Source organism: Pongo abelii, chromosome 4 (genome assembly GCF_028885655.2).
Source record: "Pongo abelii isolate AG06213 chromosome 4, NHGRI_mPonAbe1-v2.0_pri, whole genome shotgun sequence".
Lineage (NCBI taxonomy): Eukaryota > Metazoa > Chordata > Mammalia > Primates > Hominidae > Pongo > Pongo abelii.
This window is the reverse complement of record NC_071989.2, coordinates 62,051,875-62,172,237: the sequence shown is the minus strand read 5'-3', so window position 1 is coordinate 62,172,237 and position 120,363 is coordinate 62,051,875. Positions and strand designations below refer to the sequence as shown.

The following is a 120,363-nucleotide window of genomic DNA, read 5'->3' as shown; positions in this document are numbered from 1 at the left end:
CCAACATTTAGAAATTCACTCAAGCTTATTTTTCTTACTTGTTTAGCACTAAATGAAAATAGCTCCCTGAAGTTAAGGAGTTTATATACAGTAATTCATGCAAGTGTGTAAATTAAACAGATGACTTTCCCCCCTAATATCTAATGCACAGCAGCTGTCCCTGAAGGAGTGGGAACTTTATAACTTTGGACCACTGGAGAGAGAGTCAGGCTGTAGAGGGCTTCTATAATAATGGTACCACCAGGAGGTGGGAGAGTGGTTCAGTAAGGGAGGAGGAAGGTTGCCAAAGAAATTACTCATCTTTCAAAAATTCACTAGGTTACTGCCAGTCAGCCAAACAAGTCCTAAAAGAGAACTGTTGTGCCTCCTGAAAGAGAAAGGAAATTTCCTCCTTTTCCTTCCTCTGGCACAGGATGGGCCTCTAGCAGATGGGGGATTTTACATAAATATTATATTCTGAGTTTTAAACAAAATTTTATGCCTTAGTCTCTATATTGCCCCTTCTCCTAACTTAAATGGACATATAGGAGGTATACTCTAAGCTCAGTTATTCAAGCATGTTTTGATCATTAGAGCAAGAGGGGGTGTGGAAGGGGCAGCCGTGGTCTAAAAGGAGCCCACAACAAATTTTACCTAGTTTATAAATAAAATTATCACTTGAAGTATCATCTGTGGCAACTTTGGATGAGCAGCATAAATTGAAAAAACCTGTGTTTTGTTTTCCCTCTTGTTAACATCAATATTCATTAAAATATACACAAGTGGAAGTACTTACATATCAGGCACTTCCACTTTTGTAGTTGCGTTTAAAGACAAATATTTTAAAGAGAACAGTTTTCCCCCTTAAAATCTGAGAGTATCATATTTTTCTTTAAAAGTTGTCATGCTTGGAAGCATTTCATGTTTCTGACACAATGCACATTAGAATGTAAACTCTGGGCCAGCCAGTTTAAAGATTATTTTTTTTCCCCATCATATAAAATAAGTATTTTCCCCATTATTTCCCTACCTGCCCCTCACACTTCCCCCACCCCCCACAATTTCTTCATTCCAAACTGACCTGCAGTTTTAAAATACCAGGTTAGTTTACCTACGACATGATAAAAAAAACATGGGATTTAAAAAGAAATCCATTCACGCAAACAGCAAACCCTGGCTGGGATGCTGCCAGTTCCCACTGCAGGTAGGTCTGCTGGTTCAGCTACTGAGTTCTGTGGTCTCATCAATCTCATCTGGATTTTTGGTCATCTTTTCATATTTTCTTTTGAAGAAGCCGAGCTGTAAAGGTGATGATATAAGAATGTTACCACCTGTGGCTTATTTTGTAAGGTGCCTCTGACCGCCTTGGCTGCCCACCTCCTCTGACGCACCTGTGGGAATCCCTGAGGATCTGAAGGTGTGCAGACTGATGACCTGATATCTATCACCTGCTAGAAGGAAATTTATATCCAGAGAGCTCAGCTGCATTGCATAAAGCTACATTTTTCAGCTTCTACTTATTTGAAGCTGAGCAAAACATTCAGGGCTATGGATAAAAGGAAGGTTTAAAAGAAGTAAAAATCCATACTGGTTGTTTTTAATGACATGAGTAAGAAATTGTAAACAAACTTGCATTTCTTTTCTCCTTGTGATAGAGAAGGTACCATATAAAACCTGAGGTTGATGTTTCGTAAGCAAATTCAAGGCTGGCCTTCAGGAGCCCTGTATTTTAAAATATGAAGCTTTTCTTACCTTCCATAAAATTGCAACCAGAGCTAACAGCAAAAGGATTCCAGCAATTATACTTCCTATTATAACTCCTGTTGGTACTTCGGCTTTCTCATCAGGTTTCATTATCATCAGGGGAATCTGGAAACGTAAGTTCACAGTTGAGTTATTTTAATACCACAAAAAAGTGGGGAGATGGTCTAGTCCAATTCTCTAATTCTGTAAGTGAAGGTCTACAGCTCTAGAAAGGTGACATGACTTGCTCATGATGGCGTATCTCAAACATTGTCAGAATAATTTTAGAGAAAGTCCTCCTGCAAAGTCCAACCAGCTAAAAAATACAACTTTTCTAGTTTCTCTGCTTTAACTACATCAGTGTCTTGTGGCTACATCATGCCTGACAATCTCAGATGCTTATTTTACTTATGAAATAGAAACTTCCATTTCTGGCATACATTCAAATGAAGTGAAAGCATCATCAAGTGAAAGCAAACAGCTTTGGGGAGGGGAGTCGAAGAAACTCTTTAACCCAACTTCATGGTGATGAAACAACAGCTTTGTATTGGGTGTCTAAAATACTAGTTTCATTTAATCCTCATTCCAAGTTGATATTGTTGAAAAAGTAGAAATAATATCTCAAGGGTCAAGTTGACCTTTTCAGTGGGAACGTTGTCCTTGAGGCTACTTAGGATTCTTTATATCTGCTTCCTGGCAATCTTTGAGATGCTGTAATGGAATGGCTGCCCTGAGTTTTAACAGTAAAACTATATATTCCGTTTTTAATTAATTAGGGGAAATTTAATTAATTGGGGAAAGTGTCTCAAGCATTCTCTTTATAAAATATTCCTAAAGAGCTATATTTAGAAGCAAAAGAAGAGGATAATATGTGTTTTATTTACTTGATTTAACATTAAATTGCAATGGCAGATGAGCTACTTTTTGTCATAAATTTATGGGCTGGGCTAAACTTGCAACTGGCCTTGGTGACTGTATTTCCTTTCATTTGTATCTTCAAGAGCTAAAATGTAAGGCTTTATAAATTTATGAATAAAGTGATGATAAATTCTTGTAGCTCACTGCTTAATGACAGTCGTAAGCCTACTTCTGTCTTTTCCACAGCTTTCTAACCCAGGGAACCACGGATCTCTATGGACCCATGACTATAGCATTTTGTGGATCAGATTTTTAAGTGGGCCAGGCATTCAAATAAATGTAACAGATACTTAGGAACATGTGAAGTTATTATTTAGGTTAGATACCTTATTCAAAAATTTATCCAAATTATTGTTTAGATTAAAAAATTTTTTATAGACACAGCTGAGTAATATTAGGCTTGTGCAAAAGTAATTGCAGTCTTTGCCATTAAAAGTACTTTTTCTTTACTTTTTTTTTTTTTTTTTGAGACAGTCTCTCTCTGTTACCCAGGCTGGAGTGCAGTGGCACAATCTCAGCTCACTGCAACCTCTGCCTCGCAGGTTCAAGCAATTCTCCTGCTTCAGCCTCCTGAGTAGCTGGGATTCCAGGCATGCACCACCACACCTAGTTAATTTTTGTATTTTTAGTAGAGACAGGGTTTCACTATGTTGGCCAAGCTGGTCTCGAACTCCCAACCTCAGGTGATTCGCCCGCCTCGGCCTCCCAAAGTGCTGGGATTACAGGTTTGAGCCACCACGCCCAGGCTTTCTTTACTTTTAATGGCAAGTACCACAATTACTTTTGCACCTAGTAATTGGCTTCTGTTATTTATTAGTATTGCTCAGAGAAAACCAATAAAAGAAGAATCTAATGGATTTATTAAAATTGTTCATTTGAATTTCCAATTAATATATTTAATACTGCTTTCTAAAAAGTCTTCAGTAGAGTTTCACATATTGTCTGAACACTGTTTTTCTAAAATGAGCTTTTAAAAAAAATCTATAATACTTCTCCCCTATGCTAAGTTCATAGCATTTTAAATTTGAAGTCTGCATTTCCTTTGGCTCTATTTCTGATTTTCCAGGCCCCAGTCTCTGAAGAGAGGGTGTAGGTTTTCACTGAGGCTCCTAAACCAGAGGCAGAGAAGTGTGCTCTGTTGTGTGGAATCATTTTCCCTTGGACAAGAGTAGGGCCCCAGTGCTGTGAGCTTCACTCTTAGGCATGGAGTGAGGAGGCCCATAGTTCATGGGGCCATAACTTTTTGACCAAGCCAGAGCAGTGGACTGAGGCCAACTGCCAAGCTGGCCTTGGGGGCAGACTCTTAAACTGGCTTTCAACTCCTAACACAAGCACTGGGAGGAAAATGCTCAGGGCTCTGCCAGCAGATTAGCTGGGCATGGAAATCCCACTGTATCTAAACATGGCATATTCTAACCAGAGAGTCAGTGCAGAGGAAAATTATCTCATGCCAGCTCTTAGAACAGAGAGCCTTTGTTTTCTGTGAAAGTACATTTCTCTGTAAAAGCTTTTTTTTTTTTAATCAAGGGGAGCATTTATAGTCCTCCAGAATGTAAGATCTAATGAATGGACATGCCACACAGTGTCAGTGTCTACTTGTAAGGAGAACTATTTTTAAAAACCCTCTAATAAATGCATTGTTTATTAAGCATGCTTCAGTACCTTTCTTTAAAAATTTTTCAAAATACAATTTATGATTTAAATAAGCATGATTAGGTTTCGTGGCCTAAGCTCCAGACCATTTTGTGTAAGCAGGAGGAGAAAGGAAGAACTGGTGCTGCTGGCTTAGTCATGAGAAGAGACACCATGAAGTCCCAAAGAACATAGAGCCCCTTTTGTTGTACTTCTCACTGGATCACCACTTCTAGGAAAGCCAGCTTTGCTGCCATGGGTGGGGGGCATGGAGGAAGGCAAGTGTATCACTGAACTTTTTAAGTAGCACACACCCTAGCCAAAATCTCAACATAATAAACATCAGATCTTTAAAGTTTTAGTAAGATACTTCTACATACATGTAGGTAAGAAGAGCGACTATTCCAGGCTTTTAGAAATGGAATGCCATCACAGACCCTGAGGCTCACAGGGAAGGGTGTGATATGCTCACCGTAACAGTGTTATCTTCAATCACATATATCTCAGGGTTATAGGTGTTGATTTCTGCAGCTGTCGTTAGCTGTACTGTCTGGAACGTTGACTGGAAGATAAGAATAAGGAATGTGTTTTATCCTAGCAGCAGCAAATGCAGCGAAGTTGGCATGCTTATGATTTATGTATTTATTTCCTGGTAGAATGTGACAAGAGCAAATGGTTCTGAAGACCCGTCCAGAATCTGTGTGTGCTTAAACCAGTGCTGTGTAATAGGACTGCCCGTCAGAAATACCTGGGGTAATTTTAATACATGTCTGCCTGCACCTTGCCACCACAAATCAGCTCTCTGGGGTGGGATCCAGACATGAGTAGGTTAAAATATCTCCCTGAGGAGATCTGAACTTGAGAACTGGGTTGAAAGGCGAGGATTTTAAAATGAATATTTTTAACTGGGAAGATCATAGTTCAGATTTTTTAAAAAATAAGTTTGTGACATGAGAGAAAATTGTAAACTTGGCATCTTTGTATACTTACCTGAATAAGTCACACAATGGAATGGAAAACCAACATTTAAAAGGGAAGAGAATTTTCCTCCTGGGTACATGTGTGTAAAATGATAGTGTTTAAAAGTGCACTTGACCACCCATGGCCCTGAACCTTTCAGCTTGTTATATCACATCAGTATAACTTCAGATTTCCTAAGTGTTTCTATCAAATAATACTTAATTTGGGGCAGGTATATAGGAAGGATATTTTGTGCTGATGTCACTGGTAACTTACTAATTCGAAATAACTTTACATTCATTCCTCCATCTAGTTACAGAAAAAGAGCCTAGTTTTCAGCCGGGCACAGTGGCTCCCATCTGTAATCCCAGCACTTCGGGAGGCTGAGGCGGGTAGATTACTTGAGGTCAGGAGTTCAAGACCAGCCTGGTCAATATGGCGAAACCCCGACTCTACTAAAAAATATAAAAAATTAGCCGGGCATGGTGGTGGGCACCTGTAATCCCAGCGACTCAGGAGGCTGAGGCAGGAGAATCACTTGAACCCAGGAGGCAGAGGTTGCAGTGAGCTGAGATCAAGCCACTGCACTACAGCCTGGGCAACAGAGCAAGGCTCTGTCTGGGGGGGGGGAAAAAAAGGTCTATTTTTTCAATAGAAACATTATTGATATGTATATTTCACTATTTTCTCTACATTAGGTCTGATGCTACTGTGAAGCAGAATGCAGCACTTGCGCTTAGATGTTAGAGCTGCTTTCACATGCTGTGGCTACTAGGACTCAGTTTTTCTGGTTACTAGGGCACATTATGGGACATACTCTATGAGGTAATTTGCTAAACAATATCTGGGATCCGGAAAGAATGTATTTCCAAAAACTAAGCAATTTATTTCCTTTCCACTGGCTCGGTCTCTGGTTACTGTTAATTTTCTCAAGATAGATGATTGGATCAGAAATTAACCATGCTCACCAGTCTCTTAAACATATTATTGGGGGAAACATTAAGAGTATTGATGATGGTTTAAGTTTAAGAAAAAAAGCGGCAGTTAAGTAAATGCTGGTTTCATAATCCCCAAAGACTAAAGATGAAAGAATTTTTCTTATAGCATTCTCAAAATAGGCCCTTCTCACAGGCATACAATATCCTGCAGGGTTAACAAGTAGAGGTAAGCATGCCACACACATCTGGAGAGTGAAGTAACGCACCTGCTAGCATTCAACAAGGCTTCTCCTTACAAATGGCAGCAACTCTATCATCAATTTGGAGGCCTGATCAATCACTTTGTAGTGAAATTACTTGAAATGTTAAGTTGCCTTGCACTACGTCAGAGAAAGGTTAGCAACAAAAGGCAGTGCATTAATGGGTTCAAATACAGGAAATGAGATCCATATTTCAGACTGGATCTCCTAAGTGGTCTGAGAAACATCCACTTTGCTGCTTAAATTGCTGGAAGCAAGGTGAGGATAAACATTTGACTTTTCATGAAGGTGGAAGATATGTAGGACTTGACACCAATCCTTGTATGTCACTTGACATACCTTGAAATCTCAAGGGTGTTTTCTTAGTTTAACCACCATAGCCACATTAAAGCAGCATAAATACTACACTTTCTAGGAAGTTTACTCCCAGAAATAAACTGCTTCTGAAGATCGTTGGGAAGGTACTTTAAAACGTTTCACAGTTAAAGTGATGTAGTCTTAAACTCAAGAAAATCCAAATGTGTTTTACAGAGCTGGCATGTGTGCATTTTGATGTGCAACAGTCAGTGTTCCTTCCAGTTGGCAAAATTTGCTATGAAAACATTTGTTCCTCAAATCCAAGGAGCCAAGAACCAATGGAGCAAAACTGAGCACCACACTGAAGCAGCTGGGAAGGCGGTACAACTAACAGCATGCTTCACATCTTAAAGGACCTAGAATTGTCCTGAAGGCTTGAAAGCAAATGCAACTAACAAGAAAACAAAGTAAAAGCAGGCAGGCAAGCCAGAAGAAATATTCAACTCCTCATTTCCCCATTCCCCCAATTCTGCATTTTTTTCTAACTTTTACTATTCCATTTTCTTCTATGTCTTTATCCAAGAATATTGCTTATATTTGACTGCAGGGATGAGTTTGGAGGGTGCTGAGTCCTCCGGTTTTACAAAACTCTCTAGCAGGAAGTGGGTTTATTGGAGAGCTCATGAAATGGTAAAAAGAAAAAAAATGAGTAGCGTTTGGTTGTAAGCACCTTGGGAACTCATTTATTTGTTAAAAAGAAAAAAAAATCTAGTAAGAGCTACAAAGATCCCCAGGAGGTTTCAGACTAATTTCTGTTTTTCTTCCTCAATTGGAGCCCATGTCAGTAAAAGGAATGCTAGCCACACAAGCAGTCCAGTTTAAGAAGGCCTGTCTATCCTTATATTTTTTCATGCCAGACTGAAATTCTGGCTACCAAAATCCCTGCTGAAAGCAAATATCACTAGAGCAGACTCACAGTTGCCATATGGAAAAAAACAATGACATTGTTTTGGCTTTTTCTTCAAACTTTCATGGGGATTGAGATGATTTAGAAAGTCATGTGCCCACTGGGCTCTCCCAACAGGGAAAGGGTAAAACAGGAGAGCAGGGTGATGACCTGGCTGTAATATGGGAAGACATATCTTTATGCTAGATTCATCTACTAGGTGGTTTGAGATCAATCATACAATTAACTGAGAGCTCAAGGAGTGAGACAGAGACGCAGACATTTTGATTTGGGTGTGGCAGAGGAGACTGGGAAGATGGAGAGTGGGGGAACCCCTAGAGGGTGACAAAGCAGGCTGCCCCTTGTAGCCCAGGGCCGCAGAGATGACCTCGACACCATTCCCATTGATGTGGTAGGTCGCATGGAGTCTGAGAAACAGACCCTTTCACAAGTATCCCAGATGACTCTGAGGCACTGCCAAATTGGATGAGCATTGGAAAGGGATGGAAGTGTGCTGCCTTTCAGGGTAAAATGCTCTGGGTTATTTGGCCATTGCAGACATTAGCCAGAATACTTATTTTGTCAAAGGGGAAGAACTTGTCAGTGCAGACTTACGTTTCCTTGCTATTGATAAATCTAACAAATAAAACTGATACTTACTGATGCAAAAGTCCCGTTCCAAATTCTGGTAGTCACATTAATAAAGTATTCTCCTTTCATGTGAAGGTCTTTCAACCAGCAGGTAACATTACTACAGGAAGCAGTTCTGCAGTTCTTATAGTATTGAGTCAAAGGTAAAAGAGAGAGCAAGTTAGTAGGAGTTAAAAATAAATGCTAAAATTTCAAAGCTAGATAAAACTCAGTGCTGGGACACACCTAGGGAAACAGGCAATCTCATGAGCTATTAGTAGTTCTAACTCTCCTGCCCTCCTTCAAGGGATTGTGGGACTATATCTCAAAATGTACCAAGTGCACACCCTTTACCCCATCCATTTCCTGTCTGTATAGATAGCCTCAGGAGATAATCAGCAATGTGTGGAACAAAGTACCCCAAGCCTGTTTGTTGCACTACTATTTCTAAGAGTAAAAAAACCTAAAAACCAAACCCCCCAAACTGTAACTTGTTTATCAACAATGTACTAGTTAAATAAATTATTAAACATATACAAAATGTACTACAATTTGTCATTAAACCTAATTATAGACTCCCTAGATTTTTAAAAAAGTTGACAGAAAAAGGCTCAGTGGTTCCAAGGGCTAGTGGGGCGGGCGGGATGAATAAGCAGAGCACAGATGATGTGTAGGGCAGTGAATATACACTGTATGATACTATAGTGGTAGATACATGTTATTTTACATTTGTCAAATTCCGCAGCATGGATTTTAACAACACCAAGAGTGAACCCTAATGTAAACTATGGATTTTGGTTGATCATGATATAGTAATGTAGTTTCATCGATTGTGACAAATATACCACTCTGGTGCAGGATTTTGATAGTGGGGGAGGCTGTGTGGGACAGGGGGTATATGGGAATTTCTGTACTTTCTACTCAATTCTTCCATGAATGTAAAACTGCATTAAAAAATGAAGTGATTAATTGAAAATCTATGACATATTGGCCTATGTTCAAGGCCAAAAGGTAGCATGGCCCACTTCTGTTACAGCATGCATTTACCTACTTGTAGATTAATACACATTAAAAGAAATAATTTTATTCTTTTAATAAAAGAATAGAACAGGTTTCCTGTTTTCCCCATCCTTCGCAAAATAAAACAATTGCAATCAAAGAAAACCAGGAGAATTCCAATATTGTTCACAGGGGAGAGCTGAGGTTTGTTTAGGAGTTATTGCTTACTAAAGGTTTACTTTATTTGAATATTTAATATGTGCCAAGCACCATGCCAGACGCTAGACTAGTCTCTTTCCCAAAGAAGCAGGCATAGCTTGAGAACAGGAAATAACAAAATATTGAAAAACAGAGAAGTGCAGCAGCATATTTCACAGCTAAATAAAAAACGTAAGTATTATGTGGAAGGGGGATTTAAGGGGCTTCTGCTCTGTAGCACACACCCAGTTCCTTCACAGCTCTTTGCCTTGTTTCCAAAGTGCACAATGCATAAACACAATAGCTTCACATGAGTTTTTCTGATGTCCTGAAGTCTGGAACTTATATTTTATAAGAAGTGGCATAAAATAATTCCAGTAACCTAGATTTGACCACATATTAGGTTGGTGCAAACGTAATTGCGGGTTTCAAAATCATATTTACTTTTGCACCAACCTAATATTTTCTAAATCTTGACTCATGTAAGCATCAAAGGCAAAATAAGAAAGCTCTATGATATCAGCTGGTAGGAGAAAAGCAGCGTCCTGATCACAGGTGAAATAAATGAATGAGGGGCGCTTTCACACGTTAACTTGTCCTCACCAATTCTTTGGTGTGCCTGAAATTTTCACTTTTGAAAGATACAGAAGAAGATGTTTGTCCTATTTTCAGTGGATTGATATCTGTATTACAACTGATGTCACCAGCCTATAAAAGAAGAACACCCGATCAGACTGCAGAAGCAAAACAGTTTATGATGTTCCTTTCAACACGTTAGGAAATCCTACTGTCACTTGTAGGGGCCTGGGAAGGGCTGTTAGGCTTCTTTCAACGCCGCTGACCTGGCCACACTTCATATAATCTCTAGGTGAACATGAAGTATTTAAATGCTCGTGATGTGAACTGATGAGGTGGGCTAGGTTCTTATAGCCCACATATGATGAGGCAAATCTGCAATAGCTAAACACTGTGAATAATTCAGGGTAATTTTCTCTGGAACATTTTAGGATTTTGATTTTTCCGTAGCCCCCTATGCACACTACAGAAATAATACAACTGTTGAATAATACAACTGTTGGAATGAAGATGAGCCAATGTCAAGGGGTTTGGCTAGAGCAGCGCTTCTCAGCCCAGGCTGCGTGTTAGAACCACGGGGTGGATGGAGTGGCGGTGGTTAAAGAAAAACCCTGGTGTAAGAATCTTATCCCTAGAGATTCTGATTTAATTGCCTGGGTTAGGTCTGGGCACTGTTATTTAAAAGAGTGAACAGAGGGATTAAAATGAACAGCCAGGGTTGAGTATTACCAGGAGAAAGTCCAGGCTGGCTGCTTGAAGACCAGCTCCTTATTGCAGCTGTGAAGACCTGCTATGCTCCCCATAAAGGTCCAGCCTCTTACCTCCCAGCCTTCACAGGGCCTGTCAAAGTCAGATCTTCACCAGGACAAAATGGGGTTTTTGGAATAATTTCTGCCACCCACTATTCCCTAGACTCAGCCATTTGTTTTCTTGTAACAATATTCTTCTTCTAATATGAAATTAACTGCTAGTCAGTTGGCACCTGGGCTGCATAGGAGTTACCGTCTGTTTCCCATCTGTAAAATGTCAGACATGATCGCCCTAATCTCATGGGTTATTTACATCTTGAAAGTACACATTTTTTTAGGCAATTTTGTATCTTTACCTTGTCTGTTTGCACCCCAGTTAGGTACATCAGTGGGTTCTTTTCTTTGGTATACTGAGGGATGTGGATGATTACAGTTGCCATGCTTACTGGAACACTTCCTGTTGTTACCTATATAGAGAATAAAATGTGCCAGTACTGCAACAGGATGTACATGATGCAAGGAAATTCACCAGTAACCCCTGTGTTGATGAAGGGCAACTACGAGGTAGTAAGATTGAGTCCAAATGAAAGCCATCACTTTATAGTCACACTTCAGGTCTCTGTGTCTCACCTCTTAAAATGCATTTATGCCTGAGGTTGCAATTTTTTTGAAATTTCAATCATACCTTGGCAATGACCTTGAGCAGTAGGATATAAGTAACTCCCACATGCTTAGTGTTCCAATAATGGAACACTAGGCATAAATGGCTCAATGGAAAAAAAACTCAACATCTACAATGTTAATGGGTAAGTAATTTGTGACTTTGTGAGACATGTGGTATAAATGGTTAAAAATGCCATCTGTGGAGCTGGGCTGCCAGGGTGTTGTGTCCCAGTCTGCTGCTGATTAGCAGTGTGGCTTGGGCAAGGAAATTGACCTCTCTATGCTTTTCTTATTTGTAAAATAAAGATGATCAGAAATTCAGTAGGTATGTGCTGGCACAGGGCACTGGTATAGCATCTGTTCTCATGGGTTGGGGTTTCTGTTCTAATTGGCCAGGGCTCATACCCTACTGGTTATTTAAATATTTTAAATAACATCCCTGGGAATAATAATACCAAGGTCATAACTGATCTGGGAACTAAATGGGATAACATATGTAAAGCACTTGATACCATGGCTGGTGTATACTTATTACACACTCTATGAATGTTATTACCGCGAATTGAATAGATGCCCCGTTAAAGAATGTAGTTGCCAAATACCATCCATATTTTATAAATTCTATTATAGTATCTAGATCATAAAGATTCTTCTAAAGATTTTTTTTATCACAAAATTGCAGAGTTGCAACCATGTAACAAACGAGTGAGAAATGAACAAAAATAAAATGGTATTGGCTTAGGATAGTGGATAAATTCTTTTTACTTTCCAAAATTTCTTTAATTTTAATTACAATATAAAATAGTTATTCTTTCACAAATTAATTTATCTTTAACTGGTAGTAATCTTTAGATTAATAATCGCTTACTAATAGTAAATAGAATTTGGTTCAAAAATATTTTTAGATACTACCTAGTATTACTGTACAGATTTGTATACAAATGGTAAACTCAAACAGAAGTAGTCTCTGAGGATAAATTGGCATAATAATTATATGCCAAAGACTTACCCACAGCAATATCTTCCTTTATAGTAATGCTCTGTTGGTTAATGTTGAACATTTGCCTTCAAAATATATCAATTATCCCTTACCCAAGACACATAACTATGCACAAAGCCCAGTTGTTTACCTATCTAGATCTAGCCTATTGGTTATCAAAGTATGGCACCTGGACCAGCAGCATAAGCATCACCTGGGAGCTTGTTAGATATGCAAATGTGTAGGCCCACCCTAGACCTACTGAATCAGAAACCCTGGAGATAAAGCCCAGCATCTGTGTTTTCACAATTCCTCCAGGTGATTTTAATGCACACCCAAGTTTGAGAACCACGGATCTATTTCAATTTCTTTTTACTTTCTCCTTTTATTTCCAGACTCATTTTTTTCTTCTCACTTTCTCCTGGATTTGCCATCCTTATGACAGGCTTACCAACCTTCAGGGAGAAGATGAATTTTGGACCAACATCTTCAAAACTGTGCACGATTGAAGGAACATTCCCATCCGAAGAGATTTCATAAAAATTTATGTTGGTAGATCTGTTGGATGATGTTTGTAAAGCCAAATATTTTAGTTTGCTTTTGTTCTTGAAGGTTAATATTTCTTTTATTTAAGTATCTTATAGCTTAGGTTAAAGTAAATTTTACTTTTAGTTACAAAAGCACCAAATAAAAAGAAATGCTTGCCTATGGGCTTATGGTCCAATGTATGTTTCTAAGACTAACATAAATTTCTTTCAAAACATATTTCTTTGTGGATTTTCTGCTAAGAGTTTGTGCATTACATGTCTACCAATTGTCAAGTTTCTAAATAAGTACAAAAGTATTACTTTAGAATTGATAGTAGAAGTCTTCCCAAGATTACTGTTATATTGACTAGTATGTTAACATAGTAGACAATCAGTACTTGTTGGTTGAATGAATGGATTTATAAGCCAGGGGTTTTCACTTTGATGTGGCTAAAATATAATAATAGGGTATTGAGCTCCTTCAGTGTTCATTACCGGATGCCTGTATTATTCATTCTTCCTATCCTTCTTCAGTTGCAAACCAATTCAAATGGTTTGGGTCTGAATGGGGTTGGTCAAATCTGTTTCCACCATTAGTGTAGAGACCACCTTTAAGATGGCTGACCCAGAGGTTTTAGTATTTTGGACCTAAAGCCACTAGATTGATCTTAACTTCTTTGCTTAAGATTGCCAACTAAGTTCTGCAAGCAAAGTGATAATGAGATCAGAGAAACCCTCATAGGACCACTCAGACTAGAATGAAACTGGGGACCTCCCCTCTCCTCACTCATTTCTGGGGCTCTGAGGTGGGATTCCAACCAGGGTACCTTCTTTGGGTGGAGGATTAGGGGATGAGTGGTGAGGGTAGGGGTCTGAGAACACTGTGCATATCCTTTCCATTTATTCCCACTGGACAATTTACGTTAATTATAGAATGTTGATTCTATTTCTTAAAAACTTGGGGTGGACATTTTCTGAAGTAGAATTTTTTGGGTTTCTTTACTAAAACCTTGTCTTTCCCTCTTTTATGCCTTAATGATTTTTTTCCATATCCTTAAAAGGAAAATATGTCATAGGGAGACTTGAGTGGATGTATTTCTCAAGGTTATATATGAGAGGAAACAATGATTTGTCAGCCTGACATGGAAAATGGGAAAACTGACTAGGATTTGAAACAGAAAGCTTGAATGTGTGTGCATGAATTATTTCCTATGCCTTCCAGAAGATCTTTGTGTGAGATCCTAAATGGGGCCAATTTCTAAATTAATATGGTCTGCGTTTGCATTTTAAAGAGATCTGACACTTTTCCATTTGTTACTTAAGTGTTCCTTAAGCTACTTAAGTGTTGATCAATATATTTATAATGGTAATTATCTATACTCAGGGTGATCCTGCTTCAGAAATAATACTATTATTGCTATTTCTACGCATCATTTTTTTACAATATAACTGTACAGTTATACAGTATCAAAGTTGTTGCTAAGAAATACACTAAGTTATTGTGTAGGATTTTTTCCAAAAGTTTGCAAAGATGTTTGTTAATTTTTTTGCAGCATTGCTTATGATGGTTAAACAAAACAAAATAAAAATGCAAAACAACCAAATATCTTGTTAATACTGAATTGGTTACATAAATTATGATCCAGCCAGGACTGGAATAAGTTAGATCTGTATGTCCTCATATGAAAACTTTTCTAAGATTATGTAAAATGCAAGGTACAGAAGAGTGTTTTATCATTCCTTTTGGGTAATAAAATGTGCACATGTGTGTATATATATGTGTATGTGTGTGTTACATGCATATATCCTGGTAGACAAGCAACCCTGTATCTGGAAGATATTCTGAAAACAGTCTTGTTAGTCTCTTATGGGGAGTGGCACTAGGGAAGGTGGGGAGGGATGACTTCTCACTGTGTATCTTTCTCTAATGTTTGGGTTTTCTAGGTAGTAGGACTAGGACTCATTTTAACTTTTGTTCTTTATAATTCTCTACATTAATTTTTTTGAGGATATATTTTAAAGAACATTAGAATACATTTGAATTCAAATTGCCATTACAAAAATACCTGCCTAAAATGATAATTAGTAAAAGTAAAGTCTCATTTCAATCTTATATTTATTTCATTCTTAAATATCTGGGAAAATATTGGCCATTGTAGGAAATTAGAATAATAAAAAGACTGTATTGACAAAAAATATTTAGAAGAAAGGACCAAATATAAGAAGGAAAAAATTCAGGTAATGTGGTAACATCAATTTGGGTTGGTTGCATTTGTTTCCAATTTCTTATTTTAGCAAGTGGGGATCCTTTGAAGTCTGCAGTTACTGATGACTTTTTCAGAGATGTATTATTTGGACTGAATTTTGTTTCTGCTTGTGCTGTTTGCAACTCACTTGATACAGAAGCATTCTTTTCATCTTTGCTCTTTGGCTCAAGCTCTAGACATGATGACATATTTTCCTTTTTGTTTTTGCTCAGAGAGCTATTGGATGATCTACAGATTCCATGCTCTTAGGGGCTGGAGTGATGTGGTAGAAGTTAGACAAACCTGCTGTCACTGGATTTCTTGGGAAAGTGCTGCAGTGTGCTATTCAGGGGTCATTGATCTGTGCTGGGAAGCTGTCCTATTGCTTCACCAGGTAGAGAACTCTGGTTCCCAGGCCTGTAGGAGGGCATCACCTGTGCCCAGCGCACCTGCACAACTGTGTTCCAGTTTGTCTGTGCCATGAACTCACCTTACTTCTAAGTGTGAGTTAAAGTGATATCAACCTATTAGAACCTGTGAAATTTGTGTGTTACCCACTTACCAAGACACCTGTCCCTCTGAACAATTAAAGACAGCCTGTATCAACCAGTGACGTTTACACCACTGCTCTCAGGTTTGCTTGCTTTGGGCAGGTAAAAACAGGGAACAAAGCATTTCTTTATGGATAACTTCCTTTGGAAAAAACCTCATTTCCTCCTTGCTGGAAGAAAACCCTAATCTGATATGTTAGGAATTTTTCACTCAGAAACTAGACTTGATCTAGTTCTAATATCTGAATATTCAAACTGTGATTAGATTCAATATTTATTGTGGACCTACTATATGCAAAACATTGTGCTTGGGGCTTCAATGTCCAGGAATGGGGATACTGCTTGAGAGCTCATATACAATGGGAAGCAGGCAGTGAGAAGAAAGTGAAGACAACTCTCAGGACCTTTGAGAGTTCTGTTTCAATATTTTGAGAATGTTTGCAGCTACTCAGAGGGCCTGCAATGTGGAGTGTGCCTGTGATGTGTGGCTACAGGGATCTTTCTCTGCCTTTCTGGGCTACTCTCATTAGTTTAATAAGCCTAACGAGTCACTCAAGGTTTTCCTAGGGACCAATATGTCTGTGGACTTGTTTTAGTTGACAAGAATTTTAATTCAAATTCTTCAGTTAAGAATGAGCATACAGAGGACTTCTTTAGCCATGAGCCAAAAATCTTCTGATCTAGAGTTGGTGTCAGTGATAGCAGGTTACCCACTGCTTCACCTACCTTGTTAAGTGAATTTCAGCATCATACAGGAGAGGAATTTTGAGGTTGACCAAATTATCAGCCTTGTTTTCTTCTTGGCTTTCACTATAGAAAGAAACATTAGGAAATTACTTAAAGAGAAATATAAAGCTATCCATCACTCCATTCATGACTTCATTATGTTTTACCTTAAGGCTTGGAAACTGAGAGACGCCTGATTCTGAAGGTTTTGAAGATTGAAGTCGAAGTTAATAGTAAAAGTCACCTACAGACAAAATTAAAATTTCTCAGTCTATGATGCTTCATACTCAGAGGCCAACGTGAAAAAAAATGTTTCTCATAAAAGTAAACTCACTCAAATTTGATTCTGAATTTTATATACCTTAAGCTTTCAAATTTGTGGAATATCTTTATTTGTCCACCTTGTTTTACTATGCCTCACATTAGAATTAGAGAAGCTTGACTTCCAAGTGACACATGTAAGTTATCCAGGCATATATACCTGTCTGAATTTGGAAGCTTTGAGCTGATGTGAAACTTGTTACTAGGGGTTAATAAATGATCTCTGTGACTCTGTGTATAGTGCTTTGACCAATGTTGCTCAACATATTTAGACAAAAAGAACTTTCCATATTATGTGTACCTTTTGGAATGAATTGCATGGAGAAAATCCCATTTTTATTAATAATTTAAAGAAAACATTTAGATATTGAAAACTTCCCCTAAGTATGCAGCCAGTTATTTTGTGATGCCTATCAAATTATGATAGCAAGATGTTATGTTGGTAAATTAGCATATGTGCTGAGGAGGGCTTGTATGGATTGGAGGATGAAATGCAAGTTGTACCTGTTGTTCTCTCTTTAAAGCAGGGTAGCCTACATCGCAGGCAACAGACTTCTGAGAGGCAGCCACCTGGCATGTTACTTCTGTCCCATCAACCTGAACAAGACCAAGGAAACAACAATGATCAATTGGCATATAACATTTGCGTGTGTATGCACGCACCTGGTAAAAAAGGTACAGTGGCATTTTAGCAGTAAGGGTGGTTCATACCGAAATTATTATACCTCAAGACTTGAAATTTTATACTGCCCAGGTGGCTAATGTACTATTTTTATTGCTAACCCTAAAGATACCTAAGACATCCAACAAAACAAAGAAAAGATTAAATACTGTATTTTTTCCCCAGAAAAAAATGATAGTTTTTATATTTCAGATGCACAAATAGCTTTAATTCAATATTTTGAAATGCTAGCTTTAGGAATATGTTTCTTTCAATTTATTTGAAGCATTTTCAAGAGAAGAAAGTAAAATCATATATTGGTGTTTGTCTGTATTTTAAGTAATTTGAGGGTTTTTTTTTTTTTTTTAGTTTTCTTCAGGTTTTTTTTTTCCCCTTTAAAAGAAGTAGTTGCCACTTGGCACAGGATGTTTAAACACCAAGGTCAGGTAAGGTTTAGAACTCTAAGCCTATTAAGATCACATTAACTTTAAATTAAATGAAATCATTGTTTAATCCTTTAATCAAATAGCTCATTTGGAAAATCTCAGCTTTTCCTTCTCTCCCTTTTTTCTTCATCATTTGGTGGTAAGGGAGGGACCAGGGAGCACTCACGGTCAAGTGTGCTCCTGGTATAATGATCAAGTCAATGTGATTAGCTGGCTTTGCTGGCGTGCATCATCTTGGCACAGCAACAACCATAGTTGCAAAGCTCAGGCTAAGCTTTGGGACTCAAATGTCTCAGAGCAAGTGCACCGCATCTGTGCAGAATGCAGCAGCCTCATCACACTGATAGCTCAGGAAGAGTTATGGGAGTGTCTGGCTACTGCTGCCAAGTCCCAGGATAAGGGAAAAACTGACCCAAGCTGTCAAGCAGAATCTAGATATAGAGCCAGACTATGTTCTCATGCGGTTTAACTAGTCGGAAGCCACAAAGTTCAGATTGATCATGCTGAGGGTTAAGGTGCTTCTTTAAACAACTCAGAGGACATAGAGAAGACAGTGATCGATAAGTAGGAAGCATGGTGGAGGTAAGCGCAGGGTCTCATCACATACCGGCAGGGAGAATGACGCAAAAAACAAGTTTTCTGAAAAATCAACAACAATTCCAGTGTTGTATGCACTTTCCCTTTTATTTTTCAGCGTTACTGAAAATGTTAACCTTTTGTTTTGGTTGCTGACAATAAAGGGTTGTTCTCTGTTAAAAGTAAAAAGGAGGGGGGAAAAGCCATTACTGTTAAATAAAAAGGCCAGCATTTTAAAATTTCACTCATTAAAAAACTAAACTCCTTACACTTAACTTAGAATACTGAGAAAATTGCTGTGTAATAAACTATCTTTTCATCAAAATGATACTGACAACAAATAAGTAAATGCAATTGGATTTTGTTCTTTATTGCTATTATATTAGAGGGAATGGAACCATTTAAATACAGATAATTTTGTATTTCTTATTGTTTTACTCCTATGTGGATGGTAGACATTGAAATTTAGTTTTTAAAGGTCTTTATTAGTTATGAATGTTGCTTTTGTAGAAAAACTCTATAAACATGCATTTGAATAAAGTAATCTAGTGTGTCTTTTATTTCTACATTTTACAACAAGCTTTAAAGTAAAACTTACTGAGCAGCCGGTATTTGTCGGACATCTAGGACTAGATCAGAAATGCAAAGTCCATCCTCACCACAGTCTTTGTGGAAAGGAATCTATGAAAAAGGAAAAAAGATCCATACATTAGCTCTTGGGTTGAAAAAGCAAATTACAGAAGAATGCATACAGTATTATTCTATTTACATAAAGTACAAAACCAAACAATGTTCTAGGAATATATAAATGTTTAACAAAATAATAAAGAAAAGCATTAATAAACACAAAATTCAAGATAATCATTTGCACAGGGGGAGCTAGATGGAAGTGTCTATGGCGGGGACAGCTATACATACAGCTTTATATGTATTGGTAATATTTTTTGAGTGTGAGCACAAGGCATTTACTTTATTTTTATTTATTTCTTCAACAAATATATATTGAACACATACAATGGGCCAGGTCCTGCTCTAGGGACTGGAAACACAGCAGTGAACAAGAAAGACAAAAAACCCTGCTGTCATGGAACTTAAGTGTTAGTGAACTTTACACATATGTAATTGTAGTTCATTTAGAAAATTAAGAATTTTCAGGCTGCATCCTAAGTATCCTTCAGACACTATTGCAGTGACTGTGAAACTTTGTTTGCCAGTCTAAATCCAGGAAGTATAAGCTGCACTTACACTGAAGACCTTGGCAGTCTCAGAATAGGCTTCAAGGGCAGGGCTAGTGCCAGGGTTTTCCAGACTGATGTCCACACGCAAATCCAAAGAGTTGACAACATCAGAGGGCTCCTAAACATACACACACACAAACATACAGGGAGAGACAGAGTCACTTTATTAGGGCATAGCAGCATTAAAACAAGAAAACGATTACAAATGTGTTTACAATTAAGAGCACAGTCAGTTCTCAATTATGTAGAATATCTTTGTTTTGAATAATCAAGACTCTCGCTTCTTTTCTTCCATCCTAATTCTGCTTTTAGCCTCTCTTCTACTAAGAAACCAAAGGAGACTTGGGTCTAGTAAGAATTTGAAGCAGGGATTCTTAGTTAAGCTCATCAGTTCTTGTCAAGAAAGCACTATGTCTACACAAATGAAACCCTAACATTTGAATTTGCCTTTTCCTCAGAAGTGGTATCTTGGTATTCTTTTTTTTTAATTAATTTATTTATTAATTTATTTATTTATTATTATTATACTTTAAGTTTTAGGGTACATGTGTACTATGTGCAGGTTAGTTACATATGTATACATGTGCCATGCTGGTGTGCTGCACCCATTAACTCGTCATCAAGCATTAGGTATATCTCCCAGTGCTATCCCTCCCCCCTCCCCCCACCCCACAACAGTCCCCAGAGTGTGATGTTCCCCTTCCTGTGTCTATGTGTTCTCATTGTTCAGTTCCCACCTATGAGTGAGAATATGCGGTGTTTGGTTTTTTGTTCTTGCAATAGTTTACTGAGAATGATGATTTCTAATTTCATCCATGTCCCTACAAAGGACATGAACTCATCATTTTTTATGGCTGCATAGTATTCCATAGTGTATATGTGCCACATTTTCTTAATCCAGTCTATCATTGGTGGACATTTGGGTTGGTTCCAAGTCTTTGCTATTGTGAATAATGCCGCAATAAACATACGTGTGCATGTGTCTTTATAGCAGCATGATTTATAGTCCTTTGGGTATATACCCAGTAATGGGATGGCTGGGTCAAATGATATTTCTAGTTCTAGATCCCTGAGGAATCGCCACACTAACTTCCACAATGGTTGAACTAGTTTACAGTCCCACCAACAGTGTAAAAGTGTTCCTGTTTCTCCACATCCTCTCCAGCACCTGTTGTTTCCTGACTTTTTAATGATTGCCATTCTAACTGGTGTGAGATGGTATCTCATTGTGGTTTTGATTTGCATTTCTCTGATGGCCAGTGATGGTGAGCATTTTTTCATGTGTTTTTTGGCTGCATAAATGTCTTGTTTTGAGAAGTGTCTGTTCATGTCCTTCGCCCACTTTTTGATGGGGTTGTTTGTTTTTTTCTTGTAAATTTGTTTGAGTTCATTGTAGATTCTGGATATTAGCCCTTTGTCAGATGAGTAGGTTGTGAAAATTTTCTCCCATTTTGTAGGTTGCCTGTACACTCTGATGGTAGTTTCTTTTGCTGTGCAGAACCTCTTGAGTTTAATTATATCCCATTTGTCAATTTTGGCTTTTGTTGCCATTGCTTTTGGTGTTTTAGACATGAAGTCCTTGCCCATGCCTATGTCCTGAATGGTAATGCCTAGGTTTTCTTCTGGAGTTTTTATGGTTTTAGGTCTAACGTTTAAGTCTTTAATCCACCTGGTATTCTTTAGTCTATTCACAGGCAGGACTTACTCTTAACTTTTGGGGGCCTCCCAGAAGTCCTCCCAGAGGACTTATTCCTTCTGGGGGCCTGTCTACCATGACAGCTCTGGACTATGAGGAGATGTTTCCTTGGCTGGCTGTGGGCTTAGCAAGTAGGGTGTACTTTAACTGGCATTGATATCAAATAGTGAAAAAGGATTTTTTTTTTAAACTTTAAAGAAGAACAGCTTGGCTGTCTCCATTTCCTCACTAGGGATTGCATGTATAATCTGATCCACCAGTTAGCACAGGATGGGAGAGAAGGGAACAAGATTTTTTCCTTTAAAGAGTCTATAAAATTGTCACCTTAACAAAAAAGAAGTCTATGTCTTCACAAACAAGAAAACTTCAAATTGAAAAATGAACTAAACAACTCAACTGATTTTAATTCATCTAACTGTCAACTTTATGTTTTTCTAGTGTTTACACTTAGCATTTCTTGAAGTAAGATCTCTCTGTACCATCCATTTATATCAGAAATATTTGGGGTGCTCCTTAGATCTGCATATTCCTTGGGCCTTCAAACCTAGATTTCTGATGGTAAGAACCCAGAATATACATTTCCCAAAAGTTTCCCTGGCAGTTCTTTCACACCTTAAATTCTGAGAACCGTATTCTAAGAAAGTACTTAAATATCCTTTTAAAAAAGTGATTTCTTGAGTAAATTATCCTTTCAAATGCCATTATGTGGTTTCCAAGGTGGAAATATTCACATCATTTATAAAATAAATTTCTGGCTGGAAGTTTTCTCCTGAAAAGCATTTTTCTTTCTTGGGAAATTTTCAAAATCCATGTTAAATACAGTAATTACAGCATACAATTAGAACAAATAATTGTTATCTCATAATCTACTATATTTCATCTATGTTAACTTAAGTCTAATAGTAGAAACCACAATTGGAGTTATTTTTCAGTAGGTGAACAATAAATAAGATTTTTCCCTGATAGGAAAATATCAAAATAACATTTATTGCCAATGGAAAGTTCTTTCTGTTAAACATTTAAGAAAACACTGTATCTATGATTTCTTTAAGAATTGTATTTTTAGCCCTTTCACTGCAATTCCAAATGAAATTTGATGCTGCTGACTTATATAATAGATTGTGACCATAAATATTAGCATAAAGTAATATGCTTCTTATTTATGGAATTACATAAGAAAGGCATCCATTAGAAAGGTGAGCATTTTCTAACTCATAAGCTTCCATTTTTGACTTTTACCACTCATTTGTCTTTAGGAAGAAATAAAGTGAAAAGGGATGTTCCTGAGGCCTTACCTGTATATAAATGATGTGCTCGGGGCAACTCTGTGCTTCATTTACTACCATATTCTTCTGCAGGCACCTTTCATTGTTTTCTTTAAATAACCCCCTGGATGTTACTCTGGATGAAAATCCATCTGCATCAAGTGTGATGTTATATACAATGGCTATGATAAAAAAAATCATAAAGAAATGTTATTTCAAATCAACTTATAGGAAAAAGCATCTTTGCTTTATTGTGTCTTCTTGGACAAAGTATCTCACATCAAGAAAATATGGAAATAGTCTTCACACTGGTGGCTTGTGAATCATAGCTAGCACCACAAAGCATTTGTCTTTCTAGCTCTGATGTGATGTAGGTGACTGTGCATACAAAGAAATGTGATTCAGAGAAATGTGGCTGGGAGCAGTGGAAAGGAAACTAGACTTGCCGCCAGGAAACCTACTGTGATGAACCTGGGCAAATAGCTCACTCCCACAAGCACGGGTTTCATTACTCATAACACGGAGACACAGAATGGAAAGGAACAGTTGCTGAGAGCCTGCAATTGGACACATTCTCATGTATGCCATACAAATTTTACAATGAATCTGGAAAGTGAATTTTATTTTCTTATTTTTCAAATAATGTACTAGAATAAGTGATGTAAAATAATTCACCTAAGTTCACATGGCTAGTCCAAAGTAAAAGTTGGGTATTTTTGAAATAAGAGCTCATGTTCTTTCTGCTTCCATCCAGTTGTAAGAATTAATTGTTATTGTGAAGATTAACTGAGATACTCTAAGGGAACATGGACAGTGCTTGACCTATTCTAGATGCTCACATAGGGAAATGCACGCAACACTGCAGCAATAAAGTCTCAATCAGGCAGACTTGGTTTGAATCCTAATTCTGCTGTTTATGAGCTCTGTGACTTGGGGCAATTTACTTACCCTCTTTGAACCTCTGTTTCCTAATACCAACTCATGAAAAAAAATTATGTGACAATCACTGATGTCAGTAACTGATGTCTAAACTATCAGAATTATCACCTTCAACTAAAGTCCACTGGCCGTGTGTCCAAAATTGAGAGAGAACACCTGGTGCCATTCACAGCATCAGCTGCCTTATTGCCTTATTTGGGGTTATTCTATCTTACTTTACTATTTTCAATATTTTAAAGGTTGTATATACTTACCAAAACATGAATTCTACATGTTACCTTGAAAAAAATCTATCATATATGTTGTACAATTTTTCTTGCTCCAGTGACTTTACAATGCAAACAAAGATAGATAAAATATTAAAGAATTAAATAAACTAAAAATAAGTTGTGAAGATGATGTAAAGGAAAAACAATGGCAAGGAGGTGAGTGCAGTTGGGACAAAGTTAGTCCACATTATAATGCTTTTCCTTTTTTTTTCAAGCAGCTTTATAAAAATGATACATCGCTTCATACGCTATGTTATTAATCTTAAAGTGAAGTGTGCACCTGATGCAATAAATGATAGAAACCATATGCTTTATAAATTCACTTTCCACAGTTATGAAGATGGGATTCATGTCTTACATACTATTATTGCCAAGCAATGAAGTGACAAATGAGCTCACAATCATTTCACTTGGCTTGTCTGTGTGGACCTGAAGGCATCAGGAAAAAAGATTTAAGGGGAAAGATGCCCAATAGTAAGAAAGGCCAGAAACCCTCGGCAGCCTGTGGATGGGAAGGAAATTCTCTGAAAGTAGAATTTTTGAGTGTGCATCACCATAAGGGTTGAAGTATAGTCAAAAAGGGAAGATACATGAGACACATCTATGCTTCGGGGCCAGAAGAGCTGACCAGTTTGCTGTTTCTGCCAAATAATATATTTCCCAAGTTAATCTATTAGGCAGACTAGCCACAATGTTTATACAGCAACGTTTTTTGACTTAACTATCATGTGTGCTCAGTTAGATGTGCTACATGGCAGGTCAAGTGACATATGCTACTCAAAATTGGGTCAATCTTTGAACATCTGCATGGAAAACTTCCAAATGGATATGAAAAGTAGGAAAATATGGAAAGCATGTTAAGATTTGAATCTAATTTTGCTTTGTGTTCTCATCTTATTTGTATCTTGGTATGAATTATGGCAAATAACCTGCTTCTGTATTTTCAGCTTTAAGTTAATATATTTGTCACTTAATTGAATTCCTATAGGAATTACAGGTTCTGAAGTTTAAAGCCAAATTCTGATGGAAGGGGAATTGGGACCCATGAAGCAGCAGTTAATGAAAGAAGGTAGCTTTGAATCAAGTGTTAAATTGCAAGCTATGTATTGAGCATGGTGAGATAATTGGGGCAGGAGAGATGAAGGTGAGATAGTGTGCTCAGAAAAAGCTTTGAAGAGGAGGCAGGACCTTTGCCAGGCCTTGAAAGACAGCTTGGCCAGCCCAAAAGAAAAGACAACAATTCCTGCTGATGCTTGCCCACAATGATTTCCTTACCCTTCCCCATCTGATGAGACATAATTCAGACTTTTACTCATTTCTCTGTATTATTTAGAACATTTAAAACACTGGGTAAAAGTTATATATTGCTTTTCATGTTTTCTTTCATTATTTCATGTTTATTAATTCCTCAACAACAGGAAAAATACTTGATACTTTTACTGAACCTGTCCTATATAGATCATGGCATAGCCAACATGATATAGTCACTTGAGTGGCAGTTCAGCATAATCTGTGTATGCTCAAGGTTTTAAGTAAGAGAAATGGAGGTAAGAGAAACTCAACGGATGGAAGCAGGAGGGCCCTTCGTTATGTCATAGAGATGACAACTTTCTGCAGCAGAACCTTCTAGAGATGTGGAAGGAAGATCTAAACAAATCTTCCATGACTAGTGAACCATTCTCTGGCATCTCCAGTGTAAGGAAACTTAAGTGTCTGTAACTAAAGACCCTTATTTCTCTTGGCCTACAAACTAAAATATGTTATATTCAGGACTAAAACTCTGTAAACCAACCAATTTCTATACAGATTATTTCAGATCTACGCACCCACTTGATTGTTTTGCTTAGTAGGTCTGAACTTTGCACTGAAGCAGAGTTTGAGAATTATCTGAGCATTCTTGTTGACCAAAGTGATTTTTTCTGGTGTGAATGAAGCTTCTATAGCTACATCAGCAATACTTTGTGACCTAAAAGACATAAAGAGTAACAGATGGATGGATGTTATTACTGAGCACACGTATTATATCCTTTATCATAGAGGACCCAGTACCAGCATTACTGAATTTTTCTCTCTACTCTCTATCAAAGCACTTTAGCAGTAGTTTGTATTTGAAAGCTCTAAGATGGCAGACAGAGATAATTTTTTTTTTTTAAATTTGTGACTGCATCACTAACACAATACACATTTAACATATTAGTTATTTATTATACTTTAGGTTCTGGGATATGTGCATTTACTCTTGATATGCTACTCTGAAATGATTTTAACTGATTTATTCAGTAAATATATTTTCTTGTTTTTTAAAGTCTTAAGTATGATTCTTGAGTTTTATTTTTTCCACGTAAAAGTTTCATTCTGCAATAAAAATAATGTACTTCATTCTTTAAAAGCACAAGTGAGATTTGTAAATGGTATCATTAAACTCAGAAATAAAAAAATAATCAATGAATATTATTTTTCTGTTCTTCAAATATTTGGACATTTAAAGCACATTTTTTGACAGAGATAAATGAATGGAGATTCTTGACTGAATAATCAACTTCTTTCTGATTCTATTCCCTTGCCAGCCCAATATACTTATTTTTGACCTTGAATCACATGATCTTTATACTGTTCTCTCTGAATCTTCAACTCCTGTGGAGGTCAATGAGAGGTCAGCGAAACCTAAATAATGGCTTATTGTTTATGACTAATCATTTTAAAATATACCATTCGGTCACAGAGAAGTTACACTTTACTTGTGTGGTCTGAATTTTCAGTATTTTTGAATGCACTCTCATGAGGCTTCCCTTCTGTACGCTGAGATAAGGCTATTTATAGGAAGATAACATTCAGAAATAGCCTGGATACCATTTCCAGAACTTTATGTTTTCTATGTACTGTTTTACTCACCATATGAGGAGAGAACTATATTTCTAATGGTAAGCAAATATATCTATTTTTCCTACTTGGAAAAACACATTTATTCCTTTGTGCAAACTATGATACATCGATTCCCTATAGTCTTACAGAATGCACGTGGCATTTCTATAATACCAGTACAGACATCTGTTCTGCTTTCTTAGCAGGTAATTTTTAGTTAGTTTGTGTCTGGCTCTTCCTGACTCACCAGAGTTGAACCACTTGTCCAAAGGCACCAATGGACACATCGGTGATGGAATCCCCATTTAAATCTCCATAGCCATCCAAGGACCTCCCAAAGTACTGGAGATGGCTCCTAAAGGCTCCATCGGATCCCAGGATTTTCTAAAAGAGCAGGTTTGACATGAAATTATAGTACACAACAGCTGAACCAGAAAATGGCAGCCTCTGAATTTCATTATTGTATTTTCTATATAGTAATTTTCCAGATTGTGTTTATTCTCTACAAATTCTAAAGATTAGTTTTTTAATCACATCTTACTATCTGATCTCTGCATCACTCTTACAGCCACATTTTCATCAAAGGGACAGCATAAATCTTTAATAAAAAATCATAAACTAGTGAAAAGATCAGTGGACTTGGAGCAAATTGATGCAAGTTCAGGTACAGGGTTAATTTCCTAGTTCTTTTCCTTCCAGTCTTACTCCAAAATTGGCTGCTCAGTGAGGCCTCATTACTCACCCCTTCAACCACCTGATACTCCTATTGCTGAAATTTTATTTCCTATTTTAGTTTCATTTGTTTTTTAAAAAATTCCTTTATTACTATCTGGAACACTTTATCTTATCTACTTCTTTTTTTTTATTTGTCTCCTCCAATATAATATAAGGCACACAAAGATCAGAATTGTGTCTGTCTTGTTCTTATAGCATCCCCAGAGTCTAGAACAGTGCTTGGGCACACAGTAGAGGCTCACTTAATATTTGTTGAGTGAAAGAATGAAGTTACAACATAAGAGGGACGGACTGCATGGTTTACATGACGCTTTCTATGTCTAATATGATAAGACCCACAAATACATACATCACCATACAGCTCATGGATTACCTGGGAATACTTTGTGCGGATAGTGCCCTGATGACCATTGTAAATGTATACAGCTCCAGAATTCTGATTTTCTAGTGGTGAACCAACAATCACATCATTAAAGCCATCCATGTTGATGTCTGAAAGAGCCGCAATTGCTGAACCAAATCGAGTGTTTTCAATGCCCTCGGGGCCTTCAAGAAATTGGTGCTGACCCAAAATGCCCTTGCAAAAGGGAAACAAAAGCATGATTAAAGCAAACCTTACAACTTGTATAATTAAAATTCAGAGCAGCTGGGTGTGGTGGCTCATGCCTGTAATCCAAAGACTCCAGAGACTGAGGCAGAAGGACTACTTGAAGCCAGGTATTTGAGACCCGCTTGAGCAATAGTGAGACCTTGTCTCTATAAAACATTTTTGTGAAAAGTTAGCCAGGAGTGGTGGCACACACCTGTAGTCCTAGCTCTCAGGAGGCTGAAGTGGGAGGATCACTTGAGCCCAGGAATTAGAGGCTGCAGTGAGCTATGATCACACCACTGCACTACAGCCTGGGTGACAGAGCAAGACCCCATCTATTTAAAAAAGTGAAAGAAATATGATAAAATAAAAAAGAAAATAAAATTCAGAGCAATTGATGACCAAACTAATTTTTTAACGTTAAAAATGGATAGAATTTTAAACCTGAACTATTTATGATCAGAATTATAAATAAGAATTTCAGTCAGGTCATAAACATCTGCTCATAAACCAAGGTGAAAGGAGATAATTCTCTTTACTGTAGCTGAACAGTATCCATTTCTTGGTCTCATTTTCCTCTCAATAATACGATCTTCACCTATTTCCAACCTTTTGATTTAAAATTTTTCTGGTGAAAATTACTAATATCTTGAATGAAATTAAAGCAGACACAGAACAAAATAAACACAATATCTTAATTTAGGCTTTCTGTAAAAATTACCAAATAGTGACATAATTATAGTGGTACAGGAAGTAGAAAATGAGATTGTTAATATCTCCATTGTTAAAAACACTAAATAATTCTGTGCAAAGGAAAAGACGTTATCTTGTAAAACATGGTTTTTTTCTTAGATTTTATGATCAAGTATGGAAATATTTCATGACTTCGCAAGAAAGCAATGTTTCTCAACCATGAAACTGGGTCAGTGTTGATTCTTTCTCTTCTATTATAATCTTATAAAAATTTTTACTGAGTTTGACATGGTATTAAAAGATCTGTTCATTTTTAACAATTAATGATAATTCAGTTTATCTCACAAATAAGAAATATTTAAAGAACAGGGGATTTGTCAGTTTTTCAACAAGTAACTAGGTCCAGCCTTTGTTGATACTCAATTACACATTATTTATATGTATAATTGCTTTAGAATTGTTTTAATTAATTACTTCTGTTAAAAGATTAATTTTTACATAAATATCAATAAATCAGGTAGTACAAAATATCACAATACTTAAACATAATATTTACTACTTTAACATCAGCTTCTCTTTTTCTTATATACTAAGGAGCATATAATTTTCTATGTCAATCTGTGCCTTTAATTTGGTTTTCTTTTTTTATTTCATGGAGTTCACTATACTTATATACATGGATTTAGAGGGTTCAGTCAACAAATTGGAAAAATTATGCTTTGCCATGTTAACGTATGGTGTTTTTTTGTGGAAGGACTTGAAACTTCAAGAGTTGGATACATGCCTAAATGTTACACTAAGCAATGACACTTCCTGACAGACTAATGTAGGAAGCATCTGAGATCACAACGAATTTACAAAGTGCTTGGTACAACTTGTGTTTTTCACTGTCAACTGATAACAAGAAAGCATTGCCCTGTTATTGTTGTCTTTATAGCAAAAAATTACATGTGATACTAGAGAAATACACAAATGTTTGTGTGTGTGCATACTTCAATAAACGATGTGCACTTATAATGGCTTTATTTGCATAAGAGACTATATATTCAAAGACCTCTCATGGAAAATGGCAGTACATTACACATTCAACTCTAGTTTTTCCTTTTAATGTGATTTTTAAAATCATAACTTAATGGGGACATCCTCAAAAATGATGAAATGTAAACTACACTATCTGTGCAAATTATCATTCAATAATAATAAATTTTTCTTTCCAAATGCAAGTTAAATTACCAGTACTAAAGCAAATTAAACTATAAGTTTAATTTTTTTTTTTACCTTTTTGATAGTAAACAGGTAGACTCTTCCTTCCTCTTTCTTTAGGTCATTCATGTACATTGGTGCACCTACCAAGAGCACGTCTGTAATGGTGTCTTTATCCACATCAATTGAACACAGCACACTACCAAAATAGGAGCCAATCTGGAGTAATAAAACATTTTAAACTTAGAATTCCTAGGATTCATATACTTCTAATATTACACTGAACATTTACTTGCTCATTCAATACATAAAAATTGAGTGTTTACTATTTGCAAAGTGCTTGGAACATGAAGACAGACAGCATAGTCCCTTCCCTCAGGTTCTAACACCATCTAACACCTGGTTCTTAAATCTTAGTGTGCACAAGAATCTCCAAGAAAATGCCTTTGAAATACAGATCCCTGAGACCCATTTCTAGAGATTCTGATGTAATGTCTAGGATGTGATCCAGAACACAGCAATTTAAATTAGCATTCCAGGTGTTTCTGATGCCTGGGGGTCAAAGACATACTTATAAGGCAAACCTTCTGTAGGTATGTGAGGTTTGTCGTAGCAAAAGGCAGGAGGGGTAGAGGCAGGGAGAATAAATAATTAAGTTTCTATAGTAAAATAAAGTGTAATAGAGGCAAGTCCCAAAGGCTGAGTGATCAGAAAGCAGGAGAGTCAGGAAGGCTTAGAAAGTTAAAATATTATTCAAATTGCAAAGTAAGAAGGACATGGAGTTTTCTAGGCAGAGGGAAGTGGGAAAGCACATATGATGATGTAAGTGTACATGGCATGATATGAGACAGGTAAGTAGTTGCTGGATAGATTGGGACAGGAGGACTAGGTGGAGATAAATTAAAATAAGAAAAGCTGAGACTTTGAACCTTCATCCCATTTCATTCAACAATGTTCAATGCATGCCTATGTGAACACTTTTTAAGGATTTAGAAATGACTAAGAAATGATTCCTTCCATAACAGTCACTGTTATTTTCTAAATTAGAAAAGAACCTCTTTAAAATATTAAAAAAGAGAGAAAAGTATGTGACCATAGCTAATTTGTGGTCATGGAAGTCAAGAACTCGGATCTTCTTACTCCTAGAAAATCCATAGGAACAGCAGGATCACACTTAATCTCAGAGAAGAGAAATCTTTGTAAGTTTCTCCAGCTTAAAGAAGGAAACCACTTTTTGTTGGTTGTCAGGGATTAGTGATGCTCATTTTAAATATGTGTCAAGCCCCTGGGTCAAAACTGTTTAGTAAGGAAACAGGAAGCAATCAGCTGGCCTTTGCTCTAGCAACAGACCTTTGCTGTAGTGAGCTATATCTGGGATTCATCATAGGGTCTGACTACCAAACTGTCACCATCAGCTGAAAGTGGCAGAGAAGATAATTGTTTTACTTTTAGAATCTTCAAAACGAACATGAGATTCTGACAGGTCCAGATGTAAAAGTTCAGTCCTTATAATGCTATGCCTCCCTTCTACTCATTGTTTACTCTCCAAATCCTTGTTCCTAGTGTGTGCTTACCTACAAAGCTGTGATTAGGTGCCTGCCATCACAACTAAATAATGTCCATGCATTATTGATCCAGGGAGTCAAAAACATGAAGGGGATGTAATCAAACAGGACAGCCTCTGAGTCCAGAAAGGACTGAGTTTTAATGACAGCTCAATCAGTGGACGCTGTGTGACCTTAGAAAGCTAGCTAAATTCCCAGTAAGTTGTCAAAAGGGAGGGCTGTCTTCTTGGTATTGTTGTGACGATTTAAGGAATACACTAAGTAAACTCAAATTACAGAGCCAATCACAGAGTAGGCACTCAGGCCATGTTGTTTTCCATTTCTGCTCACCTGACTCCCCATCTGCCCAGTTGCCCATAAAATTAATTTCACCTGCTAAACAGTGAGATTTACCTGGTCACCTTGGTGAGCCTGAATAACCGTGATATTGCCATTCTCATTCACACTATATAGGACTATCTGGCCAGTATAATTTGCCCGAGGAGCGCCAGCAACAAAGTGGGTGCTTTCTCCAGTAGAAATTGCAGCCACAGAGTAACCTAAAAGGGAAGGAGCAACAGAGTGATTACCATTGAATATCTGAGCAAAATAAGGTTAAAAGAAGTGAGTAAAGGTGACCAGAGATCCTTTTGTGTCAGATGTGATGCAAAGTTTCTAGTGCTCCTGAATACATCACTGAGGACATGTCTTCCTTTTTCTAAGATGAATTGCTCCTGTCCTGTGACTTGCAGCACTTCCCTGTGTAGGTGGGACTTCTACCTATAAAACTGCCTCTAGATTCCACGCTGTCCTCATCAGCCACCTATGAACCTGGCATTCAACGAATATTTCTTGAACGAATGAATAAATGTATTTAAAAGGTGGTGTTGCACAGTAGAAAGAACACAGGTCTTGGAAACAGTCTGAGGTTCAAATTCTGGATTTGCCACTTACTAGGTTGTTGAACGTTAGACAAGTTGTTAATCTTGCTATCTCTCAAAGGCAAAACATCCCTGAAAGACTTGTTGGAAAGATTTAAATGTTTATGTAGATAGACTAGCCAGCTCAGGAACTGTCCCATAGTAAGTCTGCAAAATCAGTGGCTGCTTATTATAAGAACAAGAAGACTAAGAGCTCTAAAATACTATAAGACTATCACTTACTGTATTGACTTTTGGGAACTATTTCCATTTTGGAGGAACACAATCATGTTCCAGGAATTACAACCACTTGACCAGCCAGAAGAAACTAGTGAGTATAATATAGTATTCCAATAAGCAGTTATGCCTTAAGGCCCGACTGGCAAAGAGACAACATATATATGTGTAATAAATATGATAATTAGATGACAGTTCAAGGATTTTGCTGAACTCACCCTGAGATTCAACAAAGAGCTGGTTTAAAGCAAGGGAACTTAAGTTTGCTGAGCCAATTATTACTATGCCTTACCTAAATATGAACTGTGATTTCTGTCCTGCAGAATTTGGTCAAAGGCTTGTTTAGGAAAGATCAAATGGCCATGAGATGTCTTCTGGACAATGGTCCCACTCCAGCCAAAAGCTCCCACTGCACCCAGCATCAGAATATCCTAAAATAATTGAAAAATGAAGATCATTGAAACAAATTACCCTTAAAACATAAGAATGCAGGGTAGGCAAAACATTGAAATAAATTGTTTAGATTTATTAAAAATGATGAAATATATATGAACATATATTGATATATCTTAGAATTGTCTTAATATATTTGTGCTAGAGAACAAGCCTTCCCATTGGCTGTGTTATTTTGGACTTTATTTAGTATGACATGTTATACAGACAAACCTTTGTAATACCCTGTAGTACAGGACAGGTACATAGCCATCTTCAAATTTCCCGTTCAAAGGCATATATTTGCCAATGGTAAACCCTTATGAACTTTAGAAAGGAGTCAGAAGTGAGTCTCTCACTCCACATATTTATAAGGAAAGCTCACAGCCGGATATGAGACATGCTTGAGAAACAGGAAGTACTGACACAGGAGAGACGGAGATGCTGCTATCCCAGACATGGCTCGGGAGGCCCTCTTCTGACCTATTCTACTTTCAGCTTTCTTCCTCTCTCTTCCTGACCCCTTCTCAAATGTTCCAGTATATTCCTATATTCCATCTATTTGATAATAGCACAGCTACAAGAGACACCTTTAGCTGTGACATTCAATCTATTGGAAGGAAAATAACCATTTGTCAGCCCTGTGGGGAGGGCAAAGGAGGAAGCCTACTCTGGATTGACTTGAAACCCAATCTAAACAGTCAAAGCTATAAATCATCAAAGGAGGCAGATTTGGTGAGGATGAGATACACTATTTTTAATTTTTTGTTCTTCTATCTTAGAACATACCAAAGATAAGATGTTGGACTAAAAAATACAAGCCATGAAAAATAGCAAGTAAGGAAAAGATGTGTTCTACTTTGAGGATAAGAGACCATGAAGTTATGTGAATGACTGTAGTAAATTGAGGGACTCTGGATTTGGGGTGCATGAAAGGACTTCAGCGTATGTACAAAAACCTCATGGGATTGTGTGCAAAATTCTCTGTGCATAGATTCATTTACATTTTTTCTGAGGGAAAGATCCATAACTTCTATGAGTATCTCTAAGGATTGATGGTCCAGAAAAAGTCAGTTTCTTTGATTCCAGACAGAAAACAAGCTGTTCTTGGTCCTCTGACCTGCTGATCAAATCCTCTGACTTCCTATTGTTCCTTAAATATTTCCCAGGATCTCTTTCTTTTTTTTCCCCCTCCTTTCACTATCTCTCTCACCTCCTGACTCAAATTAGAATCGGGGCCCAGGAGGTGGATGTTTCTGAGAGATAGAAATAGACTTCCCTGAGCTGAAAAGACAGTGTTGTACTCCAATTCCATCTCACATTTTTCCTACCTCCTTATTTTTTCAACTCTTTTCTGTCTGCTATTAGAAAAAGATACTATGACAACTCAGAATTCGACCATGACGGTGATGACAAGAGTACATGTTTTTAACAAACATTTCCAGTAGTTAATTGATTCAAAGAAAATTCCTGCAGGAATAATACCTTAAGTTAATACACAGTCTGTGCCCTGGAGTACTCAAAGACTTTCTGGTATACTATCAGTTTTCCCCCATATAAGATCCCTGTGAAACAGGGAAGGGAAGACATTATTAACCTTCAAATTTTAGAGGTAAATCAGCAGCACAAAGAAACTAAATGACCGTGACTAGGAATCAGAAGGGCTGATCCCTAGATGGCTGTCTTCCCATTTTATGTATAAGGCTACTGTGTCTGGAAGTGTTATGCCAAATGACAACATGGCTTGAAGCTATCTGATATACACACATTTTGAGAAGAGTAATCTGCGCTGAATCCTACTTGTGACATTTCCATCTGAAAGTTGTCTCCTCCTTGAACAGTACCTGGAACATTCAATTTTAAAAATTTTATTACTGTCAGTAATTTCAAATCAAGTTTTCAAACACAAGAAGGCACGTATGTACACACATGCCTACAAACACAAAAACAAACACACACTGTTCCAATACTCACCCCAAAATACAGAGCTTGTGTATTCTGGGAAGAAGAAATTACTAAGAAAGTGTTCTAGCAGGTTATAGAAATAACAATACTTCCAAGATAGTGTTCAAAGTTGGCATTAATCTTAATTGAACATTAATGTATTTCGCAGAATATGTATGACGTTCTTGATACCAAAGGACACTCAACAAAGGGTATAAGGTAAGGTGAAAACTGAGATAATAATTTTTTAAAAACTTGATCATTACTAGCTAAGAAACTGAATTTTTAGCTTTGAAATATTGGTACTGATAATGTACACATATCTCAGATGCAGTTGGAAGGGCTGGGCAATTGATCTGTAGTGAAGACTGCTGGGAGATAATTGAGTTAGCTATTAGGAATCAGAATTCAAGACTGTGTAGGAATTTTACCAATTGGGAAGTTTATTCTGGTTCTGTATATGTGCTTGCCTCTGTCACTAACACTGTAAGATGCAATTGGTACTTATTTTTCATACAGTGTGATCAAAATGGCTACGTTTCACTAATCTTCACAAAAAGGAAGCTAAATTACTGGACTGACACTTTAATATAGAAAAGAAGACAAACTGTACTGTACAACATAGTCTTATTTAGAAGATAAAATAATTTACACAGGATGAGTAGAGATAATTTTTAATAAAATAGAATAATGCTCCCCAAAGTCCGTAAGAGCAAATAATGCTCAAAATCATTTCTAGCTAGCTTGTAGATTGCAATTGTTCTCATTCATTCCACTACAAACAAATACAATTATCAGTGTGGATAGCCTAGTGATTTTGTGTTATCTCAGAGTACACTGGATTTAAATGGTTATTTAAACAACTTTGAAGCACCATGGAATACTGAAGAAGCAATAAAGCTTTTTGGGTAATTCCAGTGGATAATCAAATCATATATGAATGAATAATTTATGCAATTTCTTTAGCCCCAGACTCTAAGGCTGTACCTGATACATAGGTTTCCAATAACATATGGTCTTTATTGCAAAGAGTTATTTGGGTTAACCATCAAAAACTAGGATTTGGGTCATGTGTTTTTTTTCTTTCAACCAACTGTGAAGTGTGTGCTAGTCCCCCACACAGTGAGCTCCTGAACACGTGATCTTTCTGCACTAACTAGATTTTCCAAGGCCACCTAAGTAAATTATTTTAGGTCCTATAAATAAAATGCTTCCTCAAAAACTGAACTATTAAAAATCTTTGCTGTATTTTTCTAATTTTAAAAATATATATGCTTACTGTAAACAAATTCAAGAATTTTAGAACTTATATAACACAGTGTAAAAAGGCAAAACTATTTATGATTCTAATAGATAGATATTAATACACTGTCCCCCAAAAGTCATAACAATTTATCATCCTGTCAACAGTGTATGAGCTTCTTTGCTTCCTGATAATCTCTCCAGGATTAAACATTATTATTCTGTGTCATCTTTTAGGAAAAACATATTGTTGGTTTAATTTATATTTTTAAATACTTACTGAAAGTATTTAGAAATATACTTTGTAAATTGGGAATATTTTCTTATGTTTATCAATCATTTGTATTTTATCACTTATAAACTATTCATGTTTTTCATCCATTTTTCTTACTGATTGTAGTAGCTCTTTTTATACATGGTATACAAGTTAACATTGATAAAGCAAATATGTGATAATAAACAATTAAACATTTTGAAAGAAAATTCTTGAAAGGAGGTTATTTTTTTACCTTCAATGCTGAAAATTTGTTCTCCTAATGTCCCAGCCTTTTCTAGTAGAGCTGCTTCATCAGACACATTGAAAAAGTATCTTTCTGTTGGAATACTAGCGATTGCTTTTATTTCTTTTATTAAATTTTTAGTATCAAGGGCGTTTCTGTTTAAGTACCCAAGAACCTTGAAAATAGAGGAAGAGAATGTACAGTCATTACTGCTGTACATTTTCCCTATGAGTACATTCTAGTCTATTTTGAACACAATAGTCCCTCTGGAAAAGCAAATCAAGCAACATTTCCATAACCCTTTATTTAGTAGACAGGATTGAAAATCTTCAAGAAGCAGAGATAGAGTAAGAACTTTCTTTTATATTCAACTATGAACAGCCAATGGGAAAGTGCAGCCTTGAGAAGTGATGCTATAAAGAAAGATTTACCCAACAGCTGCAGGACAAGTAAAAAGTAAAGCCACTTACTGCTATGCCAAACCTCAGTATATTGTCATGGTTGCATTGATCAATCACAGCTTTCAACATTGAACCATCATGTGATTCACCGTCAGTTACAACTACCATTACTTTGGTAGCACTTCGTCGTCCACCAGAAGCTGCTGAATAAGCATATTTTCTGTGGCAGATAAAATTAAATAAAGACTTGCTATCAAAATACGAAGTTAATATGAGAACCTCTGGTTTAAAATAGAAACATGAAACTAGCTTCTTTAAATACAATCTATTGTAACTCCATATTAACTCTGGCGACATATTTAATGTTCCATTTGTAGCTTGTAGAGAAACATACACAAATGTAAGTCTTGCTTGACATTAAAAACAATGTCTTGTGTGTCAGGGCATATGCGTGTATATGTGTGCATGTATTTATCCCAGTATTCCTTAGAATTCTTTTCTTCTAAGAAAGTTGAATTAATGAGTATGAATCAATAGAGCAAAGATATTTTTGTTTTTTTTAATAGTTTTATTTTATTTTATTTTATTTCCTTTTCATTATTATTATTATTATTATTATTATTATACTTTAGGCTCTATGGTACATGTGCGCAACGTGCAGGTAAGTTACATATGTATACATGTGCCATGCTGGTGTGCTGCACTCACCAACTCGTCATCTAGCATTAGATATATCTCCCAATGCTATCCCTCCCCCCTCCCCCCACCCCACAACAGTCCCTGAAGTGTGATGTTCCCCTTCCTGTGTCCATGTGTTCTCATTGTTCAATTCCCACCTATGAGTGAGAATATGCGGTGTTTGGTTTTTTGTTCTTGCGATAGTTTACTGAGAATGATGATTTCCAATTTCATCCATGTCCCTACAAAGGACATGAACTCATCATTTTTTATGGCTGCATAGTATTCCATGGTGTCTATGTGCCACATTTTCTTAATCCAGTCTATCATTGGTGGACATTTGGGTTGGTTCCAAGTCTTTGCTATTGTGAATAATGCTGCAATAAACATACGTGTGCATGTGTCTTTATAGCAGCATGATTTATAGTCCTTTGGGTATATACCCAGTAATGGGATGGCTGGGTCAAATGGAATTTCCAATTCTAGATCCCTGAGGAATCGCCACACTGACTTCCACAAGGGTTGAACTAGTTTACAGTCCCACCAACAGTGTAAAAGTGTTCCTATTTCTCCACATCCTCTCCAGCACCTGTTGTTTCCTGACTTTTTAATGATTGCCATTCTAACTGGTGTGAGATGGTATCTCATTGTGGTTTTGATTTGCATTTCTCTGATGGCCAGTGATGGTGAGCATTTTTTCATGTGTTTTTTGGCTGCATAAATGTCTTCTTTTGAGAAGTGTCTGTTCATGTCCTTTGCCCACTTTTTGATGGGGTTGTTTGTTTTTTTCTTGTAAATTTGTTTGAGTTCATTGTAGATTCTGGATATTAGCCCTTTGTCAGATGAGTAGGTTGTGAAAATTTTCTCCCATTTTGTAGGTTGCCTGTTCACTCTGATGGTAGTTTCCTTTGCTGTGCAGAAGCTCTTTAGTTTAATTAGATCCCATTTGTCAATTTTGGCTTTTGTTGCCATTGCTTTTGGTGTTTTAGACATGAAGTCCTTGCCATTCTTATACATCAATAACAGACAAACAGAGAGCCAAATCAAGAGTGAACTCCCATTCACAATTGCTTCAAAGAGAATAAAATACCTAGGAATCCAACTTACAAGGGATGTGAAGGACCTCTTCAAGGAGAACTACAAACCACTGCTCAAGGAAATAAAAGAGGATACAAACAAATGGAAGAACATTCCATGCTCATGGGTAGGAAGAATCAATATCGTGAAAATGGCCATCCTTCCCAAGGTAATTTACAGATTCAATGCCATCCCCATCAAGTTACCAATGACTTTCTTCACAGAATTGGAAAAAACTACTTTAAAGTTCATATGGAACCAAAAAAGAGCCCGCATCGCCAAGTCAATCCTAAGCCAAAAGAACAAAGCTGGAGGCATCACACTACCTGACTTCAAACTATACTACAAGGCTACAGTAACCAAAACAGCATGGCACTGGTACCAAAACAGAGATATAGACCAATGGAACAGAACAGAGCCGTCAGAAATAATGCCACATATCTACAACTATCTGATCTTTGACAAACCTGAGAAAAACAAGAAATGGGGAAAGGATTCCCTATTTAATAAATGGTGCTGGGAAAACTGGCTAGCCATATGTAGAAAGCTGAAACTAGATCCCTTCCTTACACCTTATACAAAAATCAATTCAAGATGGATTAAAGACTTAAATGTTAGACCTAAAACCATAAAAACCCTAGAAGAAAACCTAGGCAATACCATTCAGGCAAATATATTTTTGTTATAAATTTTATGCATTAGGCTTGTGTTTACTTTTTCAATACTTATTTTTTTTAAAGTAATAGATATCCACAGTTAAAAAAAATCAAAGTATTTGGAAAGGTATAAACCAAATGTGACACTAAACCCCTCTCCACAGGTAAGCACCATTATCAGTTTCTTGCGTTTCCTTCTAGAAAATGTTTTATTTAGATGTAATATAGGTACAGGCATAGTCTACCCCTTAAACTTTTACTCAAATGAGGGCATATTCTTTTTTAAAAAATGTTTTATTTCCATAGGTTTTTGGAGAACAGGTGGTATTTGGTCACATAAATAAGCTCTTTAGTGGTGGTTTGTGAGATTTGCACCCATCACCTGAGCAGAATACACTGAACCCAATTTGTAGTCTTTTATCCCTCACCCCCTTCCCACGATTTCCCCCTGAGTCCCCAGAGTCCACTGTATCATTCTTATGCCTTTGCATCAAATGAGGGCATATTCTAAACAGTTGTTTTTCACTTTGATGGAGACCTTTCCATATCAGCACATGTATATATATGAAGGTCTCATTCTTTTTTTAAATGTCTGCATAATATTTTATTTGGAGGACCATATGAAGGAAGACTGGTTTATTTAACCGGTTCCCCATTATTGGATGTTTAGGCAATTTTGAGTTTTACAAGTAAGGCTGTAATAAATATCCTTGTGTATATATCTTGGCATACTTTTTCAAATGGGATAAAATCTTAGCAGTAAAATTATTGGGACACAGGATACACACATTTCAAATTTTAATAGACAGTATCAAATAATTAATAGATAGTATCAAATAAAGAAAAAACATCAGAGCATTCTATGTCTTGAATACTTTGAGAAGGCAGTTGGGAAAGTTAAATCTTTGATTTTAGGATATTTATAAGATATTACATGATGTTTAAATGAATTTATATGAAGTAAATGAAATGAGAAGACCTTAGATTAAAACAGTAGGAAATGAGGCAATCTGTCATAACGTGTTAATATTCATCAGAGACTCAGACAAATTGAGCTCATGGATCAGTTGGAGCAAATTAACAAAGGCCACAGAATCTTAAACATATGAGTTTAAGTTTATTATAAAACTGAGCATATCATTTCCTAAAATCTTTTTTGTATTCTATAATGTAGACTATAGAAACACAGAAAATATTCTGCATTTTTTGGCCAAATTTGAATTACACTATTCACATCAGATCCTTTTTGAGTGTCACACACTCTTTATGATACACTGTAAATTTCATGTATGAGTCTAAGGTTTTTGAGGACAGAAACTGCGTCTCATTTAGTTTTAATTACCCACAGTGCTTAAAACAATAAACTACAACTGTAGGCATTGAATGAAATGAGGTGAATGAAAACATGGCAACATTTACTGAAATAATTTCAGATTATCTTCAATGTTTTAAAGAAAGAGATGAGAGACAGAGAGAGAGAGAGACAGGCAATTACATTCTAGGAGGGATGAGTAAAATGTTGGGTGATTGTCCTAGCACCGGGCAGACTAAAACCTGTTAGCTTGGGAAATAGTGGGAAGAGGGAGATAGACAATGGCATAAGGGAGAAAACCAAAGTTTTGAAAGATGATGAAAGCCAGGCAAATCCTTCCTCAATGGACAGTGGCCACTGTCCCGGAGAACAAAGCTCGCCAGGGCCCCAGGCTCCTTCCAGGGAAAAATGCCACTCCCACCTTCCCTGCTGAAAACCGGGCCATTGCAGTTTCTAACTCCAGGAAGGCCATTTTTCATCTCAACTTCTTTGTCCTTTTAGTCCAGTTTGCTGGATCCAGGAAGGGCGCTTCACCTAATGGCAGCTGACCTACTGACTGGCCAGCAGCTTATGAGATGGCCTGGCCCAAAAAACCTTTATTGTCCCTGAATAGAGACAGTAATGATGAACCAAACCAATCATATCTTCTCTTGTGGGGAATCTGCTTTTGAGACATTTGGGATTGTCACCAGTTGATGGAAGTAGCAACTGAAATACACACACAGAAAAAGAAGACAGATAAAATGGGAAATGCAGAAATAGAAATGACAGGATGTGGCCACTGACCAGATGTGTGACGTAAGGAAGAGTGGAAAGAATAAAGGAAACCAAATTTTTAGTTCGAATGACTGGGCAAAAGACAGTGGCATGAATCAAAATGGCAAGTTCATGAGGAGTGGTGGGGAAAAGAATAAGGCCAGTGTGGGACAGATTGAATTTGGTAAGTGAGCCAACACTCCAAATAAAAATATTCAGCATCAGCTAGATGCCAGTGTGAGTTTTGGGAGAGAGTGTAGGGCTGACAACATAGCAATGAGATAACCCAACAGTGCTGCTGCTGATGCCATGACAGTGGATAGAATTTCTACAGGAGAAGGGCAGTAAAGAAGAGAGGGCTCTGTTTAGTGAAGAAAAAATAGGAAAAGGAGCTAGTGAAGAGGCAAAAGAATTTGGCAGGAGTTCGAGAAGTTTGTGGTGTCATGGCAACTTGGTTAGGAATAGCAGCGTATGTTCATCATTATCAAATGTTCAGAGGAGCCAGAAAGGATGAGGTTTGAGGTGGGACCACAGGGTTGGGGGATGAAGAGGGTCATGCTTATCTAGTGGCAGAACTGTTAAGTTTCAAGGAAGTAGAGAGAGGGAATAGAGTTGCTTTTTTCAAAAAGAATTATGGTGGTGAAAATAAGGAATGCACAAGACAAAGAGAGAGAATAGGTTTAAGGGAAGGCAAGCTTGTTGTTCTCATTAATTTGTTTAACAACCGGAGTGTGTTTAGCATTTTTGTGAATGAAGGTATCTGGTTTGCAGGGACATGGATGAAGCTGGAAACCATCATTCTCAGCAAACTTACACAGGAACAGAAAACCAAACACTGCATGTTCTCACCCATAAGTGGGAGTTGAACAATGAGAGCACATTGAACAATGAGGACACAGGGAGGGGAACATCACACACTGGGGCCTGTCAAGGGGTGGGGGACTAGGAGAGGGATAGCATTAGGAGAAGTACCTAATGTAGATATGGGTTGATGGGTGCAGCAAATCACCATGGCATGTGTATACTGTGTAATGAACCTGCACGTTCTGCACATGTATCACAGAACTTAAAGTATAATAAAAATAAAATAAAAAATAGAGTGAAGAGAAAGGTCAGTGGATCTGAGAAAATAGAGAAATTGAGATAAGAATCAAGAGAGTCCTGTATAGTTATAATTTCACATTTCCCACTGATTGTAATCAGCCTAATAAACTTAAACTTGTATGTTTAAGATTCTGTGGCCTTTGTTAATTCGCACCAAGAGATGCATGAGCTCAACTTGTCTGAATCTCTGATGAATATTAACAAATTATGACAGATTGCCCCATTTCCTACTGTTTTAATCTAAGGTCTTCTCATTTCATTTACTTCATATAAATTCATTTAAACATCATGTAATATCTTATAAATACCCTAAAATCAAAGATTTAACTTTCCCAACTGCCTTCCCAAAATATTCAAGACATAGAATGCGCTGGTGTTTTTTTCTTTATTAGTTCTGATTTAAGTTAGGTACCAGGTATATTATTTTTGTCTTTTCCTTACTTTTTCTTATTTATTACATAAATATAATGTTTTATATTATGAAAACATTGGCCTATTAGCACCAAAACTTACCTTGCATATTGAATTGCTCCGAATGTGTTTGTGAGGTCCCCACCATATTGAGATGTCTGGGATGTTGCTACAATCATTTCTTCTTTGGTTTTATATGTGTTCAAGTTAAACACAACTCTTGGATTATTGGCATACTGAATTAACCCCACCTTCAAAAGAGGAGACATTTATTAATGGGCTGTCATTACATTAAAAATAATTTCTACTTAACCAATAAAATAAAAATCAAAAGTACATTTAGACATGGGCCGGTAGCTTTAAGGCATCACTTCCAACTTTGTTCTCGATAGTTACTTTTCTTTCAATGGAATGATTTATTCTCTGTTAGAGGCCATCAGTGTACAACAGCAGTACTATTGCCAAGAAAGATGATGTGCTACAGTGTATGATTTGATTCCCAAGAGTAATATTTGTAGTTTTTAATACTGCCATATAATATTTTAATATGGATGACTATTAGAACACTGTTTTTAACAGGAAGATTAAACTTGATATAAATAAACTTTCTAATTACCAATGGACAGAAGCTCGCGAACAACTATAAGCAATCACAGATGAAAAGTAACATCTCATCAAAGGATAGTAACGATGTAATAAATAATTAGAATTGAATACAACAAAAACCAATGTGCTCCTAATCAGTGTAGTCAATTGAGGTCTATTTATTGTGCTGGATTTCCTCTATTACGGGCGGGCTTCAACAACACTGGAAAGAAGATGCTATATGTGCATATGGGGCAGGGAGTTTCTGGCTTTCAGAGAAAATGCCGCTGGAGAGCATCTTATTTGAGAGAATTTCTGAACAAGATGTTTGGGAGCATTCCTTAATCCTAGAGATCAACAAGGTCACACCCTTCTGTTAATGTCCTTGTTTGCAGGCATTGAGATCATCCTCTAAGCCTAGGAGATGGGCTTTCCAGAACAGGAGTGGCAGTGAGGGATCTCTGAATGGCAATAAGAGGCTCTCTGAAATACAGGTCAGTATGTAAGGAGGTGGAAGCGGTGAGGACTGGATTTCTGAGTTCCATCTGCTGTGTTTTGCCAAGGGGGCAGTGAGCTAGGCACTGGGAAGATAGTGAGAAATATAATATTCCTGGACCCCTTTCTCTAGGGATGTAAGACTTGAGAGGGAGGAAAGAATCAAAAATAACTGAGAATTTCAAAGTCTAATATGAGAGGAAGACGGTAGTAATCCCATGACAGAGCCCCAGGACTTCCGTGTGAAAAAGAAGAAAAAAGATTTAAAGAAATGTGGTAGGTTAGAACTTACAGGAAGGTCAAATTTAGGCTGTAAGAAAAGAGATTGAGTTAAACCACTTCTAGAGAGGAATCAGATGCACTGTGGTAGGAAGACACAAAAGAGGAAGACTGTGAATTCTATATAGGAGACTTAAATAAAATTAGTCACATTATAAGGGTAACTCATTTAGAAACAGGAAATAAGCAGATACATATGAAAACTTATAAGGGGCTTTAAGAGTGGTGCTTGCTGGAAACCAGTGCTATATGCAGTTTTATTTAGCAGAATGTCCTGGAAAATGCCCACAGGGAAATTTCCAAAGCTTCTGTGGGTATTGAGATACTCTTGGTACTGAAAAGCAATTTCAATGGGGGAAACATATAACAACATGTTATAATAGTGAACAGGAAAGCAGAAAAGCAAATTTCAATAAAGATAGCTGGAAAGCATTTAGGGAAAAATATGTCAACAATTTGTATTAGATGTTGGACATTAGAGTATAAGATGCAATCCATGAACATACACTAGTAACAGTGAACTGGTCCGGGTTGACACTGGTTCAGTATACTGCTATAACCAGAATGGCTCAGGAAATGGCAGATTCAATCAGAAAGGAAAAAAAAAATCCAAAACCAGAAACTGAACTTTAAAATAATACTATTGAGCTTTAGGTGCCTACCTCAAGATGTAAAAGCAAATTAAAGACTTCTTAAAATATAAAGAGCTATATAAAATTATTGAAAAGACCTTTTCTGTAGGCAAAAGGGCAAGCTAAACTGGAATATGATAAATAACTATAAAATATTATCATAAATGGTAGAACTATGCTTAGTGACTTATTTATACAAATTTCAGAATTCAATAATTGTTTTACTAGCAAGGAATAAACAAAAGAAATTAATTATTAGTCCAAATGGACATAAAAATACATATTGAATTTTAAAATGTAACTCATGGGTTAGAAGGGAAAGACAGGAAACTAAAGAAAGATTAAAATGTTATATCCTGGCCGGGTATGGTGGCTCATGCCTGTAATCCCAGCACTTTGGGAGGCTGAGGCAGGTGGATCACCTGAGGTCAGGAGTTCAAGGCCAGCCTGGCCAACATGGTGAAATCCTGTCTCTACTAAAAATACAAAAATTAGCTGGGTGTGGTGGCAGGAGCCTGTAATTCCAGCTACTCAGGAGGCTGAGGCAAAAGAATCGCTTGAACCCAGGAGGCAGAAGTTGCAGTGAGCCTAAATCGTGCCATTGCACTCCAGCCTAGGTGACAAGAGCAAGACTTGGTCTTAAAAAAAAAAAAAAAAAAAGTTATATCCCATACCTTTAATGCTTGTGTCAGAAATAGAACTCTAAGGTCAAAAGACCAGCATCGGGCAAAGCCATAGGTAGAATAACCCAATGTAGTAAAAGTTTCAATTAACTTTAAAAACTACCATCAAATGCATTTAAAATGGGGATTTGGCAAATATAAAAATTAAGACTTCATAGCTAACAATATTTTTTTCAGAAAGAAAGCCATAAGTTAGTTTATGCATTTCTGCTGGCCATACCTGTGTCTTTGTGGGGCCTATATCCAGGCCTTGTACAAATTTTTCCAAAAAATTCTTTACTGCATCCCAAGGATAAATACTATTTGATTCATCACACACAACCACAACATCTATGAGGGAAGGGCAGGCTACACAGGAAAAGAAGAAAGAAGCAGATTTCCACAGGTAAGTCACATTTCACAGCCATATAAAAATGAGACTTAAGGAGGGTTTGGGTGCCACTAGTTGATAACCTTTTCCCCCTCCTTTAACTGTAAGGCATTGCTCAGACCATCTGCACATAAATAACTTACGCTGAGCTGCAGGTGAGAAGCTGGCTGAGAGCTGAAAATCAGGACTGATGTCAGAACACACACCCGTTGTGTAATACTGATTCCCACATTGCTGTGCCCACAGAGGACCACATGTCTTCAAAGAAATGAGAAAACAATCAATGGAAACACAGGAAAAATGCTAACCTTCTACCTCTCCATTATGGAGCTCAGAAATCATCTCTACTCTTTTCTAAGATACTAATAATTGTCAACTCAAAACCAATGAGTCAGTAATGCCTTTGGGGAAAGCAGAAGTGATGGAGAAGGTGGCAGGTGCTCTGTGCCCAGTGGCAAGCCTTGCGGGAGGAGGAGTGCCGAGACTGTTGGGAGCAGGTGTCAGTGAAGGGAGGAGCCTATGAGGTCTCCCAACAAGCGAGATAAAACAGGTGCTTTCCTTCCAGAGAACACCAAGGAGGAGAATGCATGCAAGTTCACTTTTTGTCTCTCATTTACCTGGGCCTCAGGTGCTTCATCTGTAAAATGAGGATAATCACACATTCTATCTTTTAAGATTGTTGTAAAGATTAAATGGGTCTATAGATACAAAACACTAAGAACAATGCCAGATAAATAGCAAATGCCATATAATATTGTTAGCTAGCATCATTATCATTGTTCTTGTTGAACATTAGTTTTCTGCAGTTCCTTCCATTCATACTGCTCAGCAGAAACCATAAACCTAATGGCAGTAATGCTTGAAGAGGGCTTGGGGTCAGGTATAGACATCATGGTGAATGAAGAACCCATGCCTATGTACAGACCACTATGTTTTCTGCCTGCCCACTGGTATGAAATAGGTTGTGTTGCCAGATTCCCTAATTTATAAAAGAGAGTTGAGAGGGCAAATGTTGTGTGAAAATTCAGTTCAAAATTACTCCATATGCTAAGCAAACACAAATGAGGTTCACTGACTACCAGTTTTTAACTTTGCCCACTTGCCAATTAACTGCAGTCACTAATGCTGAATGGCACTTATCTTCTTGCTCACATTATACCTGCTCCAATCCTTAGTATCTCCATTAATGCAATCCCAATTCTCTCCTTGTCAGGAGTCCTTGAATGCCAAAAACTCTTGATTAAATCATGATTAAATGACACAGGAAACATTAGATTAAATAACTTTAAAATTGATAGATGAAAAAAGAGACAAGTGCAAAAGAGAAATCTAATTAAGATCCTAAAAAATGCCTACAGAATTTAACGTTACGTAAAGTTGTGAATCAGTTATTAAAACTGAACAGAAGAGTATGGGCTTGCAAGAAGTAATTGGAAAAATAAAAGAAAACTTATTTGACCCAGTTTAACTGTCAAAGGGGAAGCAGCTTTGGCCATATTTCATGTGCAATGAACAAGGCATAGTTTTCTCCTTAAAAAACTGATTTATTTTGCCAATTAATTAGAAGAAAGTCATTATTAATGTCTTTGGTTAGTTTACCAAATAACAGATACCAATTGTTGGTTTCTATATCCCCATTCCTAAGATTTTTTTAAAATCACTTTGAAAAAGAACTCATGAAGTATTCAAAAATACTTTTTTTGTTTTAAAAGCAATGGAAAACAGCATTAAGAAGTTGAAATTAAAATATGCCAATTGTAAGTGCCAGAACTACATTCTTACTTTAAGCCCAGAACTTAAGAAGTTTCAAAAAAATGTGATGATTGTCAGTCTTTTCCACATAATTCTTAAGAGTATCTTATGATTTTGACCTTTTAAGTATGTAAAGGAAACTTTGGGTTTTTTCTTTTTTTCTTTCTCCTCCTCTCTCTCTTTCTGCCTCTCTGCTTGCTACCCAGACTGTTAATTAATCTCTCAAATTCTCTTGCTTTTTACCTTTTATTTTTTACTTTATCTGGAGTTATAGATTAAAAATTTTGAGGCACATTCTGTAATCTCTAAATATCAGTATGTTCTTTTTTTAAATTTTTGCAACCTTAAAATCAAACAAACAAAAAGATGAAAGCAATCTTATTGTGAAGACTTTGGAATATCATAAACCATAAAGATCCATTGCAAAATATTCATTTATGCACTGATGTTAACACATATCACAAGCAATATCTAATTCACTTACTGGCAGCACAGTCATCAGAATAATAATATCTATTAGTAAAAATAGAATGACATTGTTCAAAATTGATTACATTTTTAGAATAATACAGTTATAAAACAGGATTTTTAAGGAAGCATGCCAATGGTTTAGATAAAACTAATGTAAAGTTGAATTACGCTAAGACTTTTTTTTTCTTTTTTTTTTTTTTTGAGACAGAGTCTCACTCTGTCGCTTAGGCTGGAGTGCAGTGGCAAAATCTCGGCTCACTGAATGCAACATTTGCCTCCTGGGTTGCAGTGATTCTCCTGCCTCAGCCTCCCGAGTAGCTGGGATTACAAGTGTGTGCCACCACTCCTGGCTGATTTTTGTATTTTTGGGAGAGACGGGGTTTCACCATGTTGGCCAGGCTGGTCTCGAAATCCTGACCACACTTGATCCACCTGCCTCAGCCTCCCACAGTGCTGGGATTACAGCCATGAGCCACTGCGCCCGACCTCTCTAAGACAATTTTAACAGGGTTATACATACATACACATACCTATATGAGTCAATGGAAATTTCAAATAAGATTGTGTTTTTGTCTTCAAACTTTTTTTTTTTTGGTATGTGATGTTTATCCCTTTTTTTATATAGTCAAATCCTTTCAACAGTTTCCTATATTACTTTTTCTATTAGCTCTAAACTCAGAAATTTTTCCATCCTTCAGAAAATTTCCATTTTTTTCTAGTTTTTTATATTAACTTTCAATTCACTTGACAGTGTATTTGGATATGTAAATATTAATCAATTAATTGTTCCAAAAGCACTTGTTAAATAAGGCATTCTATTTCACTGATTAGTGATGTCTTTTTACTCTTTTTGTAACTAAATGAAAGTGAGCACTGACATGAGAGACTGCTCCATGCCTCAGATAACACCAGATTACTCTACAATTACAGGAAATGATTAAAAACCAAAAATACTTTTTAGCTTTGAAACCTACTTTTTTAATTAGAAGTATCTATCTTGAATGATCCTACAGGAAGTAGAAATGAGATTTGGGATTCTGCTGTTATCAATAAATACTCAGCACACTTTCCAAGGGCAAAGAATCAGGGTTCTTTTTGTTACCTTTTCTTCAAAACATTCAGTAGCAGTGGTTTTGCTGAATATCCTAAAAAGTCTACACATCAACATTATTTTGAATATTCAACATTGGATAGCCAAATAAATAGCATAATTTATCAAAAAGCAAGTTCTAAACATCTAAATCCCCAGGTTGGGAGGGATGGTGAGAAGACACTGTCTATGTACTTTCTTGAGAGGAATAATGATTTGTAAAGTAAACACTCACGAGAAACCCTCCAGTTCCCATGTTCCTGGTGAGGGTCAAGCCAAGGCTCATGTTGGTTTTCATCTCAGTAACATTTGGGATGCTTGTTGAAGCTTTCAAAGGGAAAACAATTTTTAAAAGTGATTAAAAACTCCTCATTTACTTAAAGATATTTTTAAAAAAACAGGCACACTCATGTTTGCACGTAGCATTGACACATTGCATGTGTCATCAATACAGGTACTTGAGTTATATAATGAAGTGTGGGGAAACGCGATGCTTCCAGTGATCTGGTAACTCACATTAACGTGTGAGGCTGCAGAGCATAAGACAATAAGGAGTGGGCTCTGGAGAGGGTATGACTTATAGATGTTTAATTATGATTTTTTTTTTTACAATATTCTAGCAAAACAAAACACATTTGAGGACATCATTTTTGCCTCTCTTTTGAAAGTCATAGTAGCTCTATCTAATGCCTTTTTTTTTTTTCTGGGTCAGTAAAAATATTCTTGAAGTGTTATCAAAGAATGCCCTACGATAGAATCTGGTTCAAAGCAATAGTAAGTGAATGTTAAAAGGAAATTAGACTAGTCATATAATATACTAAATAAATCTCTCCACCTCCTGTCTTCCACTGACCTAGGGCATCAACCACTGTATCCATTCTTGAGTTATTGAACATTGCAATTCTCTTTAGTAATACCATTATTCTGTCATGTTTCTCATCTCTGCCAAGCTATCATTGCCTCTGTCACTTGTTCTTAATTGGATTCCTTCCCTTATTTCCCAGGGTGACTGTTGTAAAAGTTCACCCTTCTTTTTTTTTTTTTTTTGAGACAGAGTCTCACTCTGTCATCCAGGCTGGAGTGCAGTGGAGCGATCTTGGCTCACTGCAACCTCCGCCTCCCGCATTCTAGCAATTCTCCTGCCTCAGCCTCCCAAGTAGCTGGGAATACAGGTGCATGCCGCCATGCCTGGATAATTTTTTTTATTTTAGTAGAGATGGGGTTTCACTGTGTTGCCCAGGTTGGTCTTGAACTCCTGAGCTCAGGCTATCCACCCACCTCGGCCTCCCAAAGTGCTAGGATTACAGGCGTGAGACACCATGCCCGGCCAAGTTCACCCCTTCTTTTCAAGCCTCCAACCTCAACTCAGATCCCATCACTCAGTGAATAACGACTACTGCAGAGAAGATGAATCAGACTTCCAGGGTAATCTCAGTTTCTCTAATCATTGTGTAAAGATCATTCTTAGAACTCCTAATTTTTCTCTCCTTCCTTTGTGTCTTAGAGAATGAAGAACTCTTTTTAAGACTCTATTTCTCAGGTACAAATGACATTAATTTCAATCAGTTAACTCTATCCTGGACAAATCATCCCTTTTTACTGCTGCCTCCATGTTCCCTACAAAAAGTATCATCTCTTGTTTACTAGAAAAATCTTCTAACACTGCTATCCCATAGAATTGTTTTTCCCAGCTCCCCCTTCACTGCTGAACTTCTGGAAATGGAGGTCAACTTTCACCCCTTATACATTCACTACTGACACACTCCTAAATTCTTTGTTATCTATTTTCTCCCCATAACACTGGTGGATTTATCCTCTAGGTGGGTAAGTTACACAAAATATGATCTGTTAGAGTGAAGACAGAAAATAATAGAACTTCTATGGGCATGTTGTTATTCTTTAAAATTTATTTTTATGTGAAGGTATTATTGAGAAGATAGGCCAGTACATGTATATAGCTTTAAAAATAATAAAAATATATACATTAAGAATGAGTGTTCAGAAGTTAAGGGTGATATGATATGTTAGGGGGGTGATATACTAAAGTTTTTGGGCTATATAATGAAGCTTTGAACTCTCACTCCAAATATATATATTTGTCTTATTAGAAATATAAATATATATATAGAGAGAGAACATTCAAAAAATTTGGAGATCACTGATCTAGATCACCCACAACCTGCTTAAATAAGCTGAAGACATTTACTCAGTCCTCATCCCCTTCAACTTCTGTAGCATTTGACACTACTGATATTCCTTACACTTCACTGAAAATATGTTTATTGAGCCCTATTATGTGCCATAAATTATTCTAGATATTAGGTCTACAGAGATATGTAAGAAACACCACTGCCCTGGTTTCCAAGTCTTAATCACTATTTTTGAAACTCTTCTTTCCCTTGATTTTCACAACACTCTTTTCTAATTCATGCCTCAATTCTTCAGAAGAACTCTGTGATTCCTCAGGGCTGTTTTTTTAGGCTGCTGCTGCTGATGATGTAATGATGATCAAATTGAGTGACTTTTTACTTGTATCAGCATATTATATGGAAATGTCACTCATTTAGCTGTCTATCCTTGAACCTTTAGTAATTTTTTTGGCATTAATAGGAGGCATCTGAGATGTGGATAATTAAAACAGCAAATAATTCCAAATTGTGGATTTGTTTTATGAGAATGCCATCATTTAGACATAACAAGAAACACAGAGTGTTTTTGGTGCCTCCAAACTCAGCCCTTGTACTGATGTTTCCAAACTTAATGGTTTATTTTGCAAAGAGGAGAGAAAGAAATATGGATAGCCTCGGACTTCTGCAAGTAATCATCAAAATTATTCTAAATGTTGATGGAAACCAGTCCATGGTCTGGAGGTAAATGGTACAGGAGACAGCACATTTTCCACGCATCTTGTTAAGTCAAGTCTCCAAACTGTTTTCAAAATTTGGATACGATTGTGCCCCATATTACTAAAGTCATAAGTGCAAAAAAAGCTGTCTATATTTCTTTAAGACAGAACAATGATTGTTTTGATGTTATTTTTCAGTTGAGTCTAAGACAAATCGCTTGTTTTGCAAGTAAATTTAAACTTACTTTGCAAATTTAGTTTTTCACATGTGGCAGTGGATAGGTCAACAGGACATTTATACACATCTCCCATTCGGTTCTCAGGAAAGCCACTCCAGGGTGAACCAACCAATAACCTAGAAACAGATTTTTTTTATTAAACACAAAGTGTTAAGTATCGTTTCTTAAAGATAAACCTGATCACAAACATTTAAAATTTCAATGTGAACAGTTTATATTTGTTCAGCTATGATTTGACCTGCTTCCTTTCTGCTTAGCTGATAAAGAGCCTTGATCAATGTCTTTAAAACTGCTGCATTGCTACACACCCTAGAAAGTCTCTCTAAAGCAATGCTGTCCCATAGAAATATAATGCAAGCCACGAATATTAGCCACGTATATAATTTCAAATTTTCTAGTAGCCAGCCACATTAAGAACATAAAAAGCAACAGGTGAAATTAATTTTAAAAATATATTTTATTTAATTCAATATATCCAAACTAGCATGCAATCAAAACTAGCATGCAATATCAAAATTAGTAATGAGATATTTGACATTCATTTTTCCTAAGTCTTCGAACTTCAGTGTAGATTTTATACTTAGAGCACATCTCAGTATGGAAAAGTAACATTTCAAGTGCTCAGTAGTCACATGTGGCTCATGGCTACATATTGTTCAGCACAGCTCTAAAGAATGAAACCAAATTTAAATCAAGAACAACAACTAGCCTTTGCTGAGTGCTTTCTATGCCCTAAGCATTTTCGTATGTTGACTCATTTAGAGAGCAGATATCTTATCTTAGTGGCTTTATGCTAACTGTCTTTATAAGGGGATACTTAGCAAAAATACAGAACAAATACGTTACAAGCTATCTTTATGTGTAACAAAGTGCATATATCTAGAATGCAGGATGAGATTGGTGTTTACATCCTTCCTTTTGTTAGTTTCACTTCCTTCAGAACTTCACCTAGAGACTATGGGTTTTCTTGCAGAAGCACTCACCTGACACTTAGAACCACAGAAGATTGCACAGAAAGAGCCCAGGTATCAGTTTGATCTTTAGAAACTGCAGCAGGTTACTCAGCAGCATTCAATCAATACGGAAGCATATTTGCTTCCATTTTTTTTCATGTCAATATTGGGAAGGGTTAAAATATCAAAGAAACTAAAATTCTTTCATGAGCCTTCTGTATATATATTTTATAATTACCATTTAAACAACATATGCCCCATGTTGAGGTACGGTAGATACAAAAGGATTAAAGCAGACTGCTGTCTTCTAAATCTAGTAAAACTAGATATATGTGACAAGTAAAATAAAAATTCAAATGATCTGGAATATATGATCTAGTTTACCAGTAGAAAAAACATTAAAATGGTCCAAGGTTACAAAAATGGACACCAAAGGATGAAGGTTTTAACCTGAAGTATTAGCAGACAGAATAGCATGAACAATCAGGGAAAAAGGAAAATGCAGATTATTTTGAAAGTTAATAGTTCAGTAATAAGTTCTCTCCTCGTTCATCTTATAAAATTATTCTCAAACTAATATAGAGCATTCTAGCACACTTTAATTCAGTTAGCCTTAACGTTAGAGTTGAAAGATTTTTTCTTCTTATGAGCTAATAATTTACCATAATTTACCTTTTAAAATATTACCATAGCTAGGTTTACAATAATACCAGGCAGATAGGTTAAGGCTTTTGAAAAAGATAGAAATCTGAATGTCGGATGTTAGTAAGTCCCAATAGCCACTTTATTGAAGGGAGGGAACCAGTGCAGAATTGGAATGCGTGTTTGAGCATATCTGATGTCTTTCAAATTCATGATCGCTCAGAAGAAATTAGGAATCTTATAGAGTCGGTACCAAGAAAATTGTCTTCCAGAGCCTTGATTTTCTCCATCTGTACAGGTCTTCATTTCACAGTAGTATTACACAGCATTAACTCTGATTTTTGCATGCTGAACATATGTTAAAGTGTAAAAAGGAAAAAATCTGACTCTAACTTTCTTCCCTAACCCTGGCTTTTTCTATGCGTCTTCCTGAAATCACATTTCAGTCATATCGAATTTAGCTCCTCCTTCAAATCAGAGTCTCTGTTGCTTCTAAACCTTCATACATGCTGTTTCTTGCCTGGCAATGTCTACTCATTAGTTAGATCTCCTGTGTGACACCACTTCCTCTAGGAAGTCCCCCGGCTCTTTTAACTCTAGGTAACCCTAAGTACCTACATAGCCTCTGACCTTTCCACTTCCCATTTAAAAAAATCATATTGCCCCATAGCTTCCTTCCTACTGACTAAATCCCTCACTAGAGAGGAAAGGTACATGAGGGCTAGGAAATCTGTGCCTGTAGCAATCAATAACCACTTGTTGAACAAATGAGTTAAAAACAACAACAACAAACAAACAAGCAAATGAATGGATGATTCTATGCTATTATTTAAAAAAGAGTTTCCTGGTTAAGGAAAAGTTAAGTAGAAAATCCTTACTTTTTTTTTTTTTTTTTTTTGAGATGGAGTCTCACTCTGTTGCCTAGGCTAGAGTGCAGTGGCGCCTTCTTGGTTCACTGCAACCTCCGCCTCCCAGGTTTAAGCGACTCTCCTGCCTCGGCCTCCCAAGTAGCTAAGACTACAGGCCCGTGCCACCACACCTGGCTAATTTTTGTATTTTTAGTAGGGGGTTTTGCCATGTTTGCCAGGCTGGTCTCAAACTCCTAACCTCAGGTGATCCGCCTGCCTCCACCTCCCAAAGAAAATCCTTACTTCTATTCTTCTGGGGAGCATGTATTTTTGCTTGTTTGGTCCAAGTAAAAGTAAAAAAACCAAATCAACCAAGTTGAGAGGAAAGCATCATACATTCTGTTACCATTGTGTTATTGTGTCATCTGTTCCTGACTCAGCCTCTGCATATCTACTATGCACCAAACTGGCATTTTTTTTCCCAAACAAAAGCTTACTATGGAGTAAATGTAGAGAACAAAATAGCACCTTATAGCAAGGAACTATCATAGGAAGTGTGGCTCTGCCCCTTGGCATTCATTAATTAATTTCTATTAATTATAGTAAATTTTACAACATCTGGTACTATGTGTGAGGCTTTCCAAAGATTATCTAATTTCATCTGCAGAAGAAGCCAGAAATTATTATTATTATTTTTTTTTGAGATGGTCTCTTCTTTTGTCACTCAGGCTGGAGTGCAGTGGCATGATCTTGGCCCACTGCAACCTCCACTTCCTGGGTTCAAGTAATTCTCCTGCCTCAGCCTCCTGAATAGCTGGGATTATAGACATGTACCACTATGCCCAGCTATCTTTTGCACTTTTTTAGTAGAGATGGCATTTCATCATGTTGGCCAGGCTGGTCTGGAACTCCTGACTTCAAGTGATCTACCCTCCTCGGCCTCCTAAAACACTGGGATTACAGGTGTGAGCCACTGTGCCTGGCCACCGGGGATGATCTTATCCCCATTTTACACTTCATTTTACAGATGGAATCACTGAGACACAGATCGATGAGTGACTTGCTCATGTTCCCACGGCTAGTGAAAACCAAGTGCGGAAGCCCAGGTTCTTAACCCTTAGGCTAGTGTCCTTCCTCTTAGCTGCAGGAAGTCCTGGCAGAGGGCCCAGATTGGGAAAATGATCTTAGCAGATGAGGTGGGTTCTAGAACCAGCATGGATCAGAAACCAGACACAGAAAGTCAGGCAACACTTATGTGAAGGGGTGTGTGGCTGTGTGATATATGAAGGGGCTGCAGACTGGACACCAAGCACAGCTGTCCTGTGAGGGCACATCCATACTGTGGGGCCTAGGCTACACTGTTCTCAATGGCAGGTAGGAACAAGGTATGTTCAGACAATACCAAATACAAACTCAATGACAGGTAAGAACAGGGTATGTAGGTAAGAACAGGGTATGTTCAGAAAATACCAAATGCAAATATCAAATTCGGGTGATTCTATTATGCACACTTCCAACCATCCTCACCACAGCCCAAGAGAGGCTTGCTGAGAAACAACAGAGAAGTGTGTCTGATCTAAAATTTAACTGTTTTTTTGTTTTGTTTTGTTTTGTTTTGTTTTTATCAGAGCCTCTGGTAGCAAAGCCGAAACAACTAGCCATTTTCTCCCTGAGAAGACTATTTGGTTTTTTCTCTCAACTAAGCACTCCCTGGACACTCTCCCCATCACCTCCTACCACCTTTTCTAAAATTCAGGATTTGATAACCTTGCAGCGCAGGAGGGGTTGTAACATCATGACCACCTCTGTGAACACTGTAGCTCTTCTAAGTTAATCAGAAAGAAGAGAAAAGTAAGCATCTGTGCAGTTGTGTGGCACTTAACAAGAAGGATGTGGAAGCACTTGGAATTCCCTGAAAGATACATGCAAATACATCTCTGACAGTATTATGCTATCTTAAACTCTTAACACAAGGCAATAGAAAATAGTGGAAAACCAGACCATTTTGGTAACTCTTGAAGAACAAGGGTTTCCTCATCATATATGACTCATTTCCTAAATATTGTGAACCAAATTAGTAAGTAGGCTACAGGTCATGTTGGTGACTACAGAGAAGTCACTAACATTTGCTTACCTTCTTTATTAGAAACATTTCCAGCAGACTCTCCTCCTCATTCACACCCTAAGGCCCCAGTGAAATCCTAGTTCCTGACAACTCACCCTCATAAGAAGAGGCTATGACATCACCAATGGCTATTCCAAGAAAACTGTGACATTCTTAAATTAATCAGACAGGAAGATGAGGGAGGCTGTTATATTTGTCTATGAAATTTTACGTGAAGGAAGAGACACACCAGGAGAGACTGTTACCAAGGTGGGAAATTGGATATGTTGGTGAGTATACCTGTTGAAGTATGGCAAAACCTCTTTGAAGTAATGGATTTAATTTAATCCCAACCAGACAAAAGAGTTGCATGAACAGGCATGTGTGCTGATTCTCAAAACAAAACAAAATCCCAAGATATAAACTTTTCTTTTCCTCCAGTGAAACTGGGAATTCTTCCAAGAGTACTTTAAATAACACTTACTGTTCAATTATCTTGTGGGAAAATAGTGATTATGTAGACTTTCAAAACACAGCCAATTTGCCTACCTCCAGTGGAATTCAAAATACTTTGTTTAGTTAGCAAGCAGTATTTATAGTGGTGTAGGTAGGACAGTTTTAAACCCACAATCTAGGGGCTGTTATAAATATCTTCCTTTGGTCTGTGAGTCTATAAATTCTCCAAGTGTTTTCTTCAATACTAGAGATTTTACCAGAGATTACTGACAGAGATGTACTTAAGATAGTAGGGCAAAACATTTTGTTTTATTCAATTTTATAACAAATGTTTATTGGGCTCTTGGGGACTGAAATGGTACACAACCCCAGGGGACACCATTTCTTGAATGGTGTGTCCAGGCCTTGTGCAGTATACAATCTGTGAGTCTATACGTGGTGGCCAGACCTATTATATACCAGACCTCATTCTAGGTACTGAGGATATACTAGTGAATAAATCAGTAAAAAAGTTTCTAGCCTGAGGTGCTTACATTCTAGTGGGAGAAAATAGACAGTAAATGTAATAAGTAAGTAAAACATATAGTGGTAGTGATCAGTGCTTTGGGAGAAAAATAAGCAGGCTGGAGTTAGGAGTGTGGGGTGGAGAGCAGTATAATCTTTATTGGAATGGTCAGGGAAGGCCTCACTGAGAAGGTAATATTTAAGTAAAAACTTGAAGGAGGTTAAAGAGTAAACCTTAAGACCTTAGTGGCAGAATAGTCCAGGCTGCGGGAACAGCAAATGCAAAAGCCCTGTGTCTGGAACAGAATGAGTGAGGGGGATAGTGGAAGGAGATGGTAGTCCTACTGGTAATGATAGATCATGTAGTGACTTGTATGTAATGATTAATAGAAGGCCTCAGCTCTCCAACTGAGGGAAATGAGAATGCCATTGGAGGGTTTTAAGTACAGCATGATGTGATCTGACATACTGTAGAAGAATTTTGAAGGCCACACTGTTGGGAATGATTGTATTGAAGCACAGGTGAATCAGGTAAAGTACTTAGAAAGCAACTGCAATCATCCAGGCAACAGATGATGGAGTGCTCATACAGGGCTGGCAGAAGGGAAAGTGGTAAGAGGTGGTCTTGTTTTAGATAGAGTGTGATGGTAGGGGCCGCAGGACTTCTTGAGGAGTTGGTCTTTCAATGAATGAATGAATGAATGGATGGATGAATACGAGTCAAAGACAGCCTAAAGGTGTTTGGCTGAGAAACTAAAAGAAACCAGTCACTACCATCAGATTAAAGGGGATGCTGTCAGTAGAGCAAGATTTTGCGATGGGGGAGCTCAAGAGTTCACTGTGAGATATTTTAAGTTTGAGAGGTCTATGAGCCATCCAAGGCGATATTTTACTTTGGATTAGAAACTTATTGTATCTACATGCATGTAAAAATTTTCAAAGTCTATAGTATATAAATATAAATATTGTTTCTTATATTGTTTAGTTCCAGGCCACGGACAACACAAGGTGCTTGGTGAGCTCTAAATGGTACCTGCTTTCTGCTGGTAAACGTAAAATGAGTTTGTGATGGAAAGAATTCACCCGTGAAGGCTGCCCGTCTCTGGGAAGAAGGAAGACAGGTAAAAAGAGTCATTTCATTTTTTAGGTCTTATTTGGAAATACTGCTATTATAAATTTAATAGTTAAATTCTTTGGCATATATTGAAAGGCAATTTTAGTATTTAGGCCTCATTATGCTGTCTCAGACTTCTTAGGCTTCCACGTTGTTTCCTCAGTTAGCGGGATGGCTAGACCCTCAACGTCTTCCAGTTTCGCAATAAAGAGTCCACTGACTTCACTATTGCTAAAACATCTTAAGGTTACTGTTCTGTCTCATAAAAATTCCAGAAATTGGCTTTGGCACTAGAAGAAATATAATCAATAAAAACTAATTATGTTACTTCTTCTCATCCAACATGCAGTTTTCTTGAATTTAAAATCAAAAGCTAAAATATTAACCCTAAAGCCTTGTGATGATACAAATTCCTGTTCTTGGCTACTGGAGGGAGAGAGGGGGATAATTTTAAGACCACCACATTTTGCAAATCAAAGCTCATGAGCTAGTACCTTTCAACTAGGTGCTTTGGCAGATGGTTGTTTCATCAATGATAAAAACTGGAATAGCAATATTTGTAAACTGCTTTGTAGCTCATAAAGCATTTTTTATGTGCATTATCTCATTTGATCCTTATAAACACTCTGTGAGGTCAAGTGTATAACCATTTATGTTTTCATTTAAAGAAACTGACTTTAAGGGTCTAAGTGAAAGCAAAACCTATATATCTGCACCCCTGCCCTTTTGTTCAAAATCGCTGGTTCTTTTTACCATATTAAGTTCCCTTAGAACTCTTCTAGAGAAGCACTGTTTGCTTTCCCATCATATGGGGCATAGCAAGTTAATAAATAGTTTCCACTTGTGCCACTTAGCATTCCCCAGATACTTCTCTAGATGGAGTTAGATGGATGTAAATGTCTTAGACAACTAGATATTAGGAAAGTGTGTGTGTAAGTCCCAGTCACCTTTGTAAATGAACTTTATTCCAGAAACCGATATTCACACATTATCACAGAGGAAAGCTTAAAATTATAAGACTTGTTGGTGAGGCATGGAGGATTTTTATAGATCATTAAAGCACAGCAGACATTCTGGAGCAACATATCTGTCCCACGTGCGAGTCACAAACAATGGGTATGTATGTATTCATGTGTTTGTAGGTGCACACACAAACTTGTATCCAGAGTGAAGGAACGAAGAAGCAAATCAGGAGATATTTAAAGTTTCCTTCCTACTATAGATTTTTTTTTTTTTTTGAGATGGAGTCTCACTCTGTTGCCCCGGCTGGAGTGCAGTGACGTGATCTCGGCTCACTACAACTTCCGCCTCTCGGGGGGTTGTCATTGTTGATATGAGACATGCCACTTTGGATACCTGTATTAATAGTGTTAAGGATGGCTTAATTGTACAGCAATAGCATAATAACTATTTATAAAAATTTTAACAATAAGTATTTAAAGTTAAAATAAAAGCATAAGAATATATTACAGTTGGATTTCTAATGTCTTTACAGAATCAAACACTGAACTAAGTTATGAGTAAAAAATAAAATTGAATGGAAGAAGAAAAGGAATATTTATGTTATGAATTTAAAATAAAAGGAGGGCCAGGCTCGGTGGTTCACGCCTGTAATCCCAGCACTTTGGGAGGCTGAGATGGGATCACTTGAGGCCAGGAGTTCAAGACCAGCCTGGCCAACACGGTGAAACCTTGTGTCTACTAAAAATATAAAAAATTAGCTGGGCATGGTGGCGGGTGCCTGTAGTTTCAGCTACTTGGGAGGCTAAGGGAGAAGAATGGCATGAACCCAGGAGGTGGAGCTTACAGTGAGCCGAGATTGCCCTACTGCACTCCAGCCTGGGCAAAAGAGTGAGACTCCGTCTCAAACAAACAAACAAAAATTAGCCTAGTATGGTGGCACATGCCTATAATTCCAACTATTCAGGAGGCTGAGGCATGAGAATCACTTGAACCCAGGAGGCAGAGGTTGCAGTGAGCCAAAATTGAGCCACTGCATTCCAGCCTGGGTGACAGACTGAGATTCTGTCTCAAATAAATAAATAAATAAATAAATTCAATTAAATAAGATAAAAGCAAACTCTGTGAATAAATGAAGTTGGCATGTTAAATGGCACTGCCAGGACAACCTAATGGCAAAAGACTTTTATCTTTGAAAGAGATATAAAGGATGATAATTGACTAATATTTAAAAGGCTATATCATAAAAGACAAAGACATGATTATTTTGGAAAGAGGATTGGAATAGAATAGCATTCTTGGCCAAGAAGAAGAAGAAATGGACTGAAGCTAATCCAATATGCATGGAAGCTCATCCATGACAGATGAGAATTGGTTGAGGGGATAGGAAGAGGTAGGGAGGACCCAGTTTTTTTTTGAGATGGAATCTCCCACTGTTGCCCAGGCTAGACTGCAGTGGTATGATCTCAGCTCACTGCAACATCTGCCTCCCAGGTTCAAGTGATTCTCCTGCCTCAGCCTCCCAAGGAGCTGGGATTACAGGTGCCTGCCACTACGCCTTGCTAATTTTTTATGGTTTTGGTAGAGATGGGGTTTCACCATGTTGTCCAGGCTGGTCTCGAACTCCTGACCTCAAGTGATCCGCCTGCCTTGGCCTCCCAAAGTGTTGGAATTACAGGCATAAGCCACCAAGCCCAGCCCTGAAGTGCTTCACTTTTATTCTCACACAAGGTGCTCATAACATTCCAGTTTGATAGGGATGGCATACTTTCTGCTCCAGAGAAGTTGTGTGACTTTCCCAAAGTCACCCAGGGAGTGGTGGGGAAGCTGAGGGTAAAACCCTTGTGCTCCGGCTCCTAAGTATATTCATACAAGAAATTCCTGTCTATGATAAGATGAAAAGATGGATGGTAACTATCATCTTTGCCCAGGAAACACTTGATGGTAAAGATGTTACAGAATGATGCTATAAATTCTATAACAGAATTTTCCATTCAAGATTCTGAAAGTTTCTCTTAACTTCATAAAGTTTATGTTAAAATAAAATTTAAATATTATTTATAAATGCCAACTACATCCTGTCACTCTCCTTCTTGGATACTTACAAAAATATGTACATTTGGAACATTTTGTCTCATTTTTGCATTAGCTTCCCCTATCTTTATTAATTATCAGCTCTGTAATCTTAGGTTAATTACTTAACCTTTCTGAGTCACATTCCTCTCATTTGTAAAGGGGGTAATAATTTTGCAAAGCTCCTAGAGTAATTATGGGTATTACATGTTTGGCAAGGAAAGAGTACTCAATAAATACCAGGTGGTGTTATTATCAGAGTATCATGTGACATAATCTTTGATGTCTGTTTATAGAATTAAACATTTTTTTTTATTTAAAGTTCTCTTACAGGCACATCTGTGGATGACAATGTTATATTTATAATACACATAGAGCTTTATTAAATTTTTCTCAATTAAAAAGTTAAAACTATAAGCTCATATATAAGTGGATTTTTTTATTTTTATTTTTGGCTATGACGCATGTTATTTCTATTTCTCCTCTCTCTTTAAGGAAAAAGAATGCACTAGTCCTTGCTAGAATGATTTCTACAACTGGAAATACCCTAATTCCCAGTCAGTCCTCATCACACAAGTGATTGCAGTTCTCTCTGGTTTTTGAGTCACATAATGAGCTCAGATTGTTCTTGCAACAGGCCTTCAGATTAGACAAACAGAAAGAGTGCATATCACCACAAACTCCAGGAAATGATTTTAAACATATCTCAATCCTTTGTAGATTGTTTGTGATAAGAATTGCATCATCCACATTGGAACATCCTGTGTGTGAAGTGAGGGCTCTGAAGCGGGATGGCCCTCCGCCTACACCGAAAAGAGAACAGACCACAGCCTTACTTACAGCCAGAGGGCTGCCCAGGTACTCTGCTTGGGAGGTCAGCTTGCTTTAAAATTATCCTGCTCACTTGAGACTGTTAAAAAGGCTCCAGAATTATCAAAGCCATGTCACCACTGTTTCTAGAGTTGAAGTTCATAGTGCAACGAAAGTCTCATAAATGAAACTAGCAAAAGAGTTAAGATTATTTTGTTAAAATCTGGTAGATCCTGATGTAAATATGCCCATAAATTGTTAGAAAACATGGCACACATGACAGAGCTAAAATTGTACTTTAAAAATAACAGAGTGTGATTTAAAAATACTCAGACTAGAGCCTTCAGTGAGTTGTCTGAGGGAAAAGTGTGAAGTCAGGACTTAGATAGACAGATTATAAAGAAAGTCAAAGTAAGCAGAGGAAAAAGGTACCAAAATGACAGCTTCAGAATAAGCAGTAAGGGAATAAAGAAAACAAAGTTGTGTGTGTGTGCATGTATTATATGATAAATCCATGGAAAAAGAACTCACAATTTGCTAAAGGAATAATTCATGGTCCTACCACTTTCTGTGTCCAAAGCTAACTTGATTAGTATCAGAAGGAAAGTCAATGTTTAAACAGTCCTTCCCACATCTGCTACTTCCATAATGCCTATGCAACAGTCATAAATTAAGAGTAGAGAAGGGCACAGGGCCCACTGTCAAAACAAACATGCAATTCTGGGTTCCAAGTTTCATATAATTTTCCTTGAGCCTGAGAGTCGTGAAGACTGCTTGTCCTAACGTGGCCCACTCTAGCACTGTAATGGGATAACCCACTCACCTGGATCCTGGCCACAGCCCTGCCCTCTGTGGCAAGGTACTTTGGCAGGGCTGGGCAAATGACAGAGGTCATGACAAAACCTTGTCTCTCTAATGATCCAGGCCTTGGGAAAAGAAAATGAGCTCTTAATATTAAGTTATTATAGCTAGTGACAATAAAAGAAAACAAACACCATTAACTGCAAGGGGTTTACATTGAGTGATGTCTTCTATATTATTCAAAGTTGCCTATTCTGCATATAAATCTTCCTCACTGACTCTATTTTACACTCCTTGAGGCTAACAACTATGTTTTGCATTTTTTGCACCTTATGTAGTTTAGAAAATCATGCCCATGGTTTTGCCTCTCTTGTTTCTTTGCTTCATAAGACCAGATCAACGAAAGGACCCAGACAGACTTGCTTGGCCAACTTTTGTTCTCTGTCCTTCCTGCTCTGAATTCCATATGGTTTAGCCCTTCAGGTCAGACAGATGCTGTCTCTTCCTCTTGCATGGTGGGGTATGCTTGTATCATCTGGTGGTTAGGCCTTGAGCCTAATCTCAGTGCTACACCTTGCCAGAAAGCTCTATACTGGAGTTCAAAGCACTGGCCCAGCCAATAATAGAGTGGTGCCTTGCTTCCCAGACCTATTGTCCTGTGTTTATACATCATTCAGGGATGTCATGAGAAGGTCCAGGCAGGATTTATAAATGTCCAGTGTCCCTGGTCTTACCAGCACTAGGATCTCACTATAAACTGCAAATATACTTGTCTTTCAACAATGTCTTGGATACTTAGAGGTAATCCTGAATAGAGAAAGGAGATAGGGCTGCCGCTCATGTTCCCAGAACTCTGCCTGGTGGGATCCTCTCAACCCTGTGTCCCTTTTCATCTTGTTCAACTTCCAACCCGCAGCATGGCCAGTTGTTGAGCCCCTTACAATCCTTGAAAGGCTTATCACCTTCAATAATGTCTGTTACTGATGGTGGCTCTTTCTCTTAGATTTACTCTGTCCAGGAAAGCTTTGTTACTTAAAAGAATTGCTTCAAACTTGTCCTCAGCTCGGCCATGTCTATGAACTAGAACAGTGGAGTTCATCTGAAGCTCCCTTTCAGCTCATACATCTTAAGTCAGTCTACTATAGCTCACTTTGTATAGCACTTGGGATGAATCATTTAGAATTGGGACTTCCATTTAGTCATTTAACAAATAATTATTGATCCTTTACTCAATGCCAGATATCACTCTGGGTACTGAGAGTGCAGCAGTCAACAAAACAGTGTCCCTGAACTCAGAGACAGTGGCAGGAGACAGATAATGAGCATATAAACAAGTATAGATCATTTAAGATAGTACTAATCATCAGAAAATAAATCCACCTGTAAGGCTAGAGTGACTCAGAGAGCAGTCGAGCGCTATATAGATAGGGTTGCTCTGAAAGGTCTATCAGGAGGAAACATTTGAGCTGAGATTGAAAGATGAAAACCATTTGAGTGATGATCTTAGGGAAGACTCTTCCAGGCAGGAGAAAAGAATTTGCAAAAGCTTTGCAACAGGAATGAGCTAGGCATGTTCAAAGAACAGACAAAAGACTTAGTCCTTGAAGCATAGAAAGCAAAGGAAAAGGTGTAAAAGATGATAATAGGAGAGACAGGCTGACACCCAATCGCAGAGCATCCTTTAAGGAATTTTAGTCTAGGGAGTGAGCTGTGGTTTTTGTTTGTTTTTTGGGATGGAGTCTCACTCTGTCGCCCAGGCTAGAGTGCAGTGGCTTGATCTTGGCTCACTGCAACCTCCACCTCCCAGGTTCAAGCGATTCTCCTGCCTCAGACTCTGGAGTAGCTGGGATTACAGGCGCCTGCCACCACACCTGGCTGATTTTTGTATTTTTAGTAGAGATGGGGTTTCGCCATGTTGACCAGGCTGGTCTTGAAATCCTGGCCTCAAGTGATCCACCCGCCTTGGCCTCCCAAAGTGCTGGAATTACAGGTGTGAGCCACTGTTCCTGGCCGAGCCATGTTTTTAGCAAAGAGAGCAGAATAAAGCTGGCAGGAAGAGAAGCTGAAGGCAGGTGGAGAAGTTGCTGCAGCAGTGCCTGTGAGAGCTGGTGCTGGCTTCCATCAGGGTGGCAGCAGGAGAGACAGTGAGGAACGGCCAGGTATAATTGGTATTTTGGTGACAGGATTAACAGGACTGGCTCATGGATAAGATACAGGGGAGGAGAAAGAAGACAAGTCAAAGATTTTTGGCCTCATTAGCTTGTGCAGAAAACCAGATACTTGTGTTCTCCCAGTTAAGTCTGGTATGTCTACTGGGCATTAAAGTGGAGATGTTGAATGAATTGTTTAATATAGCAGTCTGAGGGAAAAAACTAGGGCTGAATATTTAAAACTGTGGGTCATTAGCTACTTCATCTGCTAGATTCCAAGGTCAAAATATACTGACCATATCGTCTTTCTAGCCTCCTCACCACTTTATGATTATCAAAGCATCGTTTGATAATTGTTAGACATGCAACTCTCTCTCGTATCCCAAATGGTTACAATAATTGCTAATCTTTGGTTTCCAACCAGATGTTCTTATCCTTCCAGACAATTGACAAACTGTCTCTACATGCATTGTTTTCTAAGTCTCCTCACATTAGTTAATACTCATCTCCAGCCTCTTCATTCCCACTGCTTAAAACCCAGCTCACGATTTACATCCTCCAAGATGCCTCCTGAGGAATGCTGCCCTCTCAGGGGATGATTTCATTTTGTTTCCTCATCAAATAGACAGGCATGCCCCAACATGTGATCCTGAACCTTTCTTTGAATTCGATTGTTTAGAGTATCAAATGGAAATTCACACAGAAAAAAAAGGCTTATAAATTACAGTTACGGTTTTTTACCTTTTTTTTTTTTTTTTTTTTTTTGAGACAGGATCTTACTCAGTCACTCAGGCTGGAGTGCAGCAGTGCCAACATAGGTCACTGCAGCCTCAAACTCCTGGGCTCAAGCCAACCTCCCACCTCGGCTTCCTGAGTAGCTGGGACTGCAGGCATGCACCCCCATACCCAGCATATTTTTAGGTTTTTAATAGAGATGAGGTCTCACTGTGTTGCCCAGGTGGTCTCTAACTCCTAGGCTCAAGTGATCCTCCCACCTCAGCCTCCCAAAGTGCTGGGATTACAAGCGTGAGCCACTGCACTTGGCCATACATTACAGTTCTTATTTGATAAGCCAACAACAGCCCATTTAATCACTGAAAAGAGCTCTAGAGAGTGGAGATTCAGAATCTGACGTTCCAGGGTGAGTGGGGATGGTCTGGAGCCTCCTGCTGCAACAAGGAGATAAGGTCCCCATGGCAGGACCCATGTCCACAAGTGGGCATTAACTCTGGCAGAATAGGAGCTACAGCTCTTCTCCCCAAATACAACTTTCAAATTACCTCATTTCTCTGGGTTCACTTGCATTACTATTATGGGAACTAGATTTCCATCTCCATTGAGGTGGTTGTTTTTCACCTGGGTAGAATAACCATGGTTTGAAAATGTAACCACCACATAGCATGAAAAAACTGGGGGCACTTTGGGGCAAAAATAAAAGGTGTTAATATGCTAGAGAAAGCCACCTTTGTACATTTCGCATTGATGTTTGTGAGGACCCTTCACCACATGGAGGGGAGAAGGTTAATTTAGAATGAAGCAAGTAGACAAAACCTTGCTAAAGAAAAAAATGTAGGGAACAATTCCACCATTTAGAAATGGCCCAGAGACAGCATTAATAACTAGGTGATGATTTACAAAGTTCAATGAATAGCAGTTTACACGATAAGAAATGAAGACAAATCTATCATTCTATCTATCAATCTACCTACCTATGTATTAATGGTCAAAACTGGTATTATAAATTTGCTTTTGAATATTTAGAGAAAATTTTCTATCCAGATTTTTTAAAATGAACCATTATACCATCCCATTAATGATCAGTCTGCAGTTGTCGACTCTCAAAGATTGTTCATTTAAGGATATTTGGGGGCCACCCATCTATAGTACAGTCAGGCACCAATTTGAAAAAGCAATTGAAGTCAAATATGAAATTTATTTTGTATTTTTATTGAAATCATAAAGAAGAGAATATTCTTACCAGTTGCCTTTTGGATTTATAAACTGCTGCACTGCATAGCCAAACTGTTCACTTGAAGGACCGGAAAATATTTTTGCTTCTGGGAGACCAACATTGTATGCCAAACAACAATTTAAAATGCCTATTAAGAAAAATATGAAACAGCACATATTTACAATTCATGAATATAAGTGTGTCATATAATTCTCAAAGGCCATTTTTAAGAAAACTTGCTTGACCTAATAATTATTACTTATTAACTTTTACCCAGAAAAAATAACTACCGCTTTTTAAGTACTTATTTGGAGGCCTGGCACCAAGCTAAACACTATATATGCATAATTCATTATCTTATTAATCTTCATGGCAACCCTAGAAGACAGCTACTAATATTATCTTTGTTTTGCAGAGAATTTTGAGGTTCCAGGGGACAAGTATATCTCACAGCTGGAAAGAGGTAAGGATGAAGGCAAAATTTGAACACAAGACTTAAAACCACTAAATTGCCTCTAAGTATTCTTAAGTAATTTGAGTTATATTTGTCTTTCCCAAAACAACAAGACTCTAAGCCACCCAAGGGCAAGGGCTGAAGGGTATCATCTATTTATTCTGAATCACCTTGAACATCTTGACATGGACTCTATATGAAACATCCGTTGAAAAAGCATTGATGACTACATCAAAGGAGATAGAAAATCACAGCTCCTTGAAAATTGTTTTCATTTTCTTTCAGAAGGGATCATTATCATTTTTGAGGATGAAAATGTAGGGATTGGTGTCTTATCTTTTTTATTCCAGTGGGAACTGTCAAAAGTGGTTTTGTTTTTGATGCTTCTTTCTGAATGATTGAGAAATGCTAACCATTTCAAAAAACAGAACAAAGACCAAGGCAGATAAAGCCTTGATAGATTTTATTTTATTTTGTAATTCTTATTTCTGATGGAAAGGGAATGAAGGAAAGGAATAAGGCAAATCATGTTTCTCTGTCTGACACTGACAACATTAATGCTGCCAGTTCTTCATCCTACAGAAAGAAGGTTGTGTGGATATTAATGCTCTCTCTGGAGACGGGAATATGCCTTATGTTGCTTAAGATCAATATTTACCTTTGCAGACACTGAAGACAGAATGGACTCTTTAAAATTGACATCAAAGTTCCATTAACACGTGCTTTCATAAAGAAATGTCCTACTTTCTAGGAAGCATTGCAAGTGCACGGTATTTCATATGTCTATTGTTTTAGGCACTGAAAGGCCGGAAGAAAAAGGCTTGCTCTTCCATTGTGCCTCTGCATTTCTGGGAGCAGATTCTGTAGAGTGCTCCAAAAGGATAATGAAGTCAATGATGAAGCAACGGGAACTTTAAGTAGTTAACGTCCCTCTCTAAGTGCCAAAATCACTCTATCAGGGATTTGTCCACACAAGGAATTCGGCTTTTTATTTCTTACAAATAATGGGCTGCCATGAAGAGAAATACAAATACTCATTCTGAAATACTCTGTAGCAAAATCTACAAAGCTTAACATCTGCAAATTTTCTCCTTAACATCTATTTTTCATATGAAACATTGCTCCTTTTTATTTTTGAATAATAAAAAAATGCAGAAGAAAATAACAGCAAATTAAGCAGAGAACCAGAATTGGCATGCAAAATACTGGTGTTCTCAACCAAAATTTATCTTCACCCCATTGTGGAGAGCTCAATAAATGCTATTTGAATATGTTATCAATCATCTAACACATTAGCGTGGAGAGATGATGCCAAACTGCTTTCACCTTTAAAATACCTAATTCTGGAAAGGACACATGTGACTGTACATACAACGACCTCTTTTTCCCCCATTAATTACACCTGGGCAGATCATTTAATGGCAGGAAATTATGAAGGAGTTCATTTTATCATTTAGCACTTCAATTATACAGCAGTTCACATATATAGGCATATATGTGTTACTATATATGCATAGATATATATTATTAACTTATGTCTTGCCATTGAACTGAGAATAAAATCCAATTTCCTCACTGTAGATTCAAAGGTCCTTCATGATTGAGCCCTGGTGTATCTTTCTGACTTCACTTCCCACCACTCTCGTCCTCCCTCCCTGTGTTCCAGCCACACTCACTTTCCTTCTGTTTTTTGAACACATGCAGCTCATTCTGCTTATGCGCTTTGCAGCTGCCTGTTCCACTGCCTATAACATCCTCACCCAATACGGCATGTAGGACTTTGCTCAAATAGGTCTCTGCTCTCCCTTGCCCCTCTGTGTAGCAGCAGCACCCTTCTTCATCACTGTATCACTACTAGAGCAATTATCCAAAATTATCTTATATAGCCATATTATTTTGTCTGTGCCTACTAAAATGTAAGCACCTTGAGAAGTCAAACCTTGTTTCTTTTATTCACTCTTACTTTCTCAGCACCTAGGATAATTTTTTTAATAAAATGCATTTTAATTACTATATGTTCTTCAATAATGATTTGGAATATAGAGAAAACTCGAGGGAAAAATCATTCATAATCTTTTCATTCTACTGTAAGTTAATTCAGATGTATTTCCTTCCAGTATTTTTCCTCTATTTAAATTATAATGTTTATTCCAACTCGCATCCTACTGTTTCTTAATGCTTATGTCTGCCTATGTCAGAATCATCCTGACTCATTTGAGTGCCACAACAATCCTGTGAAATAGCAAAACCAAGCTATTATTAACAAATTACAAATAAGGAAACTGAAACTCATGAAGGCTAAATGTCTTTCTTGCGCAATGTCACCCACTCTGAGTCTAGATTTGGCTCATCTCTCAACTTTATTGTCCAGAATTTCTATTCATAAATGATCTGCTCATTTTTCCTCACAAAGCATGACCTTCTTTATCACCATCCCTTCATTCCATTGATACTAAATCTCTTTTCAGCTACTTAAATCTTTCCCTTTATATCCTGTCTCTTTTGATAAATCTAGACAATCTCAATTCTCTATACTTTTTCTCTTAATATGTATTTACAATTCAAATCTTTGTCATCATTTCACACTTGGCATATGATATCTAAATAGCTCATAAAAATTTAATGGAAGTATTCTGTCTAATTCAACATCTATTTCTTCTTTGCAATCCCAGTGCCTATATCTTCTGATGTCTGTCCTCATAGCTCAACTGAATCATATGGATAATAAGAACCATATTTGGTTCACCTTGTTTCCTTCCTCCAAACCATGCCCATGTGTCTATACATACTTAAAAAATGGATCATTCAACATATGTTTATACAGCTCCTTTGTACCAGGTGTTTTTTAAGGTCCTGAGGATACTGCAAATAAATAAAACTAACTCTCCCTGCTCTCTTTGCGTTTCCATTATGGTAATTTTACTAAAAAAATGGCATCAAAATGTGTAAGTGTTAAAATAAAGATTGGTAAGAAGAACCTTAAGCTCAGTATTGAGAAGAGGGTAAATCTAAGTTCAAAGGTTTCACAGAGGAGATGGCAATCAATCTGGATCTTGGAGGACAGGTTGGAATTCACTACATAAAGAGGAAGGCAAAGTTCATCCCAGGCAGCGGGAACATCATGTTAAACGTAGGCATAGGGTGTGAAAGAGAAGAGTACGGCAATGGCGAAAAGTCTGGCACAGAAAGTCATAGGTTGCTTCATTAATCTATACATTTCCAGTTCTCTATTAGATGCAGTGAGTCTTAACTGACTTGGGCTTTGCCAGGAGCCTATTATTACCCAGAATATAAATCTTCCTTCTTTGTCCTCATGTGAATGCCTGGAAATGCAATAATAGCATAGCAAACTCAACATATTTAACAAAGGTGACCTTGTCATACATGTGTTGACAGTAACCAGGCCAAAGTATTCCAGTAAATCTCACCAAAGCTTACACCAAATACATTTTAATCTCATGCAGGGCTAACTAGTTTCCTCTATTTTCACAATAAAAAGGGGATAGTGTTTCATCCTAGATTATTACAGGCTGGTTGCCATTTTAATATGCATAAGTAAACCAGATAGTCAAGCATAAGTTAACTAATGTAGATTTCTTATTTTTCTTAGAGTCTGAGGCAGGAGGATAGCTTGAATCCAGGAGTGCAAGACTGTCCTTGGCAGCACAATGAGACCTCATCTCTACAAAAAAATAGACAATTAGGTGGGCACAGTGGTGCATGCCTGTAGTTCCAGCTACTTGGGAGGCTGAGATGAGAGTATTGCTTGAGTTCAGGAGGTCGAGGCTGCAGTGAGTCGTGATGGCACCACTGCACTGCAGACTGGGTGACAGAGACTCTGTCTTTAAATCAAACAAACAAAAATTTACGGGATCTCCTTTCCTGAGGATTCCTGACCATCTCTGAAATAATTTTTTTGGAAACAATAATTTAAGAATTAATTTTAGTAAATATGAAATTTATTCTCCTACTTTCTTCTGGAGCGTAATTTTAAGTTATAATTCAAAAGAGAAACATATGATTGGGGATTTGATATAGTTAACCTACTTTTGTTCTAAAAATGTAGCAAAGCCTGAGCATGGCAGCTCACACGTGTAATCTCAATGGCCGACTGAGACAGGAGGATCATTTGAGCCCAGGAGTTCAAGGCTGCAGTGAACTGTGATTGTGCCACTGTACTTCAGCCTGGGCAACAAAGTAAGACCCTGTCTCCAAAAAAAAAATGCGGTGAAACTCAGAAAGGAAAGTCTTTTAACAACAAGAGCGTAAATAATGTATAAAACAAAACATGTCATTTTATATTCAACCACAAAAATTTGGCAAGGGAAGTTTATTGATGTCTATGATATCAGTGTCAGAACTAAAGGATGCATTTTGTAGTAAAGGGTGGCAAAAAAAGGGTCTAACTTTTGTGGTCAATGCAAATTTGAGCATATCTATATATACTGAAGGGCCAGGGGCAGGGATGGGTTTTTCATAGAAGGGACTCATTTGCAAAAGGTGCCCAGGGACATACATAGGAAGAAATTCAGGTTAAGCGAAGAGAGCAAAGGCCAAAAGCAAGAGGTGGACTTGGGAATAGAGGTGTGGTTTTGACATAGCCTCTCAGATTGCAATTTGGCCCATTCCCGAAGATGCATACTGCACTTCTAGGGGGAACAGTGTCTCCATTAAATATTGAAAAAAAAAACATAAGAACTGTAAGGCCTATCTCTAACTGTGAGCACAGAGTGTCATTACTTTAAGAAGGTGGAGCACATTTCTCCCATACCTGAAGGACTGGTCCTCAGTAGCTGCAGAAGGATTGACAGGGAAGAGGGCAGAGGATAGTGAGCAACTAGAGCATGCCGAGGGCAGGGGCCGTGGTGCAATAGTGACCAGGACACAGGGGACACAATTAGGGGCAGCAAAGGTTTCCAGGAGAACCACGCTCTAGAGTCTGGGAGAATGTTATCTACTCCGGAAGAATGAGAAAACAGTGTTCAGGCACTTAGGCTCTCCGTGTGTGTAAGTAGGTGGCTGGGCCACAGAAGTTCTATTTTGCTAATAAAAATTTTGTATTTTATGTCATCTCTCAGTCTTAGGTGGCCTAAGAAAACACACTTTATACATATTAAATAGCTTTAATAATTTCTAGCAATCTAAAAAAATTAGTTCTTAATAACCACCATTAAAATTATCTGAATGTCCAAGATTAGGGATGTGAATATGCAAATGGTAGCATATAAACTAGATGGAGTTTTATCCTGCCATTAAAAAAACAGCAATTGTGAAGAGGATGAAAGTGCTTAATGAAAATAAAATACAAAAATAATATTCAGAATAGAAGAAAAAGGTAAAATATATGTGAATAGTAACACAACAAACAGTACAATTATGAGTGTAATGTAGCTGCTTTTAAATTTTCCTTTAGTGTGTAAGAATCAGGATAAAAAGGCCAGCACGGTGGCTCATGCCTATAATCCCACCACTTTGGGAGGCCAAGGTGGGTGGATCACCTGAGGTCAGAAGTTCGAGACCAGCCTGGCCAACATAGTGAAACCCCATTTCTACTAAAAATACAAAAAAATAAATAAATTAGCCAGACATGGTGGCACATACCTGTAGTCCCAGCTACTCGGGAGGCTGAAGCAGGTTAATCACTTGAGCCCGGAAGGCGGAGGTTGCAGTGAGCCAAGATCAAGCCACTGCACTCCAGCCTGGGTGACAGAGTGAAACTCTACCTCACCAAAAAAAATAATAATAATAATAAAATAAAATAAAAATAAGAATCAGGATAAAATAAGGAAGAAAGAAAATTGCTTCTCCTACCCTGCACTAGAAGGACTATAAGCATGAGCTATTTTATTTCAACCTCATTTGCAGTGTGTAATCTTATTGTCACATGCACAAATATATAATTTATAATATATAAAGGAAACTCTGGCCCATTGGGTTGCATTTGACTATTACTTTCATTTGCTAGGCATGTCCTAAGAATGAGATCCTTACATTTATGCCTATAGACTTAAAAGTGCAATGGTTATAAATGTCTTTCATCTCAGTAACTCAAATGGTCACATAATAACACTTCAATTCCATGGAACTCTATGTTTGTAATGTCTTGTATAAACTTGTTCATATCTGTATGATAACTTGTGATATTTTCTCCATGATTCTATGGTTTTTCTCTATTCAAAACTGTCCATAATACAAAACTAATGAATTTATACACACAGTTAATAAACAGATTTTATTTTCCTATTTATTTTTTGTTCACTCAATAAACTTACTGAGTATTTATGATGTGGTAAACATTGTTCTTAGTGCAGGAATGAGAATTACATTAATCCTCTCTTATCCTCAGGGAATGTGTTCTAAGATCCTCCCATCCCTCCAGTAGATGCCTAAAACAATAGGTAATACCAAACCCTATACGGTATATACTGTTTTTTCTATATATACATACCTATAATAACATCTAACTTATAAAATTAGACACAATAAGAGATTAAAAACAATAACTAATAATAAAATAGAACAATTATAATAATATGCCAGCATTACTACTCTTGCACTTTGGGGCCATTATGAAGTAAAATAAGGATGACTTGGCCAGGCATGGTGGCTCACGCCTGTAATCCCCGTACTTTGGGAGGCCGAGGCAGACAGATCACCTGAGGTAAGGAGTTCAAGACCAGCCTGGCCAACAGGGGGAAACCACATCTCTACTAAAAATACAAAAAATAGCTGGGCATGGTGGCACATGCCTGTACTCCCAGCTACATGGCAGGGTGAGGCAGGAGAATTACTTGAACCCAGGAGGTGGAAGTTGGAGTGAGCCGAGATCATGCCACTGCACTCCAGCCTGGACCACAGAGCAAGATTCCATCTCTAAATAAATAAATAAGGGTGACTCAGACACAAGCCCTGCAATACAATGACTGTTGATCTGATAACCAAGATGGCTCCTACATGACTAATGAGCAGGGGCCTCAGACAGCATGCTGGACAAAGGGACAATTCACAACCTGGGCAGGATGGAGTGAGATTTTGTCACACTACTCAGAACGATGCACAATTTAAAACTTATGACTTGTTTACTTTTGAAATTTTCCATTTAATATTTTTAGGTCACAGGTAACTGTGGGTAACTAATTTATATATTTTGCTCAAGATAAAAAATTAATGAGTTTGCTTATTATATATGAATTACTTCTTTTATCCTTTGTGGTTCAATAAATCATTGAATCATTTTTAAATGATTCAACTTATTTTAAAATTATTTTTTAAAGTATCCTTTATTTTCATTTAAAAAATAAAATGTTTTATTTATTTATTTGACGTTTATTTATTTATTTATTTATTTTGAGACTGCAGTCTCGCTCTGTTACCCAGGCTGGAGTGCAATGGCATGATCTCCGCTCACTGCAACCTCTGCCTCCCGGGTTCAAGCAATTCTCATATCTCAGCCTCCTGAGATATGAGTAGCTGGGATTACAGGCGTGTACCACCACGCCCTGCTAATTTTTGTATTTTTAGTAGAGACAGGGTTTCATCATACTGGTCAAGCTGGTCTCGAATTCCTGACCTCAGGAGACCCACGTGCCTCGGCCTCCCAAAGTGCTGGAATTTACAGGCGTGAGCCACTGTGCCCAGCCTAAAAAACAAAATGTTTTAAAGAGTATTTCACTAATTTTAGACATGACCTCTTCAAGAATAAATGCAATTTCTACAAATATTTTATATGCTTTCTATAATCCTCTTTGTGTTACTCAAAAACTATACCAAGATGGGAGCCAAGATGGCTGGCTAGAGGCAGCCGGGAGAAACCTCTCCGACCGAGAAACCAGGACATTGGGAAGGCTGGCACACACTCTGAACAGGTCTTTGCAGGGAAGGCACTGAGAGTGGATGAGGGAGGACGCGGATGCTGGGCTGAAGGGGGAGAAAGCTAGGAGCCCTACACGGGGCTGCCCAGCACCAGGAATCCTTCCTGGTCCCCAGCAACTTCTGGGGTCAGTTGAACAGGTGAGGAGCGGCCTCCTCCTGCCACGGACCTCCAGCATCCTAGCAGCGGAACTCACGACCCCCACGGACACCTGAGCTGACACAAAGACAGCTGCTTAGAGAGGTGGCAGAGGCAGACTCCAGCCAGTGGGGAGCCCAGAGGATTTAACAACAGCAGAATATGGCCAAGGACGCCCATCCCTCAAGGCCTGCCGTGCTCCTATAGGAGACTTTAGCCTTAGGGTGACTGTTGGACCCGGACAGAGCAGGGCAGTCTTGCCCGTGGGATGAGGCCAGTCCTATCTGAGCATCTCCTGTCTGCTGGCCTTTCCTGGAGCTCCAGCCTGACCATGGCCGCTTGCAGAGCAGCTTCAGATGCCCAACCAGAGTGCTTCCTAGAGCACCTCATCAGAGCTCCTGCACTGACAGACCATGGCTGGCCATCAGAGGGCTCCAGCAGAACAGCCCCTACCGACGCACAATGGTTTACCTGCAGCCTCCGCCAACCACAGCCTCCCCAACCGCAGCCTCTCCCCACCATTTTGCCAGCATGCGCTTACCCATGCCTCACACCCCTCCACATCCCCCCAACACTGCTTTGCTAGCCCACACATGCCAGAAGACCTTGTCTCTCCTCCCCTGCCAGTGCATGCTCATCCTACCATACCCCCGGCTGATGTGTGGGCAGCCTGCTATGCTGGCATGAATGCACACAGGAATACTGGCAACCTTATCCCCGCTGGTGCCCTGCCCCTGCTGTGCTGCTACCATGTACCACCAGTAGGTTGCTGCTACCCTGCTCCTTCTGGAGCCCCACCCCAGCTGACACATGTGCACGCGGCCATGCTGCCACAGCTGTTGTCACATAAAAGTGAGCATGGATCCTGCTGCCACCACCCCAACAAAGAGCTTTGGCTAGCATTCCCCCATCAGAGTGTTGTGGACAATATAGAGCGTGAACACTTCGGCCCCTCCAGTGCAGCAGATGCCTATCCTTGAAGGACCAGAGAACAAAGTGGGGGGAGCCCAGTGCCAGTTCCTCAGAGTTAAAGTATGAAGCCTAGGAGTGCAGGGCTGAGCCTTTGCTCCCTATAATCTTACAGAGACAATGCCAGTTCACTAAACACCACAATCACATCCTCCAAGGGCATCAAATAAGATAAAAGCAAAAAACAACCCATCCAAAAAGTAGCAATTTCAAAGACTGAAGGAACATCAGCCCACACAGATGAAAAAGAAACAGCCCATGAACTCTGACAACTCATAAAGCCAGAATGTCTCCTTACTTCCAAACAACAGCACTAGTTCCCCAGCAATGGTTCTTAACCAGGCTGAAGTGGCTGAAATGACAGAACTAGAATTCACAATATGAATAGAAATGAAGATCATCAAGGTTCAGGAGAAAAAGTCAAAACCCAATCCAAGGAATCTCAGGAATACAACAAAATAATATAGGAGCTGAAAGACAAAATGACTATTTCAAGAAAGAAATATTCATCTGATAGAGCTGAAAAACTCACTTCAAGAATTTCATAATACAATCACAAGTATTAACAGAAGAATAGACCAAGCTGATGAAAAAATGTCAGAGCTCAAAGACCAGTTCTCCAAATTAACTCAGTCAAAAATAAAGAAAAAAGAATAAAAAAGAATGAACAAAACCTCCAAGAAATATGGGATTATGTAAAGACACCAAATTTATGATTCATTGGTATCCCTGAAAGAAAGGGAAAGAAAGAAAGCAACTTGGAAAACATATTTGAGGACATCATCCATGAAAATTTCCCCAACCTCATTGCAGAGGCCAACATTTAAATTCAGGAAATGCAGAGAACCCCTGCAGGATACCAGACAAGATGATCATCCCCAAAACACATAGTCATCGGATTCTCCAAAGTCGAAAATAAAGAACAAATGTTAAAGGCAGTCAGAAAGAAGGGCTAGGTCATCTATAAAGGGAACCCCATCAGGCTAACAACGAACCTTATAAGCAGAAATACTACAAACCAGAAGAGATTTGAGGCCTATTTTCAGCATTCTTAAACAAAAGCAATTCCAGCCAAGAATTTCATTTCCAGCCAAACTAAGCTTCATAAGTGAAGGAGAAATAAGATCCTTTTCAGATAAGCAAATGCTAAGGGAATTAGTTACCACCAGACCTCTCCCTTACAGGAGGTCCTTAAGGAGGTACTAGATATGGAAAGGAAAGACTGTTAGCAGCTACCACAAAAACACACTTAAGTACATAGACCATTGACACTATAAAGCAACTACACAATCAAGTCTGTATAACAATCAGCTAACTTGATGATAGGATCAAATCCGCACAAATCAATGTTAACCTTGAGTATAAATGGGCCGAATGCCCTAATTAAAAGGCACAGAGTGGCAAGTTGGAGAAAGAAGCAAGACCCGAGTGTATGCTATCTTCAAGAGAACCATCTCACATGTCATGACACCCATAGGCTCAAAGTAAAGAGTTGGGGAAAAATCTATCAAGCAAACAGAGAAGTGAAAAAAGCAGAGGCTGCTATTCTAATTTCAGACAAAATTGACTTTAAACCAACAACAATCAGAAAGGACAAAGAAGGGCATTATATCATGTAAAGAGTTCAATTCAACAGAAGACCTAACTACCCTAAATACATATGCACCCAAAATAGGGGCACCCAGATTCATAAAACAAGTCCTTAGAGACTACAAAGACTTAGATAACCACACAATAATAATGGGCAACTTCAACACCCCACTGACAGGATTAGACAGATCATTGAGGGAGAAAACTAACAAAGATATTTAGGACCTGATTGACACTTGACCACATGGACCTAACAGACATCTAAGAACTTTCTACACCAAAACAATAGAATACACATTCTTCTCATCTGCACAAGGTACATACTGTAACACTGACCACACAATCAGCCATAAAACAATTCTCAGCAAATTTAAAAAAAAAGAAAAAAACAAAATCATACCAACCATACTCTTGGACCACAGCACAATAAAAATAGAAATCAATACTGAGAAGATTGCTCAAAACCAAATAATTGCATCTAAAGTAAACATCCTGCTCCTGAATGACTTTTGGGTAAACAATGAAATTAAGGCAGAAGTCAAGAAATTCTTTGAAACTAATGAAAGCAAAGATACAACATGAGAATCTCTGGGACACAGCAAAAGCCATGTTAAGAGGAAAGTTGATAGTGCTAAACATACACATGAAAAAGTTAGAAAGATCTCAAATTAACAACCCAATATCACACCTATGGGAGGTGGAACAACAAGAACAAACCAACTCCAAAGCTAGCAGAAAGCAACATATAACCAAAATCAGAGAAGAACTGAATGAAATTGAGGTACAAAAACCCATAAAAAAGATCAACAAATTCAGGAGTTCTTTTTTTTGAAGAATAAACAAGATAGATAGACTGCTAGCTAGACTAATAAAGAAAAAGAGAGGCAATTAAAATAGACACAATCAGAAATGACAAAGGGGATATTGTCAGCAACCTCACAGAAATACTAAAAACCCTTAGAGTCTATTATGAACACCTCTATGCACACAAACTAGAAAACCTATAAGAAATAGATAAATTCCTGGAAACATACAACCTCTTAATATTGAACCACAAAGAAACTGAAACTGGATAAACCAATAGTGAGTTTTGAAATTGAATGAGTAATAAAAAGCTTACCAACCAGAAAAAGCCCAGGACCAGATGACCAGGCGAATTTACAGCTGAATTTTACCAGATGTATAAAGAAGAGCTGGTACCATTCCTACTAAAACTATTCCAAAAAATTGAGGAGGAGGGACTCCTTCCTAACTCATTCTATGAAGCCAGCATTATTCTGATACCAAATCCTGGTAGAGACACGATAAAAAAGAAAACTTCAGGCCAACATCCCTGATGAACATAGATGCAAAATTCCTCAATAAAGTACCAGCAAGCCAAATCCAGCAGCACATCAAAAAGCTAATCCATCATGATCAAGTAGGTTTTATCCCTCGGATGCAAGTTGGTGCAACATATGCCAATCAATAAATGTGATTCATCACATAAACAGAACTAAAAACAGAAACCACGTGATCATCTGAATAGATGCAGAAAAACCTTTCAATAAAATCCAACATCCTTTCAAGTTAAATACCCTCAACAAATTAGGCACTGAAGAAACATACCTCAAAGTAATAAGAACCATCTATGACAAACCCACAGCCAACATCATACTGAGAACCAGAACATCATACTGAGAACCAGCCAACATCATTCAGAGAACCAGAACAAGACGAGGATGCTGACTCTCACCACTCCTATTTACCATATTACTGGTAGTCACAGCCAAAGCAATCAAACAAGAGAAAGAAATAAAGGCATCCAAATAGAAAGAGAGGAAGTCAAACTATTTGTTTGCAGATGATATGATTCTATACCTAGAAAATGCCATAGTCTCTGCTCAAAGCTCCTAGATTTGATAAGCAACTTCAGCAAAGTTTCAGGATACAAGACTGACATACAAAAATCAGTAACATTCCTATACACCAATAACGTCCAAGCTGAGGGCCAAAACAAGAAAATAATCCCATTCACAAAAGCCATAAAAAGAATAATATACCTAGGAGTACACATAACCAGGGAAGTGGAAGATCTCTAGAGAGACTGATAAAACACTTCTGAAATAAATCCTAGATGATACAAACAAATGGAAAAACATTTCATGCTTGTGGCTAGGAAGAATCAATATTGTTAAAATGGCCATACTTCCCATTCCAATTTATAGATTCAATGCTATTCCTATCAAACTATTAATGACATTCTTCATAGAATTAGAAAAAACTAATTCTAATTCATATGGAATCAAAAAGAGCCTAAATAGCAAAAACAATCTAAGCAAAGAGAACAAAGAGGCATCATATTATCCAACTTCAAACTATACTACAAGGCTACAGTAATGAAAACAACATAGTACTGGTACAAAAATGGACACATAGATGAATGGCACAGAATAGAGAGCCCCAGAAATAAAGTTTTACACTTACAACCATCTGATCTTCGACAAAGTTGACAAAAAAAAAAAAAAAAAAAGAAAAATAGAGCAAGGACTGCCCATTTACTAAATGGTGTGGGGATAACTGGCTAGTCATAGGCAGAAGATTGATACTGGACCCCTTCCTTACACCATACACAAAAATCAACTCAAGATAGATTTAAGGACTTAAATGCAAAACCTGAAACTATAAAACCTGGAAAATAATCAAGGAAATACCATTCTGAACATTGGCTCTGGCAAGGATTTCATGATAAAGATGCCAAAGCAGTTACAACAAAAAAAAATTGACAAGTGAGACCTAATTAAACGAAAAAGCTTCTGTACAGCAAAATAAACTATCAACAGAGTAAACAGACAACCTACAGAGTGGGAGAGAATATTCGAAAACTATGCATCTGAAAAAGATTAAATGTCCGGAATCAGTATGGAACTTAAGCAAATTTACCAGCAAAAAACCAAACAACCCCATTAAAAAGTGGGCAAAGGAAATTAACCAATGCTTTCAAAAGAAGAAATACATGTGGCTAACAAGTATATGAAAAAATGCTCCACACCATTGATCTTTAGAGAAATACAAGTCAAAGCCACAGTGAGATATCATCTCATAGTCAGCAAGGCTATTAATAAAAAGTAAAAAATAACAGATGCTGGTGAGGTTGTAGAGAAAAGGGATCACTTATAAACTGCTGGTGGGAATGTAAATTGGTTCTGCCATTGTGGAAAGCAGTTTGGTGACTTCTCAAAGAACTTAAAACAGAATTATCATTTGACCCAGCAATCCCATTATTAGGTATATACCCAAAAGACTATAAATTGTTTTACCATAAAGACACATGCATGTGTATGTTCATTGCAGTGCTATTCACAATAGCAAAGACATGGAGTCAACCTAAATGCCCACCAATGGTAGCCCAACAATGGTATTGTTTAAAAATAAAAATAATAGAAAGCGATAAATGCTGATGCTTAAGACAGAATCATTTCTTCCTTCTCCAAAAATAAAAATAGAAATTAATTTTGTTAATGTTATTTAAAACTTTCCAGTCAATCTAAGCCACCATTTGGATATAATGTTGCTATCTGGTGGCAGGAACAGAAAACCAAATCTATCTCATGTGTATTAGGAACAAACTCATCCTTTTTTATCCAAATAAATCTGAATGCATCCACAAACATTACAAATTCTCAGCAAGAGTGTACAGTAGAATATTTTCCCACCTTGTAGAAACTGTTAATCTTCAATGAAATTTAAAATACAGTCCTCATCCTGAGGGAATCTCCACTCTAGTGTGTGGTGCAGAATGAAAGCCAGACTGTGCTCAACTTCCTAAGACTATAATGATATTTTACATATAAATAACCCTTTACTGCTCCCAAGGATTTTTTTTATAACCATGACAATTTCTTTGTACTTAATTTACACAGATTTTGCTAAAATCAGTGATGACAAATTTGTTTTCAAATACACTCACTTACATTTTAAGTTGGCAAATTCTTCCACTTTGTAACTTTTATGTCTAGATGCATGAGACCATATTCTCAGCCTTGAGGACCTTGCTTTTCTAGCTCTGACTGGTTCTAATTCCAACATCCTTCTGATTCCGGGTTTTCTTGGTCCCATCCTACCTTCCTCCCTTATTACCACTCCCCTCACTCCCCCCAACTCACATATTCACCATCACTACAATGAATCTCTCAAAGTTCTTTTTAAACATTATTACTCTGATGCAATCATTTATTATTTAATGGGGAAAATATTTTATACTTATATTTTAGAGAGAAACTATCTTTGTGTAGAAAAATCCTTGATAAACTGAGGTGCAGATAAAACTTTTAGGGCATCAGTAATAAAGAGGCAGGGCCACTAAGGAGGAAGCTGAATAGGACTTTGAGGGAGGCAGGAACAATGGACAAGAGGGAAAGAAAGGATGACCACAACATAGCGGTGTGGTTGGAAACCTGCAGCAACAGGGATGCCTAACACAGTAGTTTAGTCTGTTTGTATTGCTGTAATTGGCTTGCCTCTGATCTCACCACACCTTGGCGAAAGCTCACTACACACACAAAGGTTTTGTATGAATGATTTTGTGGGAAAGTTAAGGAAGAAAATTCAACCTTTTAGGCAAAATAAAGGAACAACTACAGGATTAGTTGGCTGGGAAAGACAGTCCTCTATGGGTCTCTGGCCCCTCTATATGTCTTAATGGATACATTAGTTTTCTCTGGCTGCTGTAACAAATTACCATAAACGTTGTGGTTTAAAACAGCAGAAGTTTATTCTCTCACAGTTCTGAAGGTCAGAAGTCCAAAATCAAGGTGTTGCCAGGGCTCTGCTCCCTCTGCAGGCTCCAGAGAAGAATCTATTTCTTGTTTCTTTTATCTTCTTGGGGCTGTGAGCATTCCTTAACTTGTGTCTGCATCACTCCAATCTCTATCTCTGTGGTCACATCTCCTCCTCCCCTTTACGTGTGTCAATCTCCCTCTGCCTCACTCTTACAAAAACATTTGTCATTGGATTCAGCTCTCACCCAGATAATCCAGGATGTTTTCATCTCAAGATCCTTAACCACCACATCTGTAAAGACCCCTTTTCCAATTACTGGTTCCAGTGATTAAGACATGGACATATCTTTTTGGGAGCCACTATACTCTGTCACCTGGCCCCCCAAAATTCACATTCATGCCACATGCAAAATACATTCATTAAGGTATCTCAACATTTCCAAACGGCTCAACCCATTACAGAATTAACTCTGAGCTCAAAATCTCATCTAAATATTGTCAGCTCAAAAGTCCCAAATCTCATCATCTAAATTTGGTGTGAGTGAGGTGCCAGGCATGATCTGTCCTGGGGCAAAATTCCTCTCCATCTCTAAGCCTGTGAGCCTAGAAAATAGGTTATTTGCTTCCAAAATATAATGGTGGGGCAGACATCTGATAGACATTCCCATTTCAAAAGGCAGCAATTGGAAGGAGTAAAAGGGTCACCAACCTTAAACAAATTTAATACCTAGCAGGAAATTTTCCATTAGATTTCAAGGCCTGAGAATAATCCTCTGTTGTTCGAGCCTCTGTTCTCTGGGCTGTCAACTATAGGCCTCTGGGCTCTCAATAGCTCCTCTGGCCTCTGCCTCTCTATCACCTTCAATCAAAGATGGCAATGTTTCTGCTGAGATAACATTTTTTAAAAAATGTGCAGGTTTCTTATGTAGGTAATGCAGGATTCATGCCACTAAACAAAAGAGCTCTCCACAGGAAATCTTTCCCTGGATAACCTCATCACTATTTTGATTGCTGCTGAGATGGTTGAGAGGATCCAGCAACCACATACCTAATCTTTTCCACAAAAGGATGTCTAGCCACACCCTTTGCTTTCAGAGGATGCTTTTCTAACAGTGAAACTCCTAATATGAGTGTCTTCATTCCGCCTGTTAAAGTACCATAGACTGGGTGGCTTAAAAACAATAGAAATTTATTTCTTAACAGTTCTGGAGATGGAAGTCTAAAATCATTGTGCAGCATGGTCAAGTTCTGGTGAGAGCCTTCTTCCAAGTTTCAGGCTGCTGACTTCTTGTTGCATCCTCACAAGGCAGGAAGAGAGCTCTATCCACATGACCTAATTATGTTCCAAAGACTCAGTCTCGAAATGCCATCACACTGGGGATTGTATTTCAACACATGCATTTTGGAGAGACACAAACATTCAGTCCATAACACTCAGCATATATATATTATATATATATATTATAATATTATATTATATATATATTATATATAGTCAATCTAGATAGGCTGAGAAATTGCCAGATCACCAAGTGGTGATCCTTCCAATTATCTCTTTCCTCTCACAATTTACTATATCTAGCAGGGAAAAACAGGCTACACCTTGAACATTTTGCTTGAAAATTTGCTCAGCTAAATATCCAAGTTCCTCACTTAAAAGTTGTGTGCTTTCTGAACAACTATAAGACCCAATTAGGTCAAATATTCTGCCACCGTATAATGAGGACATTTTCTGCAGTTTCCAACAGCATATTCCTGGTTTCCTTCTGAGCCCTCACCAGAAGTAGCTTGAGCCTTCATGTTTTTACCATCAGTCTCCTCAAGGCAATCTACAGAAACCCTCTTTCCAGATAAGGTAATATTCATAGGTGTTGGGGATTAGAATAGAGACATACTTGGGGGAGACCACCATTCAACTTAATACAATGGGTATATCAAGAATGCAAGGCCCTGACTACTATTTACTTGGGCCATTTCTTAGCATTGTGTTTATGATGAATAATGTTGAGGTGTGAGATAATCTCTTCCCCCAGGTCAAAGAGCAGGCTTGCTGACTGCTTGCTATAAAGCAGCAGGTCCACCAAGCTCATTGTTTCTTTCCTGTAGTGTACCCCACTGTGTGCAGGTGTCTGTCTGGGCCCCTTCATGTAATACTATGAGACTAGAGTGGGGAAAGGGGAACTGATAGACACATGCTCATACTCGTGCTGCCTGCTGTGCTGTGAGTAATAAAGTCCTTCTCCGACTCATGCATGTCATGACATCTGGCAGCATCCATGAGACAGTATCAAGCTAATGTATTGACTGTACCTAGGGTCAAAATCAAATACCAGACCTGGCAGAGTGGAGAATAAACACTCTGCAGTCAGGAAGTGAGGGCCCAAATCAATGAAAATGCACATCTCCTGGGAGTTCACAGAAATCTTGAGAGGGCACTGCATTTTCTTATAAGAATGGAATAGGGATTTGAATAAATCTTATCTCAATTTTGAGAGGCAGAGAGACAGACTTTAGCTGACATCTGGCGATAATATCCTGCTTCATGATTTGCGGCTATTTGTTTTTTACAGTGTGTCCATATATCATATGTTTGACACTTACTTTGTGTTCATATCAAAGAAATACATGAGCGTCACTTCCATGGCCAGAAATAAACCCCTTAAACCATTAAGCCTAAGTGGGTGTTACAAACTGAATTGTGTCTCTCTCAAAATTCCTGTATTCAAACCCTAACCCTCAATGTGATTGTATTTAGAGACAGAGCCTTTAATGAAGTGGTTAAGGTCAAATGAGGTCCTAAGAGTGAAGCCCTAATCTAGTATGACTGATGTCCCTACAAGAAGAAGAGACACCAGAGATCTTTCTCTCTCAGTACACACATAGGGAAAGGTGATGTGAGGACATGGTGAGAAAGTGCCCATCTATAAGCCGGGATGAGAGTCCTCAGTAGAAACCAACACCAACCTGAGAGAGCCTTGATCTTGAACTTTTAACCTCCAGAACTGTGAGAAAATATGTCTCTGTTGTTTAAGCCACCTAGTCTGTGATAGTTTGTTATGGCAACCCGAGCTGACTAATACAAGGAGAAAGTATATTACACCAGAAAATTCCAATTTACTATTTTAGGTTTTGAAGATAATTCTGTCCATACATTTATGCACAGATATAAGGACAGATATACAATAATTCCAGTTGTATCATTTAAGGTTTATATTTTGTGTGAAAACGATCCAAAGTTGTTTTCATTTTGTTTTGTAACTGCATCAAGTCCTGGAGTACTGTGGCATGTGTTTAGATCATTTGGAGGCCCTTTCACATTTCAAAAATTCAATCTTCAGGCCAGGAACATCTCCAAAAGCCCATTGCAATTGCCTCTAATGTCCATTTATTATGAGTTAGTGCTTCTTAACAACTCAGTAGATTCTCTCTTTTTCATAAGATTGCTGGAGGGTAAGCCACCATCTGGTAGACTTGCTGTCGCTCAGTGGCTGAGAGGAAGACAGTGAAATACAGAAGAAAGTGTGTTGGCCCAAGAGTTACTAGAAATACCATCCCATGAAGTCACTTTCTACTTCTCCACTTCTTCCTAAATTGCTTCTATGTGAAAGGATAAACTTTCTCTTTTTTTTTTTCTCTCTCTCCCCCTGTTTCTCTCTCTCAAAATAGCATATTTTGTGTGTATTTAGCAAGTCACTGCCTGTCACCTAACTTGCTCATTAGCAGGATATGTCTCACATATCTTGAGGCAATATATGGAAAAAACAGACATAACTGAAGTTAGTATTTCTTTTATTATACCTTGTTCACAAGCCACTTCTTTACAAATTTTGGTTAGGGTCTTTTCTGACCATCCTAGCCTGTGCATACCTTTCTTCCAACTCTTTTGATGGTCACTATTGGCAGCTCTTACTGTAGTGTACTTCCTGGAAATCCAACTGATTGCCTGACACACTTATGTAACTCGTTTTTTCCTAGTTTGGGGCTCTGCTCTAGATCACCTCTTCACATGACAGCAATTTTATTAAGTTACTATTCTCTAAAGAGAATAAGAGAATTCATTTTTTCTTCTAGCATGCTAAATTGAATTTTTAAAATTATCATTATTCGTAGTTAGGAAAAGCTCCTTTCACTTTCACACCTTCCTGTTTGTGATGCCATGCACATGTTTAGGACTTTTTTCTAAGTCTGCATAGGAGCTACAGCATTTCAAGGCACCTCATGCTTTGTTTTATAGTGATTAATCCAGAAACTCTGAATTGATGAAGTCGATTAATGAATTTTTTTTGATGTTCTTGTTGTTGAAATATGTTGTATTAGGATAGAAAAAGAGATGGTGACCTTAACCTTTTGCATGTTGAATGAAAATATCTGGCACTGTGAAAACAGAGGAAGGGAAGTGCACAGGGAGGGCCCCTGAAACTTCAGCTTCACTTGTCTTATGATAAATATGCCTTTGACCCTAACAGAGAGGGGCTGTGTCTATTTTGTTCACTGATATATTCCCCAGTACTTAGAGTAATACCTTGCACATGGTCGTGGTTCAATAATAATTACTGAATAAACACTCATTGCTTCACCTTTCCACCTAACAATAAGTTACGGATATAATAGGAGATTAATAAAGAACAGTTTAATTAACTAATAAATCCTCAGAATTCTAGACTGATTCAAAGGAAAATGCTTGAATGCTACTGTGCAGGTATATACATCAATGAATTAAAAGACAGATTAATTTAAAATATATATACCTATATACGCATATGTTCATGCAAATAAACACATTGTATTTTCTATTTAGAATTTGACAGAACATTTAACTTTTTCAAGAATCTAGCTATAGGAGAACCCTAAAAAGAAGATTGACTATATTACGGGGTGATGGCGTGGCAGAAGTATGCTAATACCATTAAGAGATGTACACCATTTTTTAAAAATTTCACAACTGTAACTTTTCTTTTTATTTTAAGTTCTGGGATACATGTGCAGAATGTGCAGGTTTGTTACATAGGTAAATGTGTGCCATGGTGGTTTGCTGCACCTATCAACCCATCACCTAGGTATTAAGCCCAGCATGCATTAGCTACTTATCCTGATGCTCTCTCTCCCCTCGCCCCCACTGACAGGCCCCAGTGTGTGTTGTTCCCCTCCTGGTGTCCATGTCTTGTCATTGTTCAGCTCCCACTTACGAGTGAGAACATGCTGTGTTTGGTTTTCTGTTTCTGTGTTAGTTTGTGATGTACAACATTTTTTAAGCTGAAAGGTCCATTTACTGAGCAAAGCCAACAGTATATCACAGTGCCTAAGAGCTTGGCCTCTGAGGTTTGAATAGTACTGTGACCTTGAGCAAGTTCCTTGTTTTGTATAAGTCATTCCTTTCCCATCTGTAAAATAGATATCATGTATATGTTTACCTCATTGTGGTCAGAAAATGCATATAAAACTCTCGACCCAGTGTCTGACAAATGGTAAATAGTAGATTGTTTTTGTTTTTACGATTAGTATCATTATGCACTACTGAGGGGGGCACACGTCTTGAGAAATTTAATAAGGCATATCAATTTATTATCCCACTTTCATCTTTTTTTTTTTTTTTTTTTTTTTTGGACACAGAGTCTTGCTCTGTCGCCCAGGCTGTAGTGCAGTGGTGCAATCTTGGCTCATTGCAACCTCCACCTCCCGGGTTCCAGCGATTCTCCTACCTCAGCCTCCTGTTAGCTGGGATTACAGGCGCCTGCTACGATACTTGGCTAATTTTTGTATTTTTAGTACAGATGGGGTTTCACCACATTGGCCAGGCTGGTCTCAAACTCCTCACCTCCAGTGATCTGCCCACCTGGCGCCCACTTTCATCTCTAACATAAAAAGTATATCCTGAGCAAATTTATATTTAAGTTTCTGAAAATTGCTGTCTAATGGGTAGGAGGATGACATATTGCTACATTTTGCTGACGCACATGAGAAGCACACCACAAATGCCAAGAAAATATTATCCGTCCACGGACCCTCCAGGAAGTCACACAAACAGGAAGTGGGGTTACTCAGACCCTGACTCTGAACCTAAGCAAATAGACTTCAAACTCTAAAGTGTATCTCATCATTACTCAGAATATGTATGGCAACGGGAAATGATCATAGGTCACATTAGATCTTTTGAACACATACATCACCACAGGAAATCTCATTTTCCAATAGCATTGTCTTCATGTTGAAAGGACAGTAATGCAAGTAGAAAGTCCTCTCCTCCCCTTCCAAAAAAAAAAAAAAAATGCAACTAAACTTAGAAGTTGTAGGCCTTTTTTTTGGAAATGACCACACACTGTTTAAAGATTTAAGTTCTGTAATGTTTGGTTTATGGCTCTAGTCCTTAAACAAAACGTTAGAGCAAAAACCAAAAGCACAAAAGGACCCTTACAACTGCTTTTGGAATGCAGTGGCATAACATTTCCCCTTGCTTTTATTAAAAAAAGAAAGATGAAATTTTCTTAGAAAGTCCTTGCTTTAAGTGTCAAACTTTACATTCACTAAGGATCTAGGTGCTACTATTCTCCTGTACAGTTGATACTAGAAATGGAAAGAAGAGCTTCTGGAAGGGGGCTGGCTGCCTCAATCCTCCAGTCCCCCAGGCCTGACACTCTGTGGGTATACAATAGGCACTCCATAAAAGTCCCTTAAGAAGGTCCCTTAAATAAATGATGATAAAAATGGATGCATACCAAGTGTACTGATTTTTTAAAAATAATGTTCCATATGCTTTTACAATCTGAAAAATACTTTTTCATGTATAATCCCCTTTGATCCTCCCAATGACCCAACAAGGTAGGGAATTGTTTGCCTATGGCTTATCTAAAGTTATCCAGAAAAATGATGGGATTTAACTTACTCTCCAGAGTTGGAGTTCTCTTTATGTTGCCATGAACATTAAATGTGCTTAATATATGTTCATTTAGTGCAGTGGTGCTCAACTGGATGCAATTTTATCCCTCAGAGGACATTTAGTAATGTCTGGGCATATTTTTGGTTGTCACTCTGGGGCAGCTGGAGTAGTGTATTGCTATTAACGTCTAGTGGGTGGAGGACAGGGCTAATGATCAATATCCTACAATGCACAGACCAGACACCCCCACCCTACCTTACTACTTCAAAAAAAAATTATCTGGCCCCAATTGTCAATAATATCCATGCCAAAATACTGGTCTAAACAACAAATGGGCTCTCGCATGGTCTCTCAAAAGCTTGTAATCCCAGCATTTTGGGAGGCTGAGGAGGGCAGATCGCTTGAGCTGAGGAGTTCAAGACCAGCCTGGGCAAACATCGTGAGACCCTGTCTCTAAAAAATAAAAATAAAAAAAAAAAACAATGAATGGGCTTGTGAGGACCATTAAGTTTATTAAGTTACTACTTTGTTTAAAAATATGTCTGGAAATTTTTTGACACTCCCCATCCATAGGTGGAATCTAAGTCTCCTCCCCCTGAATCTAGGTGAGACTTTGTGATTGCTTTGATGAATAGATGCAGTTATGGGATTTCTGAGCCAAGATTATAAAAGCCCATCCATTCTGCCAGTTTCTTTTGGGATGGTTGCCTTTGGTGCCCTACTCACCATGCAAGAAGTCAACTTACTCAGAGGGCACCATGTGGAGAGGCTTGAGCATACCACAGGAAGAGAGAGAGCTGCCTCCCTCTAACAGTAGGTGAGAGACTTCGAGTGAGACTGCCCAGCCAAGCCATTCTCAAAGCCCTGACCCAAGACACCATGAGAGATAATAAATGAGGTTGTGGTTTTATATCACTAAATTTTGGGCTGACTGGTTACATGTCAAGGGATAACCAGAACAGTCTACAGATTCAGTTACTCACAGTCAAGTGCTCTGGCAAACAGAATGTCTTCCCTCTCCCTTAAAGGGTTCTGACCCATGGAAGTGTGGAAATCTTAACTAGAAGATTGCCATTCCTCAAGTGAAAATGGATTGTAACCAGCCTGTGGGGAATAAAAGACAAAGGGCAGTTTGTCAAAGAGATTTCGAGAGGGAGACCCAATGGGTAGCTTAAAATGATGGACACTATACTGGCTGGAGTGTTCTGTTCGGGTTGGAGTCCTGGGCTTTAGTCACTTCAAGGCTGGTTATCATAAGAATAAAGCAGGACACTGAACTAGATGATATCTTGAGGTTTCTTCTAGGTCAAATTTCTAGAATACCCTAATCTAAAAATATTTTTTTCAAAAGATAGGCATTTTTAAATCGTAACTTGAAAAAATGCACCCTCATGAATAAAAAGAATGGAAATAAATATGGAGCACCACTTTATATCCATCAAACTTCAAGAAGTAAATGAAAATCTAATGCTGGTGAAATTAGTAAATTCCACATTACAGATGGCTACACTGTTCCATATGCAACAAGAGCTAAAAAACACACACACTCTTTGACATAGTAATGCCCCTTCTGGAAATGATCCAAAAGTAAAAAGAAAAGAAAAAACTTCTTGTACAATGATGTTTATAGCCACATTATTTACAGTGGGGGGCAAAATATCCCACAGGAAACAACCTAAATATCCAACAATGGGACAATAGTTAACCAAGGCATGGCAGGATGCATTAAAGTTATAAATATAAAACTCATATGGAAAAGAATATACAAAATATATTAAGTGATAAAAGTGCAGTATTCATTTGCATATAGTAAGTATATCTATGAAAAGATTATATTCATATAATCACATGTAAATATCAAAAGAAATATAAATATTTTTTCTGTTAATTATTTTAGTATGTGTCATTTTTCTCTAAAGATATTTAAATATTCAACTTTATAAAGAAAATCCACAAAATAAAATTATTAATCAAGTTTAGTATTTCAGTGGACACCTTTACTTCACAGTTAAAGAAAAGGGAGTAATTAATACAAGCAAATATACAGATATATATTAAAAAGTGAGTTGAGTTTATTGGTTAAAAATGTTTTATACTATAAAATTAAAATTTTAGAATACTAACCAATATTGAATATTGTTTTAATCTATTTTGAAAAAATCTAATTTTCTATCAGTTAAAATGCCACATCAATAAATAGTATGAGGGGAATTTGGAAAATTAAAAATCAATATTTTTTTAAAAGGGGACTCTAAAACACTACTCTAGATTTTCTCCTTTGGCAATAAAAGACTTTGTTATTTTAACCAACTATCCCACTGAAGATCACTGAAAAATTGGAAGAAATATAAAACAAGATATTTAAGATGTCTTCTAAAGCGTCAAATTGCTAAGAAGATGGGGTGAAGAAAGAAGTTCAGAGAAATGACTCAGGCAGACAGTTGGATCACTTTTTTTTTTTTTTTTTTTTTTTTTTTTTTTTTTAGAAAGGGCCTTGTTCTGTCATCCAGGTTTGCCATAGCCTTGACCTCTCAGGCTCAAATGATCCTCTTGCCTCAGCCTCCGGCGTAGCTGGGACTACAGGCATGCACCATGATTCCTGGCTAATTTTTTAAATTTTTCTTTTATAGAAACAGAGTCTTGCTATATTGACCAGTCTAGGTTCAAATTCCTGGCCTCAAACAATCCTTCTGCCTTGGCTTCCCAAAGTGCTGGGGAGTTGAATCACTTTTTGTCTTGCTAGAGGACAGTGAGGAAAAGGATTTGCCAATCCTAAAAAGGATCTGAAAAGTGAAATCCAAGACCTGTCAAAAGTGGGGTATCTGATAAATTATCCCAGGAATGGAGTTTATGCTCAAAACCACTGCTCCTTACATGACATGTGAACCATAAGTAAAGCAGCCCTTGAATGAATTGTCTGGGTAACCTATAAAAAATCAAGCCCTGAAATTGTATGAAACTGATAAGGAATTCTAGTACCTCCAGGGCACTGCTTCAATTAGCAATAATCACGCCTCAGATAAACCTCATTTGTCATCACACTGCCACTGCAAAACTTCTAGGGTATTGTCTCAATAGAAGCAAATGAAAATGCTTTATTGCTGGGTGTGGTGGCTCACACCTGTAATTCCAGCACTTCGGGAGGCTGAGGTGGGTGGATCACTTGAGGTCAGGAGTTCGAGACCAGCCTGGCCAACATGGTGAAGCCCCATCTCTACTGAAACTACAAAAATTAGCCCAGTGTGGTGGTACACACCTGTATTCCCAGCTACTCGGGAATCTGAGGCAGGAGAATCGCTTGAACCCGGGAGTTGGAAGTTGCAGTGAGCCAAGATCGCATCACTGCACTCCAGCCTGGACAATAGAGCTGGACTTCATCAAGAAAAAAAAAAAAGAAAAAGAAAAAGAAAAAAAGAAAATGCTTTATGTAGAAAAATATCACCCAAGCCTCAAACTATTTTATCAAATAATTTTTTCTAATATAACGTCTAGCTAAGATAAGCAGGCACCAGGGGAAAGAAGGCAACATAAATGAGAACCAGCACTAACTTTACAAAAGTTGTGAAGGGGACAAGCTAAACTTAAACATTTTAGCAAAGAAATTTAGAAAAGAACCAAATAGAAACTCATAAACTGAGAAATATAATAACCAACATTAAGAACTCAATGAATGTTTTAACTCCAGAATACACACTGTTGAAACAAAAATTAGTAAACCGTAATATAGGATAAAAGAAACTAACCAGAATGAAATGTAGGCAGACATATGGAGGAACAATACAGTAGAGAGAGTAAGAAACATAAAAAATTATAGGATAATCACACTCATGAACATGAATACAAAAATTCTAAACAAAATCCAGCAACCTATGAAAAGAACATGTTGATCAACTTGGGTTTATACCACAAATACCAGGTTTTCATCATATTTTAATATCAATCAGTGTAATTTTCCACATTAATAAAGAAGAAAAATTTATGTAATCACCAATAGATGCAGAAAAATATTTATAAAAGTTAATACTCAATTGTCACTTTAAAAAATCTCTTAGCAATCTGGTGATGAAGGAGAACTGTGTGATAAAAATTCTATACTATTTACTGTACAGTGGTGAAAACAAAAGAACTATATCTATGTGCAACATATAGATTAATCTTACAAATGCAATGTTAAAAAATTCAAAAACAAAATAATATGTATTGTATAATTGTGTGTGTGTATACTTAAAATCTAGCAAAATTAAACCCTCGAGTGTAGATGGTATATTTAACTAGTAGGAGTATAAATGAAAGAAAGGAAATTATTGCCAAAAAAATAAGACTAGAGAAATGGATTTATGATTGGAAAAGAACATACAGGGGACTTCTGGGATCTTGGAAATCTTTTATTTTTATTTTTTTATCTGAGTTGTGGTTACACAATATTTTAAAAAATAATGTGTTAAGCTGTGTTGGGAGACATGCTTCCATGGAGATCTCACACACCTACATATCTGCTGAGTATACCTGAGATGCAAGACCCTGATGACTGTTTACCATAGCATTTCTCAGGGGTGTCTTTGCAGTGAGCAGCTTTGAAGAATGAGGTAACATCTCCCTGTGGGACAAAGAACAGGCTTTGGGACTTGCTACAAAACAGCAGATTCACCAAGCTCAGTGTTCCTTTTCTGTAATGCAACTTACTGCATGTTTAGGCATCTATCCGGGCCCTCTGTGTTGCCCCTGTGTCTTGGTGGGCAAAGGGTATCAACACAGATATGCTGATCAAGTTACTTGCTGTGCAATGAGTAATAAAGGCCTTTGTCTCTTACTCAGAAGTTTCATGTCTTGTGCCAGCATCCGTGAAATAGTAACAAACAAAATTACTAATTCTAAGTAGAGTAAAATGAAACCTAAGCCCTAAAAAGCTGTACATTTACCTTTTATGCATTTGTCTACATGTATGTTACATTTTACAACAAATAAAGGTTTTAAAATTTACTGTATTTGAATTTTGTTTTTTTTCCTTTTTTAATACATCATTTTCTGAGTGCTTACTATGAGCCAGGCTCCTGAAATACAATGATAAATAGGACAGAAGGTAATCTGAAAGAATGTATTCAGTGGGAGAGAGAGTCAAGCTGAAGATAAATTATGGTGTTGCTTTATGAGAACAGAAAAGGGGAACAGAAAAGGGTTTGGGGAAAAAATGATATCTGTACTGTCTTAATACTTTCATTAATCTTGTTACTTGTCAACAGAGCTATCCTAGTTAGACATGTTATGAAAAAGGAAAAACATTTTCAAAGCAAACAAACTCTGTCAAAGAAGTGAAAACAAATTTATCAACTAAAGGAATATTTTAGCAAATTCAGATACACTTACAAATAAAATTATTTTTGCATATACTAATTGGAAAGAAGTAGGAATTTTTCAGCTTGGCCTTCATTCAGAAAGTGTGTCTTTAATCCCGTTACAGTAGCTGTCATATGTGGCTCATAGATTCATCATTCATTGAATAAAATGGTGCCAAGAACCCTTGATACAAGTGAAGATGATATGGGCCTGTCTTCTCAGCTTGCAGTCTGTAAGAGCTATAGCCAAGTTCTGAATGGGTTATTGAAATAGAATGTAACATTGCCATGGAAGGGTCCAAGTGAGGAGTGATACCTAAATTGGATTAGAAGATTGGTAGGGTTCCTAGGGTGCATGAACCTCAGTGAAGTTAAGATTTAAACGATGCACAGAATGGAGGTTGGGGCTAAAGAGTATTCCAGTAAGAGAGGGAGGACATGAACAAAGTCAGGAGCTCCTGGGACTTTGCTTTTTTTGTTTTTTGTTTTTTGTTTTTGAGACAGAGTCTGGCTTTGTCACCCAGGCTGAAGTGCAGTGGCAACAATCTTAGCTCACTGCAACCTCTGCCTCCCAGGTTCAAGCAATTCTCCTGCCTCAGCCTCTCGAGTAGCTGGGATTACAGGAACCCGCCACCACACCTGGCTAATTTTTTTGTATTTTTAGTAGAGACGGGGTTTCACCATGTTGGCCAAGCTGGTCTTGAACTCCTGACCTCAACCTCCCAAAGGGCTGGGATTACAGGCATGAGCCATTGCACTCAGTCTGGGACTTCACTTTTAAAAAGAGCTAAGGCGATAGGTCACTTGAACCATAGCAAAAAAAAAATTATAAAATGACACTAATATATCAAAGCCTGATTATTTGAGGGGCAAAAATTAAATATTGTGTAATAATAAAGGCATTTCTTAATTACCATGACTACTTCCATAAATTTTTAATCATTTTTCAATGTGGCATTAGATTTTCTCATTAGGGCTATTTATTACATTTTTATACTGAAAAAATAATAAAGATTACATAAAAGTGCCCCAATTTCCAAGGCTAAGTTTTTCCTTCCCCTCCTCCACCCAGGGATAAGTACATAGAAAACTAAGTCAATTATTTTGAAATATCTATTTTTATGCACCAGCATTCAGAATATGGTTTAGAAGAGGTTATGAAATCCAGGACGGTTTGGGGTCTCTATTCTAAAAAGCATCTAAGAAGCTGTTGGCTAAAGGACTTGAAGGCAACTGGTAAACAATTTGGAATAGAGTTGTCTGACTGAACTGACCCGAAGCCAGCTTGTGTTCAGTCTGCATTTCTACATGGTATCCATGGAAATGAGATCAGGCCTGCACAAAGACAAACAAAGGCCACCTTCAAATGAATCCGGGAGAATGACAACTGCCAATGTTCAAGGCGTCCATCGGTGCAATAGCTTTGCTCATGCCTTTCAAAACACAATGAAGTAATCTCTTGCACTGACAATACAGTGATTCTTTTATTTCCATTGCTCTGTTTTATTTCCATTTTTTGAACACTCTTTTATTTCCATTGCTCTGTTTAAACATTAACTTCATTTTTATACAGAAAGCTTTTCAGTGGTCAGGGGTTATAGATGGCTTCTGTAGCAAAAACTGTCTCTAGACACTTTAAACTAATAAATGGAAGAATTGCAGTCACCTTTTCAGAACAAGATAATAATGCAGGAATCTTTGCTGACAGAATTGCAAAGTTTCTGTTACCTATTTGGGCAACTGAACAGACAAGTCTCTCAAAGGAAGTAAAATATATTTGAAAATCATTAACTGTCCCAACAGTCTATGGAGCTGAAAACATTAGCCAAATATGCAGTTCAAGTTTATACTGGTTCTAAAATGTAAATTATGTGTTCAAGAGTTAGCAGGCATAGACTGGATAAAACACTTGAATATAAGCACTTTAATCATGACTAACAAAATTAAGGATAGACATCAACTTCTTTTCTAATTTATGATTCAATGAAAATGTTTTAAAATGCTTTGAAAACAACACTAAGTTACAGGGCAAAAAGCTTTCACATTTTACTAGCAAAATCTTTCAGAGACAACACTATTTCTCTGTGATATATGAGACTTATTTCTAACAAGATTATTTTGGGGATCTTTATTAAACTAGATAGAAATAAGGAATTGAAGGCTTAACTGGAGAAACATAAATCTATATTTCTAAAAGAACTTGTTTGTTTTTTAGGAAATCTGACTAAAGCCCTGATATTAATTCTGCCATTGGAATTGGAGTGTTATGTATTACATGCCCTAAAAACAGCTTATTAATTATAACTGCATTAGTGTGAAAAGTATGTTTGAAACCAAAATGTATACATGGGCTCATCAATCTAAGTAGCCACCCTGGAGGACGGGAGGTACCTTTTTCCATACCTCTGCTTTCTTTCCCTCTCTGCATACCTGGATCAACTTCACCTTTCCCTGATTAGTTAATATCCTCTCTATTTCATAGCCCAGAGTCTGCTTTGCCTACCTTCCCATGATCACCTGTAGCTTCTAAGCAGGGGCTCCTTTCTGCCAGAGCTGTTACTGGTGCTGGACACCTAACTTTCTTCCTCTCCTTTCTCTCTGATAATATCCTTTGTATAGTCATCAAAGCTCCTCCCCTTCCCTCGGTTTCTCTTGTGCAATGAATCTCTGCCACATACATATAGCTCGATGCAATTTTAAAACATTACAAGTGTACCATGCAGCACCATAAATAACAGAAATAAAAAAACTCCTTGTAATAATTTTTATGCAAGCCTTTCCCATGTTTGCTTAAAGGCAGCTGCTCCCATTTTACCTCTCTTGCTACTCTCTCCTCCCTTTTACTATCTTACCAAACTTTCTCACACTCTCTACATTTCCTCATCTTCCATTACTCCTCCAGTCACTCTGTTCTGATTTCTCTTTTCTCACTCCATGTAGACTGCCCTTCAAGACTATCAACTTGCTTGACTTCTTTGAAGAAGTTGACCCTATTCACTACCTCTTCCTTCTCCAAATATTTCTGTGCTACCTCAGTTCTTGCACATGTCTTTCTACTTCTCCAGCTGTTCCTACTCTCTCCCTTCACATTTCCTCTTCCTCACCTGACCCTCTAAAGCAGTTCCTTGAGCCATGGCCAAAGCCCTCTTCTAGTCCCTTTGCTCATCTTGTTAATGTCATGTCTTCATTTATTCTCTAGGTGCCAATGACTCCTAAATCTCTATCCCCATCTTACTTTCCTGCCTGTTCCTAACGCCACTACATATAACTATTTGCTAATTAGACATATACATCCAGGTGTACATCCAGATGTCTCAAACTCCATCTGTTGACCTGAACTGATCATCTTTTTCCTCCAACTTGCTCTCCTTCAGCACTGCTTATCTCAGTGAATGGCACAAAATCAACTGACTTGTCCATATCAGAAACCTAAGCATCAGCCTTATCTTCTCCCTCTCTCTCCACCTCCATAGTAAATCAATCATCAAATCCTGTTCATTCTTCTTCTTTAATGCCTTTCCAATAAATCCTCCAGTCTCTTTCCCTCCTGCCACTATCTGAGTTTTTACCACCATCATCTCACAACTGGTCTCCTAAACTAAAACTAAAACCCAAACATATTCTTTCCTAAATGATCTTGGTGCTTTCCACCTGGCCTGCATCCAATCCACTCTCCTCATCTGATCATGTCACTCCCCTGCTCAAGGCCCTTCAAGACCTTTCTATTGTCCTCGGGATAAAACCCCTGCTCTATATCATGATTTACAAGGCCCTTCAAGGTCTGGTGGCTGCAACTCAGCTTTCAGTCTCTGGGAAAAACTTGAATACCACATTGTGGGCATAAGGACCTTCTGTTTTCATTGCATCAGTATCCTATTCAAGAACCTAAACATCTGCCCCAGGAACTAGGAGATGAGTCCTATTGCTAGTTATGTTGCTTGCTTTTCTAGTATCACTTACATCCATTTTAAAAGGTAGAAACTGTACTCCAGGATCTCTGAGGTTCTTCATGGCAAATCTAAATTGTAATGATTCTTACCTGTTTCCATGAAGACATCTCAGGAAGCTCGACACTTCAATGTATCACAATGATATCTCTCCATCCTCTGAATTCAACAAGTTATCTGTACCACTCATTAATTGTGAACACATGACATCTATTATGCTATGGAAACTGATGTTACAGCTCTCTAAGTTATAGAAAATGATATAACCAAGTTTTAAATTATATGAAAATTTTAAAGACACCAAGACATACTATAGTCTTAAATTCCAATAATTCAGAAGTTCAAAGACAACATCAAAGTCCATTTCTTTCCATAAGGCTAACTCCAGTATACTGGCTTTATCCTTAAGCTAGTTGACATCGCAGTTGCAAGATGGCTGTAGTTGTTCCAAATTTCACATATAAACTTGACAATATTTTAACAAATATCTCTCTTAGGAATGAAAATTCCTTTCCCATAAGTCACCTAGCAGATCTCATTGGCCAACCTTGCATTATATGCCCATGGCTAAATCAGACACAGCCCAGATGCCTGGGACCAGCCTAATCACCCTTCAGCATCACCTCAATATTTTAGCTATGCAGAAGAGGATGGTAACTCAATAAATGGACTTCTGCTAGAAAGGAAGATGACAAGGGGCTGAAATTGGTTAAGTATGCTTCAGGGCTGAGACAATTTCCTTTCCCTATGTTTGGATTTGTTTCCAAATAAACTCCAAACTCTCTCAGCCATGTTTCAAGTTTTCTCTGATTCCACCTTGAGCCTAACACACAGCCTTACATAAAGTAGATACCTTATAAGAATATTATCAAGTATTAGTTTTATGAAATTTGCTGTAGCCAGATCAATAAAGCCTCTATGGATCACCTGAAGGGGCACAGGAATCACTGTCATACACACAGTCTATTGTCTCATGATTTGCAATGCTAGGATTCTCCCCTGTAGGCAGCCATTCTTCTGTATGTTCTGCTGGTAAATGATTGGTCACTGTAACAACTGGAAAAAAAGAACTCCACCCACCTTCCATTTCTTTCACTTGCCAATCACAGCAGTGATCTTTCATGGTTTCTCTTATGCTGTGCTAAATCTTTTTTTTTTTTAATCACAAAATGTTTACTTTTATTGCATAATGTTGTCTAATTTTAATTTCTTCCTTTACATATTGTGTAAGCATGTACATATGAGTATTTGCACACACATACACACATATATGTATATGTGTGTACAGATATATACAAACACACACTCTTCATTATTTGGCATTTACAGACACACAAACACCTAAAGCATTATGTATTTTGTTGTGCACCTGAGAGCCTACTTAGCAGAAAGCAAATTTTATTTTACATTCAGCCACTAAGATTTGTTATTGTCTTATCATTATTTTTATTAGTTATAATTGTCATGTAAAATAGCTACAATTATACAAATCAGTATTTTTTTTTTGAAATGTGATGATTTTAAGCAATTCTAAGGGCCACATTTTTTCTTTATTATTATTATTATTATTATTATACTTTAGGCTCTATGGTACATGTGCGCGACGTGCAGGTAAGTTGCATATGTATACATGTGCCATGCTGGTGCGCTGCACCCATCAACTCGTCATCTAGCATTAGGTATATCTCCCAATGCTATCCCTCCCCCCTCCCCCCACCCCACAACAGTCCCCAAAGCGTGATGTTCCCCTTCCTGTGTCCATGTGTTCTCATTGTTCAATTCCCACCTATGAGTGAGAATATGCGGTGTTTGGTTTTTTGTTCTTGCGATAGTTTACTGAGAATGATGATTTCCAATTTCATCCATGTCCCTACAAAGGACATGAACTCATCATTGTTTATGGCTGCATAGTATTCCATGGTGTATATGTGCCACATTTTCTTAATCCAGTCTATGATTGTTGGACATTTGGGTTGGTTCCAAGTCTTTGCTATTGTGAATAATGCTGCAATAAACATACGTGTGCATGTGTCTTTATAGCAGCATGATTTATAGTCCTTTGGGTATATACCCAGTAATGGGATGGCTGGGTCAAATAGAATTTCTAGTTCTAGATCCCTGAGGAATCGCCACACTGACTTCCACAAGGGTTGAACTAGTTTACAGTCCCACCAACAGTGTAAAAGTGTTCCTATTTCTCCACATCCTCTCCAGCACCTGTTGTTTCCTGACTTTTTAATGATCGCCATTCTAACTGGTGTGAGATGGTATCTCATTGTGGTTTTGATTTGCATTTCTCTGATGGCCAGTGATGGTGAGCATTTTTTCATGTGTTTTTTGGCTGCATAAATGTCTTCTTTTGAGAAGTGTCTGTTCATATCCTTCACCCACTTTTTGATGGGGTTGTTTGTTTTTTTCCTGTAAATTTGTCGGAGTTCATTGTAGATTCTGGATGTTAGCCCTTTGTCAGATGAGTAGGTTGCGAAAATTTTCTCCCATTTTGTAGGTTGCCTGTTCACTCTGATGGTAGTTTCCTTTGCTGTGCAGAAGCTCTTTAGTTTAATTAGATCCCATTTGTCAATTTTGGCTTTTGTTGCCATTGCTTTTGGTGTTTTAGACATGAAGTCCTTGCCCATGCCTATGTCCTGAATGGTAATGCCTAGGTTTTCTTCTAGGGTTTTTATGGTTTTAGGTCTAACATTTAAGTCTTTAATCCATCTTGAATTGATTTTTGTATAAGGTGTAAGGAAGGGATCCAGTTTCAGCTTTCTCCATATGGCTAGCCAGTTTTCCCAGCACCATTTATGAAATAGGGAATCCTTTCCCCATTTGTTGTTTTTGTCAGGTTTGTCAAAGATCAGATAGTTGTAGATATGTGGCATTATTTCTGACGGCTCTGTTCTGTTCCATTGATCTATATCTCTGTTTTGGTACCAGTACCATGCTGTTTTGGTTACTGTAGCCTTGTAGTATAGTTTGAAGTCAGGTAGTGTGATGCCTCCAGCTTTGTTCTTTTGGCTTAGGATTGACTTGGCGATGCGGGCTCTTTTTTGGTTCCATATGAACTTTAAAGTAGTTTTTTCCAGTTCTGTGAAGAAAGTCATTGGTAGCTTGATGGGGATGGCATTGAATCTGTAAATTACCTTGGGAAGGATGGCCATTTTCATGATATTGATTCTTCCTACCCATGAGCATGGAATGTTCTTCCATTTGTTTGTATCCTCTTTTATTTCCTTGAGCAGTGGTTTGTAGTTCTCCTTGAAGAGGTCCTTCACATCCCTTGTAAGTTGGATTCCTAGGTATTTTATTCTCTTTGAAGCAATTGTGAATGGGAGTTCACTCATGATTTGGCTCTCTGTTTGTCTGTTATTGATGTATAAGAATGCTTGTGATTTTTGTACATTGATTTTGTATCCTGAGACTTTGCTGAAGTTGCTTATCAGCTTAAGGAGATTTTGGGCTGAGACAATGGGGTTTTCTAGATATACTATCATGTCATCTGCAAACAGGGACAATTTGACTTCCTCTTTTCCTAATTGAATACCCTTGATTTCCTTCTCCTGCCTAATTGCCTTGGCCAGAACTTCCAACACTATGTTGAATAGAAGTGGTGAGAGAGGGCATCCCTGTCTTGTGCCAGTTTTCAAAGGGAATGCTTCCAGTTTTTGCCCATTCAGTATGATATTGGCTGTGGGTTTGTCATAAATAGCTCTTATTATTTTGAGATACATCCCATCAATACCTAATTTATTGACAGTTTTTAGCATGAAGGGTTGTTGAATTTTGTCAAAGGCCTTTTCTGCATCTGTTGAGATAATCATGTGGTTTTTGTCTTTGGTTCTGTTTATATGCTGGATTACATTTATTGATTTGCATATATTGAACCAGCCTTGCATCCCAGGGATGAAGCCCACTTGATCATGGTGGATAAGCTTTTTTGATGTGCTGCTGGATTCTGTTTGCCAGTATTTTATTGAGGATTTTTGCATCAATGTTCATCAAGGATATTGGTCTAAAATTCTTTTTTTGTTGTGTCTCTGCCAGGCTTTGGTATCAGGATGATGCTGGCCTCATAAAATGAGTTAGGGAGGATTCCCTCTTTTTCTATTGATTGGAATAGATTCAGAAGGAATGGTACCAGCTCCTCCTTGAACCTCTGGTAGAATTCGGCTGTGAACCCATCTGGTCCTGGACTTTTTTTGGTTGGTAAGCTATTGATTATTGCCATAATTTCAGCTCCTGTTATTGGTCTATTCAGAGATTCAACTTCTTCCTGGTTTAGTCTTGGGAGGGTGTATGTGTTGAGGAATTTATCCATTTCTTCTAGATTTTCTAGTTTATTTGCATAGAGGTGTTTGTAATATTCTCTGATGGTAGTTTGTATTTCTGTGGGATCGGTGGTGATGTCCCCTTTATCATTTTTTATTGCATCTATTTGATTCTTCTCTCTTTTTTTCTTTATTAATCTTGCTAGTGGTCTATCAATTTTGTTGATCCTTTCAAAAAACCAGCTCCTGGATTCATTTATTTTTTGAAGGGTTTTTTGTGTCTCTATTTCCTTCAGTTCTGCTCTGATTTTAGTTATTTCTTGCCTTCTGCTAGCTTTTGAATGTGTTTGCTCTTGCTTTTCTAGTTCTTTTAATTGTGATGTTAGGGTGTCAATTTTGGATCTTTCCTGCTTTCTCTTGTGGGCATTTAGTGCCATAAATTTCCCTCTACACACTGCTTTGAATGCATCCCAGAGATTCTGGTATGTTGTGTCTTGGTTCTCGTTGGTTTCAAAGAACCTCTTTATTTCTGCCTTCATTTCGTTATGTACCCAGTAGTCATTCGGGAGCAGGTTGTTCAGTTTCCACGTAGTTGAGCAGTTTTGAGTGAGATTCTTAATCCTGAGTTCTAGCTTGATTGCACTGTGATCTGAGAGATAGTTTGTTATAATTTCTGTTCTTTAACATTTATTGAGGAGAGCTTTACTTCCAAGTATATGGTCAATTTTGGAATAGGTGTGGTGTGGTGCTGAAAAAAATGTATATTCTGTTGATTTGGGGTGGAGAGTTCTGTAGATGTCTATTAGGTCTGCTTGGTGCAGAGCTGAGTTCAATTCCTGGGTAGCCTTGTTGACTTTCTGTCTCGTTGATCTGTCTAATATTGACAGTGGGGTGTTAAAGTCTCCCATTATTAATGTGTGGGAGTCTAAGTCTCTTTGTAGGTCATTCAGGACTTGCTTTATGAATCTGGGTGCTCCTGTATTGGGTGCATACATATTTAGGATAGTTAGCTCTTCTTGTTGAATTGATCCCTTTACCATTATATAATGGCCTTGTCTCTTTTGATCTTTGTTGGTTTAAAGTCTGTTTTATCAGAGACTAGGATTGCAACCCCTGCCTTTTTTTGTTTTCCATTTGCTTGGTAGATCTTCCTCCATCCTTTTATTTTGAGCCTATGTGTGTCTCTGCACGTGAGATGGGTTTCCTGAATACAGCACACTGATGGGTCTTGAGTCTTTATCCAATTTGCCAGTCTGTGTCTTTTAATTGGAGCATTTAGTCCATTTACATTTAAAGTTAATATTGTTATGTGTGAATTTGATCCTGTCATTATGATGTTAGCTGCTTATTTTGCTCGTTAGTTGATGCAGTCTCTTCCTAGTCTTGATGGTCTTTACATTTCGATATGATTTTGCAGTGGCTGGTACCGGTTGTGCCTTTCCATGTTTAGCGCTTCCTTCAGGAGCTCTTTTAGGGCAGGCCTGGTGGTGACAAAATCTCTCAGCATTTGCTTGTCTGTAAGGTATTTTATTTCTCCTTCACTTATGAAGCTTAGTTTGGCAGGATATGAAATTCTGGGTTGAAAATTCTTTTCTTTAAGAATGTTGAATATTGGCCCCCACTCTCTTCTGGCTTGTAGGGTTTCTGCCGAGAGATCCGCTGTTAGTCTGATGGGCTTCCCTTTGATGGTAACCCGACCTTTCTCTCTGGCTGCCCTTAACATTTTTTCCTTCATTTCAACTTTGGTGAATCTGACAATTATGTGTCTTAGAGTTGCTCTTCTCGAGGACTATCTTTGTGGCGTTCTCTGTATTTCCTGAATCTGAATGTTGGCCTGCCTTGCTAGATTGGGGAAGTTCTCCTGGATAATATCCTGCAGAGTGTTTTCCAACTTGTTTCCATTCTCCCCGTCACTTTCAGGTACACCAATCAGACGTAGATTTGGTCTTTTCACATAGTCCCACATTTCTTGGAGGCTTTGCTCGTTTCTTTTTATTCTTTTTTCTCTAAACTTCCCTTCTCGCTTCATTTCATTCATTTCATCTTCCAGGGCTGATACCCTTTCTTCCATTTGACCACATCGGCTCCTGAGGCTTCTGCATTCTTCACGTAGTTCTCGAGCCTTGGTTTTCAGCTCCATCAGCTCCTTTAAGCACTTCTCTGTATTGGTTATGCTAGTCACACATTCTTCTAAATTTTTTTCAAAGTTTTCAACTTCTTTGCCTTTGGTTTGAATATCCTCCCATAGCTCGGAGTAATTTGATCGTCTGAAGCCTTCTTCTCTCAGCTCGTCAAAGTCATTCTCCGTCCAGCTTTGTTCTGTTGCTGGTGAGGAACTGCGTTCCTTTGGAGTAGGACAGGTACTCTGCTTTTTAGAGTTTCCAGTTTTTCTGCTCTGTTTTTTCCCCATCTTTGTGGTTTTATCTACTTTTGGTCTTTGATGATGGTGATGTACAGATGGGTTTTTGGTGTGGATGTCCTTTCTGTTAGTTTTCCTTCTAACAGACAGGACCCTCAGCTGCAGGACTGTTGGAGTACCTGGCCGGCCCTGTGAGGTGTCAGTCTGCCCCTGCTGGGGGGTGCCTCCCAGTTAGGCTGCTCGGGGGTCATGGTCAGGGACCCACTTGAGGAGGCAGTCAGCCCGTTCTCAGATCTCCAGCTGCGTGCTGGGAGAACCACTGCTCTCCTCAAAGCTGTCAGACAGGGACATTTAAGTCTGCAGAGGTTACTGCTGTATTTTTGTTTCTCTGTGCCCTGCCCCCAGAGGTGGAGCCTACAGAGGCAGTCAGGCCTCCTTGAGCTGTGGTGGGCTCCACCCAGTTCAAGCTTCCAGGCTGCTTTGTTTACCTAATCGAGCCTGGGCAATGGCGGGGGCCCCTCCCCCAGCCTCGCTGCCGACTTGCTGTTTGATCTCAGACTGCTGTGCTAGCAATCTGCGAGACTCCGTGGACGTAGGACCCTCTGAGCCAGGTGCGGGCTATACTCTCCTGGGGCACCGTTTCCTAAGCCCGTCGGAAAAGCACAGTATTCGGGTGGGAGTGGCCCGATTTTCCAGGTGCCGTCTGTCACCCCTGGAAAGGGAACTCCCTGACCCCTTGCGCTTCCCAAGTGAGGCAATGCCTCGCCCCTGCTTCGGCTGGTGCACGGTGCACTCACCCACTGACCTGCGCCCACTGTCTGGCACTCCCTAGTGAGATGAACACGGTACCTCAGATGGAAATGCAGAAATCACCCATCTTCTGCGTCGCTCGCGCTGGGAGCTGTAGACCGGAGCTGTTCCTATTCGGCCATCTTGGCTCCTCCCCCCTAAATCTTTTAGTAATATCCCAAGCTGAGCCGTGTTGGTAGTCAAGACTTATGGCTTTAGTGGTAGAATTTATGTGATGCCTGGACACTTTTGGCCCCAAATATTTTCCCCATTCTTCCCGAAATTCTTGACTTTATACACATTGACTGAACATATGTCTTTATTTTGCTGAATGTCTAAAATTCCATCATGAGAAGCTCATCTCTTTACATTAACAAGCTTCTACCTTTTAATATCTCCAGGGCTGTCAGCACATGAAGACAGGGAGTAGTCATCATCCACTTTGGAAGGAATTTAACTGACACAGCTGCTCACAGCCACTAACTCTTGACGTTGAAATCTGCCTGTCTTGGTGATCATCCCACAGGGTGGTATGGGGTATGTAACACTGGAATTTTAATTTTAGGAAAGTGGGGAGGCAGTGATAATATTTAAGCAATCACTTCCAAACCAGACCATACAACAGAAATATATGAGCCATTGTAAATACTGAATCCTGAACCCCGGTCCATAAATTTAAGTCAAACAGTGGCTCAGGACCTAGTATTAAGAGAGCAAAGCTTAGCTGAGGTTGGGCAGGTATAACTGCTAAGCCATAGGGGAGCAAAGTTACTTTATCAGAGGGCGGCCTAAGTCCATTAAGGGGCTGAGGATGAGACCAGAGAGGTGGTTTAGGGTGGGACCCAGCAAAGGTAGGTTACCTCAAGCTTTCCTTTTTGTTGCAAAAGTAAAAGTTCTCTACTTTATAATTTTGCTTGGGATTGACCCTTCTAGCATTGGATAATGGTCAGTTGCAAAGAGATGAGTGAAAAGGGGTGAAAGCAACAATGCAATGAAGGCAAAGGGAGTATTTGGAAAATATTTTCACACCAAATATGGTATGATCAGGTATAGTCATAACAAAGAATGGTGTATATAGATGGCTTTAGAGTGTGTACATGTGTGGGCATATGTGTGGTGTGTGTGTGTGAATGTGTATTTGTGTTCGGGAAAGCGTACGGTAAAGAAAAGATTGGATAGGTAGAATGTACCTTTTTATGACATGCCAAGAAATTGTCACTTTACCCTACCTGAGATGGGGAGCCACTAACATTTGAAACAAAGCAGTAATTGGATACGTACAAGTGTCTTAGAAAGATATCATTGGTGAAAATGAAGAGAATGGGTTGGAGAGATAAGAAAAGAAAATCCAGTTTAAAAGTTACATACAGACATAAGATGAGGGACTGACTGGGTGGCAGGAGTTGCATGGATGGGAGGAGAGCCAAGAGAATTTGGAGAGTGGCTGTGAGGTTGAAAATATGGGGACAAATTCCTGGCTTTCATGTTTGTGTGATAATAATACTGCCATTAAACAATGGTAGTCAATAGAGGAGAAAATTCTGGAGGACACGTATTAAATTCAGTTTTGGAAATGTTGAATCTGGCTTACTTACAGACTGTCTAGCTGGAGAAATTTGGTGGCTGATGGAAATACTGATCTGGAACTCAGAAGGGGAGGCTGGCTGGAGATAGTGACTTGTGCAGGGAATGGACCCAGAGACAATCTGCAGAATGAAGAGGAGGATTCAGGATGAAACTCTGCAAACACCAACAAGGAAAGAGCCTGTGAAGGAGATGACAGGAGAGCAGTGAGGAAAGGAGGAGAAAAACAGGAAGAGAACAGAAGCCAGAAGTACAGGATGTTTCAGGAGGAAATTAAATATCAAAAGAAATATTTTTTTACAATAAGAAAAATTAGAATATTTACAAACTGAGGGGAAGTTAAATTAGGGAGAGAATTTGAAGACATGCACTGAAGAGGGATGAGTGCTGGGGCAGGGTTTCAGGGATAGTAAGAAAAGATGTGGTCTAGAACCTGGGTGGAAGGACTATCCTTGACCTGTGAACATACTGGAGAAAATACGTGATGGCCTTCATTTCAAAATTACATTTGCCTTCTGCTAAGGGCCTATATTTAGTTTATAGATTATCTAGGCCTCTTATGTTCTCTCTTTTTCATCCTCAGACTGCCCACTTACCATTTTCATGGTATTAAGCACTTAGAAATGAGCAATGAAAGGTGATAAATATGGGACTAAACTATGAGTACAGTTTCTTCTTAAGCACCTGTGAAAAGGTTTCTGGAAAGCAAATTTGAATGTAAGTGTTAAAATAAGATTTGAAGGTGATATGTTTTTAAAGTGGTTTGCATGTATGCTAGAGATGATACAAGATATCTAAACACACATGTGTTTTATACATATTAACAGGTATAGTATGTATATTGTGTATATACAATTGTATATACATAATCACAGCATATTGTATACTCAAAGAACAGGTTTTCTCTTAATTTAAGATCATCATAATAAAGCTCTGTCACATACATAGCTTTTAAATTTGAATTTCTGTATGTGATATTATGTAATTGTACATACATATAATTTTATAATAGTTATATGTGTGTGTGTAATGATAGTGAATGAGAAATTTTATACAGGTAGGGTAATGCCATACAAAATTTCAGATACTACTGAGCTAGAGATTTCACTTATTCATGTTAACCTGGGATTCTCATGGTATCAAAAAATGATGCTGCTTCTCCAGGAACCTCAAGTGATATCACAAATAAGCGAGCTTTCTTATGATGATCTTAAATTAAGAGAAAACCTGTTCCTTGAGTATACAAATGACTGGAGTAGGAGGAGGGAATAAATGCACAAAACTTTTGCAGATGTTATTTTCGATCATCTCTGCTTGCTTGCCCTGAGGTGTCCTTATTAACTCCAGGTTAAGTCTCTGTTCCTGACTTCATGGCTTGCAGCGCTGCATTTCATAAAAGTGTTTCTCACTGCTCTTTACGTAACAAGTCTCAACACTTCAAAGATAAGAAAATGACATTATGTTTCCATAGCTTATTTTAATACTGGGTAATTACAGAGAGATGAAAAGCTTGGGTTTATATTTCTGTTAGCTCTAGTTGTATTCCAGAGACTCATTTTCAATGTCAAGTACAACTTTACCTGAAATCCGTAGATTAGGGTTGGTGGCCCCTCAAAACAACTCATCTGGTTCCCGGAGAAAGTATCTGAGGCACCCAATACAGGTGAGACAGAAAACCTAAGATGCCCATTCTCTGCTGGGGCTGGGGACAGTGGTGCTATTTCTCTCTTATCTCTGACCTGGAGAAAATGTCACCAGGTTGACGTGGACTAGGATTCATTCCTCCACAATAAAGAATAGCAAGTGGCTGAATGTCAGTCTCAAAGGAGGACAGCTTAGGAAATATTTATCTTCTTTGTAAAAAAAGAAAAAAAAAACACACACTTTAAAATCAGAGACAACTTTTTTGTTTTGTTTTGATCGCTGTTCAAACTACAATATACAAACGTGTCTCCTTCTCCCTCCAAATAAACTAAAATTCTTAAATTTGACCACACTCTAGCTCTGCTTAATGGTCAGGGAAAAAGTACTCACGCGATGGTCCCACAAAAGTTCCCCACCCCAGCCTTGTTTCCTCCTTTTAGTGTAAAAGAACTCAGGAGGTGGGCGGGCCCCACCGCCACAGCACTACAGTTAGAGCGGCTGCTCCGGCTTATTCTCTCATTGCGGCATCTAGGATCCAGAAGTGAAAAGAACTTTTCCTAGCCTAAGTTTACATTCGTCGAATAGACAATGTTACAACAATAAGAGGAAGGCAGAGGGGAAGGAAGAATTCCCCTCTGCCAAGTATTTAAGTGGCGCTTGGTTTATTCCAAGTCCCCCCTGGGAAGAAACACAGCGCTTCGTCCTCAAGTAAGAAATAGAGGCATTATGCACATCCTTGGGTTGAAAAATAAGCATTCTGGGGCTCGCAGGCTTCTGCAAAGCCAGCAAGCACAGCGCTGGGGAACTGCAGGCTTCTGCAAAGCCAGCAAGCACAGCGCTGGGGAGCTGCAGGCCGCCATCAGCACTGGATTCCGGGTTTCCCTGGTCTCTGGTAGGCGCGGCACCTGTCTGAGCCAGGGGAAGTTGGGCTGCAGGACTCGTGGTCTCCAGGACACCCGCGGATCCCCACACTGTCCATGCCTGAGTGCGTGCGTGTCTCTCTCTGTGTGTGTGTGTGTGTGTGTGTGTGTGTGTGTGAGCGTGTGTGTACCTAAAACAAAGCACTCACTGAGATGACTTTGGAGGGTGCCTAATAGACAGGGCGAGACGCGCCTAATGGGGACGCAAGGCCTGGGAGAGCAGGAAGGGGACTAAGAAGTATCCCTTTCCAATCAGGTCCTGGTGTCTGGAAGCCCGAGTCCACGTGGAATCCGAGGGAACACACACGGAGCTCGCTCCCTAGTTCCGCCCAATCCCTCCAGCGAGCCCCAGGGACCCGCGCGGGTCCCTCCTGCAGCGGATGCAGAGCGAAATCCCCGCTTACCTTGACTGAGCGCTAACACCAGCAACAGCGGCAGCGGCGCGGCCCCTGTCCGTCCTGGCCCCATCCTGGGTCTGACCGGGGGACCGTAGTTGCGCTGGGTTTGCAGAGGTTTGCAGAGGATACCCTTGGCCGAGGGATACAAGAACCTGCACACTCTAAAAGCTGTTCAGAGGGCTTCTCTCCCCCGCCCGGTGAGAGCAGGGAAAAGTTTCTGGGCAGCTCCTGCAGCGTCGAGGGCCCGCCCCGGCCCGCCCCTCCTGATTCCGCAAACTCCGGATCTGCTCCGGCCGCGCCCCGCCCCACCCCGGCCCCGCGGCCCCGCGGGCTGCGCCTCGGCTCGTCTACACCCGGGGCACCGCACCTTGGCTCCCGTACAGCGGCCCAGCCCCGGCAGCCTGGAGGCGGTGGGGATGGGGATGGCGTCCTGGCAGGCTTTCCTACCCTGGACGGGACGGGTGGGCACATCCGACGGGCGAGCGCCTGCCCTGGCACCACTCCGCCTCCGCAGCCTGTCGCCAGCACGCAGGAGATGCCCCAGTCCGCGGGAGAACGTGGCCCCTCTGCAGCCCTTGGCAGCGCCCGGCTCCTGGCAGCGGGTGCCGAGGGCACTAGCCCTAAACCACAGTGCCTAGGGGCTGCGCGGTGCGTCCCTTTCTCTGTTTTTCCTAAGTGGGTGGAGAAAGGGACAAACATAAGTGCAGAATGACCAGGTTAGAAACCAACTCACCAGGAAAGAAGATCTGCTCACAAGTTATGATTATCCGAGGTGATATTTAAGCAATACCTGCTGCAAGAGCTGTGTGTGTGTGTGTGTGTGTGTGTGTGTGTGTGTCAGAGAGACAGAGAGAGAGAAATCATCATTACTTCCTCTCCTCCGAGATAATTAAGAGCTTATTTAATGACCTAGTTTAGGAGATTAACTTCAAGGCCAGAGAAAAGGCTGAGAGCCCATACATGCACTTGTGACTCTCCCTGTCTACATTACACCGTGACATAGACTGTGGCCATTTTCTTCCATTATTTCAGTCTCACATCTGGAAAGAGAACATTCTATATCCAAGATTTTTAGTTAAAAACCTAAGAAATAGGATATTAATTTTTCTTGTCTGAATCTTATGTTTTATCCAAAAGTTTGGCCACAAATTTCCAGCACATAGCTGAAACCATAATTCTTCCAGTGACTACTTTTGTGAAGGAACCAACTGTTTTCATAAATCAAGCTTAAGGAGTTATGAGTCTAATAATCATCATTATTGTCATCATTCCAGATCTTCATGGAATGCTACTATGAGCAGAATAGGATGCCTGAGATACTGCCTCTAGGAAGCAAAGTGGCTCAAGGTGGGAAGGACTTAATTCATAAAAATCAAGCTCTTCTCTTTACTATAGATAGGGCTGAAGTGTCACATTGTTAAAGTATTAAATTGGTATGCATCAGATGTTGCTGCTGACGGGTTATGACTAATACCCTTTGAACCCAAATTATATAGTCCCAGGCTCTTTCCTGTTTTCTTATCAGTCACTTACTGGCTGCACTTACTCACCTTGACAAACACCTGAAGGCATTTTTTTCTGAATTGTCTGGGGTACTCACCTGCTTACTAAAACTCCAGCTATCACCTGAGAGCTTTTAGGTGGCTGCTCACTAACCCGTGACACGATTTTGACGCTCCTTACAGACTTTTTGAAGGAAGTCAGCCAGGTTTCAGGGAGATGAATATCTGTCTGTTTCCTTCTGACTCACTGAAATGTGAGTAAGTGTTTGGAACAGACCTGTGTTTGGGAGGCAGGACAGTTCATTTAATGTGAGACAGGAATTTGTGTTTCATCTCTGGGGGTGGGGGGAAATAACATGCATCCTTCTTGGTTTTTGTTCTCAGAACTGGACAAATTAACATTACACTGGCATGAAGTGCAGAATAAGTCAGGAGCTACGATTTTCCAGAGCCAGGCAAAACTTTTAGAAACAAAGAACAAACTCCTGCCTCACATTAATTTTAAGAGGATAAAGTGTTCCTGAGACAAAGTAGTTTGAGAACCCCTTCCAGGGCGCTCTCCTGCCCAGGTGCAGTTGTGAGGGACACCACATTCAGAGCAGGAAATATGGAAGGTTAAGCTGGGGCTTCTCAAACTCTTTGGTCTCAATAGCCCTTTACTCAGTAAGTCCTTTAACAAAAAGCCTATTACGTGTGAACATAAATAATGTATATTTTATGAAAAATAACTATATTTCTCCAAATGAAAGAATCCGGGAGAAGAGTGGCATTGCTTTACATTTTTACTAATATTTTAAATATCTGGCTTAAAAACACATTTGGATTCTCAGATCTGCTTCTGCATCCAATCTGTTGTGGCACGTAGTTTTGGTGAAATTATATTGATTAATCTTGTGTTACACAGATATGGACTTAGAAAAACAGGAGATAATTCTGGATAATCCCCTGATACTACACCAAAACTCAGCAAGTGGTAGTTTCTTAAAGTTGCAATGTGGAATCTGAAACCATATCAATGGTTTTTGCTATTCCGTGGCATTAAAATTCATTGATCTGCTGGCCTCTCCCTGTCCCTCTCCCTTTCTCTTCCTGTGAGTGCCCAGTGATGAAGAATACGATGACCACCAGTCCCCCTCCTTGTTCTTGCACCATGAGGGCAAATGTCAATGCAGTAAGTTTCCGCAGTGTTTCCTTCTGATCTGTTGTATTGTCATGCCCTGCCCTCCTTTGCTTATCTCGTTTTCATATAGACAATCACCCAAACCAGAAACCTCTGCTTTCTTCCCCAGGTGCACCACCAGCCCCCTGCTAACATCCCATTCCAATTCTGTCTTTACACCCTGCTAGGGTTTTCTGTGCCGTCTCCTATTTTCTGTTCCACTGCTAATCTCTTTGGTTCAAACCCTTTTGATCTTTCACCATGGTGACAAACTCCCATATAATCTCTCTGTGCTTCCTCCTCTCCTGTTCCAGTTCATCTTTTATACCTGTTGTCACAGTTATCCAAAAATGCAGGATTGATCTGCTGAAAATCATTAGATGTCTTCAGGACATTCAAAGTACCCTAGTGTTTAAGGTCACGATTTGTCTCCAACTCACCTCTGTGGGCTCCATGGCTATCTTTCCCTCTTGCACACTATATTTAGGCCAAATTCACCAATTCACTGGCCTGCCTTTCCCATTCTTCATTGTCAATTCTTTATTCTTCTATTTAGAATAGCTTTCTTTTTTTCTTCCATTGTTTCAAATTCTACTTCAAGGCTCCAGTCAAATTTTATGTTATTAGCCCAGCCTTTCCCATCTTCTTCACTGAGAACTAATCATGCTTCTTTCTTGGCTCTGGTTTCCTCTAGCTTTGTTTTTGTTTTTGTTTTTTCCCCCAAATAAACTTTCTTTTGTATGTATTACAGAGTAATATATTATTGAGTTATATGTGTATATTCTGCCTTCTCATTTAAATGCTGGGTCTCTGAAATCTTATACATTTTTGTTATGAGTCTAGTCCTATATCTAGTAAATGCATTTCTAATAAATATTAATAGTTATTATAATACATTGAAATGAGTTTCCTAACAATTCCACATCCTTCTCCCTAGACCTGAAAAGGGTGGTAAATATGAACTTCTAGGTAAGTCCTAGTAATTTTGAAGTGAAGTAACCGTGATTTCTCAAATGCTACTCAGTGAATCCATGGCATGAGTGAATAAAGCTTAGAAACCATTGAGCTTGACTCACACACAAGTCTCTAAGCGCTGGCTGGGGTGCATAACGGCCATAATAAAAGAGACACTCCTAACTTAAACACAAACAAAACAAATAAAATAATTCTAGATTTCCTAGCTTCCTGGACCCATCAATACACTGATGAATCGTATTCATATTTCGATTCTAGCACTACTACGGTTGACTGGTCTTACTTGTTTTCATGCGTGTGGCAGACACGCAAAGCTATTTGCCAGCTCTGCCAATAGGGCTTTCTCAGAGTCTTCCATGATCCCCTTCTAGAGGTCACTGAGTTACATAATCCTGCCTACTTGTCGCTAAGCCAAACACCTGACCAAGCTCGATCAATCTCCTAGGGATTTATATTCATGGTATAGAGATTCTAGAATCTTTGCTGATCACATGAAATGGAAATTTGTGTTCACTTTGTACAACCATTTTCTTTCTTTTTTTTTTTTTTTTTGAGATGGGGCCTTGTTGTGCTGCCTAGGCTAGAGTGCAGTGGTATGATCATAGTTCGTTTCAGCCTCAAACTCCTGGGCTCAAGTGATCCTGCTACCTCAGCCTTCCGAGTAGCTGAGCAGGCATGCACCATCACACCTGGCTAATTTTTTAATTTTTCTTTTTATAGAGACAGGGTCTCACTGTGTTGCCAAGGCTGGTCTGGAACTCTTAGCCTCAAGCAATCCTCCTGCCCCACCTTCCTAAAGTGTTGGAATTATGCCCAGCCCATTCATTTTCTTCAATGAGTGTAGAAAAAGCCAATCTGCACTGTTTGTCAAAAACAGAGACAGATATGAGAGACCAAGAAACTGAGGTGTGCATGCATGAGACAGACAGAGAAAGAGAGACATGTAGAGAGTTTGTTCTAGGTCTTTTAATTTTGTTTGCCGTTGTGTGAGATCTGGCTGTTCTTCTTAGGTTTACTTCCATGAAATATCTGTGTATCATTCTATTACTTTTAGTGGCAAAAACCACAATTATTTTTGGACCAACCTAATAATAGTTTCTCTTTTTCTCTGAAGCTACTTTGAGCAGTTTTCTAGTCCTTGTACTAGACTACCTTTAAGACATATCTGTCTGTCTTCTGGGAAATCTTAAGGACTTCCAAGTTAACATGTCTCATTAACTTCTTTCACTCACAGTTTCTAAAATAGGGCCTGACACAGAGTTGATTTGTTCCCCAAATGAATAAACATACTTCTTCAACTAGTGACTATTGTCTAGATTTGTTAAGATGAACTCGAAAAAAGAAGAAGAATTTTATCTCTTAGGACATGGAAAAGTTCAATGAAGGGGAAACATTGTTCATCCATACTTTAGACTTTTTTAAAGAAATGTGTCATATGAAGGATTAAGGCTTCTTATGGCTATCTGCTATTCTACTCTGTCTGGAAAACTTGCATGTTCCAGTTAGAGGGCAGTTATTTTTCAGGGAGGAAAAATAAATCATATTTAAACTAGCCCAAGTCAAAGAATAGTTAATTGCAAGGATATGAAGAAATTTCTGAGAACCCAAAGACAGGAATTATAGCCCTTGGGTACTTAAAGTGGAGACTGGGAAGATAAGAACCTAATTAACTCTCTGCAACTTTTAGGGAATGCATGACTTGTTGGCTTTGCTTCTCTGTGTGTACCTGCTCTATTGTCTTCTCTGTAGGCTGACTTCCTCCTTAATTACTCATCATTTCCATTGCCCCGTAACTTCAACTTGCAAGTGCCTTTAGTTTTCCGTGGCTTGTCTCCAGTTAGGATTCTATAGACTGAATTTTAACTCAGTAAAGAAAGGGTCTTCTTCAGTTTGATACACTATATGACCACACCAGATGATTTTTCTTTTTTTGAAATTTCCTGCCAACAACACAAACTTTTGTTCTTTAGGTAGTTATTATTCTTTTCTGAAGCCAAGACCTCTCCTTTTAAGCCATTTTGCAATTTAACTTTTAGTGCATCTTGAGTGACATTAACTCCTATTTTGTTTGAAGTAATTTTGTTGGTACCATTTAGATTGGAGCCTGTCCTTTTAGATGGAAACACATTTCAAATGTGTAACATCAAAAAGTCAAACAGAGCCAGTTTTACCATTAGCATCTATTTGACTGGCAGACTAGTGAACTTTGCTTGCCCATCAAAAGAATGGAATCAGTGAAGCTGGGAGAGCCCAGAAAGATTTTGAACTTCAGTTTTTCCAGGAATCTCAGTTTTAATCACAATCTAAATATTTTCTGCTTTCACATTTCCTACTGTGCAGTATGAGAAAGCAACAGCTAGTATTCCTGGCTCACAAATGGTGGCCTATTTCATGGTCTCCTAATATTTTTCTCTAAGTTCTCTGCATAATTCTTCTCCAGACTTTCTATCCCTTTTTCTCACAGATTCTTATTATTTCTAACATTATCCTTCACTTGGATTAAGTTGAGAATCTGAGTTCTCTGCATAATTCTTCTCCAGACTTTCTATCTCTTTTTTCTCACAGATTCTTATCCAACATTATCCGTCATTTGGATTAAGTTGAGAATCTTGCAATCTCTTCAGTTTTGTAACATTCACTCACTTACCACATATTTATTTAGCATCTACAATGTGCAAAGTATTGAGCCAAGCACAGTGTTGAGAATTAGTCATGACTACCCTCAGTGGCTATGCTTAATGGGCTTGAAATCTCATTACCAGTTACTGTCTTCAGAGTCTTGTTCTAGCTGAAATAATATGCTTGGGTATGAGCAGAACAAATGGAAGTTCAGTCTGGTTTATGCTATTCAGTGGAATGACAGAACATTTAGGCACCTTTTTTTTTTTGAGACGGAGTCTTACTCTGTTGCCCAAACTGGAGTGCAGTGGCATGATCTCAGCTGTCTGCAACCTCTGCCTCCTGGGTTCAGGTGATTCTCCTGCCTCAGCCTCCTCCCAAGTAGCTGGGACTACAGGCACACACCACCACACCTGACTAATTTTTGTATTTTTATTAGACATGGGGTTTTGCCATGTTGGCCAGTCAGTTCTCAAACTCCTGACTTCAGATGATCTGCCTGCCTCGGCTTCCCAAAGTGCTGGGAATAGGTGTGAGCCACCATGCCCAGCCTAGGCACATTTTCTTTAGATGCATCAGGAACCTTTATAAAAGTACAGTTATATGGAAGATGGCTTGTACCATCAAAAAACTCTGTATGTGTAGATAAATGAAGACATCCTAAGGCTTGAACTTGAGAGGAACTAACATTTTAAAAGCCCCTAAAACCATAAACTTTCACATATTATATCATGGTGATGCAGTTTATTTTCTTCTTGTAGTTGTAACCTATACATAGAGGCCCATTTCCTTCTTAGAGTTGTGGCCCATAGACCTAGAGGTAGTGACTTTTACTCATTTGTAAACTGAAAATTATCAGCCTCACCAGCCTCTCAGTACAAATGAGGTCCTATCCATGCAAATGCCCAGATGTCCTCCTCTCAGTTTCCACTTGTATATATAGGGCCCAGCTATGGTCTGAATGTGTCCCCCCAAATTCATGTGTTGGAAACTTAATCCCCAATATAACAGTGTTGGGAAGTGAAGTCTTTGGGGAGGTGTTGAGGTGCGGGCTCCACTCTCATGAATGGATTAAGGGCTTGACAGGGGAAGGTTGACTCCTTTTTGCCCTTGCATCTTTTGTCATGTAGGGCTCCAGCAAGAAGACCCTCACCAGATGTCAGTGACTAGATCTTGAACTTCCCAGCCTCCCGAACAGTGAGAGAGTACATTTCTGTTCTTTATAAATTCCCAGTCTGTGGTATTTTGTTGTAGCAACACAAATGAACTAAGTTCCTCAACCCCTGAGTTATTTGTCGCTGTGCTTAGAGATCAGTCCTAGTTGCTGTTGGCCTGTTATTTGGCGGCCCAGGTACTTATCCATCACAAAATTGGAGTAGATCCCTGTCCATTTCAACAACTTGTGATGACATTGGATGTTATTGTGCCAGGTCTGCTCATGAGTCTGTCTGAAAACGAGGAGACTGCTGCTTTCCCTCAGACTAACATTTTCTTAGAGGGATTCCAAAGCAGTCTTTCATATACCCCAATGTGTTACACATTCTTATTTACCTGTAGTCATTCCCCCACGCCCCACTGGCAGGGTACCTATGTGCATCCAGAATAGCTGGGTCACCAGCATTCAAATGAGAGGAACCACTGTAGACTCAGAAACACTATCTCCTCCTGACCTTTGGCTCCATTTCTGAATCTGGCTCAGAATTTTCCCTCCATATTTCCCTGCAATTTGGCTTCTGTTCTTTTCCATCCTCTGCCTTCTCCAACTACTTACTTCCACATTACATATACTACTACATCTCAGCTCCAGCCCTACCACAAACCCCTGCTGCACATGTATATTTTTCTTTTAAGAATAAGATTTTAACAGTGATTTTATATATTTTTATTCAACAGCTGCATTGAGGTATAATTATATAATTATAACTAAATAATAAACTGCACATCTTTAAATTGCACAATTTGAGATACAAAATCCCTGATCACACTCTTCAAAACTACAGGAAGAATCATCACACATATGCAGTAGGTCATTTATACAGCATATAGGAACTGAGTACATATCTGCCTGAACAATGCAAGGCATGCAAATATGTTCAATACCAGGCATGAGTCTTCCTAGCGGACCATATTGTCTGATAGGAAATACAAAGTGAAAAAAATCCAACTATGATATAAACAAA

At 38.3% G+C, this 120,363-nt stretch overlaps 1 protein-coding gene across 1 annotated transcript; it reads right to left on the bottom strand.

Moving 5' to 3' along the window:
* Positions 1 to 959: 959 nt before the first annotated feature.
* Positions 960 to 112,127, bottom strand: ITGA2 (integrin, alpha 2 (CD49B, alpha 2 subunit of VLA-2 receptor); the record flags this gene model as incomplete). Its single annotated transcript, NM_001133288.1, is given in 29 exon segments — positions 960 to 1,278; positions 1,732 to 1,848; positions 4,745 to 4,834; positions 8,334 to 8,447; positions 10,104 to 10,208; positions 11,182 to 11,292; positions 12,923 to 13,025; positions 16,518 to 16,601; positions 16,685 to 16,761; positions 17,343 to 17,435; positions 18,553 to 18,694; positions 19,120 to 19,202; positions 19,767 to 19,877; positions 22,751 to 22,902; positions 25,755 to 25,894; positions 27,038 to 27,174; positions 27,899 to 28,102; positions 30,086 to 30,229; positions 31,969 to 32,114; positions 33,004 to 33,142; positions 34,911 to 34,987; positions 36,839 to 37,004; positions 37,300 to 37,450; positions 43,327 to 43,475; positions 46,412 to 46,526; positions 49,817 to 49,908; positions 52,672 to 52,781; positions 68,059 to 68,179; positions 111,935 to 112,127. Coding segments are annotated over 6 exon segments (528 nt in total). The 3' UTR covers positions 960 to 1,278; positions 1,732 to 1,848; positions 4,745 to 4,834; positions 8,334 to 8,447; positions 10,104 to 10,208; positions 11,182 to 11,292; positions 12,923 to 13,025; positions 16,518 to 16,601; positions 16,685 to 16,761; positions 17,343 to 17,435; positions 18,553 to 18,694; positions 19,120 to 19,202; positions 19,767 to 19,877; positions 22,751 to 22,902; positions 25,755 to 25,894; positions 27,038 to 27,174; positions 27,899 to 28,102; positions 30,086 to 30,229; positions 31,969 to 32,114; positions 33,004 to 33,142; positions 34,911 to 34,987; positions 36,839 to 37,004; positions 37,300 to 37,450; positions 43,327 to 43,449.
* Positions 112,128 to 120,363: the final 8,236 nt, after the last annotated feature.